The 123096-nt window shown below is 41.1% G+C and overlaps 7 protein-coding genes and 1 long non-coding RNA gene across 17 annotated transcripts; 2 read left to right on the plus strand and 6 right to left on the minus strand.

Moving 5' to 3' along the window:
* Positions 1–11802: 11802 nt before the first annotated feature.
* On the minus strand, positions 11803–33813 carry marchf9 (membrane-associated ring finger (C3HC4) 9). Its single transcript, XM_054769524.1, has 4 exons — positions 32482–33813; positions 21536–21691; positions 19200–19392; positions 11803–13063 (listed from the first exon to the last, which is right to left on the minus strand). The coding sequence occupies exons 1-4, from the start codon at positions 32806–32808 to the stop codon at positions 12732–12734; spliced, it is 1008 nt and encodes a 335-aa protein (XP_054625499.1). The 5' UTR covers positions 32809–33813; the 3' UTR covers positions 11803–12731.
* A 6614-nt stretch (positions 33814–40427) lies between these two features.
* tspan31 (tetraspanin 31) lies at positions 40428–45829 on the minus strand. The gene is made up of 6 exons (XM_054769535.1): positions 45664–45829; positions 42949–43116; positions 42787–42867; positions 42334–42474; positions 41945–42055; positions 40428–41800 (listed from the first exon to the last, which is right to left on the minus strand). Exons 1-6 carry the CDS (start codon positions 45724–45726, stop codon positions 41726–41728), a joined length of 639 nt encoding a protein of 212 aa, XP_054625510.1. The 5' UTR covers positions 45727–45829; the 3' UTR covers positions 40428–41725.
* A 1297-nt stretch (positions 45830–47126) lies between these two features.
* Positions 47127–77834, plus strand: agap2 (ArfGAP with GTPase domain, ankyrin repeat and PH domain 2). Of its 4 annotated transcripts, XM_054769336.1 has the most exons (19): positions 53122–55445; positions 63812–63870; positions 65893–65980; positions 66326–66411; positions 66512–66647; positions 67857–67991; positions 68382–68500; positions 69333–69479; positions 69599–69673; positions 70132–70236; positions 70637–70811; positions 71278–71403; positions 71493–71627; positions 72191–72250; positions 72514–72665; positions 74197–74287; positions 74404–74626; positions 74931–75198; positions 76613–77834. In XM_054769336.1, the coding sequence occupies exons 1-19, from the start codon at positions 54317–54319 to the stop codon at positions 76814–76816; spliced, it is 3513 nt and encodes a 1170-aa protein (XP_054625311.1). In that variant the 5' UTR covers positions 53122–54316; the 3' UTR covers positions 76817–77834. The 4 variants fall into 4 exon arrangements, with proteins under 4 accessions (XP_054625335.1, XP_054625311.1, XP_054625320.1 ...); XM_054769360.1 differs by lacking the exons at positions 53122–55445; positions 72191–72250 and adding an exon at positions 47127–47380; XM_054769345.1 differs by lacking the exon at positions 72191–72250.
* A 2433-nt stretch (positions 77835–80267) lies between these two features.
* LOC129177925 (uncharacterized) lies at positions 80268–84790 on the minus strand. 3 transcript variants are annotated; one of them, XR_008569701.1, is made up of 10 exons: positions 84522–84790; positions 83484–83675; positions 83255–83383; positions 82909–83001; positions 82513–82603; positions 82217–82404; positions 81870–81971; positions 80913–81007; positions 80622–80742; positions 80268–80428 (listed from the first exon to the last, which is right to left on the minus strand). It is a non-coding gene; the product is annotated as an uncharacterized LOC129177925 (long non-coding RNA). The 3 variants fall into 3 exon arrangements; XR_008569704.1 differs by having other exon boundaries at positions 82217–82352; positions 84522–84789; XR_008569703.1 differs by having other exon boundaries at positions 80913–80967; positions 84522–84789.
* A 7461-nt stretch (positions 84791–92251) lies between these two features.
* Positions 92252–98739, plus strand: LOC129177838 (zinc finger and BTB domain-containing protein 39). Of its 3 annotated transcripts, XM_054769394.1 has the most exons (6): positions 92270–92359; positions 92682–92787; positions 92906–93947; positions 94324–94424; positions 94499–94852; positions 97434–98739. In XM_054769394.1, the coding sequence occupies exons 3-6, from the start codon at positions 92927–92929 to the stop codon at positions 98373–98375; spliced, it is 2418 nt and encodes an 805-aa protein (XP_054625369.1). In that variant the 5' UTR covers positions 92270–92359; positions 92682–92787; positions 92906–92926; the 3' UTR covers positions 98376–98739. The 3 variants fall into 3 exon arrangements, with proteins under 3 accessions (XP_054625349.1, XP_054625360.1, XP_054625369.1); XM_054769374.1 differs by lacking the exon at positions 92682–92787 and having other exon boundaries at positions 92252–92359; XM_054769385.1 differs by lacking the exon at positions 92682–92787 and having other exon boundaries at positions 92258–92359; positions 92903–93947.
* A 330-nt stretch (positions 98740–99069) lies between these two features.
* gpr182 (G protein-coupled receptor 182) lies at positions 99070–103571 on the minus strand. 3 transcript variants are annotated; one of them, XR_008569698.1, is made up of 3 exons: positions 101176–101401; positions 99913–101069; positions 99070–99450 (listed from the first exon to the last, which is right to left on the minus strand). XR_008569698.1 is itself a non-coding variant. In XM_054769507.1 (3 exons), the coding sequence occupies exon 3, from the start codon at positions 101064–101066 to the stop codon at positions 99978–99980; it is 1089 nt and encodes a 362-aa protein (XP_054625482.1). In that variant the 5' UTR covers positions 101067–101069; positions 101176–101326; positions 103546–103571; the 3' UTR covers positions 99070–99977. The 3 variants fall into 3 exon arrangements, 2 of the variants coding, with proteins under 2 accessions (XP_054625482.1, XP_054625476.1); XM_054769507.1 differs by adding an exon at positions 103546–103571 and having other exon boundaries at positions 99070–101069; positions 101176–101326; XM_054769501.1 differs by having other exon boundaries at positions 99070–101069.
* A 407-nt stretch (positions 103572–103978) lies between these two features.
* Positions 103979–116345, minus strand: pip4k2ca (phosphatidylinositol-5-phosphate 4-kinase, type II, gamma a). The gene is made up of 10 exons (XM_054769464.1): positions 115910–116345; positions 115394–115491; positions 112969–113065; positions 111050–111199; positions 108089–108235; positions 107933–107971; positions 107563–107676; positions 106434–106698; positions 105955–106058; positions 103979–105876 (listed from the first exon to the last, which is right to left on the minus strand). Exons 1-10 carry the CDS (start codon positions 116066–116068, stop codon positions 105796–105798), a joined length of 1254 nt encoding a protein of 417 aa, XP_054625439.1. The 5' UTR covers positions 116069–116345; the 3' UTR covers positions 103979–105795.
* Positions 116346–117605: 1260 nt separating this feature from the next.
* igfbp6b (insulin-like growth factor binding protein 6b) lies at positions 117606–121444 on the minus strand. Its single transcript, XM_054769550.1, has 4 exons — positions 120726–121444; positions 119963–119997; positions 119270–119389; positions 117606–119020 (listed from the first exon to the last, which is right to left on the minus strand). The coding sequence occupies exons 1-4, from the start codon at positions 121060–121062 to the stop codon at positions 118907–118909; spliced, it is 606 nt and encodes a 201-aa protein (XP_054625525.1). The 5' UTR covers positions 121063–121444; the 3' UTR covers positions 117606–118906.
* Between the last annotated feature and the right edge of the window lie 1652 nt (positions 121445–123096).

Genomic DNA, 123096 nt, shown 5'->3' on the forward strand with positions numbered 1-123096 from the left:
CTTGGGTCGGTGGCGACACCCTTGTCAGAAATCACATGCCCTAGGTACCGCACGTCCTTCTGAAAGAAGGCACATTTTCAAAGCTTTAGGCTTTCAGCTTTAGGCCTTTAGACAGTCGCCCCAGAACTACCTCCATGCTGATTTAAATGCTGTTAAAGTGGAAGAAAACACCACAATATCATGAAGATATAACAGCAAAGATTGGCACTGCTGATCACCAAAAATCCGCTGCATTAACCTCTGGAAGGTGCTATGGGCGTTACAGAGGACACTCAAAGAGGTGAAAGGGGATACAATACGTTGTTTTAGGCCAGTCCTCTTCAGTGACATGAACTGGTTATACCCAGTGGCTAATTCCAAAGTGGAAAACCAGCGTGCACCTGTCAGTGCCTCAACGGATTCCTCAAAGCGAGGAAGAGGGAAGGCATCCATTCTGGTTTTACTATTGAATTGTCTGTAGTCAACGCACATGCGGAGGCTACCAACTTTCTTTTTAACAAGCACGATGGGAGAGGTATAGGAGCTGCTACTTACCTGTGCCTCAAGCAGTTGGTTAATATGTTCGTCGTCATAATCAGATGGTAGAATTCGCCTATAGCGCTGCCGGACCAGGACATCATCCAACAACGGTATGTCATGAGAAACTAAATTGGTGCAACCCAGGTCACCATCATGTGCAGAAAAGACATGGGCATATTTATTAATGAGGGCCCTTATCTTAACCCACTCTTTGGCAAGCAATGCCGGAAGACTCCTGTACAGGAGCAGAAAAAGACTGGGGTGCAATGATGACAGCACTCGACGGTACCTCCGTGACACCGGCCGGCCGACTGATCATATGAACCTCACCTAAGGTACCAACTACTGTGCGGGGACCGAGCAACACATCTGTAGATCCTGCATTCACAATTGGGATGTAGGCGGTTCTCCTTCCACCTGAACCAGAGCAGGGGAGGCCAGGAGCCCAGCAGGCACGCCAGAGGGCAAAGGCTCAAACAACACCAAGGCACACGAGTGCTGTTCTGTGACAATCTTCATCACACCACCGGAGATGAGACAAGCTCTGCTGCCACGCACGTTGACTTTTCCAAGCGCTTTTTGAGGGGCCTTCACGCTGGCTTAACGGCACATATGCAAAGCCTCAGCGACAGACTGGAGCTAAGGTAAGTCAAAAAAAGCCAAGCCATGCTGCCAAATATAACGTGCGGAGACCCTTTCAGAGAGAACTTCACAACTTAGACACAGTCCATCCCCCCATCCCCCTGATTATTGACCTGTGCGTGGGTCTGGATTTTTACATTTAAATCTGTGCAAGACTCTGGACTTTAGTGGCTTGCTGCACTACAGATAATATGAGTATGCTAGCAATGACAAAGGCTAAAAAAATACTATACATACACTCCTGATCAAAATCTTAAGACCAGTTGAAAATTTGGATCTTAATGAGGTTTTAAGTAGAGCTACAATAGGACAATAGGGGAGTGAGACAAAAAATATTTGGAACTTGTAATTTAAACCAAAAAAAAAAGCTGAAATAGGTTGTTTATCACCTGATCAAAAGTTTAAGACCACAGACTATAGAAGCCAAAATCTGCTAAAAAATTTTCATTTTCTGTCAGGCATTCACACTGTTATGCCCTCCTGACGGCTAAAGCTGAGAAGCTTTCTCTTTTTGGTCGGATTGTCGAGCTGCATAAGCAAGGCGTCTCGCAGCGTGCCATTGCTGCTGATGTTGGGTGCACTAAATCAGTCATTCTACACTACATTTTTTGAAGATCCTGAGCATTATGGAACCAAAAGTCAAGTGGTAGACCCAAAAAAATCACACCTGTGCTGAGCCGGAGGATCCGATTGGCTGTCCATCAAGACGCAGGGCGGTCTTCGACCCAAATTAAGGCCCTTACTGGTGCCGACTGCAGCGCAATAACCATCAGAGGGCATCTGCACAAAAAGGGTTTAAAAAAACAAAAAATAATTCAAAGACCTCGTCTACTTCAACGCCACAAAACTGCCCGTTTAGACTTTGCCAGGGAGCATCAAACATGGGACATTGAAAGGTGGAAAAAAGTTTTATTCTCTGATGAGAAAAAATGTAACCTGACCTTTGAGCTTCCAACGTTACTGGCATGACAAGGAGATCCCACCTGAGATGTTTTCTCCCCGACACAGTGGAGGGGGGGGGTCCATCATGATCTGGGGTGCTTTTTCATTCAGTGGAACACTGGAGCTTCAGGTGGTGCAGGGTCGTCAAACGGCGACTGCTTACGTGCAGATGTTGCAGCGGGCATCCCTCATGACTGAGGGCCCTCGTCTGTGTGGTAACAGCTGGGTTTTTCAACAGGACAACACTACAGTTCACAATGCTCGCTTGACCAAGGACTTCTTCAGGGAGAATAACATCACTCTTTTGGACCATCCTGCATGTTCCCCTCATTTAAATCCCATAGAGAACCATTGGGGATGGATGGCAAGGGAAGTTAATAAAAATGGCCATCAGTTCCAGAGAGTTGATGCCCTTGGTGAAGCCATCTTCACCACTTGGAGCAATGTTCCCACTAGCCTCCTGGAAACACTCGCATCAAGCATGCCCAAACCAATTTTTGAAGTGATGAACAAGAACGGTGGAGCTACTCATTACTGAGTCCTACTGAGAACATTTTTTTTTCTGGTTTGGAGAGTTTTTTGTTATTTTTTGAGCGATGGTCTTAAACTTTTGATCAGCTGATTAACAGCCTATTCCAGTTTTATTGTTGTTTTAAATTTTTGTCTCACTCCCCCTTTTTGCTTTTGCATATTGTAGCTCTACTTAAAACCTCATTAACATCCAAATGTGCAAAATGCAAATTCTAGCAATTTTTCAACTGGTCTTAAGATTTTGATCAGGAGTGTATATATCAGTGGTGGGCAGTGCATTTGGTAGCTGGGCCTTCAGTGGGGAGTTTACTAGCTAGAATTTTTCTTGGCAGACACTGCGAGGGCCTGTATTGTTATCTTATCTACTTGTCTTTGTCTATTTACGTCAAGGCTGCCCAGGGGAGCCCCTTGGAAATTTGTCTTTTTTTTTTTTTTTATAAAAGGCTACAAAAAAAGTAATATTTATATTTAAAGACATTTTTGGTGTTTTTATTAGTTATTAGTGTTAACATTTTATCCAATCCAATACACTTTATTTATATAGCACATTTTCAAAGTGCTGCACAGACAGTAAAAGTACAAATTAATACAGTAAAAACTAATAAATCTAATAAAAACAAAAACATTTAAAACATTAAACCATTTAAAACAGAAGGAAAACAATAAAATTAAAAAATAATAATAATATAATAATAATTCTTTCATTAACTTGTAGACCATCCGTCTTTTCCCCCCCTGCCTTTCGGCATTCACGCCGCAGTGCACGTGACATTGTTGTGCCACCACTCCTGTTTGGTTTTAGGGCGCATGGCTTTCAGAGGGGCTAAATTGTCAGGACATCAGCACAGGTAGAAGTAAAGCAGTCCATCAGCTGCTCAAAAAGTCTTTCACCATAGGCTTCAAAGGGCAGCAGACATGAACATTAAAATCACCCACAATTAAAATGTCGTCGTACTTAAAAGTTGTTTATCTTTTTCTGGTTACATTATGCCTTTTTGCTCTATATTCCACTTTTTTTCATTTCTGCAATGTGCCACAGGCCGTAGGGAGGCGAACCACAGACCACAGATGGCCCCTGAGGCTTACGTTGGACATGCCCGTTTTGCTTGCGAATAAAAAGGCAAACACCTCAAGCCAAGTAGCCAGAAAAAGCCAATGATGATGCAGATACACTCACCACCTCTATATTTCTGCAACTGCAGAAGGCCTTCGTGAAGATGGCCACCACAAACACTTTCATGAGGAAGGAAACAATCAGTGCCGTGCGGTCGTGCGGTCAGGGGAGGCCTCACAGGTCATTTGTTGGTTCAGCAATCAGTAGAAACTGAAATGTATGCTGAAATATATGAGCACGACAGCAGGGGCGGACTTACCACTCGGCAAACAAAGGCAATTGCTTGGGTAATTAGCTCTTGTGTGCTTTCTCCAGACCAAAATGCAGTAGTATCGTCTGCAAAAATATAATACTAGGTTTAGGTCTTTTGTGACTTTACAGATGTCATTAATACCTAGATTGAACAGTTTTGGTCCCAGTATATTGCCCCCGGGGTACCCTGCCCGATATACTTGAACTTGCAGATGTATATTCTCCAAGCTTCACATATGGCTTCATGTTTGCTAAGTCGCTTTTTACCTGTTTAAAACTAAGCCTCGTACCTTTCTAGTTTTTTAATTAGGATGTTGTGATTAATTGTATTGAAAACTTTAGTCAAATCCATACATACTGCCGTTGCGCACATTCTGTGGCTTATAGCGTTGGTAATTTCCTCGGTATATTACGATTAGTGCCATGGAAGTTAAAATGCTAGCTTTGGCTGTCCCTGAGCAATCCAATCTTATTTCTAAATTTGCCCAACCTGTTGTTGAATAGCTTTTCAATGATTTTCGTCCTCATTTTTGATAATTGGTACCATTTCAGCTATTTTCATTTTGTTTGGAAATATTTCAGTCTGAAATGAAAAATGAGTGATGCACATCAGCGGTTCTGGAATCTCATTGATGACCCTTTGTATCGTTTCCATTTCCAATGCATTACAATCAGTTGATGTTTTTGCTTTACATTTATTGACAATATCAATATCAATTTCCTTTTTTTGTCACATCAGTGAGGGAACATGGAGTTGGGATTCATGTGTCTAATTTCATTCCCTTCCTCAACTGACAAGAAATTTGGCATCCTTTCTTTCAGGTTTGGTCCAATATATACAAAGTAGTTATTGAACCTTTCAGCGACCTCGTTCATCATTTTACACACACACAAAATATTTGTTAACTTGTTTTTATACATCTCATACGTTTTTTCTGCTTCTTTCGTTTTTTGGGATAATAAATGTCCCATGGGCCGCACGGTGGCCTAGTGGTTAGCATGTTGGCCGACACAGTAACAGTCTGGAAATCGGGAAGATTTGGGTTTGAATTTCCCTTGGGCATTTCTCTGTGGAGTTTGCATGGTCTCCCCGTGCTTGCGTGGGTTTTCTCCTGGTACTCCGGGTACTCCGGCTTCCTCCCACATTCCAAAAACATGCATGTTAGGTTAATTGGCGACTCTAAATTGTCCATAGGTATGAATGTGAGTGTGAATGGTTGTTTGTCTATATGTGCCCTGCGATTGGCTGGCGACCAGTCCATAAATCTCCCATATCATGCGTTTTTCTTCTTACAGTTTCTTCTTACATTTTGCAGATCCTTTGTCATCCATGGCTGATTTCTCTTCTTTGGCTTATTAGACAATTCTCACAATGGCCAGTGCTTATCGTAAAACTTCATGTAAATATTTAGAAAGATTTCATAAGCTTCATCCACATCATTTTCACTGTACACACACTCCTATCTTTGTTCTCCCAGATCTTTCTTTAAAGTGTTGATGCTTTCCTCTAAGTGTAGTCTTTGTGAAGTCATTTTGTCTTCCATATTTGTCTTTTTATAGTGTTCATTGTGAATTGCAAACAGTAGTCACTGATATCATTAACTAGAAGACCACGAGTTGTGTTGTTATCAAAATCATTCGAGAATATATTATCAATTTGCGTTGCACAATTATCTGTTATTCCGCTTGGTCTGGTGATTTAGGATATCGACTCAAACTGTACATTGTGTCTATGAAGTCATCAAGCAAAGGATTTTGCTGGTTTGGATTCAGAAGATCAATATTGAAGTCTCCATATGCGAGGTTTATTTTTTGGCTGATGTCTGTGAAGGTTGCTTTGATCCAGTCCTCGAACATTTCAATGCTTGACTTATTTGCCTTAGTAATACATTTGTGCTTCTTGCTTTACAGATTTTAATCGTTATGAATTTTAAAATGTTATCAGTTGCAAATGACAGTTGCAACAGTTCTGCAGTTCAGATGTTTGTCCACGTACACAATCACGCCTCCTCCACTTTTGTTGTTCCTGTTGATGCAGTTCATTTCATAACCTTCCATCTCAAAATCTATGCCCTTGTCGGCGTCAATCCAAGTTTCTGAGATTGAAATTGCTTCCAAGGGTTCCTTGAATTGACTCAAATATTGTCTGATGTTGTTATAATTTGCGTACATCCTTCTGCTGTTTATGTGGATAATTGACAACTTGTTATGAAAGTTATTGTTGTATTGTTCCTCCGTGTAGTAACAGCAGTCATTTATGATATGAGAAAAAAAGTTTGTGTCCGGATCTATGTCTTTCTCCAATTCCAGTTGTTTGTAGTCAGGAAAGCACACAATTTCCAATTGTTGGTCTTCTTGCCATGCAATCTTTCGTGTTATATTGTGAGTGTCATTAAATGTAGATAAATGGGTTCCTAATTCCAGTGCTTCTTGTTGAGCAGTTCCTTGTCACGTGCTGATGTTGTTGTCAAATAATAATGAATGTACTCCTTCCCTCTGCATTGTTCTTTGTGACTTGTGTCCCTTTTCCATGTTTTCTCGGTGATATGATCTTTAGTATTTTTCCAGATCCTTGCTATATTTGACAGCAAGCACTCTGGCCCCGGGTCCACCATTTAGCTCGATGTAGATTTTGCAGTTGGCACTCCAAGTGCCCTGAATCTTCCCTGTTCCTCCAATCGCGTGCTTTCTTGGCAATGTCAGAGTTGCGTTTTGTCAGATGCTCATTCATGTAGATGTTTGCTCCTTTCAGCTTCTTTCCCGGTTTTGAATTTCCTGTTGGTGAACTTAACGATGATGACGGGTGTGGTGTTGTTTCTGCCATACAGTGGGATGCGAGTATTGATGGTGTGGATGTCTCGGTCTACCTCCTTTGAATGTAGAAAGTTAGCGACGTGTTGTCCCGGTGAAGTGACATCCATTTAATCTGGTTCGTCTTTGTTCCCGACTGCCCTGGCATATGACTAATTCGGAGCCCTGCCAAATCATGTCGTTCATTCGTGCATTCTGATCCATTTAATCAAATCAATTGTGTGGGCAATCACTTTTTCACACAGGGCCATGTGGGTTTGGATTTTTTTTCTCCCTTAATAATAAAAAGTTTCATTTAAAAACTGCATTTTGTGTTCAGTTGTGTTGTCATTGACTAATATATGAATTTGTTTTGATGATCTAAAAAGTCTAAGTGTGACAAACATGCAAAAGAAAACAAATCGGAAAGGGGGCAAACACTTTTTCACACCACTGTGTTTCATCGTTGTGGACTAGTTGCATTTGAAGTAGCATAAACAGGAGTCCAGGAAAAACCGGAAAAAATATTGAGAAAAACCACAGAACAGATATACTTTTGGAACCTTAAAATAAACCACAAGTGAAAATCTCCAGTTGTAGAGTTACTTGACATCTTTAAAATGTGACTTTACTGCTTTCAGAAAGCGTGCTTAGGCTGTGAAATGATGATTTTTGTTGCTCTTTGACCTCAAACCCCCTCTTGTTAGTGATACATCAACTGCCTTTTGTTTAATGCATCCCAGCCACTAGGAGGTGCCATTTTAATGAGATAACTCAACATTAATTCCATCTCACAGTGCATATGACTGTTCTGTATTGAACATGTAAGAGAGCAGTGGCATAGAAACAGTACTTGTCAGTGTTCACTTTCGGAGGCTACGTTCACACTGCAGGTCAATTACGATTTTTTTTGCTCATGTGACCTGTATCTCATTTTTTCATGTCAGTGTGAACAGTACAATTCAGAGTTTTCCAAATGCGACTAAGGCTTTGTTTGTCTGTAGATATAAATCCGATATATACCGATATGTATAAAGGTACTCACCAATGTAGACAAAAGTTCTTCTTGTCAACTGCAGTAGCCAAAATTCTTCCGCTCTTTCTTTCTAATCTCCTACGTGGAATCATTTGGCTAAGAAAATCCTCAAAATTGCCACAAACACGTTAAGGAGAGCACACACTGCAGCAATCTTTACCCCCGTAAACACATACAGTAAATGCTTTCGCGCATGCACGTCACTTCAAGTGGCATTTTTTTGGTAATGTGAGTGACCACATAAAAAAATTGGATTTGAACAAAAAATCCAAATTGGGGATCATATACAGTATCATGAACCTAATATCCCTACCTTAAAACCAGTTTTAGCCCCTCTTTGCAGGTGCGACTCTGTTACCTGGGTCCAGGTCGGCGATGACAGGAAGTCTGACTCAGTGAAATCCCACAGCTTTCGGATATTACACCTCTGCAGTGTATCATATAATTTTATATAACATGAGGAAGGGCTACACAGAAAGTGAACCAGCAACCTCTAGGAACCAAGCACTCTACCACCTGAGCTGTGTCAAAGCTGTAAAATCCATACAATGATTCAGTAATGGAAAATGTAAGATGATTTTTCACCAGTGGGGGGTGAGAGGGATGTGCCACAGCTGATGACCATCTGTATGTCTGAGTCAATGCTCCACCACCAGCCCATTCATTTTCAATGGGAGATTTTTCACAGAAAATATGAAATTACACTAAATGTGAGAGTATTTGGAAAAGTCAGAATTTGAAAGTGATCTACTAACCTTTTCACTTTTCAGTCATAGAGGGCAGCTGGGGTCCTGATACGACGTTCTGTTTATTGCTATCATTCACATCTCAGAATAAAAGTCCCGTGTTTGCGGTTGTGCCACCCTGACATTTGACAACATACAAATTGGCAGAAAAAAGTTATTTTAACAGCTGGAAGATTATTAGTATTTGTCAAATTTGGTTTGTCTGAAAGCATAAAGCATAAAATTATGCCATAGTACTGTATTTGTATTACTACTGAAATAGCATTTTGAATAGTCATCCTAGTTTATTCATTTGTGTACCACCTGACATTTTGGGAGTGGGGCCTGCCAAAACAATACAAATGTTGTATCATTTGAATACAGCAATCCCTCGTTTATCACGGTTAATTGGACCCGGCTGCGATGAGTGAATTTCTGTAAAGTAGGAGTACTCCTTTATAAATCAAATATTTTTGTAGTTAGAGCATAGACAACCTATTTACGATCTTCTAAATACGTTTTTTTTACACATTATATATATAATAAATGATGTATCTAAACATAAAATAACACCCCTATAGTCACCTTTACAATCATATTACCCAATATAGTAGACATAATAAGAGAAAATAAGCCATTTAAGACATAAATAAAAATGTGTGATAGTGTGTGTTGAAATAAATGTTTTCCGGATGTATGGAAGACAGGAAGTGACGTCGGGGCTTCAGAGTTGAGAGCTTCAGTGTTATTGTTATGATTATTATTGATATTATTACTGTACCTGTTGTGAGATATTCCAAGCCTGCCATAAAAGCCTGTTTGTCTTGTGTATCTCACCGAATATTATATTAACATTACTGACGCCTAGTGATCAGTGTAGAATGCTACATATCATCAGAATTTCAGTGCGTCTTATTGCTGCCTTATAGTGTATGTGAGTCAAGGCAGGTGAACAAATACTTTTGGTAATATAGTGTATTTGTCAACCATTTATTTCTATGCTTGAAAATGCTTGATTTAGGAAAAAATATGTACAATTTGCTTAAATATACATTTTAGGCCGTATTCAACCATGGAACAGTAGGATTTATTAATTCATTTATTTTTGAAAAAACGTGATAGATTTGAACTGTGATGTGGAGAGTGAAACCATATTTAAACTAAACTGATTTTAAAGAGTAAAGTTACACACGGCAATCATTGATTACATTATTTAAAAAGGACATAATGCACTGTAATAATGTACAAAAATATGTAATATCGTTGACCCAGATATACTGTATGCCCTTCTGTGAAAGTATTAATTATATCATATATAATATTGTCGATTTATGGATCACACACCTGTTGGGAATTTTGCCTTTCATCTTGTTAGAGATGAGCAAATTGTGCAAAAAGTACTGAATCAATGAAGCAAAATTTAGGTCAAATTAAGTTCACTTGAAGGTTATTGTGCATGGTTAATCATGAAAATGAAGCCAAATATCCCTAGCTTTGTGAGTACTGCAGTGTATTTCTCTTTGACACTGAAAACATGAAATAGGTTCCCTTAGTTCAAGGTAAACAAGACTATCAGATGATATCTCCTCAATGGTACAAGCGCTCGCTTGGAAGGTCTTCACACACATTTAACAAGAATAAAAGAGACAATGTTTACACAATAAACACCTTGTCCTCCAGTGTGTTCTGGCTTCCGATCTGTGGGACTGCTGAGAGGCAGAGAAGAAATGTGCACATTCTCGGGTGTGCGATCCCTGGCTAGAAGTGAACAGGTAATAACTGGGATTAATTACACAGAAAATACACAAAAGCAGGGGAGAAGGTACACTGCTATGCATCAGGTAATAATAAACCTCATTCTATAAAAGCAGCTTTTAGCAAATAAACGCCTTAAAATACTATCATCCTTTGTGTTTACAGGTAATTCTTTTTAAATCACATAAAATTGTGTTTTTGTTTTTGTTTCTTGGAGACTTTTGCAGAGTCTGACGCACGTATTGCTCTTCTCAACGAGCACCGGGTGCTGCTGTGGACTCGCGCAGGCACATAAGTCCCTCCCACAGACAGTCAGAGAAGGACATGTTCACCCTTCCGCGCCCATGAAGCCAGTGTCCTGGTTTAGACCTTTACATAATTACACAAAGTGTAGTTTTCTAGTTTCCCTTTCAAAGTAAAAACAAAAGTCTTCCAAAGGTTCTATCAAATATGTCATTAAATGATTATTTTTGATGAAGTAGTGACTACTAGACTTACAGCAACAGTTTGCTAGCGCTACAATGGCGACTTAAAGGGCTCTTGACGCCAAAACACATTAAAGGGATATTTCAGATTTTTTTTACCTGAAGTTGTATGACATCCCCATCAGCATTGTAGTGCATCAACAATGACGTTTCCCCCACTTTGTCACGTGAGCAGAGTTCTGGTCGGTTTTCATTGTGGAGCAAAGTAGTTCCGGCTAGTTGCTGGGGTCTCTTAAGTTAAGCGTTTTGCTTCTCAAAACAATATGCGTTCAAAAGAGTAATACATTTGCATCACAAAGCTAGCTAGTATTTTTTCTTTTACTGACAAGGTGAGGTCCCACTTGCTTCCTGGTCTTAACCAGTCATTCTAACTTAACTTTTAGCTCTTCTGTTTTTGGCCTAGTGGTTGGAAATCTCCATTGGAACATCTCTGCAGCTTCTTGGTTTGTTTGTCTATGCATTCTGTGATTGACTGAGGAGTAGGAAGGCTGCACCCCGCCTATCGCCCATAGTCAGCTGGTAGAAAATGGATGGATGTTTCATTAAGTAATGCTAATGAATACAGTCATGGAAAAATTTACTAGACTACCCTTGTTTCTTCAGTTTATTGATCCATGTTAATGCCTGGTACAACTAAAGGGACATTTGTTTGGACAAATATAATGATGATATCAAATATAGCTCAGAAGAGTTTCATTTAAGAGCTGATATTTAGCCACTTCCATGGTTTTCTTGATAATAACCAAAATCACTTAAGTTCTTACATGAATAGCTATAGCATTGTACTGCCAAAAAATGTAGCTCTTATGAGCTATTTTTGTTGTCATTGTTATATTTGTCCAAACAAAGGTACCTTTTAGTTGTATCAGGCATTAAAATGAACAAGAAACTGAAGGTCTAATAAATGTTTCCATGACTGTATACTGTCAGGACCTTTCCACACATTCATCCAAAAAAAGAAATGCATGCTGTAAGCACCAGGTGGACTTAAAGGAGAGACAGACAGAGAAGTAAGAGATCTTTGATTCCCACTTTTAATCCAATAGTTTACTTATCAAATCTGACTCACAGCAGCAGCAGCAGTAGCAACAATCTGTACTTTAGCTGAAATAGCTGTAAAACACTGCCATTTGTCACGTTGACTAAAAGTTGGTGCTATGGAATCCAATGTTTTCAAAGTGTTTATTTTGGCAAGCACCATTCGAAACAGCAAATGTGTCATGTGCTAATGGTATGTGATAAATAAAATGGTATACCCATGCAAAATTCCCTGTGAAATGTACATATAATGTATTTATTGCAGAGAAAGTATGTGTTATTTAAATCTCATTGATGTATATATTAATTTTTTTTAATTTTTCTTTTTACTAGACTTATTCGTTTTCTTTCAGTTTTCGGTCTATTGCCCAGCGTCGGTAGGTTTGTTAAAATCAATAATTATACACAGGTGTCTGGAGATGCTTGGCATGTAAGGAGTTACATGATTTCTTGTAAAATCATACATCCGTACAAAATCAAAGTTTGAGTAAAAAACAAAACTAGTAGAGATGCAAATCAAATGAGAGGATCAACGAAAAGAAACGTCTCTGTGCATCCTGATGTTGAACTGGAAAAAAACATCTCATCATCCTGGATTAGGTTATAAAGCCTGTTTACGCCACCTCCCTCCTTTCCTTCCTTCCTTGATGTCTTTTAAATGTGTTTTGTCCTTTTTTTCATCATTTCCTTCATTATTGAAAAGGAGCATCTGGCTTCCCTTAGTTGTAAGAAACAACAGGAGAACTCCTGGCGAGTGTCTTGGTGTGTTGTTGATGCTCCGGGCATCAATTTGCTTCCTCTGCGAGTCTTTTTACTATTTCATTTTTCATATCAGGTCCCTCCGCTCATTTACATCCGGACTTAAAGGCGAGGTTCCTCCCACTGCACACCCAGACTGTGCCTCATACGGTGGTGACCCTCATCACCACCTCCCGGTTGGCTGCGGCACTGATTCGCGGGTCATTGGGCCGCAGTTGACTCAGGATGTGCAAGATGGTATATCCACAGTGGTGGTTCAGAATAGTTCTCAGCCTCCTACCCTGGCGGCCTGCGCTGCCGCCGGCCAGCCCATGGGGAGTACCACGAGAGACACGAGAACCCGCCTTGCCGCCTGAACTCACCGGATCACCCAGGTCTTTAGATTTCTCATAGTTCAGAACTTTCCACTGCTGGTTGACAGCCTGCCATCTTTTAAAAATCCGATACACTGACGATCCCTCGTGAATGATGAGGCCTGTTGGAAGAAAACAACAGGAAGACTGAAGAATCTTGTGTGTTAACAAACCAGTATTAACATCGGAATCATCACAGATTAGTGATTTTGCATTATGGAAAAGTGGTGCAGTGCCCTACAAGATCCAGTAGATGACACTGTGGTGCAGAAAATCTTTTTACATCTGGTATCTATACCATATTGACCAGAATATAAGACATCCCATAATATTTTCGAGAAAATATTGAAAAAATATTTGTAAAGACAAAATCAGAAACAATGACTATGACCATTATCTTAAGATTGGCATATTACCTTCTCCTGTGGTGTTTGGAAACTTGCCTGACCTGTGAGACACTTTTTTTGCTGCCGAAGCAGGCTCTTCAGCTCACTGGAGTGTGAGTGACAGGAAGAAAAGCTCTGACTTGTTTGAGGAAAAGTTGTATGTACAGTTGAAGTTCGGTTTTAGTTAATTAATCCATTGAAAATGGTCTGAGAAAAACAGAAACATACGAGAACCAAATCATTTTTTTCCATAACAAATAATGTAAAACAAATTACAGTACTCCCTCATTTACCACAGTTAAGTGTTTCCAGACCAGACTGTGATAAGTGAATTTAAAGTAGTATTCCTTATTTTTAAATGAAATATTTTCGTAGTTTCATAGTTTGGAATCTTTGTAGTACTTTTTGTACAGTACTTCCTGCTGTAGCTATTGTATCATCAATGTCACATTGCTGACAGCTAGTGACCATTGTGGAATACTACATAGCACAGAGTCTTTGAATGCATCTACTGAATGCTTTATGTTTGTATTTTAGTTCATTAAGCAAATGCTTAATTTAGGCAAACAATTAGTAAAATCTGCTTAAATATGCATATTTTTTTTACTCATAATAGGCTATATTCAACCAAGAAAGAGCAATGATTTGTTAATTTAAATATTTCGGAAAACCAGCGATAAGAGTGAAACTGCAAAATTCGAAGCACAAAGAGGCGAGGGATTACTGGGATTACTGTTCCAGACACTCAATAATATTAACACAAAATACATTTAATAAGTAATAGTTATAGTTTTACATGAAGATAAAGTGAAATGCATATAAATAACAAATTTAATGGATAAATGAACATTTAACATGACTCCTACTGTAACAGACGCTAACTTCGTACTTTGCGACGAGTTATGTCTTGAATTCAGTAGCTTTTCTCACCTTCCTGAACAAAGTTCGGCACTTGCAACTTTATTTTGCAGCTGTCTGAAATTGAAAAAAAGCACAGATTTCTCTAACACTCAGAAATACGCAGTGCGCTTGAACCCCTCATCAGCACACGGCACAATGCTTAAAAGGAGGAAGGAAGGAGACAGACAGAAGTTGTTAATCGTTGTGTGTGTTTTATGAACAGATAAACGACACACACACACACACACACATAATAAAGATGATTAAAGTCTATAGTCTATAGAGTCCCAACTGTAAAAGAATCACTACACATTCTTCAAAGAGACTGAGTCACTAATGCGTGGACGATTTGCTCGGACACTCAACTCGTTTATTAGGTGTTTGATTGTACGATAACCGAGACGGTGTCAAAAACAGAGACATATTTGTCGCAGTAATTTTCGTTGAAAACCCAAAACCGGGGCGCATGACAACCAAGGTTCCACTGTACAATATAAATCTCTACACCTTGGGAAAAAGTCTTATATTCAGGTCAATATGGTATTTAAAACAGAGTAATGTTGTGAAATTGTATAAATCTGATTGGGTTTCAACTGAAGTGCATGGTGAGAGAGACTTATTGCTGCACAGCAAGAGGGTTCATGGTTCATGTAGTCTCAGGTTTTCCTGTGTGAACTGTGCGTCTCCTCCCTGTGCTGTTGTAGTTTTCACGGGTACTCCAGCGTCCAACCACAGTCCAGAAACGTGTGTTAGCATTATTGAAGTCTAAATGGTCCATAATTGCAAGTGTGAATGGTTGGTTTTCTCTTTGTGTCCGTCCTGTGATTGACAGATAATCAGTCCAGGTTGTACCCCGTTTCTCACCCAAAATCAGCTGGGATAGACTGGATGGATGATTAGCTGTTTTGGTATAATTACCCTGAGTGTGTCTGTCTGATTGGGTTCCTGCCAGGTCTCCCTGTCCTTTCTCTGTGGTGTAGTGCAGCTGCCTAGGAAACCACAGCCTACTGAGTGCGACTGGCCTCTGATACATTGTTATTGGGTTTCAGTGCCAGGTATGATTTCTCTCTGATTCATGAGAAAGTGGTGTTAGTCAACTCAAATATGTTTCCAGCAATTGCATAGAGTAAATGTGTTTTGCACTGACCCCATGTGGTGCTGTTGACTTCAGTTTAGTTTTCTGACAGCGATAATGTAATGTGTCTCATTGTGGTACTCTCTGTGCCTTCTCAACATGTGACAATTGCATAGCTGTCTAAGAACATGGCATGCTGACGAGTAATGTGGTTTTCCCAGTATTTAGCAACTTCTCTGATGACGGGGGGGGGGGCAATTAAATTTCCCTGACCAAGGGCGGCTATCTGTCTCGACCAGTTGGGTTACGATAGAAAAAACTGAGTAGAGGGATAGATGGTAGATCAAGTGAGAAAACGGGAGAGTCTTTATCTTAGTCCAAGGAACAGGGAGGCGTATCCTTGTGCAGTATCAGCGTACTAGGAGAAAGGAGTCAGTTCTAACTATATGCTTGAGCAAAAAGGTGAGTTTACTTTTAAAGAGAGAGCGTTTCTGCCCCCCCCGAGATTGAGTCAGGGAGATGGTTCCACAACCGAGGAGCCGGATAACTAAAGGCTCTAACTGCCATTCTACTTCTAAAAATTCTAGGAGACGCGAGTAAGTGTAAATTCTGGGAGCACAGTGCTCTAGTGGGTTGAGAGGGCACTATAAACTCTCTAAAATAAACTGGTGCCTGACCGTGTTGTGTTTTATATGTAAGAAGGAGCATTTTGAACTCAATTCTAAATTTTACAGGTAACCAGTGCAGTGAGGCTAGTATGGGTGATATATGATCTCTTCTTCTGGTTCTGGTTAAGACTTGTGCGGCAGTGTTTTGGACCAACTGAAGGGTCCTTAAAGATTGCTTTGGGCAACCTATTAACAGGGAGTTGTAATAATCCAGCCTGGAAGTCAAAAAATATGAACAAGTTTTTTGGCATCTGGTAGTGGCAGGACATTTCTGATTTTTTTATGTTCCATGGGTAGAAAAATGCTGATCTTGTTACTTGTCGCATTTGGGAACTAAAAGAAAGATCCTGATCAAGGATGATGCCAACGTTTCTGATTATCTTGTTGGGGGTGAGTACAAGACCATCTAGGGTGGTTATATCATTTGCAACCTTGTCTCTGAGGTGCTGAGAACTATGGACTATGATAGAGTTTATCTGAATTTAATAGTAAAAAATTTGAGCTCATCCAGCTCTTGACGTCGTTGACACGCCTGGAGTTTGGACAGCTGACTAGTTTCATTAGGTTTCACTGATAAATAGAGTTGTGTGTCATCTGCATAACAGTGGAAGTTAATGGAGTGTTTTCTAATGATACAGCCTAAAGGGGACATATAAAGGCTGAACAGTACAGGTCTGAGCACGGAACCCTGTGGGATGCCACGACTGGTCCTTCATGTGTATAGATTCTTTATTACCAATGGGTCCAAACTGCAGGCAATCTGACAAATTGGACTGAAACAATTTTAATGCAGTTCCTTTAATGCTGAGGGCAAGGTCTAATCTCTGTATTAGCTGTTGGTGGTCAACTGTGTCAAATGCCGCTGTAAGAGCTAATAAAAATAGTACTGAAACAAGTCCTTTGTCTGAGGCAGTGAGAAGGTTGTAACTTTTACAAATGCTGTTTCTGTGCTGTGGTGCATCCTAAATCCTGATTGAAAGTCCTCAAATGGATGATTTCAGAGTGCATTAAAGGCACGTCGGTGCTTTTACATGGACTAAAACAGTCAGATTCCAGAAATTGTTTGGTTTCTCCATTTTCACACTACTATGCGAAGTGACGTCACAGTTTACATGCACTCTAATTTGATTGTGGGCTAAATGCTGTGTGCCCCTGATACGATTGTGATCATTTAATTTAGTTTTGTGGGCTATCTGGGTAAAGGAAGAAAGAGGATGCTATATGCCGATAGTCAGAGGTGTGGACTCAAGTCACATGATTTGGATTCGAGTCACAGACTTGATTCACAATTTTGATGACTTTGTACTTGACTTGACAATATCATCAAAGACTTGCAACTCGACGCGACTCGACGGCATGGCTCAGGTGGTAGCGCGGTCGTCTCCCAACCGGAAGGTTGCGGGTTCGATCCTCCATCCTCCTAGTGATTCATGTCAAAGTATCCTTGGGGAAGATACTGAACCCCCAGTTGCTCCTGCGTCATCAGTAGGTAAATGTGCTATCAGTGTCAAAACTCTTAGAGGTGGAAATGCGCTATACAAGTGAAAGACCATTTATCATGGTGTCATATGCGTCAGAGGAAGCTTAGTCCAATCCTGCGCCTTGCAGTCAAGAGCAATTCGTACCGCACAGTTTGGGCCTCTGCCTTGCTGTAGCAAGCTGCACCACACAGTTTGGGCTTAGGCAAAAAAATACATACAATTTCCTTAAATAATGCATATATTATATTTCTGACTAATAATAGGTCGTATTGAACCACAAAACAGCATGATGTATTAATGTATTTTTTAAAAATTGTGATAGACTGAAGCCATGAAATTCGAACCGCAATGTGGCGAGGGACGACTGTATATGTATATGTATATGTGTATATATATGTGTATATATATATATATATATATATATATATATATATATATATATATATATATATATATATATATATATAGTATAGGTGTGTGTTTGTGTGTGTGTATATATATATATATATATATGTATATATGTATAGGTGTGTGTTTGTGTGTGTGTATATATATATATATATATATGTATATATGTATGTATATATGTATATATATGTATATATATATATATGTACAGTATGTGTAAATATACATATGTTTATGTATATATGTGTATCTATATGTATATATGTATGTATGCATACATATGTATATGTATATTTGTATATATACAGTATATGTACTGTATGTATATGTATATATGTATATATGTACAGTATATGTGTGTGTGTGTGTGTGTGTGTGTGTGTGTGTGTGTGTGTGTGTGTATATATATATATATACACTGTATATGTGCGTGTGTGTATATTTTTAATTTAGAAATTAATCCGAGGACTAAATTACATAGATAGATAGATAGATAGATAGATAGATACTTAATTGATCTCCAAGAGAAATTGACAAATTAATCAAAGGCAAGGGCCGCATCCGGCCTGCGGGCCGCCAGTTGCCCATGTCTGATGTAGCCTATCTAAGTGGTTGATGCCCCACCAGTTTTTGTCATATAAAAACGGCATTGATCACAGTCGGGGTCTTTCATATGAATATGACAGTCATGGCGCACATATCTGACGCCATCTGTTCTCAGTGCTTCCAACTCACACAAGAACCAGATTGCTCGGAGGTATGAGTGCTCTGTGACGTCATCAGCTTTTGTTGCCTTTTAGTTTTCGTTGTTATCTCCTACCTGTGCGCCATCTGCTTCTCCGGTTTGGCTTCCGTGTAATGTTGTGTGACCTCAGCAACCACCAGAATGTGAACTGAATACATGTAAGCTTGCTACATGTATTGTTAATATATCTGCTAGTGTTAAGTGAATTCTGTGTTTTTGTTACCCTTGGTGTTGCATTATACAGTACATCAACTTGTGTCACTTGAACATTGTAGCTAGAAGAACCTGCCACTTCATTAGGTCAGGACAATAGGGGGTCTGTTTGTAGCGCTACATCAAAATTCTGTCTGAAAAAGCATCGTACTGTTTCTATTATTTTACTTTTACTTACCTCAGCTACATGAGAGTCAAATTATTATGCCGTACAGCTGTACACTACTTCGAACTACCACAATAATACACATATCACGACCTCTCTGCTTGTTATTATCTATGTACAGGCAGTTTTTTTTATATAGCTCCTGTATTAGATCTTATTAGATTGTGCACTACATTCTCAATGCAAATAGTATAGTCGTGTAATAGTGTCCTTTACCAATGCAGACGATGTCCATGAAGCCGTACATGCCATAGCAGATTTGGAAGAGCAGGTCCTGACGTTGCCACTTGGCCGAGGGGCTGAGGGAGGACCAGATGAGCCAGGAGATGCTGGCAATGAGGAACAGAGAGCCCAGGATAATGGCCGCTATCTGCACCTTCTCTATCACTGTCAGAGAGATGGCCTGCCACTGGATGGGAGGAGGAAAGGGACAGGAGTGGAATGACTTTTCAGTTCCAGTAAGTGTAAGTACAGCCAAAGTGTCTTCAACATTTCTTCAAATTAACATCACAGTACATCAGCACAGCGGCACATAGATTAGACTAATAGTAGACTAATACGGTATCCACTTTCAGTCCTTGTGATCTGATGAATAATTCCACATTTGTTGATGAAGCTATACCTCCATGTGTTGTATTAATGTAAGCCAGTTACATTTATAAAAACGTAAATTGTCATTTGAAAAATAATGTTTTAAGTGCTAAAAGAACCACTCTTCCCACACTTTTTTATTGATGAGCCCATTTTTTCCACATCTACCTACCAAAAAACAGTTTTATTACACTATATGTTAGGTTTCATTGACATGGTCAGTGCTTTGTTCCTGGTTTCTTACGAGCACACATTTCCATGGCAACAGTGAGCTCCACCAATCAGAAACGCTGCTGTGACACACATGCACTTGATAGTGGGTAGCGTTGTCCTTAATAACAAGCATGTTTTTTTCCACTGAAGGTTGCACTAAAGGTTAATATAAAGCAGACGTGTGGATTCTTCTTAGCCCCCCTTGGAATAGATACCGGTAGATAGATAGATATATAGATAGATGGACAGATAAATGGATGGACAGATAGATGGATGGACAGATTGACAGACAGGTAACTAGATAGAATTATAGATGGATAGATAGATCCTCTTCATGTTTTTAGTCATAGTTTTTACATAAGTAGGTAGAATATTTCATTAGCCTATGGGGCACAAATGACTGTGCTTCACAATTTCTGCCTGGCAACAAGCAGCCGTGCAAACGTGTGACATAAACCAGAAAAAACAATCTGAGGAAATCTATTGATCTACACCGCTGCCTACTTGGGAAGTGGAGTCAAATCAATGCACCCCAACTTCACGAAGATGCAGCAAGCTGAAGTCACACAACAATGGCTCATTATATCAACAATTTCTACCTGTACCTTGGTTATACTAGTTATTGCCTTTATTACAACCAGTTTTGCATGGTAAAATGGTGTAGACACATAAGCGTGCTCCGTGAAAAAAACAACAAAAAAAAGAGCAACGGAGCCAAAAAAGATTAGGTTTGCTGTCAGCATACCTGCTAGCTTTCCACATGTAGACCACAAAGGAATTGTAATGCTAGATGACGTATTGAGGGCTACTGCCATGTTTCTTGTTTACTTTCAGCTAGCACGTTGTGAGCTTGGCCTGCGATACGGTTAGGTCCAGAACTATTGCGACGGTCATAGAGTCTGGAGCACATGGATACCACCAAATTCTAAGTTTCCTCCCTGGAGATGCTTTGCCAGACCTCCACCCGCTGCTTGTTTGTGGGTCATGCAACGTTTGTCTTCAGTAAGTGAAAAGCATGCCATTGAAAGATATTCCATTTGTTTGTCTTAGAAAAGTCCATGTTTAAGTCCATTATGCATCTGCACTGTGAGGCGCCATCTGTTTTTGATCATTTATGTGAATGTGAGTAGAGAGTTTAGAGCCCTATACGCTTCACATTGTATCTTGTTACTTCTGCCAGCAGTCATCCGTAAATACCAGTGAGAACGTTCTATTAGTATAAATACATCTGTCTGAAGAATCTTATTTCGGAATATTGGACGCTGTTTTAGATGTGTTATTGGCAAATGGCGGTTTGCACCATGTTCTACTCTGTATTTGTGTGTTTATGCTGTACACACCTTCTGTTTTTACACTCATGAAAGCATTTCTTGATTGTGGATTGAAACAATGATACGCTTAGCTTTATTCTTGACGTCTCTTCATGTTGCGGATTATCTGATCATCCACTTTAGTTGTCTTACTGTGAGTTACTGTGACAATCACCATTTTTTGAAGGCAAAGAAATTTAATATTATTCAATGGCCAAGTCAGGAATCTGATTTCAAGCCAATCGAGGATGTTGTTTATTTACTGAAGACTGAAGTGAAGGCGTGAGAGCCACAAACAAGCAGCAGTGTAATTTCGAAATGATTTGCCAGCGCTTTTAAATGAAAGCTGAGAGCTTCCATTCATTGTGGTAGTGTATAACAGTACAATCATAACATCTCACTTGTTTATTTCAAACCAGGAGGGCGGGGGAGACTTACCTGCAGTGGGTTTTTAGTGCTGATGGCCAAAACCTGGTACTTGAAGTAGCAGAGCTCACAGCTCCAGGAGCCCCTCTCGCTGATCCAACGGATGAGGCAGGGCTGATGGGTGCAGCGCACAGACCCATCACACCGGCAAGGGCTCAGCAGTTCGCCCTGCAGAATAAGACCGCAAATACAAGAAGTCAGGAAAAACAATACTGTATTATGATTGAATTCACATGTTTTGAGTGTGCATGTATTTTCTGTGATTTTCGAGCCTACTTAAATGCAGCAAGTTGTACTTCCGCAGTTGGACTTATGTTTTATGAGTGATAAGAATATCCACTTATTGTTTTTCTTTGTCTTTCTGTTTAGACCACATATACACGCATATTAAAGATGTTGTGATGTTTGGAGTATCCTTGAATGCAACTTGCTGTTGTCTAGTGACAAGGAGGAAGCGTCGTTCAGAGGCTCAACGGACTATAGAGACATATTTGTGAGTTGGAATAGCACTGCTGTTGATGTGTTCAGGTCAGAATAAAGTTATAAAAGTGTATCAGACTCTGTGACTGTGGGGACGTTACATTGTGCCTCTGTATGCCGTCATAACAGAGAGGTGTGGCTTGCCATGTGATTAATGAAATACATTTTCATTAATTAAATGAAAATACAACGTAATTCATGAAATCAATTTGTTATCGCCCTTAATGCGCTATTTTTGACAGCACTAATCATGATCAATCATTTCAGAGAGCAATCAGCGGAACATCAACTCGTGGCTTAGTTTGACCTAAAAAGAAGTTTGCGTGTGATATGTTTTAACATTTTACACGAAATTTGTGATTGATTTCATTTTTAGAACATTAATTATATTACCTGTTCAGTTAAATGTTTGACGTCTGTGTTAAAAGTCAGTGTGCTAGCATGAATTAACTTAACTAAATTAACTAAAAATATGCACATTTGCACCCAGTAAGGTCATCAAAACTTACCTTTATGCATTCCCACACAGTATCAGCATTTGAGACCGTATATGAGATGAAAGAAAAACGGTAAAAATACAGTAGTAGTATATCTGTGCAGCATGAGAGAAAGTTAGCACACGCACGATGGTGCGTTCAGGGGCCGTCGAACAAAGTGGTACGGTTCGCCGCACATAAATGGCAAAGCTATGGGATTTGTAACTCTATATTATTTTTAAAATAAAATAATGGCCCTTATTTCCGAAATTGATATGCATTTACATAAAATTTGATGAAGTTATTTACAAGTGTATTCTTTTTATTTATCATTCCACTTGAAAGCTTCCAGCGGTCTGGTTCGGCCCCATCCACGGACCGGTACTGGGCCGTGGCCCAGTGGTTGGGGACCCCTGGTGTACAACACTCAGGAATCAACAGCAGTTCAGCTCCTTGTTATGAGTCATAAATATATAATTTAAAAATAGCATAAAATAATATGACATGTTTGCCTCGGGGGGAACACATGGAAGCCACATTTTTCTTGCTCTGTCACTATTTGGATTTATTTTATATGTGACAAAACTTACGAGGTAAAAATAGGCCCCCCGCTCTCTGAAAGAAATGATAAGTTGTTCTAAAAATAAAAGAGTCCTCCCTCACTCCCTAATTTCATGGAGTCTCTGAGAATCAAACTAGTGTGGCACTGGGAGCAAATCTATAGATCCACAACAGAATCTGAAGCCTGGTGGCCTTCTGTCAGGCCTTTTCAACATCACATATCCCTTTTGTCAGCTTTTCTGGCTTACATTCTGACCAGAAGTCTTGCATCACATTTCCGCACTTTCCCCAAAAATGCGCATAAAAACTACTGTGTCAGGGCGTTATCTGCGTATGAATCATGAGAGGATCAATGAGTGCATGTATCTTGATGCAATCGCCGCGTTAGCACAATGAAACCACAACAGCAGGGCAGGAGGCGGCCTCAGTGGTGGGGAGGCGAAGGGCTGCCGAAGCCTGATGACAAAACTTTGGTGAGATCAGTCAACAAACAAACCAGGGAGATGTCGAGCATTCACACCGACTATCACGAGAGCAGTGTGAAGAAAGAAACGCTGAGCGGGAATATTCTGACATAGTATGCATGCTCACACACGATCGCCGAACAACCTGCTTGTTTGCAGCGCCACAGCAGTGAACCACTCTGCTGTAGGTTAATAAGTTTGGCTCTCTCGTTGGTTGAGTGTCACATTTCTCCTAAGATGGAATCTTTCCTTTGACTGCCCACTCCACTCACTGCCTCTTACATGTCAGGAGCTCTGGCACTTCACACAAAACACATCAGCCACCAATTTTCATCTTTTTACCTGGCCCGTGCACAAAAGCCCAAAGAAAATAGGTATAGTTTTGATCATTATTGTTAGTTATAGTGTCATGGAGTAGTGTGTTTCGAACATGCATAACAAGGTTACATTAAAAAACATTACATGTTTACCGTTACACAACCCACCACGTCCGACAGGAGTAGGAAGAAGCAGAGCTGATTTAATCCTGCCCCTTCTTGGTGTCACAGCAATTACTAATAATTTGTTCACTTCCTGTGTTTAATACAGAGGAATTACTTTACTCATGTCTTCATTTAAGCCAAGATGGATCCGTTCCCCTCTCCCCACAAGAAAAATGGTAGAGTCCCGTTAATCTAATCCTTCACGTCAGCACAGACAAACGCAAATACTGCACAACACATTTTTTTAACATTTGTTTGAGAAGTATTTTCTCTTTTTGCTGTTTGAGTCATGTTGGAATGTTCTTGTGCATTTAATCCGAACGTCCTACCTCATTCCCTATGAACCAGAAAGTAGCCACCTAATTAAAAAAAAAAAAAAAGTGCTCCATCATTTTTAATCATTCAATTTTTGTTTGAGGAATTGTTTTCTCTTTTTGGCCAAAGTGGTACAGTATTGTCTTATTGCCTTATGTTACATGTTGCATTCCATAAGACTAAATCATTTCTGACCCCTGACAGGAAACATCACATAGGAACGTAAATCACACCCATACACACAATGAGGGCCGACGACATCACTATTTCTTAGTTATACTAGTTATTACCTTTAACACAACTAGTTCTAATGGAAAATTGAGTGTATTGCAGTCTATTACTCACAAATAAAACAAATGCTGGTTTATAGTGGTTGTCAGCCATGTTTTTTGTTTCCGTTTGACTTTGAGGTTGGATCTCATAAGCTCCAATTAGGATATTTCTGACTATCCAGCAGTTTCAAACACAGGAATACCATTTCAACCAGGAAGCGGCCTACTAACATACATATAAACAGATAAACAAATACCTCACAGAGATTCTAATACACAAGAATCGATAGTTTTTGTGTCATCTTAGGAAGTGACTGAAAACATGGAATTCACCTGCCTAATAGGACATTATAACCTATTTAGAGAGTTCATGTTATCTTACAATAACAACTCAACAAGTTCCTCAACATATTGGAAACAGCAGAAAGTTTGTCGTTTTCATACCGCTTAAAACCCGGGTCATGTTTATTTTTCTCAATTGTAAGTTGAATCTATAATGTGTTGATTCACCAAAAAATACGCTGCACTGACACAAGCATTTCTTCATAATTGTCACCCCCATCTGGCTCGTTTGACCTTCCCACTTATAATGGAAGCCCTCAAGCGTCCCAGTGTATAAAAGAGCTAGCAGACGAGCCACATGGCACAAATAAACTTAAAAATAACTCGCCTGCTGACATTATTAAGAGAAAACAAGAAGGTCAAAGAAACATGAGGATTAAATAAATAAAAACAAAATGAAAGTAAACATTTCCAAAATGTCAGCCTGTTGTTCAGGCTCGTGTGTATTTATAAAAGTGGCAACCTATTTTCAGGCTGAGATGTGAATGTTGATCAATTAGAACACGTTAAGGAGATAGACCTTTAAATACGGCAATTATGCTGTTCAACCATGGTGTTTAACGAGAATAAATGTATGCAACATACGAATGATTACCAGTGGTGATACTTCTAAAACCTGCAGCTTGTAGATCAAGTTGCTTGCAAACAAAATACAGCAAAACTAGTAAAGTAAATAGCAATTACGTTAAGAAATGTACTGTAAAGTCAAACCTCGGTTTTCATACTCCCCAGTTTTTGTCAACATTTTTTTTCAAAAATTTTGCATTTCGTTTTCGGACAATATTGCAAGTCATAACTAGCGAAATCAAGTGCCCAAGCAAAGCACCCTACACATTGTTGACTTACTGTCCTTGCATTTTTTTTTTATATTGTGACTGCAAAATAACCCACCATGGGGCCAACGAAAGATGCGAGTGCCAGCACTTTGATAAAGAAGGTGAGAATTCAATCTCGACAGGACTACAGGGTAATATGCATCAACAATAAATTCCATTCATTGGTCATTTATAATTATTTGACATTATTTATGCATGTAAAACTAGGGGTGTCCCCATCCTAATATTTGTATCTGATATCGGGTGCGATATCAGCAAAAATATGAGTATCGGATTATATTGGCCTGTAGCTAAAATTTCCGATATTGGCACTCCGATACAAGCAGTCCATTGCAGACGCTGCTCCAGCATTTTGACGCAGCAGAGTCGGCGGATTCAGCATGCAGAGCCCACATGATCACAACAACATGGCGTGGCAGCGTGTTTAGCAAGAAGTAGGAATAATGCCAACTGTGTGGCAGTATTTTTCATTAAAGTCCGGAAAAGACAGTGCAGCTGAGTGCAAAACTTGTCATGCTCAAAGTCACGGGGCACCCGGAAAATTGAATATGACCGATATCATCACGCATTTGAAGCAGCATCACAAAAAAAGGTCTTTAAGTTTTCCTCTCCCCTTTTGGAAACCGAGGTTCCGCTGTATATTGATAAATGCAAATAGCAAACAGTTTCGTCAGCGAGGATTAGGGTCTTCTGAATCGGATTTTTCGAATGTTAGGGAAGCAAGTGTGTTGCTTTGTGGAGCACACGCTGGACCATGTTTTTTCATGTCAACGTGAGTCATCTTTTCAGATAGTTCGAACATTTTCGAACCCACACACTGATTTTGTATACAAAATAAAAATAAATGAGGTTTAAAAATGAATGCGAATAGAGTAATTGGTGCCTGCTGAGTTCACCCCCAAATGAGATTTAAACACTTTGTATGTTGCGCAGAAATATTGACGGTTACAAATATTGATCACTACTTACTGTGACTGTGGATTTAGTTTAAAGAGAACCAAACCAAAGCGTTTGTGAAAGGTGCTTAAGGTTAATCTTTTAAAGTTGAATATACTTATTTATATTTCTATAAATATGTGTAGGTACTGTATATAAGCAGTATCTCACAAAAGTGAGTACCCTCCTCATATTTCAGCAACAATGTTGTTATATCTTCTCAAGGGACGATACTATTACAATTAAACTTGGATATAACTTAGAGTCGTCAGTGTACAGTTTATGCAGAAGAAGTATAAATGTACTGTCCACTGAAACGCAGCCATTATTGTCTAAATAGCTGGCAACACAAGTGAGTACACCTCATAGTAAACATGCTCAAATTGTGTCCAAAGTGTCCATATTTAGTGCGACCAACATTCTTATCCAGCACTGCCTTAATCCTCTTGGAATGCAATTCACCAGCGCTGCACAGGTTGTTGTCGAAATCTGCTTCCACTCCTCCATGATGACATCACTGGTGGAGATGATGGATGTTAGAGACCTTGTGCTCCACCACCTTCCGTTTGAGGATGTCCCACAGGTGCTCAATTGGGGTTAGGTCTGGAGAAGACATACTTGGCCACTCAGTTGGAAAACTGCCATGTGGCCCAGTTTCCCAAGGGAGGGGATGATGCTCTGCTTAAACATGTCACAGTACATGTTGGAATTCATGTTTTCCTCAATGAACCGCAGCTCCCCAGCACCAGCAGCACTCATGAAATCCCAGGTGCTACCACCACCATACTTGACTGTAGGGAAGACACAATTATCTTACAACTCCCTTGTGTTGTGAGATGACTGTGTTCAGTCATTTTCAGTGGATAATAAATCTGTACTGCTATACAAACTGTACACTGACTACTCTAAAGTATATCCAAGTTTCATTTCTGTAGTATTGTCCCTTGAGAAGATATACAGGGAATTGTGAGGAGTGTAATCACTTATGTGAGCTGCTGTATACTGTATATACTGTTTATATGATTTCCTTGATCTTAAGGTTAGATGTAAGAAAAAAAAGTGTATTTCTGTGAAAGTCTTCCTTCTGCATGTTTGCTCATTTGAGAGTCAATATGCAGAGGAAAGGTTGCGATATAAAGGTCAAATCTGTCCTCACGCTCAGATAAAAATAAGCCTTCTTTTTAATGCGGAATAATTTCCTGAAACAGATGGGCATGTAGCAAACACAACTCAAAAACACGTAAAAAGCTGTGAATTAACATTAGCGCAGGTGCAGCGTGGACTGATAGGCAACAAACATCCAAACAACGCAGCATGTCCCCCAACATGGCTCCAAATTTTCCACATTTTTATAGAAAGTGGAGCTCTGCGCCTGCACATTTTGGTGACAGAGATAATAACTATCACCACGTTCTGTCAGTCTGATTGCCGCCTCGGCTGGCTACGCCTCCAGGGCGTTATTTTAGGTTAACAAGACCTTTCTGAATGTATCAAGAGTGAGTCATAACTTTCATTGGTCTCTGGGAAATAAGGAAGGGAGTTGACTGATGCGATTGTTAACCCTCCCACCCACCTTCAGCCTTAGCTCAGCCCAAACAAATAGCCTGAAAACAACAGAAGGGAAAAAAAATCCTGTGTTGCGACAAAAATCTGTATGTGATTTCAGCCATCTGCTACCTAGTATATTACATTTTTTGAATTTTTAAAGAGAAAAACAGAGTTGAAAGCATTCCTGATCAAATGTAAGGTTTCCTCGGTTTCCTTTTTATGGCCCGCTTTTCCTAGGATGCAGTTCTTGCTGAACATCATTGCTAAAAATATGACTCGCTTTTCCTACACTGTCTCGGCTATTGTACGACGAAAAAGTGCACCGAACAAACTCGAATTGAGTGCCCAAACAGAGCATCCACACATTGGTGACTCAGTCTCTGTGAAGAATGGATAGTACTTATTTTAGAGTTGGGACATTATAGACAGATTCCGGCCAGGGAATCCTTTAAAGTGCTCATGACACCAAAACACATAGTCTTGTTATTTCTGCTGTGAAAAATAACATTGAAAGTCATATTTCTTGTGTTTGACGTGTGCTCGAATGTTTAAATATTTATTATTTTTTATCATTTTCGTCACTTCTTCCGTGTCACGTCAGATTCGGACAGTCCCACCGGGAACTTTTGCTCCACTACAACGCATTATGCGCCACTTATCGGTGAATTTCTGTTGTTTCTTATATACACTAAGTCTCCAACCAACAAACACAATTGGTTCCAGACGACCGTTCTTAAGTCGATTTGTTCTTAAGTCGAAAAAAATTTAATATTACCAATTATATAAGTACTACATGTACGTGTGTACATATATACATGTATGCGTATGTATGTAAATATTAGTTTGGATGTAGTAGTAATATTAAACGAGGATAATTAATGAAAAAAACAATAATAAAAATGATATAATAATACGTAATGATAAATGTTATTTACCTTGGAAGAGGAGTGGTCGAGCATACGTCGTTGTGGAGGAGTTGGAGGAGTAGATATTGAAAAAAAGGACAAATCATCGTCGTTAGACTCTTCTAAAAGAGGTAATGTTCTGTGGGTGGTGTAGAATTAAGCAGGCCTATTAAGTCTTCATAAACTTTAATCACACGCTCTGTCCGGGTTGTATCATACAGCTACAATTTAGCTTTCCATTTAGCTTTCTCTCCCCAGAGTCTGTTGGTCCCATTAGCAGTGTCACAGTGCCCTCTACTGATCAAGCATGTAGCAGTATAAATATGGAGTTACAGTACTAAAAGGCAAAATACATTTATATTCTCATTGTGTTGAAGGCTTTTGCCGGAACACTCGAGGAGATGGAGTAAGCTTATTCACATTTCTAAAAGACACCGTTCACCTCGTCAGATGTGTCGGCAAACTTCGTGGGGCAAATGTTACTGCCCCGCAGATGGAAATAAAAGTCAAAAACCAACAAAGCATTCAGCAGTGGAAAAGCATGCCAAAGCGGCAGCAAGTCGATCTACATTTCTCCTGCTGATATGCTACATAGTAACCAGCCTGGTGCTGGCTAATGCAGTGCTAATTCCTATCTGGCTGGTTCTGACACACTGGCCAGGAGGCTAATGTGCTATCTGTTGTAGTGTGCAACAATAAATCCAAATGGCTGTCTTTGATTGCAGCACCACTACGAATCTTAGAATAATAATATGGGTTTTCATGCCAAATTCATGCTTGCTAAACAACATTGTTTATCGTCTTCAGCTTTGTGCAGTGTGCAGAGAGCAAGCTGATCGCTGTCAGTGGCTATCACTGCCAGTAAAACATATCGTACTCCTCACAACACAATATTTTGCTGTGTTGTGAGTTCATGGCTGCATGTGTTTGAATCTGGTTCCTCGAACATGTTTTGGTTGTGACGTCACAGCCAAAATGGCGTCGGTTCAGAAAACTCGCTGGGGGGCCCGTGTCATTATTGTGTCAAAATCACCACTTCATTTGAATCCTATATCATAGTGGTTTATTTATCTATGACAGCAGTATGACAAAAATGTTAGGAGCACTTTCATTTTGTTATTGCTTTTTTTTGGTGTCATGAGCACTTTAATCATCTTTATTACGCGTGTTTTGGGGGTTTATTTGTTCATATCAATGCACACAGAACGATGAGCAACTCGTATCTGTCTCCTTTCTTCCTATTAATAAGCAGTAGTGTGCGCGTGCACTGATGAGACATTCAAGAAAAACGCGTATTTCTGAGTGTTTGATGAATCTGTGCTTTTTAAACAAATTAAATACGCTGAAGAAAAAGTTGCAAGTGCGAGAAGTTTTATTTAAAAAAAGGCGAGAAACACTATTGAATTCAAATAAAGTCATAGCATAGTAGAAAGTTAACGTCTGTTACATTACTGCGGTAATGCAAAGGTTCCGCAGCTAACACAGGTTGCAGAGGGAACGGTTTAAGGGAGACACATTATGGAAACTGAGCCGGGTCGGTGTGTGTAATAACGATTGTACCCGCTGCTAAAGTGAACAAATATACAAATATACAGCTGCAACCAGCCACTCTTTCAACTTACGTTTGTAAGCCCCTCCCCTCATCACCGTATTCACCAACACGTCTTCAATGAAGGTAGAAGTGATGTTAAATGTTCATTCATCCATGTCATTTGTCATTTATATGTATTTTGCTTTGTTATCTGCATGTAAAACTAATTACTCTCTGCAAAATGTGTTTTGTGTTAATATTTCTGGGTGCCTGGAACGGATTCATCGGAGTTCTTGTGGGAAAAATGCATTCAGTTATCGTACGTTTCGTTTGTTGTCGGACCTTTGCAAGGGATTCTTGAAGAAAACCGAGGTTCTACTGTACAATTTTTGCTATTACATGCCATTTTGTCAATGCAAAAATGTTACTTAAAACAAAATATGTGTCGTATTTAAATCTATCATAAGGAAAAGTAACTATCTTCGGGAATGGATGTTTGACTTAGAAGGATCCAATGTAATTCCAGTACCTAAGTGGACAGGTTGTTAGCAACTGACATCTTTTCCTTGGTGCTATGCTCAAGTGCTATTATGCAAAATGAGAAGAAATAAAACGGACCTGTGCTGTGACAACTTGACTATAAATCCATCGCAGCTCAGTAGGATACAGTCAAAGCACTGGGTTACACCATTATTGTAACCTTCTATTACACATCTGAAGATTCCTCATGACCATCTTGTGGGAGGTGGTACTATAGGCCAAAAGGGCAGGCGGGTGCCTCACCCCCATCTCTCTTCCGTGAGTATGTGTCCCAACGTAAGACGCTGGCACACTTTGACAGACAGCTAACACACTGACATGGCCCACAGAGTGAAGGGATTACACCTGCAGGTAACTGACACTGGGGCCCCTGGTGTGACCTCTTAAATTATGAAATGGCAATAAAATGGCAAACATGTGCTCCCCGGCTGCACGTTGCACAAGAGAATAAGCTAATATCCACGTAAGACCTATACTAGCAGCACGGTCTTTGTCTGTAACTAAAAAGCAGGCCGCCCAGGGCCACGTTACACGATGAGTCACCTTGGCCAAAAATACCCCCCACCTTCGTTTTTAAAGAAAGACAATTGAGAGGGCAGGAGGGTGACATCAAGCGAGCGCCTCACATCCAAACGTGTCGCCCGCTTTACTACGTCTCACAATAGAAACTCTGAGGCAGATGTCATAAATTAGCACATGGGCTGCAATAACACGTATCTTGGAGAAGTGACTCAATGGTAATGTCCATCTGTGCTCCTACAGAATGTACAGCCTTTCTAATGATGGAGGCTTCAGCCTGATCTGCTGAGCATGAGGCAGCACAGGTTTTAGCACATCTGGTTGGACACAGGCCAAACATGTGCACTTCTTACACTTCTGTTTTGGCTCTGGAGTTTAAAAAAAAAAAAAAAAAAAAAAAGAGCAAAGCGGATGAGCACAATTATGGTGAGACAAGTGATGACAGTCAATGGCTGTGGCATGTGGACCTGGGTCCAATTGTTCAATGATTGTGACTCATGCATATTCAGTCCCTCTCACTCTATTTGTCATCCTGCAGACCTTATTGGCTAACTTTCTTTGTTGCTATGCTGGCGGGATTTCAGATGTGTGGGAACTGCTGAAAACAACAATGATGTGTTCGCACAAAAGACCGCTGAATGTAGATGCCTGTAGTAACTCATGTGATCGCTTTAACAATAAAACAAATAAAACAACCCCCTCCTTTTGCATAAACCATGTGGCTCAATGTGTTGAAATGCTTTCACTGCACCTGCTCAGGGCCTTGGAAGCAGATCCGGCACTGTGGGGTTCGCAGGCTGCTGGCGGTGCTGGCCAGGGACACGGCGTCCAGGCCCACTTGCAGCTTGGGCTCCTTGTCCTCAAAGGCCAGGCTCCGGGGCCGCGGGTCGCTGCCGTAGTACTCCTCGTCGTCGTCCCGGGAATGGCAGTCGACGAAAGGCGGCCAGCCGCAGCCGCCCATCCCCAAACCTCGCATGGCGGTGGAACGTCTCTCTGGGTCGGACTGTCTCGATTCGGATCGCATAAACACCAGCACTTTCAGTTCGTTGAAAAACATGCGGATCCGATACTTGAACATGTTTGGTTGGCTACATAAAGACGGAAACTAACTAATTATTTGTGTTCCTTCTTATATTGAGACGCCCAATTATTAATTATAGAGGACCTAATGATCCACTGATGTATGTCAAAAGCGATACGGATGAAAGATTTCCCCCCCCCAATATTCATTCCTAAAGCCAGCGAGTAGTCAATACCTTCCAGCCGAGCCAGACAATATTATTCGTGTTCGGCTCGGTCCATTCTGCCGTGCTGCTGCTAAAAAAGACAGCTTTTCTTCATGTGCATTGAGTGGCTGGCAGCATGAAGGAGAGAAGAACCTACATGTTTTGCTACCCATAGCAGAAGACTGCGAGGGGAAGAGAGAGCAAAGCCGAGGCGGAGGACTCAAGACGGGCTGTGCAGGAACACAACGACATGCCATCCACACACTCACATCTGGGACTCTTGGCAACAATCATAATCCAAAAAAATGAAATGGCAGATTGCTTTAGGTGTGTTTAGAATGCCTCTGTCCCATGCAGCATTCTAAGCGTCAGACCATGTCGTCCAAAGAATCCAGTGCCGTTGGCCAAAAACAATCATTTGCATTTTTCAGCAGCCAAGCGGGACACAAAAACAGCCGAGTGCTCCGCGTCTGCCATCCTCGCCATCAAAAGGTGGAGGAAGGCGGAAGAATAAAAAAAAGGCACGCTGCGATTTGGTTTTGTTCAAGTCAGAGTCCAGATAAGAGGGAAAGACGCCTCTGCATCCGACAGCAATGAAACACCAACGATGGCATCGATTATTGGAGCACATAGATTCTCATCATCAGGATGCTGCTGCTGCTGCTGCTGCTGCTCGGTTCCCCCTCCTCGAAATGGTCGGCTTGTGCAGCTACTTCCGGAACAACAGAGCTGGCATCCTGTAAGAATGAGCCTTATTTTTCTGTGGAGTGCGGAGTTGAAGAGCCTCGCCGAGTGCTCTGGGACGAAGCGGGGGTCCGTTGGCTTGTTGACCATGCGCTGTCCTCGGTGCTGATCGCCCTCTGCTGACGTGGCTGGCGTGCAAGAGGGAACCGGATGCCCGCCAATTACAAACAGGGCCTGCCGTCCTTCTACCGTCCACTGATGTGGGTCACAGCTCTTAGGGTCTTTCAAACTGTGCAATACACAAGTGCATCTCAATAAATTCGAAAATTTTGCAAAGTTTATTTCAGTAGTTCAGTTAAAAAAATGAAACTATTATATTCGATAGATTCACTACACTGCTTATAAATGTTTCAAGAATGTATTTCTTCATTTCTTAGCATTTCTGATGGTTATAGCTTCCAGAAGCCAAAGTCAGTATCTTGTAAAATGTTTTGCTCGAAGAAGCAAATGAACAACAAACACTTCCTTAGCCTTTAATTGGTCTCTTAGTCTGACGTGAACTCCTGAAATCCAATCATTTTTGCATGCTATTCTAATTTATTGAGATGCACCTGTATGTCCTAAAAATAGCGAGGTCTCCTGTCAAAGTCAACCCTTAAATATGCCAACCCCATGCATTGTTGTGTGTGTATGCAGGATTAATGCTACAGAGTGAGATTGGTGACACATTCAAACAATAAATATCGGAAGCCAGATCTCAAGATGACTGGTCCAGGAGGCTTGAAGCCATGTGCCACATCTGTATCCTCACAGGGCGAGACCCATTTCTGTCGATTCTTTTTGTCTTTGAGTGTTGTAATGTTTGCAGTTAGTGCACCTAACAGCCAGGCACCTGGCCTTCCTTTGCTTTTGCAGACTGCAGTATTTGATCTATTTCCCCCAATATTTGGCTGATTACTGACTGAATATGGCCAAACTTTTGAGCATTGTCATTAGTACATGCTACTTACTTTTCTCCATCCAGTGAAATGTTGATGACTTTTCATGCAAAGCGATCAAAAGTGAGAGATCATTTGAGAGAATCTGGCAAAGATGTTATGGTATTGCATGTGTTGCATTTACAAATTTACCTATTCCACTTCAGCGTTCTGCACAGCTCCACTTACCTCAGTTTGGAGTGGTTGGCTATACACTAAAACAGCTCCAAAACTGAAAAACAAAACAAAACACAACACAGCTCATTGAATTCGCCACTTGTAAATAGACACCAACAACGACAATGAAGGAGAATGAGGGTTTTCCGTATTTAATTATTCGTTATATTTAGTATGTAGTAATATTTTTAGTAATATTTTATTAGACTATGGAGTGTAATGCTGCATCATCAGTCGCTAAGGTACAGAAACAGAGTAAGCAAACATTGGCTTGTGTGTTTATTGTTGTCATTTGTAGTTTTGCACCTTCCAAAGTTACGGTGACGTCACGTTTACAAAGCTGCTATATAATGTATGTCCAAATGCTCCTGTATATACATGTACCTATTCTCTTTATACAGTACTGGAATTTGCCCATTTGCACCGATTATGCTCGTCCCCAGTACTGGAATTTTTAGTACAAGCAGTACAAGTATTAGTACAAGTATTGTACAAGTATATATTTCTTTACTTTGATTTTAAATTCTTTATTTCTTCTTTGTTTGCTGCTCTATGTGCCTTTGCCCCCTGGGGACAAATAAGGTTTTTTGAATTGAATTGAGTTCCAAGTAAAGAGACAACCTAAGACAACCTAACCTAAGACAACCATTGGTTGTTGTGGTGTAGTTGATGCTTTGTGGTTTTGTACACAAGTGAGTACCAAGGTTGTGTCTTATCAACAGTATAGCGGTGGCAGTATTATTGTTTGTGGCTACATGAGTGCTGCCAACACTGCGGAGCTGCGGTTCATAGGGGGACCGTTAAAAAAAACTATGATAATAAAAATAATAATAACAATAGCGATAACATGATAACGTGTCAAAACACACTTCCAAGATGACGAGTGCCTTGCTGAGGAAGGTGAAGGTGATGAGCACCTATGGGGCATCCTCAAGCGAAAGGTGGAGGTGTCTAACTTCCACTACCACCACCAGGAGTGGAAGAGGATTTCAATAACAACCTGTGCAGCTCCGGTGAATTCCATACTCAAGAGGATTAAGGCAGTGCTAGATAACAATTGTGCTCACACTAAATATTGACACTTTGGACACAGCTTGGACATGTTTATTGTGAGGGGTTTTTGTGTTTTTTGAGAGTTATTTCCTTAGGACAGTAAATCCATACTGCGATACAAGCTGTACATTGACTCTACTCTAAGTTGTACCCAAGTTTTATTTCTATAGTATTTTCCCTTGAGAAATGAGGGCTTTTGTGACATACGGTATCAGAGCTGTTTTTTTTAATGAGATCTCTAATTGGAAGTTAAGACCCTTCGAGGGTAAAAGCTGGATGTGCGATCTTCATCTATTCAGATGGCAGCACAACAGAAATGTGTCACAAAGCTGTCGGCAAACTTCACTGCATCAGGTTTGAAGCCGAGAGCAGCAATAGGGGAGAAAGTGCCGGTGTGTCATTTATCAGGCTGGCGAGACAAGTTAATTAGGAAAACATCAGCGGCACGAGCACAGAGGTCACTTTAATCTGCAGTTTACAAAGAAGAGGCTGTCACACCGCCTCTTGAACACTCTGCTCCATAGAAACGTGTTGCACAAAATGCCCTGACACATTGATCGTGATGGATTTTTCACACACAGCTTGTTGCAAATATGGACAAAACCTTTCAATGCCACATGCATTTTTTTCATGAAGGCTGTTAAAACTCTAGCGTAGAGACAGATGACCGGCATGGGTGTAGCTTCAGTAAGGACAGAAAGATAAACGTTGGTTAAAATAGCACAGGAAGTCAGACTAGACAAACTAGCATTGATAGATATCGTATGGTTTATTTGTCTTAGACACGTTTAACAACTTACATTGAAGAAGGTGATTCTAATTTCTTATTTTTTTGCATGTTTGTCACACTTAAATGTTTCAGATCCTCAAACAAATTTAAATATTAGTCAATGACAACACAACTGAACACAAAATGCAGTTTTTAAGTGAAAGGTTTTATTATTAAGTGAGAAAAAAGAACGACATGGCCCTTTGTGAAAAAGTGATTGCCCCCAAACCCAATAACTGGCTGGGCCACCCTTAATAGCAACAACTAAAATCAAGTGTTTGCAATAACTTGCAATGAGTCTCTTACAGCGCTGTGGAGGAATGTTGGCCCACTCATCTTTGTTGTCATTCAGCCACATTGGGGGGTTTCCCAGCATGAACCGCCTTTTTAAGGTCATGCCACAGCATCTCAATAGGATTCACGTCAGGACTTTGACTAGGACACTCCCAAGTCTTCATTGTTTTTCTTCAGCCATTCAGACGTGGACTTGCTGGTGTGTTTTGGATCATTGTCCTGCTACAGAACCCAAGTTGGTTTCAGCTTGAGGTCACAAACAGATGGCTGGGGATTCTCTTTCAGGAAGGAGCAAAACAGCCCCAGACCATCACACTACCACCACCATATTTTACTATTTTTATAATGATCTGTTTCTGAAATGTGGTATTACATTTATGCCAGATGTAATGGGACACACAACCTTCCAAAAAGTTCAACTTTTGTCTCGTCAGACCACAGAGTATTTTCCCAAAGGCCTTGGGAATCATCAAGATGTTTTCTGGCATAATTGAGACGAGCCTTAATGTTCTTTTTGTTCAGCAGTGGTTTTCGTCTTGGAACTTTGCCTTGCATGCATTTTGCCCAGTGTCTTTCTTATGGTTGAGTCATAAACATTGACCTTAACTGAGGCAAGTGAGGCCTGCAGTTCTTTGGATGTTGTTGTGGGGTCTTTTGTGACCCCTTGTATGAGTCGTCGCTGCATTTGGGTTGGTCGGCCACTCCTGGGAAGGTTCGCTACTGTTCCATTTTTTTGTGGAGAATGGCTCTCACTGTGGTTCGCTGGCGTCCCAAAGCTTTAGAAATGGCGTTATAATCTTTTCCAGATTGATAGATCTCAACTAATCTCAGTTATGTTTTAACGGGGGGACAGTCACTTTCACACAGGGCCATGAAGGTTTAGATTTTTTGTCATTGTTGTGTTGTCATTGACTAATATTTAAATATTTTACATATTTAACAAAATAAGAAATCAGGAAGGGGACAAACATACACACACACACACGCACACACACACACACACACACACACACATATATATATATATATATATATATAATTAGTTTCTACATTCTCTCTGCTCTGCAAGCAGCATTCCTGCTCTGTTTCATTATTGATGGGCCGTATTGACCTGTTTGTCTCCTCTCACTGAAGAGAATGATTTGCCTTCCTGTTTGTCCTCGCTGAGCTGTGAGAAGAATCTGGCTCCACAACCAATAAACGCGTACTGGGTTGATCCTTCGTGATGCAAACACCCATGCTCGGGCACACTGCAACATGATTGCATCACTTGTCTTGTGTCATTTGCACATATGACATTAATACGTAGCCCCTGGTTTCACGGTAATAGAAGGCAGATAAAAGTAGTGTATACCGCACACATTTAATGGAATGGTTGTAATAATCATCCTAAATGAAAATGATATAACCTTTAACACACTTTTCCCATTATGTCATATTATTATACTTTTCATATGCAAACAAACATACAAATTGTTCCATTCGGAATGTGTTAATACCTGAATGCAGCTAATAAATGCTAGACCAGGCTACATTGAACTTGTGATGAGATTCAGCTGTTTCCTTTGCAATCTTTCATTTTAAACATCGTTAGGTCCACCCGCATTCACGATTTTCAAAAAAACATTAGTAGCTAAACATTGCCAAATCGCTATCATTAGCTGACAACAAACATGGCTAGTGTACGTATGTGTGCGTTGCATGGGTCCACCTGCATTCACGATTTCCAAAAAAACGGAAGTTTATCAACAATTAGAAACCCCTCGAACAATACAGAGCAGTTCTATAGCAAAGCTAAACTAGCATGATAAACATATTGCTAAATTAACACCTCTCAGCTCAACTTTTCATACCGTTCTTGTGTTATGTGCAGGTGTACCTAATGAAGTGTCTGGTGCAGGTCTCTTCAGGGACTGATTTTATGTCTACCCAAAGCCACATTGTAGAAAATGATTCCATGAATCAGCAGCATTTGACCTGCTTGACTACGACCATTAACATGTCTGAGGCCCCACTGATGTGAATGTGACCTCGCCACGCCTCTCTCATGCTTAGTTGTTTAGAGTCCTCCACTGCAGTGCTATGATAGACCAAATGTTTTAAAATCCTTCCTCCGCGTGCTTGCAGAGCAAGTTCTATATCTGTGAGAGGACAGATGGCAGTCTCTGCTGGTGCAATTCTCCACAGCTTCTCCGAACTAATACACCCGGCATATGGGCCTGCATCACAAGGTGGGCACTGGCATCGGGCCCTCAAAGAGCACGCTGACAGGATAGGGGCTTCGATGTGTGGTACACTTCCCAAAGGGCTGCTACCGGATACTTTCAGGACCCAAAAACCTTAGCAGGCACATAGCACTTACATAAATGTTCTTACGTCTCAGGAAAGTGACCCTGCAGGTGGTCACTGCCTTGGTGTGTTCAAGGCAGTGATTAGGTCACAACTTCCACAATGAGGGGGCCGTGGCGCACGTCAGCTAAGTAACCTCACTGACAGCAACACTGATGGAGGTATGAAGAAGACCTTTTTTCATCTCTGCTTTCCTATCAGATTGTGTAAGATCTCCTTCTGCTACCCCCACATGGCTGGAGCTCATCCAGGTGAGAGGATTAACAGCCATCTGAAGGAACATCACAGGGAATCAAAAAAGAATCCAAAGTGGTCTTTTTTTTTTTAAACAAACTCCATCCTTATTATTTCCCCACTTCCATCATGTGTCCTAAATATGTTGCTTGTTTTTGTCTGTCTTCTTATCAGCGGGTATAAATATCAGTGCTGGTGTCCAGCAGCGTTCGCTTTACTGCCCCCATGTGGTAGAAGGTAGTAGTAATTCACAGAACAATGGAAAACGTTCCGTTTCATCTTTCAAGAAAGCCTTTCTCTTATAGGGACTGTTTGCAACTGGCTTAAGATTGCATTTCTTCAACCAAAAAAATATAAAAACTCCACCAGCTGACATATGTTGCCAATAGTGGTTTGAAATGACAGATGAAAAGAAAACATGTCCATACTTTTAACAATTGTAAATTAAATTGCGTGGAAATTGTAAGACTGGCATTCATGGCTGCCAGTCACAACTGTCTCTTACACGTGCACAAACGTGGCGGCCAACGGTTTGCAGACATGCTGTTGTCGTGATAGCCTATCATCCTATTGCTATCATCCTATAGCTACAATATATCAGCCTCTATACATTCAATGATGTCTAACATTAGTAGCTAAACATTGCCAAATTGCTATCATTAGCTGACAACAAACATGGCTAGTGCACGTATGTGTGCATTGCATGGGGAATGGCTTGCATACTTGGAGCAGGAAGAGGGAAAGGTATAATGCTTGCAGCACGTTCGAAGGTCAGTGCCCTTTGGGCAGCTGCGTAACTGTTGCTGTCAATTTAATGTCGATTCAATAAAATTTGCCCTTCTCATAAATTAAGCAAGCAAATTAAACACCTTGATAATTAAGACTCAAAAGACTTTCCCGTTTGAGATTTTAATATTTGTAAAATTAAATCCCCAAATTAAAAGGGAAAAACACATTTCAACCGCAAGTGCACACAAATTAAAAGGTGTGGTGTAAATACTGCGCAGTACAATAAATGTAAGCTGTAGCAACAAATCTATACATGCCAGGGAAACATCTCACCACTAGCAGGAAATCTGCACTTGCATGTAAATTGACAAGTTCAAGTAGGGCAGAAATAAATGGTATGCTGGTCTTTAAGTTAAAAGCTATTCTAATGAGAAGCAACTTAAAATAACATAATTCATGAGCAGGGAATATCAAACACCAAAATCTATAACACAACTTGTGCATCAATGGTAACTTAAAATAGATCTCAAACATATTTAACACATTTTTACAAAGCATTTAACACTGATGAATGTAATGGCAATTATTAACAATTGAGCCAACAAAATATCAAGATTAAAAAGGTTTACAACTAAGACTGATCCACAATGAACATTTTACAACACTTAAAATGCTTTAAAATTGATTACGTGATGCACAGTTTGCCAGATTTACCCAAACATGTATTTTCTTTCTTTTTTTTTAATATTTATGTATTCTCATGATCTCTTCCAGATAAACAGGAGGCAGGGATACGTAGCTGACATGATATTCTAATCAACATCACTGTGCAACACAAAGGAAGAAAGGTGAAATGTGCAGACAAACCAAGCAGCTAGAGTGGACACTACATGGAAGATCTACGTGAACGACAGTATTGACACATACAGTATGTACAACATCAGGTGCGCAGTCCGTTGGCAGTCCAACATTTGTGACAGCTGGCTCAGTACAGTTCATAAATATTTCAACCTGATTGACTAGGAACTAATCGTCTAAAATCTATTCCAAGCTGTGTGTGACATTTAGCTACGCAAGCTACACTACTGCGCATGTCCAGTCTGCATCATCTTCTCCCCTCATCATGCAGGTTGAATCTACACACATCACAGAGGAACGGGTTTCTTGTACACAACATTTGAAGGTGCACATGGGCTAAGTTGTGAGATGCCTCTCAGCTGCTGGGTCGGGCGCAGCTTGACTGTGCAGGGTGCTCGGTGTGTTTGGGCACTCAAATCAAGGCTGGGTCACAATACTAGCGAGTCAGCCTCACTGGTATTACAAGTCATCCTGTCATGCATGAGTATCCAGTAGTGTGAGCTCTATAACTGCTCAGTCGCGAGTGAAGGCGTATAGTGTGTTTTCGGTGTTGGTCAGGTGCTGCGTGTGCTCGTCCATTCCGTGTTGTGTACCAGTGTCAGTAACGGCATGGGCTGCGCTGGGACACCTACGTGCAGGGACAGTCTATAGGAACGCACTTGGGTTTGCTCGTGGATCCTTCTGGTTCCTGTACCGAACTGCGAGCCAAACACCCAAAATCTGAAGGAGGATTAAGAGTCGGGAGAAGGTATGAGTGTGCAGCCAAATACGAACTCTCAGGAGTGCTCCAGGGACAAATATTGAACACAGACAGGGACACAGACTTGATTGTGATGACAAAACATACTACCATTAGCAGTATACCTCTGTGAAGCTGAAGAAGAGTCCAACACCTCCGAGGATCTTGAGAGCTTCACTGGCATGATTCAGCATCATATCCCCGCAGGTGAAACAGGAACTAGTCTTCTTGCATAACTGTAGTCAAAGACGCAAAAATAGCAATTCAGACCTTTGGTCTTCTGCAGTGCGAATCCACGACTGTCAGCTGAGGTAGAACGTGGCCTACTTACTCTGCAACAGCCTTTGGGACAAACTGTGTAACTAAAACTTGAATATATTGTCTTTATGCAACTGCTTGTTTAATACTGCGCTCAAGAATCATTATCAGATGAAGTCATTCACAAATTCATGCAGCAGTGCTGAGGGAGAATTGTGTTTTTCACTCGATGAAAAGTAAGACATCTGACACTTACAGCGGGACAGCTTTGTAGATCCTGCTCAAACTGCACTCGACTGCTGGTGATGTTGAGCAACCCGCAGCAGTTCAGTTGACTCTCCAAGTCGGTCTTGGTTTTATTATCCAACATTCCCCACGTAGAGTTCAGAAATACCTCCTGTAAAAGCAAATAAGCACAAAATGGAATTTCTGCCTCATGCTTGCATGTCTCTCCTAAGCAGTCGAATTGCACTTCACATCTGGGCTGTGTCAATCATACGTATATTTAGTCAGCAAGAAATTCAGTTTTTAAGAATGCAGCTATCGCTCAGCATTCCCAAATACAGATAGAAGTCCTAAACCACTCCACTTGAAGACATCTGACAAGACCACAGTTACCTGGTATATGTAATCTCATTAAACAAAGTTTCATAATAATAAATTGGTGGTGACGTCAAGGCGGGTGGAATTAAAACATTTCTTTACCCACCTGCTGACCGCGGTTCATTGCGAGACAGGAACAGGAGACTCCAAATTGAAAGAGGAAGACAATGAAAAGAATGACCATGTACTGCGAAGCAAGAAGTTAAAGAAAGCAGCCAGCAATATTTCTTAACGTCATTTGTATTTGATCAACATGGGTAAAGGATACAAAGAAAAGCATGACTTGGTGGTGGTGTATCGCTCCGATGAGCCCCACGATGGCAATGAGCAGAAGAAAGACGCCCACTGCGATCACGCCACCGATGATGTGAATGCTCGACACGAGGCCAAAGCCTTTCCCCCATGCTGCCACGCCAATCAGCAGCAGGCCGACCAGCTGAGCATCAGGAGGGCGGGAAGTTACCAACAGCTTCTAACCGTTAACTCGCTTTCTAAACATTATTTAGGTCTTTAAGGGTCACAGTGATTAGGTGTTTACCTAAACTGTGTAGCAAGGGGTATAGAGGAGCTATATGGGGTGAAAGGTCAATACACTGCTGGATGAGTTCAAACATTCAAATGATTTTCTTGTGCTTTGTAGTTTGAATAATGTTAAGTCACACGTACCATTGTTTGAATTATGTAAAGTCACATGTACTATCAACAATATAAGCATTCCTAACATTTCTATATCAACAATATAAGCATTCATAAGATTTCTATCTCCCAGGAACAAAAGGTAAAGAAACTGCAAATTATGGGATTTTTTGTAATTCAATCACGTTTGAGCAGAAAAATGTAATTATATGTGTAAAAAGTACAGCATTTAAAGTAAACCTTAATGAGATATGAGAACACCAGTAAAAAGATCAACAGGGTATCTGCACATTTTCAAGACATCTAAAAAAACAATAACTACCGTCTTTAACGCGGCTGTATTTGAGAAACTACTGAAGGCAGAGGTAGACACAATAGGCCTACTAGTAGCAGGTTGAGCACTGGGTGATCGTATTGTAAAAATTTAAATAGGTAAACTACCCGGCTGATCCATAATGCAGCGCTTGTGTTTCTCGCTTTTTGCATGGGAATCTAGGGCTGTTTGGCTCATTGTCCCCAAATGTATTTTAATAGAGATCACATCGGGCTGCCTTAACGTTGCCAGTCTTATATAACTAGGGAATCTCAGGGTACCTAACAATACAATTCGTGCATTGAAAATACTGTAAACATAAAAGAGGAACTTGCCAACCGTCCACCTCTGCGCCAGAGCAGAGCTGTTTAACCTTTCACTATAAGGCATAGGCTACATCACACAGTCTTCAGCAATGTTCCACTTCAAGTGTCTGACCATACACACAAATGACCAAGGTCCTTACTTCTAAAGCTTGCGTACACAAAATGGGGCCGAAAAGTTGCGTGTGCAGTTTTGTTTTCCACGCAAAGCATGGTACCTATGAAAACGCAACTTGAACTGAGAATGTGCGCACCGCTACACCACCTTTGTAGCTGGCGTACACACTTTTTGGGGACACGGCAAAAAGGTGACGCACATTTTAAGTGGTGGGGTGAAATCGTATGTTAGATATAAACGTGCAATGGAAGCCAGTAATCCATCATTGCATGAACACAACACTCCATTACGACTTAAAACGTTTGTGGGAAGCGTTATTTGACATGACATCACTTACTGTATCATAAACACCATCATGCATGAGTGTATTGTATCCCGACTAAAACATAAAAAACACAATGCAGCGCTTCAACACTTAATCATTTTATTTTGTAATCATGATAATATATGATTAATATATATATTAATATTATTATTATGTGTTCAATTAATATTAATTATAACAAATATCAGCTTGTCAATTAAATAATTCTAGGGTAAGTTTACAAGACACAGAGATAATATGTCCTCAGTGCTCCGTTTCTCGTAAGCTGAAGACGACAGACTTATGTGCCTCTTATGGTTTGGAGCATCACATGGTTCCGTTTGCGTGCCTGTTCACAGCGCCACATGTAGGTGTGCCTTATGTGTTACATCATTTTCACTCAGTGATGCGTTCCCGTCTGGATGCAACTATATACTAATCCGGCACAGCGTGGAAGCGACTTTTTTTTTTTTTCAACCTCCCAAAAAAAAGTAAAAAAATCCCAAGAACGATCCCAATAGGGACAGGGCCTTAGTGTTTTCAATGTTATTCTTTGCCTGGGGAGCAAAAGTAAAAAGTAGTCAGTAAATATTCTACGTTGTCATGAATATGCCTGTTACTACATGGTCACAGGATGTCCATAAAAGGATAAAACATTTTAAAGAGGGCTTTATAGTTGAAATGGGTGAATTCCCCGTGCTAGCTGTTTTTCTCTCTTTAGAAGGCACAGAAAAGGGAAAGACGTGTGTTCATGTCTTGTTATCAGCATTGTGGATGACGGGCAAAATTCCACTAAAGTGTAGTTTTTCTTTAAATTAAAAGATATATTTTTAAAAATATATAGACATCAACCTGGACAGAGCTGCTTAAATGATGCTAAAATTACCTACCAGAGTGACAATAGAAAAAAACGGAACTATCACTCGGTCTGTGAGTGTGTTTATTTTAAATGAGCTCATGTGGCCTCCATAGCTAGGGTAGTGTCCACACATCACAGTATAATGGCGATAGCTAGAAGCTAATGGCTCAAGGGCTAAGAGGAACTACTATCTATATTTCAAAGAAGATAAAAATTTCTACTTTGAGAGTGTCATTATCGGAATCGCGCACATACCCGTGTTGACCTGAAAAATGGAGTCATGGAAAAACAAAGAGCACAGTCATCAGTAATTGTTCTGCGTTGTGCCTAAACTGGTAGCCGAGGCTAGGCTACTTCATTCAGAAGCTAAAGCTAAATGCTAATGCTAGCTAGCTAAAATTACACCGTGATTCATTGAAAAAAAACTCACCATGTATACCACGTTCAAGGAACACAGAGCATTTTTGGAACAAGTGAACCCCCCACAGACCATATTCGGTGACGGATTTCTTAGCTGGTCCAGACTACGAATGAATGCTGTTAGCTTGAACACTGGCGTCTAGGTGACAAATGTTTTTGGTCCCGCAGAGGGCGTATCTGATGACGTAGGCACCACGCGTGACGTTACCGTGTGGCCAGATGCAGCTTCCTTTTTTAATTCCTTTTTGAATTTTGAATTCAACTAAAATCTACCACTAATATTTATGTTACCAGGCAGGTTTGTTAACTAGTCTTTCGATGACAGATACTTAAATAATAAATACTGTACAGAAGAATGTTCCATGAGGGCCCATTTTGACCTCGCTTCCCTTCGCTGCTTGTTTGTTTGATCAAAGGGAGAAAAAACTGGTCAGACACTCTTATAACATCTTGTAACAATCAGTTACATTTATTTGTTACAAGCAATATGATATACTTACAGAGGTTTATTTGCATGATCCCTCTAGCATTCATTAGCATTCAATAATCCAAAGCCTTAATGATGGTTTCAACGGTCAAGCGGTTGACTGGACCAAAAGAGCGGCCAATATTGGTGGGTGTGTCACCTCTCGCTGAGCCTTTTATGGGGTTCATTTTCACTTTCCTTTTCTCTGGTGCACTGCTGCTTGGGAGATATAACAAAGTCTTAAAAGTTAACTAATAAGCAATGTTATTCTTCCTCCGTGTGGCTGCACAGGCACACACTGTACCCATCTGCCCAGCACGAGGCACACACTGTATTCTTGTTCTGGTTCTGCTCTGGTGCGTATTCGTCCGCCAGCGCATGCTGTCACTGGTTGTTGAGCGAGTTTTGTTTGTACAGACCAAAATCACATTTTTAATTAATTTATGGGCACGTGTTTGTAACCATAAAATGTAGTAACACAGAATGTCGTAAACTGAGGATCACCTGTAGATGCTTTATTAATTCATCCGTCCATTTTCTATTTTGCTTGTCTTCATTCGGGCCACGGGTGAGCTGACTTTAAGCTGACTTTGAGCGAGAGGCGGGGTACAACCTGGAATGGTCGTCAGTCAATCACAGGACATACAGACAAACGACTATGACACATTATGACACATTGAATTACCTGTCTGGCATGTGAATTATTAGTTGTATGGACCAGACACTGCTGAATACAGGTACCGTATATAAATGTACTAAGCAGTAAAAAGTAGGCTTGCAGTAAAAAAATCCTGTAGCTACTAAGTTTATACTTGAACACAAAGTCATGTTAAGCAAGTCAAGATTGTGTCCTCTGAGAGTCAACCACAACTACCGCAGGTTTGAGAAAAGGAAGTGAGTTCACTTCAGCCCAAATGTGCAGGAACGTTCGACAAGCTGACTGACTGAGCTGACTTTTGCGGTCTGGACAGAGAACTAGACTCTGTGATCTGCCGCGTCTTTTTCTGCTGCCTCTGTCACTTGTGCTCATGTGGAGGAAGGTGCTCAGATGGGCTGAAGCCAGTGTGTACGTTGCTTCCATTTGCACCACGTGTCACCATGAGCAGCAAGAGCAAATCGCAAAACTCAGTGGCGATAAAAGCAGAGATCAAGAGATTTGAATCGCTCTACAGCGGCATCAACAGACTTTCCAAGCAGTTGGAAAGGGTTACAGATCCACAGCTACGCTCGGGCCTTAAAGTTTATGTCCGCAATATAGAAGGTAAGAACTCTTTTTGCACTTTGGAGGTAACATGCATGTCTGTCTGGAGGCTCATTTCAATGTTGAATTGTGTCCAGATAGGATGATGAGTACTATTTGTCTGCAGCAGGCTTGAGGGTGTTTCATCAACATGCATGAGGTGTGTGAACATGACAGCAGATATGATGGATATCTCATGCATTTCTTGGATGGAACTCCGTATCTTCTCAGGGAGTTTCCACACTGATGTTAATTTGTTATTTCCTCAATCTACTAAATGGTAGGACTATCTAGTGGCATGTACGTATGTACTGTATAATGGCATGGCAACTTAAACATCCCACAGCAGCCATCGCCATGGCAGCAGGAAGAAAAGCTGCTGTGCGGCCTACTTCCTGTCTGCCAATTTGCAACTGCTCTCAAAGCCACTTCCTTTCACACAAACAGGGCCTTTTCATTTGAATGTGATTAGCTGTGCCTTATTTCCTCACTTCCTTCACTTGTCATCACTTCTGCTAACGATGTTTATGGCCCTTCTTGCATTTTTTTGGTGAGGTTCAGTGGAAAAAGTACATTTGAAAATGTCAACAAAACAATAATAGAGGTACTAAAACCCAAATTACTAGAAGAGCAAAATATATTAGCACCATGTGCGTTGCCTACTTACCGTAAACCCTTTATGGGGCTGCACACCTTCAGCACCCTAAATTTAATCTTAGCATCCCTAATAAAATAGGATCATTATAGGTAATTATAGGTGTATATACATGTATTATAATTTTCCAACATTGTCTTCTAACCATGGACATGGTCATGGTCATCAAGGACTCTAGAGTTAAAACAGGAGTGCCGACTCGGAGTCCATTTCTGTATTATTCCCTGCACGGGTTTGGTCGCCATTATGGTGAGCAGAATCCAGAAACATTGCATTGTAAACATGTCCTCAGCACATCGCTCAGCCATTTATTGCTCTCATAGACGGTCCAAAAGACCAGTTTTGTCATTTTTCAAGTTCCCCAAAAACAAAGACATATATGTGTCACAAAAATGTTGTAGATTTATAACAATGGTTGTTGTAAATAAACAGGACAGTGGATAGTGTATATTGTGGGAGACCCACACAATACAAAAGACCCTCCAAAAACCTTTAAGCTAATTTGTTTCTCTGGGTGATTAGTTGAATTAATGACAAGTCAGTGATGATGATGATTTGGATTATAGTCTATCAAATGTATTAGCAATGCCATTACTGAAATAAATGTTGCATTGTGTAAATACTTCCAGTTAAATATCCATATAATATAAGTACTTTTCAATCAAATTTCTGTTGTTCCTTATGGACTTATGAAAAAATAACAATTAAAAAAAATCTACTTACTGGAATGGTAATTAATGGATTAGTGGAATGGTAATGAATGATGTCAGGCGTCGTCCTACCCACACTTGCAGGTTATTTTGTTATATTGTTATTGTTTAATTATATACATACTGGATAATATATAATAATAATAATAATAATAATAATAATAATAATAATAATAATAATAATAATAATAATAATAATGTTGCTTGTTAAGCCTTAGTAACACTGTAAGGATGGAAAATCATATTTTTTAAAATTTATTATTATTTATTTAAATTATTTAATTATGTTATTAATTACTGTTATTATGATTTCTTGTTATTTTGTATGTAGATTGTTAAACGTCGGCACTGGTAACACTGTAAGGTAGCAAAAAGTTTCTTTCATACTGCTGCTCAGGTTTTTATTGACATATAGGTCATATTTCTGCAGTATAGTGGATTTTTACACATTTATATATATCCATCCATCCATTTTTGATGCCATTTATCCTCACTAGGGTCATAGGTATGCTGGAGCCTATCCCAGCGGACTACACCCTGGACTGGTTGCCAGCCAATCGCAAATACCTATGGACAATTTAGAGTCGCCAATTAACCTAACCTGCATGTTTTTGCAATGTGGGAGGAAACCGGATTACCTGGAGGAAACTCATGCGCACACACAGAGATGCCCAACGGAGATTCGATCTTCCAGATCTCCTGACTGTGTGGCCAACATGCTAACCACTCGGCGACCGTGCGGCCCACATTTATGTATGTACAGTACATATAAATTCATTGTGTTCAGTAAATAACATTCATCCATTTTATCATAGTGTACACACGTTGTATAACTTTATTTTATACTCAGCTCATAGCCAGTGACTACATTGTATATGCCTAGCCCCGCCCATCTCTCTTGCTCACCATCATGGCAGACTTTCTCCCCCATAGCGTACTACACTCGGCAGGCCTGTTTTAACCCTAGAATCCTTGACGATCATCAAGATTTATTTGTTTTGGAGTTTTGAGGCACATTACATGTTTACACTTGCAAAATTCAACATATCCGAAAAGGGTTAGGAAGAAGCAGAGTTTATTTAATCCCACCCCTTCTCCATATCTACTGTATTATTGATCATTCATTCACACCGTGTGTTTAAAATATTTAAACTTACAATGTTTATTTGGACTGTAATTGCTGTTTTAGTCCTGTGTTGGCAGTACAGTCACTCATGCACTCACACACACTCATGTATCTACCTGTAGCTGGAATCAAGTTTAAGTGGTAGTTTTATGACACATATCACTGGTGATTGGAAAACACATGACCATGTTTATTTGTTTATTATTTAGATTATTTAGATTACATGGCCAGTCCCTGAGGGTCAAAAAGCATTTGGAGAATCAAGCCATTGTAAAATGTGAACTTGTCAAATAGTAAGTGAATGATCAGAAATAAGAGTCAGCATTTCAAATGTTACACTAACGTGACTAGCAATGTCAGTGGTGAATAACAAATTTGCTGACTTGCTTATCAGGGTTGGCCTCATGGTCCATCTTAAAACAAGTCTATCATATCATATCATCATCATGTATTATGTATTATGTAATGAAGTCTGTGATTATTCATTGTTGGATCATTCTTAAACACTACAAAAGGTCAATCACTATAATGTTTATCTAATTGAAGCAGAGTTTGGTTGAATGCATTTGCTTGCTGCAAATTCCACCGTTCATTTTCTTAAAAAAAACATTTGTGGTTTCAAGTTGTTGCAATATTAAGCTGTTTTTTTATTTATGTACAAATTGAATGGTGATGTACGAATAATATAACGAGGGGATGCTGAGCACCCAAAACATTTGTGCCAGGGATGGGCATAATAATCAGTTAACTCATTCAGAATTCTGTAGATTGAGTGTGTGCACTTCCTGGCCACAACCAGCAAAACAATTATTTTGTTGGCACATATATGTATCCCTATAAATATACAGTATGCATCTTTTTATTATTTGTTATTTTTTTTTTGGTTCATTAATTAATTGTTTGGAAATTGTTGAATGACAAAAGTGGTCTGATGAGAAGAAATCCGCAACATCTTGTCACATTGTAAGTGACAAAAACAGTGTGGTGTAAATGCGTAGGTTGTCACATGTGAGCTTATGCTTTAAAATGCACCTGCTTTTTTATCATTTTTGAGGGCAACTCCAGAAATTAGTCCCTTTTTTTAATTCATCATAGAACATTTCTGTATTTGTTCGAAGGCCAATTAGCCCCCTCGTTGGTTTTACTGCGCTTTGAGGTCTTTTAGGGTTTGGCACATCTTGAAACAATTTCCCCCAGCAAATAACAACATCCAAGCTAATATTTGTATAATTAGGCTGTAGTGTTGACTCTGGGGGGAGGATCAAAGCTTGTGTATCCTCAGCGGTGCTTGGATGTGTGAGTTTAGAGTTCACTAGTGCTAAAAAGACAGTCACCTCTTCTTCTAGCTGAAGAACATGGAGAGGAAGATGAGTTTTCTCCAGGGAGTGAAATGAAGACATTTAAATGAAAATGTGACTGGTGGTAGATTGAGGGGTTAGGGAGGAAAAATAGATGCGAGAAATGACAGCAAGGAGAAATGACAGTTCACTCAGCATGACCACTGCCTTTGGTCACTGTTCATTTGATAGTACCTACACATGACTGTCAGTGTTCTCTGGATATGTGACAGAGTAGGTTTCTACAAACTGATGACAACCTTATATTGCGCCTGATAGGTTTGTACCTCTGAACTTAATATTGCACTGACATGGCATGATGGCTCATGATCAAATATTTGGAAATTCTTCTTCTGTCAGAGCTGCCATTCCTTTAAATGTCGCGTCTCTCGCCTTGAGCCAAAGGCATTTGTCAGGTCTTTTGTATTCAGTGTGAGTCGTTACCGGTCAGACTGCAGGAAGGAGGGGCACGTAGGCATAGCAGGTGGACGATCTGATTGTGTATTATGGGATGTTGGTGGGAGGATGCACTATGGGGAGACATCTCCTCTGATTTTATTCCACGAGACAATCATTTTTCAGAGAGTATTTTTTTTTTTGCCAGAGAGTAATTAACATGAAATTATGTTCAGCAATAATCCGAGAGGTGGATGTCTAATCATGTCCCTTGCTGCTGTGTTTTTGTTTTTGTACACAACATAATTGCAGCAAATGCTTTTCCTCATTATCAACATTTTTGTTCCTCATTAATTTTCAAATTCTAGAAGAAAAAATGTGTTTCACTGTAGTTCTGGGTTAACCACATTTGTAAGTTGTGATAGGTATTGGCTTACACATACAGCCAGACCTCATCACATTATTGTATTGATTTGCTGCAGAGGCGACAATTCGACATCTCACAGTCACAAAATCTGTGTTGTTTTATTCAGAGGCCTGTGATTGATAAAGATACACTAGTATTATAATAAACCATAAATAATAGATTCAGTGTTTTATATGATTTGGAATATTTCACAACATAAATGATAATGAGAAAGGGTAAATGCTCATATTTTTGCTCATATTTTAGACTGCTCTGCTCCACAATGTAATGAATTCTTCTTTAGCGCATTCCACACCCTTCCACCGGTTCCAGAAAAAAAAGTTTCTATTTTTGGCATAATCCTGTTAAAAGACTCTTTTTCTTCTTCTTCTATTATGCTGTAAAATATGACAACAGTGTATAGTGTTGTATTTGATCAATTAAGGATCCTGGAAAGGAAGTGCAATATCAATCCAGGCTCATTACTCATTATTCCACAATCTGTTTATAAGTAACTCCAAAATGAATGGAAACACCCCTCTTCTGTTTTTCAATGACTTACACACAAAAACTATCTAAGTAAGTGTTTGGTGATACAGTATTCTGTGACCTAGCTATTGATGTCCAATATGTTCCCATCCTCCTGCTGAGACCAGAGCTTTCCCACTTCTGCTAATGAACACGTACCATAGCAGGCAATAGGTTGCAGATCAATACACTTAGAGGAAAAACACATACACACACAAGCATTCAGAGACCCAGGCACCGATACAGAATGTACTGATGTTTTGGAAGAGAAGATTGTGCCACCAGCGCCAGGAAGATTGTAACACCTTAGCAACAAACAAGCCAACCTCCCATTGAGGAGGAGCTACGTGGAGCCACACAGACAGACACAAACACGCACGCACGCACGCACACACACACACACACACACACACACACACCTACACACACACACACACACACACATTTGTGCACACAACCACAAAACAATGATCCTGATAAAATGATTTCGTGGAAAAAAACACCCAGTACGAGTGCCCTTTCCCCCTTCCCTTTTATTCGTATTGCTGGTTAGCACCCCCTCCTCCTCCTCTTTCACCCTTTCACCACACCGACACTGATATTTTCCGCTGCTCCACCCATTTAGATAGTCCAGCACTGCCGCTTTACCGCCAGTCGTTATGCACCCCCACCCTCAACCACCCCACAGACACCCCACCCCCGCCTGGGTAGCACGCTGGGAGAAAGATGCAGGGGAGGAGGGAACGGGAGTGATGAGCAATAAAGAGCAGAGAGCATGCTCGGCGTGAGAGATGAAGCAGAGAGGAGCAGGATTGTGTGGACTGCTGATTGCAACAAGGAGGGGCATGCAGAGGGAGGGACATGGGAGATTCCTAGCAGTGTGCTTGAGAGACAAGCTCTGAACGTGTGACGTGCCGTGGACTCGTTGAACCTGTGTGACGCCTTCTACATGTTGTCATGCTCAACGCCTCATGTGCGCTGAAGACTTGGGCGACCTGGAAGACGGCGAGAGGGGCGTGATGGCTCGACGAGCCCTGGCTCCATCGCACACCCCCAGATATCCACCAGCAATTCTGTTGGCTTCTCCTGCTGATCCACCTCAGCCCTCGTCAATGTCCTTCCTGTGCGCCTTCCTGCCACTGCACTCTCTGAATAGACGCTGCTGTCAACACACATGTGAGTCTTAAGGAATGCCAATGAGAGCTCATGATCCGAATCCCTGGCTGCACCATGCTGCGTTAAGGTGACTCTTCTATTTGAAGACTTTACATTTTCATTTTATAGCTGCCACAATCCCATGTTTGGTGACGTATATGATGCGGGGCAGTTTTTATAAACCAAATCTTTTTTCTTTAACAAGAAGAGCCAACAGGATGAGCAACATATATGGAGGGAACTACAAATAAGGTCAATCGGGGTCCAACAGGAATGAGGCATTGCACACATTAATGGAGATTTATTAACCCCAGTAGCTGCATACGCATGCAGCGGATAGGTTTTAATTGCGGATTTTCCAGGAACAAAAGAGCCGCTTGGGCTGCAGTGACGGCGTGCTAAAGCAATGTCACTTGCAGAACAACAATCATAAAAAAGGGATATTTGGGGGATGGATGAAGCCAACAGTCCCTCTGCTGACATACCTTCCAAGGAGAAACCTGATCTCCCTCCATGTGAGTTTTTTGTCTCAGTTTCACTGACGGATTCTTCCACATCCCGACACGCTGGCAAACTGTCAGTAGTTTTCGTCACTGTGTCTGCTTTCATTCATCTACTGTGTGTGTCGACTGACGTCTGACCCCATGAGTGGAGGCGGCTCCCTGCAGCAACGCACCACCTACCTCATCTCCCTAACCTTGGTCAAGGTAGAGGCAGTGGAGGAGAATGGAGGGGAGACGGAGAGCAGCATCCCGAGGAGGGAGACCCCAGTGGGACTGGGGAACCAGTCAGGGGAGAGTGCGGGAGAAGAAGCCGGAGTGAAGGTGGAAACTGAAGCGGAGAGCGAAGCTGGAGCATTTGGGGCCCAACTACTGGGGGCTGGGGCTGAGAGCCCGGTTTTTGTGAAAGGGGGGAAACCAAGTGAACTCAAAGATGAAAGGAGAAAAACCCCTAGCCCCTTGAAAGATAAACCCTCCTGCACTGTTGATGGCCCGAGAGCAAGTGGTGGAAAACCACAGTGCAAACTTTCTATCCCCTTCTCGTCAGAGAGAGCCAAGTCCCCGGAGACAGACTTAACTCAGGCAGAGAAAACACTTTGTGCCCTTGAGGCGAAACAAACCAAGTCTCCATTGCTGACCACTATACCCCTAACAGAGGTGGTTGAACCTGTTCGTACTCCGACCAGAACTAGTCTCCCTATTCGTCCTGTCGGACAGCGGCCTGTGAGTCTGCTCAAGTCTCACAGCAGCGTGGCCACCCGCGGTCGGGACTCTAGGGAGGGTAGAGAGCGCAGTCCGACTTCAGCCCAGAGTCTTGACCGTAAGGACTGCCGAATGCCCACACGCTCCCCAGGGCCCTGCAGGGCCTCCTGGGCCGAGACGAGCAGGACAGAAGTATGGCGGGACGTTCGAGATGATGTCCAAGCTGGAATACAGCTGGAAATTGGAGGTGGGTCGGCTGCAATGCTGAGAGACATGCCTCGGAAGGACAGGTTTAAATCAGGTTCAACCTCCCTACCTGCACCAGCAACCCAGGCAACCAAACCACCACGCAAGGGGAAAAGCCGTACACTGGATAATAGTGACCTGAACAGCCTCTCTGAAGACCTAGCGCTGACCAGGGAGGCCCAGCAGGGCCAACGAGGTGCCTCTAAAGACAGGAAGATGCTGAAATTCATCAGTGGCATTTTCACAAAGAGCAGTTCAGGGGTTGCTGGGTCATCGTCGTCAGCTGCTCCTATCTTTATACAGAGAGACTCCAGTGAGGAGGAAGGTAGGAGGTCACACACAAACACACTCACACATCACGCAAAATCTACCTTTCATGTTGAGGGGCACTCTTGTCTAAATATCAAAGACCCTCCTTCTGTGCAGAGGCAACCCTTTATCAGGGTGGGGTTGATATGTGCAGAAGAACCCCACACTGAATCCGTTTATCACCCATAATGGTGTCGCAAAACATGCTCTTGTAGACATGTTAAAATTCAAACTGATGACAGATGAACTTCTTTCATCTGAGAGCGCACAATACAAAGGTCTTGGACAGTCTTAATCTAATTCCTTTCAGCGCGCGGTCTGATTTCACGCCGCTGGAGGGATAATCTGCACACACATCACCATCGTTCCCAGCATGGCTTTAAATCGTATAATGAATCTGTGGGGGGAGTCGCTGGTGGGACAGATGGGTTGTGCTGCTCGGGGTGATTTTTAGCGTGTAAAGCTGAAATGGTTGGAGGGGCAGGAGCTAATATGCTCTCCCACGTCAAAAAGGGGAATCCACCACCAAAGAACATTTCTAATTCCGCCTTTGACAGTCCACCCACTTCATGTGCCATAAATATATTCCACTTCCTCTGCCACACGCACAATAATTAAATCATGTTCATTATTGCAGTGGCATTTGAAAATTGTTGAGTGTCGACCGCAATAGAACATCTCAACAATTGTGTCTGTGTGTGTTTTATCTATTCATTCACTCATTGTGCATTCACACTGTTACTCAAGCACATAGTGGATTCACTCAGACTGGCGCCGCCGACTACACACACTAGCGCACGCACACACATGCACCCATGGCAGGAGGAAGTGTTGCCATGGCAACCGGCAGGACTACTGCTGCTGCTACAGAGGCACAGCCCGATGAAACAGAAGGGTGGAGGAGGAGAATGTGTTGGTCTGTGTGACAGGTTTGACACAAAATTCCCCACCAAAAATAATGAAATGGTAAGATTGGTAGTTTTTAAACTCTACTGGCGGCTATGTGTGGGTGTTAAGTGGATCCCACGTGACTGGTTTGGAGTACAGAGCGTGGATAATTGGCTTTCTGTGGATATCTGGGTGGTGGAGCAGCTGAAGGTTCACAATGTCTGATCAGTTTTGGTTCTGAAAGACACACAAAGCAAGTCCATGAATGTGTTTACTGTCATCTGAAGCACATTATCGCGAGGACTGTGTCTACTGTGGCCACTGATGCTCGGGTTTATTAACACAACAGGGTTCTTGCTATTTTGACTGAGCTGAGAGAAGGACAGACCGTGCAGTGAACAAAAATCAAATTTGCATTTTTATGTGAACACTTGGGGCAGCACAGTGCTTGAGTGGCTAATTAGCACGCCTTCATAATAGCATCAAGGTTCTACGGTTGGCTCTGGTGTTTTGGAATGGTTGTTCTTTTCATGTACTCAAGCGTTCTCACCAGTCCAAAACCATGTATATTAATAGCTTTATCGAATACTGTCTTGTAGGTGTGAACGTGAGTGTGAACGGTTGTTTGTCTCAGCCCTGTGATGGACAGGTGATCAGTCCAGATTATACCCCATCTCTCACCTACATCAGCTATAAACAGTCTTAATCAACAGGATGAGCGGTATGGCAAGCAGTACAGCAAATTAAGGAGTGTCAACACATAAAATGTCATTCACCTGTCTCATTCCTTTGTTTATTAAATGGATTGGTCAAGGATGCACCCATCCATTTTTTTAGAGTAGTTATCCTTGAATATTTCTAAAGATCACGCTACCCTTTGCAACATTCTCTTGGTCTTTGTTGGATACATTCTCTTTGATGCATGTAGAAAATATGCAGCGCTCTGGTAGCATGTGCTATGTGAAACCGGTTCCATACCAGACAACAGGGTTTGTTCCAAGCTCAACTGAAAACATTCCTTTTTCCGCTCTATGATGTGTTTTTATAGCTCGCATTTATCAAAGTATCTGGTTGTTCACCCCTGAGGATGCCACAACATATTCTCAAATTAGCATGTAGCGCAAAGCACTCTCTGCATGTTATTAGCGTGGCGACCGGCTGTGTTCGTGCCATGAGGGCCAACTTATCCATGCGAACATGTTTCATAATCACTTCTGTACACAAAAGTGTTTTTAAATAATAGAACAGCCAAATAATTGGACTGGTGTGTGATCCCAAAGAATTGGCCTCCTGACCAAACTTGTAGGTTGAGGTTCCCATCCACAATCTGTGTACTGTATTTGCGACACACAAGTGATAAGTGCCTTATCAATAACCTGATACCAATACAGCAAAACACAAAACGCATTCTTATAATTATACGGCAATGTGGCCGTAAGATCCACACGGACACCACCTTCGTGTTTTGCTGTGAATTAATTTTGAATTCTACAGTTATATTTTCCTAGTTGTGAAGCCTTAGCTTGACGCTCCTATTCTTCCCTCGTCCTCTTCTGCTTGCAGCAGCAAGAACAACAGACCAGAAAACTCTTCCTCATTTTGTTCACTTTACTTTCAAAACTCAAACAATATTCTAACATGACAAAAATACAAAACGAAAGTATGTAAAGACAAAAAAATAAAGATATACAGCCTGAGGGATGGCGAGAGTAAGTTAGAGTTAAGCGGCCCAAAAACTATACCTGACGATACTACTTCCGGGTTACCTTACCACACAGCTCCTTCTGGGTCAAAGCAATTCAAGATGTACATATATTACATAGGAAAGCCACAACATTTCTTCAGTATTCTAACGCTATATGAAATAGTACACCTTAAATTATCCCCACACACACAAACACAGTGCAATGAATTAACTGTTAACTTACTGTAAACATGAACTATCAACATTTCACTTGTAAATAACGTAAATAGCCCCTTTTTAACCGAATAAACCTAAGTCACTTTTTATCCAGCTATCAATTAACTTAAAGAGTATTTAGGCTCCTACAGTAGTGTTTCTCAACTTCTTTATCAAATTGATGGCATCTGCAAATTTCTTTGGATCCATTATTTTCCAGCCGTCATCAAAAGTAAAGCAGAAACTTAACTGTGTTAGTTAGCAGAGAACTACAGTCAACCACTGATGACATCATAGACTTTACTTTCTTGTCCAGACTGGCCCACTCCAAAACGCCCATGCATACTGTGCGAAATAGTTTCATTGATGTATACACAAACACGCAAGCCCTTAATAACACCATTGTACTGAACATTCATTCATTCATTTTCTTGTCCTCACTAGCGTCGCGAGAGTATGCTGGAGCCTATCCCAGCTGACTTTGGGCGAGAGGCAGGTTACACCCTGGAGTGGTCGCCAGCCAATCACAGGGCACATATAGACAAACAACCATTCACACTCACATTCATATCTATGGACGATATAGAGTCGCCACTTAACCTAACCTCCTCGGTGAATCACCACCTTATTGTGGTGGAGGGGTCTGAGTGCCTGAGTGATTCTAGGAGCTATGTTGTCCAGGGCTATATGCCCCTGGTAGGGTCTCCAAAGGCAAACAGGTCCTAGGTGATGGGCCAGACAAAGAGTGATTCAGATTGTCCTATGAATAAAACCAAGAGGCTGGACCGCACCTCGCCTGGATGTGGGACACCGGGGCCTCACCCTAGAGCCAGGCCTTCACCAATGGGGCACGTCTGGGCCCAGCCTGAAGAAGACACATGGGATCCCCCCCCGTAGACCCACCACCTGTAGGGGCAAGCACAAGGGTCTGGTGCAATGTGCTTTGGTTGACGGTCGAGGGTGGGCGCCTTGGCGAAGTGGTCTCCGGCGGCCAAATCTGGTTCTTGGGACAGGGAATGTCACTTCTCTGGTGGGGAAGAAACCCAAGCTTGTGCAAGAGGTTGAGACATTACGACTAGAGATAGTACGATTCACCTCTTTCACAGTTTGGGTTCTGGAACCAAACTCCTCCAGAGGGGCTGTACTTTGGTCCACTCTGCAGTTGCTGCAGAGGAGAGGTGTGGTGTGGGCTTATTAATATGCCTCCATGCTTGGTGAACAAGAGGCTCACTTCCCTACGCTTTCAGATTGGGGAAAGGGTCCTGACTGTCGTTTGTGCGTAGAGCCAAATGGCAGTTCAGAGTACCCAACCTTTTTGGGGTCTATCAGAGGAGTGCTGGAGAGTACCCCAGCTGGTCACTCTGTAGTTCTACTGGGAGACTTCAACACACATGTGGGCAATGACAGTGTGACTTGGAGGGGCGTAATTGGGAGGAACGGCCTCCCCAATCTGAACCCGCGCAGTGTGATGTTATTGGATGTACACTGGAACAAACCACTGCGAACCACAGTTTGTCCATAACAAACACCATGTACGAACATGGATGTCCACAAGTGCACTTGGCGCCAGTACACCCTAGTCCGCAGGTTTATGATCGACTTTGTGGTCGTACCATCAGAACTGCGTCTGCATGTTCTGGACATGTGGGTGAAAAGAGTGGCTGAGCTGTCAACTGATCACCATCTGGTGATGAGTTGCAGTAATGGAGTCGCTGTACCGGACTGTTGTGGTGAAGAGAGAGCTGTGTCAGAAGGCAAAGCTCTCTATTTACCGGTCGATTTATGTTCCTACCCTCACCTATGGTCATGAGCTTTGGGTCGTGAATGAAAGAACAAGACAGCGGATAAAAGAGACTGAAATGAGTTTCCTCCGTAGGGTGGTTGGACTCACCCTAAGAAAGAGTGGGGAGCTTGGTCATCCCGCAGGGGCTCAGAGAAGAGCCGCTGCTCCTTCACATCGAGATGAGCCAGTTGAAGTGGCTTTGGCATGGAGTCTATGCCTCTCGGACGCCTCCCTGGTGAGGTGTTCCGGGCATGCCCAGTCGGGAGAAGGCCCCGGGGCAGATCTAGGACACGCTGGAGGGATTATGTCTCACAGCTGGCCTGGGAACACTTAGGTGTCCTCCTGGTGGAACTGCAAGAATTGGCCGGGGACCAGGAAGTACTGCCCTAACCGCTGGTTGTTTATACTAGGGACCGCACAAACACTACTAAACAAGTCAAAATGGCAGCGAAAAACCTTGGAAGCTCCTTTGTTACGGAGCGTGAATGGAAGCTAGCGGGGTTCGCTTAGTTTAGCCGGTGCAGTAGTGTGTGTGTGTGCGCGACTCAGGCAGGATGAGTATATTTTCACCATGTTGTGTTTTACCGCCATTACCGCCAGGACCATTTTATAATGTAAGGACCATTTTACAATGGCCACTGATGACGTGCAGGTTCTGAGTGAAAAAAGACAAGAGCATGTTTATTTTTACACCCAGCGCGTATAAACCGTCAATTGCCAATCTCAACACACACACAACACATTCCGGCCTTCAAAATAAGAGCGCTCTTTGTCACATTTGTCTAACTGTGTAAACAAAATAAGAGTGGCAAAATATCTTGCATTAATAACGCAAATTACATTTGACTCCATCTTCCTGAATCACAAGCACGGGCATTACAGTTTGTTGAAGATTTTGTAGCAATATGTTCTGAGGCTGACATCCCATTGGAAAAGTTAGCTAAGCTACATCCATTTCTCAATTACTGGACAAAATGAGCCAATGATGTATTGTAATCAATAAATGTAAGGATTTTTGCATTTAATTAATAAACATTTTATTCACTAAGCCAAATAGCACACACTCTATGCTGGTAAATCTAGTGGAAAAGGTAAAAAACTGAATTCTAAAAAATGTAAACTTAAAAAATGGAATTTGGGAAAAAATAAAATGGATTTATAGGGCCCTAAGAGAGTTTGTTAAAAAAAAAAAGTCATATATTGTAAATCACACCACAAATTGATCTATAACCATGTCAAATGTCCCACCCTGAAAGTATTTTGCACGACCATTTTTTCCAATTTGATCTTTTAATGGATTAGGGACCTGACTCACAGAGGTTTGTTACAAAAGCCAAACTATATTGTTGGCCATGCTGTGTCATAAAAAAGTAAATTCAGCAATACTTAGGTTGTGTTATTTTTAATGCTTTGAAGCTATTTTGAATTCCATATTCCATATTAAATTCCACAAATTCATGTTTATTGTTACAAAAAAAACCCAGATCGGATCGGCTATAGACTATAAAAAAAGACTAAAAAAAATTGGATCGGATCGGAAGCCAATAAAATGTGGATTGGGACATCCCTAGTTTGTACTTTTGGGAACAGTTCACCCTTGGTTGACTGGGTCTACTGAGTGCAATCCAAGTTCATTTTCGGGTTTCAGTTGCAGAGTGCAGCATACGCTAGCATTGATGCTTTCACAAAACACCATTCCTGCCCAGGTTTAGTCTGTCAACTCTTGCTGAAAGGCCACACAGTCATTCACAGTATGAGGGATGCAAAGTGGATTACAAATAGTGTGGCTGCAGTGTGGTGGATCCCCTGTCGTGACACAAAGGTTATATTCATTAATGTAATAGGCCAGGCCACACGTGCTTATGGCGACCAGTCAGGCAATTGCTCTCTACAGGCCGTCATGACTGCCTTTCGTATTACTAGTGTTGGGCAAACTACTTAAAAAAATATTGACCTAAAATCGTCAAAAGACGTCAAAAGACGTCAAAGGACGAATATGAGACCCGAGAGCAACAGCTCTCTCCGAGAGCTTTTAGATCCAGGTATTTACATCTGTATCGGATGCACATGCGAGCAAAGGTAATTGGAACATGTGACTGACAGTTGTGTGTTTTTGCCCATGCGTGTCCGATTCCGTTGCTTATTCAATCAATAAATAGCACTGAATGTCTATTCAAATTGGGTAAGATAGCTTTTGCCTGTGTAGACTGCATTTAGAGGTAACCAGAGAGCTGTCTATGGGTGAAAAACAAGCAATTGTGAACCTCAGATAAGATGGAAAATGAATCAAAACCATTGCACAAACGTTGATCGTATCCAATACAACCATTTGGAATGTCCTGAAGAAGAAAGAAACCACTGGTGTGCTAAGTAACAAGCATAAAACAGGGAGACCAAGGAAAACATCAGCCGTTGATGACAGAAACATTGTGAGAGCTGTAAAGAAAGACCCTAAAACAACTGTTAGTGACATCAGGAACAACATGCAGAGGGCAGGAATGAAGGTATCACTATCTATTGTTCATAGAAGACTTCATGACCAAACGTACAATGGTTTACAGAAGATGTTAACCCTTCATAAGTAAGAATAATAGGAAAGCCAGACTGTAATATACCAAGTACAGAGATGAGCCTCAAATATGAATCAGTCCATACAACATTTGTCTCACAATAGTTTAGGCTGATTGCTGTACAAAGTCCAGCCAGGCCTTTCTTCCTACTCTTCTCCTTCACTCCCTTTCTGCAGGTTGTTGCTGATGTCACCAACAGTTGTTTTATGGTCTTTCTTTACAGCTGTCACAGTGTTTCTGTCACCAACTTCTGATGTTTTCCTTGTTCTACCTGTTTGTAGAGTGGAAACCACTCTACAAACTAGTCTTCGGGACATTCCAAATGGTGATACTGGCTATGACTAATGTTTGTGCAATGGCTCTTATTGATTTTCCATATTCTTTCAGATTCACAATGGCTTGTTTTTCACCTATAGACAGCTCTCTGGGTTTCATGTTGTTTTCACCTCTAAATGCAGTCTACACAAGCAAAATGTGTCCTACCCAGTCTGAAACTGAGTGTAGTCGTTCAGTGCTATTTATTGATTGTATAAGCAATGCAATCGAACACACCGGGGCAACAAAACACACCTGTCATTCCCATGTACCAATACTTTTGCTCACATGAAAAATGGGTGGGTTCAAACAAAAGGTGCTGTCTTCTAAGTTGTGCCTCTGATGCAGATGTAAATACTGGAAATACTAAAAAACTTAAATGTTGCTCTCGGGTCTCGTATTTGTTTTTTAATGTCAAACCCAAATGTTTTCAGTCTACAGCAAAAATAAAGGGATTGAACTCACTGTTCCAATACTTCTAGAGGACACTCTATGGATAATAGTTACTTTCCAAAACAAATAACAACAACCTACTTGTGTTTTGCGTTGATGTTCGGAATTGTGATGTCCCTGAATATACCTCGCGTGAGATTGGTGGAGGCTGTGTGGGTGTAGCGAGGACGCAGAGATAGTGTGCAAGTTGGAGATGTTGGAAGTGTGTACTGCTGTTGATGTGTTAAGGTCAGAATAAAGTTAAAAAACAGCGCAAGACTCTGTATGACTGTCGGGACGTTCCAATAACGTGCCACATTTCCCTGTCGGTAAAGGTAACGGCCTTGTAACATTTGAAATAGTAATGAATTAGATTACCCATTAATGGCAAACAACAACACCGTTACACCCAACAATGCTTTTAACACATTTTAAAAACTAACGAAGCACTCGTGTCGCTGCTTCACTGACTGTCTCTGTCTTTCTCTCCGCAGTAAACATTGCCAACAGTCAGGAGTGGAGCCTGAGCAGATCTATCCCTGAGCTGAGACTAGTGAGACTTCCGCCCACCTGAAACACGCCTGCACGCATTCATTATACAGGGTGTATCATAAAAAGTAGACTCTCAAAAAAGTAGCAACTAAAGTTACAATTGAGTATTTTCATTTCTTTATTTGCATATGTTGGTATGGACATCATCCTTCGGTCCACACTAAAATTTATTGCATAATTGCATGCATGACTGAACACAGGCCCGACTGAAACAGAAACACAGAAATATTTTCGTCCCAAAAAATTAAAGGGTTAAAATTTAAGGAAAAGTCATAAACTGTGATGCAAAATGAGATTTTTTTTGTTCTTCTACGCTGCGATACCCAGATTATTCCGACAAGAATGGAAATGGTTGTCGGAAATGGTTTAATTATTGGGAACGAACCTATTCCGCAACAACATCAACGGTGACGATTATCTCCGAATGTTGGATGAGTATATTGTTGGCACTCTCAGAGGAATGCCGGGTTTTCGTCTTCAAGGAAAGGGTCGGTTGGCACGTGCTTGGTGGGCCCAAGATGGTGTTCCACCACACCGGAGACCTGTAACTGATCGGCTGACAAAGCTTTTCGGTGACCATGTTATTGCTTTGAACCACACGAATGGCCCTCGAGGTCACCTGATTTGACACAGCTGGACTCTTTTCTTTGCGGCCATCTCAAATCAAAAGACTATGTGACACCACCACATGACTTCGACGGCATTGAACAGCGAATCAGAGCTGATGTTGACATGCTCCTGAGGGACAGGGGAATCATCAGGCGAGCAGTGCAGGACATGCGGAGGAGAGCGCAACTGTGCATCCAAAGAAATGGAGGTCATGTTGAGGACTAAGTTGACAAAAACTTCCATCCATTACCCAAGTGCAAATAGTGTGAAAGAAAGGGGTAACCTGGGAATCACAGCGTAGTACAGCGTAGAACAAAAACTCTCATTTTGCGTCACAGTTTAAGACTTTTCCTTAAATTTGAACCCTTTAATTTTTGGAGGATTTGGAGGAAAACAGGCCTGTGTTCAGTCATGCATGCAATAAATGTTGGTATGGATCGAAGGATAATGTCCATACCAACATATGCAAATAAAGAAATTTCATGAAAATGTTCAATTGTAACTTTAGTGGCTACTTTTTGGAGAGTCTACTTTTTTTTTACACTCTTTTAGAATTTTTAATTTAGAAATACTACATTTAGAATGATTACATTTGGCATTAGCTTCACACAAATGTTTCTCTGCAGCTCCTGTACTGCCGTTAGTAGAAAGATCCTGCATTGTAATTTAATTGATGAACCTTGTGAAAATGTTAAACAGTACACAAACCACTCTTTTTCTCACAATCATGGCAGTAAATAGTCATGTTACGTATTTTAAGCATTTCACATCCAACACAGTTTGTCTTGTCTGTCCACTATGTTTGTGGCAGCTCATTAACATTACTTGCGTGTTGACTTGTCTTGTAAACATTTTTTCTAAAGTATAACAAGGACCAACTCAAGAAAGAGTGGTGTCGATTCTAGAAAATACAGCAAGCAAAGCAACCCCACTCAGTGTTTCTTGCAGTTAAGTTAGATTTCTTGGTTTAAATTTAGGGAAGACATAGAACAAATGCTTTGAAACTAACAAGATGATAAATTACACTCAAGACAAATGACTCATAGTAGGGGTGCAAGCAAGCAGCTGATTTGACCAAGTTAAACCAATGACAGAAATGATGAAATCTGCACACTCAAAAAAACCCAAATGAGACAAAAATAGAGCACTAACAGGCTCTGCGGCAATTTCCTGTATGGATAGAAACACTATTAAAATGCTGTTTTTAAGTCAGTGGATTTGAATACTACTTGATCTGGAATGATTTGAATACTACTTCAACCAAATGCACATTGTATGCGTGGTATGTATGTTACAGTGTACAGTATTTACATGTTGAATGCAAAAAAAAAAAAAAAAAAAACAATTGCCGTACTTTCCGGTAAGTGATTGCACACCCAGTGGCACATGTTGAATTTCCTCATTCTTTCTTCAGGGCATTCTGGGAAGCCTTAAAAGCGGCAAGTCAGCCCTGGTGACCAAATACATCACAGGCAGTTATGTTGCGCTTGAGAAGCCTGACGGTAAGAGAAAGTGCATCTTCATTGCAGTGTGCAGAAACAGCTGAAAACAATGATTTGAAGTGGGTATGCTTCAGAAAGGCATTGCAACAACTAGACATTACAAAATACACAGTTATGAAGCATTATGTTGGCAACATTACCCTTCCATGAGTTCACTCCTCCCATAAACGAGCATTCAGTGACCACAGTTGTGATTTTTGTCTTCAGTTCATGAGCACACATTAAGATGTGTTCACAAGAAGAACACATTTGTCTTTCGTGTAGTGTAAAGCTAATGAGCCATTGCAGTGTGAAATGAGTTTACCGCGTGCTGATTAATAACATGTCTGTCATTGTTCTCGTCAGGTGGCAGGTATAAAAAGGAAGTGCTGGTGGATGGACAGAGTTATTTATTACTGATCCGAGAGGAAGCTGGGCCACCTGATGCACAGGTATGTGCTTGTGTGTGGAAAAAGACGGACACTGGTATGCATGGCTTGTGATAGCTGCAGTCTTGATAATCTGCCTCTTCCTTGTTCTTCCTCCTTTTAGTTCAGCAGCTGGGTGGATGCAGTGATTCTGGTGTTTAGTTTGGAAAATGAAGGCAGCTTCCAGGAGCTCTACCAGCTGTACAGCCAGCTCGACTCGCACCGCACAGATGTTCCCGTCATCGTTGTTGGCACTCAAGGTCAGAGCAGCAGTCACATGAGTTACAGCTGTGTAGATTTAAACATACCAGCATAACATGGTTATCATGTTCGTGCTAGAAGGGTATTTTTATTCATGAAGTGAGTTTTCCTTATTGACCGGTGAATGCTTGAACTGTCACGCAAGCCCTCTGCTGATCCAGTGATTTATTGTCCCATATGGAGGTTTTCATTGCTATTACCTCTGAAGCAGGTTCTCTGTAAGCATGATCACTCAAAGGCTCATTTTTGAAACAGTGATGACTTTCCTATATGTACCAGTCAGGGGAGGCGGGTGAGGCAGAGCCTCATAATGATAACATAAATATTTAAATATGAATATTTGTTAATTGATCTGTGGTATAAATTTATTTTCTTTAGGATTTCTTTAGGATTTCTGTATGCCAATACTAATATATATATGTGTGTGTACGCACACATTGCATTTTTTTAGTTTTTGTCAGCGTTAACAGACTTATTTTACCTGCACTGAAGCAAGCCACTTAAGTCCAGAGTCTTTCACAGCTCAAATTTACAAATCCAGAACTGACGTGAAAGATAAGTGTTTAATGCTGTTTGATTGCCTTGTTTTCAACAATTTCATGTCTTTATTCAACACACCATGCACACTCCATGTTTAGAGCTAATCATTTCAATGACATTCACTGCTATTGGCCTCCATTCCTGTCAATCTGGGCGTCTTTCATTAATGTGCTTCCTGAAATGCTCATTTGTTCCGCCTTTGCTTAATTTGTTTTCTGACATTCAAATTTGTTTTGCCTTTGGTTAATCTGTTTGCTGAAATGTTAAACAGTTTCACAGTTGAAGATTTTTTGTGCTTTGCACAGCAGGGGTTCAAGTCTATCCCAACTAACTAAAAAAGCAGTGAAAGATAAACTACACGCTGCACTGATCAGTCACCAGTTTTGATAGGGAACTGATCCCATGCCCGCTGTACAAAAGTCAGCCATGTGAACCACTACACTACCAGTGACTCTGGAGTAGGACATGGCAAATGCTTTAAGTAACATTTTTCTCACATTTATGAATTAAGTATTCCTAAATGTAAGAAGCATCATGTTATTATTGACTGCATGCCTACTTGTATGAAAAAATAAAATATTGCATCATCATGCTATGAAAAAAATGACAGTATAAGCCTGGTTCTTTGAAGAAATCATCGTTCCCTCTGTCAACGTCTCCTTATTCAGATAAAATCAGCAGCACAAACCCACGTGTGATTGAGGATCAAAGGGCCCGACAGTTGTGTATTGATGTGCGTCACTCGCTCTTCTATGAGACCTGCGCCACCTACGGCTTCAACGTTGATCGAGTGTTTGCAGAGGGTGAGAAGAATGCTGCTGGTACACAGTCTGACAAAATACCCTGATTTGGTTTGGTTATTTGTAGGGATGCAACTTCATAAAACACATGACTTTAAAAAAAAGCCAGAATTAGCCAAGAGGCTATTTTTCATCTGTAGTCCCCTGGCCATGTTATTAAAAAGGCAGCAAAATTCAGTAAAATAACACAAAACATTTAAACAAACACAAAATACATGCAGATTAGAACAGCAAGGACATCTGAGAAATGTTAATAAATGTTCAGAAAGCTCACATAGAAAAATAAAAGTACAGCAGTAAAACAAATGATAACGCAAATACTGTGTAACTGTATATATACAAAAATAAAATGAGGTATACAATGAGGTTTAGTTACACAGTGCTGTTTTCCAGCTGCCCAGAAGATTGTCGCCCAAAAGAAACAAGCGGCGCTGCAAGCCTGCAAGTCCCTTCCGAACTCGCCAAGTCACTCTGGAGGTTCCACACCTGGATCAGCCTCGTTCCCTGGCCAGGTAGGACCTCTCACAGCAGTTTGCTCTGCACACTCGTTTTGCAGATCATGGTACACAACAGCCAGTCACCATGACTCTTTTTTAAGGCATTAAATGCTGCACTGCACAAACTGAAAGCTAAGGATGATTGAAACATGAAATTAAGTTAAAAATAGTTATTTACTATGATAAATTACTATTTTGATCTTAATTTCAGAGAAATCTTTAAATCTTTCATACATGTCAATTTTCATAGTATATAGCAACAACGGGTGATGAATGTAACATTTTGCTTCACGATAAAGTTGTAATTCTATGTAGCTGTCCATTGTAAAATATCAGCGCATTACAGATTTTTGTAGTCTTTCGCAGCAGATGGAGAATTCAAGGTAGACACGGAATATATTTTTGCTTTAGAAAACGTTTAAAATGATTGGAATCATACAGAAAATGTATTTATGATACAGTTCAATGGACAAATATTAAGATTTATTTCATGTTATTATTCATTTTTGTATTTTTCATCATGACAGGGGCCTCCCCTGCCTCCCCTGATCGCCTGTCACTCACTCTAAGTGATGTCATCAAATCAGTTCTGGTTGTGTAGTATTAGTATGAGCATTTTGAGCTGGGGGTCCCAAACTGAAAGTGAAGTTAAAACAATGTAAAAACAGCCATATATTGCCACCACATTCATCCATCAGCAACACATTCTCCTTCTTCATGATTGACAGCCACTGTGTGAAAACTTGTTTCAGTTGTCATATCATTTTACAACCCATTCTCACTGCCTCCACCCTTTCCCTTCATTCTCATCTCCCGCTGTATCCTGACCTCCTGACCCTCCTCTCAGGTCAGTAATGGTCTGAGTGGTGGCTATGCCTGCTCCCTCCCCTCTACCCCCGTGGTCAGTCACAGAGAGCTGAGGGTGGCTCACGGGGAAGGGGGAGGCAGCTCACGTTCCCTGAAGAGCATCCCCCGACGACCCTCCCTCTTCAAGGTCAGTCATTAGCACCTGCTGCCATCTCACCTGTCATCTCTCAACATCATCGCTCAACTTGGACTCCACCAGTCTTTCTCCTCTTCTTATGCTTACTTCAGCTGTTGGGTTTCTTTCAGAACCGAGACTTAGATAAAAGAGGCAGTGATCCCAAAGGAGACTCAAGCAACACTCGTGGTATTCCAATCAAACAGGTTGGTGCCAAGTTCAACCTTGTTGCCTACATTCAATAAGATGAAAAATAGTGTACGTGCTGCTTCCTTTCTGGTCCCTTGATATGTATGTGGAAGTTCCAGCAACCACTCATGTGAATTAGTGTATCTGCATACCTGCAGTTGTGTATTATTTTCTGACGATTACTGTACAAAACTGCTTACAACCCTGAATAGAAAAAGAAGTGGCTCTCTACATGCTTTAGCATCATTTATTCCCTCTTCAGTGACAACTCGCAAACAAATTCAATAGAAGCGCTGTCGTCGACGGATCTCATCATACAGAGACAGCAGAAAATATCTGCTGTTTGATCCTCATCAAGTATTCAACTTCATTTTCTATTAATAGTGTGCTTTGTGCTGTTGCTGTGGGACGACGCTGTCAGGGAAGACGTTGCCAGGTTTAGTGTGTGTGGTAACGATGGTTGTTGTTTCCATAGAGCATCCTTTGGAAGAGAAGTGGAAGCTCTCTGAACAAAGAGTGGAAGAAGAAATATGTCACCCTTTCCAAAAATGGCACACTGTCCTACCACTCCAGCTCAAGTGTAAGAAGACACCGCAGCACTGATCAATACATGCTGTACATACAACACAATGTTGCATCCACACACACTTCAATAGTTTTGTACACAATTATATGCAGCTCAAGGAAAATAAAAATGGTTAATAAAAAAAACAACTCTTCATAAGCAAGGATGCACAAGCCAGTCCCTAATTGTGTCCCTAATTTTAATCATTTTTCCGGTGGATAAAAAAAAAAAATCAAACAATACATCTGAATCTGCAAAATATGTAAAATAGTAGCAGTGAATTGACAGCTCAATGTGAAAAATTAAACAAATATAATGCTGTTGTTATGCAGATTGCTAAAATGTGGTCTCATTTTGTTGAAGCCCTTGAAAAGTGCCTTGCTGGATGAGTAATACACTATTTTGTGTCTTTCAGGACTATATGCAGAACATCCATGGGAAGGAAATCGACCTGCTGCGTGTGACAGTGAAGGTTCCTGGCAAACGCCCTCCAAGAGCAGTCGCACCAGCGGGCCCCTCACCTGTCCCCCCTGGCTCTGGAGTCAATGGGCTCAGTAAGGAGCTTGCAGCTGCTGAGAGCTCCAGTACAGGTACTTATTACATGCCCTGGGTCCAATTACAGCTGTGATATTTTTATAAGCTCAATACTCCACTGCCAAATGTCAATATTAGGTTAGACTTGCTGGTGGTAAACCTTATTCCTGGAGATTTTGACCTAACTTTCTCTAAAACCTGTCACATAATTTCATCCTTTGACCTATTTGGATTACAGTCATGTTTCTATATCAGTAGGCCTATTGTATTGTATTGTACAGCAGATGTAAATGTTCTGTTGCTTGCACGGCAATATACAGTAAGTACTTCATAGTGGTCGAAAATTGTGAGCAAAGTTACTTTCGGGGCATCCCTCATGACTGAGGGCCCTCGTCTGTGTGGTAACAGCTGGGTTTTTCAACAGAACAATGCTGCAATTTTTCAACTGGTCTTAAGATTTTGATCAGTTCTGTATAATGATGTATAGTATAAATTGTAAGACACTTCCTGTCTCTCCGGCAGTCCCTCAGCTGTGTCCATCCACCCTCTCTGTGGTTGATGACCGCTCTGGTGGTTTGTCGCCACAAGGAGGAGACCGAAGCCTTCAGCGTTGCTCCTCGTCTTTGTCCGCAAAAGCACAAAGCGTCGGTATGAACTGATCCTAGAGCCGCTCAAAGATTGCAAAACAAAGTCTATGATAGTGATTAAAGATTATGTATCTTTGCCCAAAATGTCAGATGCCCTCGAGGGGACGTCCAGTCCATTTTCTGGAAAAGACGCTGGCCAGTCCTCTCCCATGGCGGACCGCAAAAAGAACAGGAGGAAGAAGAGCATGAATCAAAAAGGAGATGCAGCAGTCGGGCAGGCTGAAGGTAACTTGTAGCTCTGTAGACATTCATTGATAGATGTAAATCATAAAAAATGCACATACGTTCAACAAAATGTTTATTTCAATACATTTAATTCATTTTTTTAGTGTTGAAAAGCTTCACTGTTAACACTCCTTAATATATACAGTACTGTATTTTAGAGATCCAATAGATCCCCACATGGGCAAGCACTTAAAACAAACATTAACGATGGAAAAACTCTCTAACACGAAGAAACCTTGAACAGAACTTGTATAATAATGATAAATATGATCTATACAGTCAAAAAATAGATATACTGTAAAGCTGCTATTCAGGATGCAAAAGCCTGGTCTGAAATCTTGAATTTTTAAATGTAAAAACTTGAAGGATCCTGAGCTAATTTTCCACGTACTAAAAATATCCTTGCAGAATAGTCTTTTTTCAACTCTTCTGTGACTCTGTAAAGATGGTATGGCAAAGACCTTTCTTTGATTGTGTTTTCTCCGGTGTCTATTTTTAACAACTCCTCTTGTCTTTCTTTCTTTGGCTCTCTTTTTCCTCTGTGCTCATCTCTCGCTCTGCAGCCAAACGCAAAATGTGGAAGTTAAAAAGCTTTGGTAGCTTGAGAAACATTAATAAGACAGGTAACATCTGTTGGGTGATGGAGTGTCTCAAATTTGCATTCAGTACCGCCATTATCTCATTCCTGACTGACATCTTGCTTCATGTCTGAGCCTGATTTCTTTGTTTGTCTTGTTTGTGTTGCAATGATTTTGGGTACTTGTCTTCATTTGTATAGATGTGTGTGTTATAGTGCATGAGTATGCAGTGTAATGGCCATGGTGTTAACCAACAGTTGTTCATGTGCACGGCTGAGATTCGTTGTCCATGTTTTTTTTTCTTTCAGATGAAGAAAATGCAGACTTTATCATTGTGTCGTTTACCGGGCAGACATGGCATTTTGAGGCTCAGAGTCTGGAGGAGAGGGACTCTTGGGTGTTGGCTATTGAGAGTCAAATTTTGGCAAGCCTGCAGTCCTGTGAGAGTGGCAGAAACAAGGTACACAACCCTAAACCTTAACTTAAACGACTAACAGTGTCTTAAAGTGACGCTCGATTTGATCTCGTCAATATTATTCAAAACAATGTCAGCTGTCATCACAAAACACTCTAACGTTTACCTGCGCTGATGTAACGTCTGTTGCCATAACTTCTCTTCAAGGAGTCACTTGTCCCTCGCCACTTCGCGCTTCGGATTTCGTGACTTCACTGTATCTCGTTTTTTGAAAAGTATATTAATAAATCATTCTGTTTCGTGGTTGAATACAGACTCTAATTAGTCAGAACATATGCATATTTAAGCAAATGTTACATATTTTTTGCCTTGATTAAGCATTTTCAAGCATAAAAATAGCAAATTGAACTAAAATACAAATACAAGGCATTCAAAAGGCGCATTGAAAGATGTCGATATGTAGTATTCTACACTGGTCACAAGGTGTAAGTAATGTTACTGTAATGTTTGGTGAGACACACAAGCACCAGACTCGATCGCCGTAAAAACAGGCTTTTATTGCAGGTTTGAATGATCTCAACAGGCACAATAATCCCTAATAAAAATCCTTAATAAAAACATAGACTACTGCTGCGGCCGTAACTCACGGCAAGCTAAAACTCAACTCTGAACCCTCGACGGGCTGTACAGTGGCCTCGTGGTAGTGGTAAGCTTGTTGGCCACACAGTCGGGAGATCTGGGAGATGTGGGTTTGAATGTCCGATGGAAATGTCTGCTCTGTGTGGCGTTTGCATGTTCTCATGGTGCATGCGTGGGTTTTCTCCGAGTACTACGGTTCCTTACCACATTCCAAAAATATGCATGTTAGGTTAATTGTTGACTCTAAATTGTCCATAGGTATGAATGTGAGTGTGAATGGTTGTTTGTCTATTTGTGCCCTGCCATTGGCTGGCGACCAGTCCAAGGTGTACCCCGCCTCTCGCCCAAAGTCAGCTGGGATAGGCTCCAGCATACACCCGCGACCCTAGTGAGGATTAAGCGGCACAGAAAATGAATGAATGAACCCCAGACACTTTGCTCCCCTCACATTTATAGCCACACACATTAGCACAAGTCTTATTTACTGTCATTATGTCTACTAGATTGGGTAATATGAGTGTAAAGGTGACTATAGGGGTGTTAAAATGTTAAAAGGGCTCCAATAATGTTAAATTGTATTTAGAAGGTGGTAAACATGTTTTATATGTGCTATGAACTATGAAAATATCCATCCATTTTCTATATGATAAACCAAGCCGTGATAAACCAAGGATTTAAACCATAAACCAAGGACACTTATAAATAGGTAAAGATACATAGTTGAATGAGATCAAATACAAGAGCTACAACAAAGAGCATTCCTACATGATGTTTAGTTTTGATTGACACTGTCAGCGAGGTATAACGATATGTTTATTATTGTGCTTGCAGTGGTTATCCAAATTAGAAACAGCTCTCTAGAATGATCAATCAATCAACTTGGGATAATGTGAAATGAGGGAGTGTTTTTTAAACCTGAAATATGTACTCTATGTAGGCCCGGCGGAGCAGTCAGAGTGAGGCTGTGGCACTGCAGGCCATCCGTAACACCAAAGGCAACAATCTGTGCGTGGACTGTGACGCACCAAGTGAGTTCTTCCCCTCCAGCTTTATTGTGAAGGATGAATCCAGTCTCACTCTATTTGACTTTTATTTCTATCAAGCAAGTCCATTTGTCCTCTAATATGCCTTTATCTTCCGCAAGACCCCACCTGGGCCAGCCTGAACCTGGGCGCACTGATCTGTATCGAATGCTCGGGAATCCACAGAAACCTGGGCACACACCTGTCTCGAGTACGCTCCCTGGACCTGGACGACTGGTCCGGAGAGCTCACACAAGTCCTGTCCGCCATTGGAAACCACATGGCTAACAGCATCTGGGAGGGCCGCACTCAGGGGCGAGCCAAGCCCACACCCAACGCTTCACGGTGGGTGCAATCTTGTCACCTGACATTTAGGATGTAAAGTCAAAGGGAAGAGTAATTTTACTACAGTGTGCCCTTTGAAGATACCTGGCCTATGTTGCTGAAGTGTATTCCTATAATGTCATAAATGCAACAACACTAATATAAAAATAACAGTAGTCCACAGAAGCCTATAACAAAATGTGCTGGGACATACAGTAGTTCATTTTAGTCATTTTGACAGCTCACAAATGACCTCCATCCTTCTTAAAGAGGCTTTTATATTCTTAGTGTGTGCATGACAATCTTTCTGCCTGTTTCAACAAAGTGAGGAAAGAGAGTCCTGGATTCGTGCCAAGTATGAACAACGGGCGTTTGTGCCAGCCCTGCAGCCGGTGCCTGGGATGCCGCTAACAGACGACAGCATGCCTGCATGGTTGCTGTCTGCTGTGACCGAGAGAGACCTGCCCAGGCTCCTGCTCCTGCTCGCCCACAGCACCAAGGAGCTAATCAACGCTCAGCCAGCCACATCTGCCACAGCCCTGCACTCAGCCTGTCAGCTGGGTGACGTAGTCATGACCCAACTGCTCATCTGGGTGGGTTTCCTCGTTTCACTGCTCCTTTCTCAACTGTCTTTCGATGGAAAACTATAGAAATGAAAATGGGATATAACAGAGTGGTCAGTCTATAGCTTGTCTAACAATATAGATTGTTATCTAGCACTGCCTTAATTCTCTTGGGCATGGAATTCACCAGAGTTGCACAGGTTGTTTCTGGAATCTTCTTCCACTCCTCCATGATAACATCACAGAGTTGGTGGATGTTACACACCTTGAGCTCTTCCACCTTCCTTCCGCTTGAGGATGCCCCACAGGTGCTGGATTGGTTCAGGTGTGGAGATACACTTGGCCATTCCATCACCTCCATCTTCCTCAGCAAGGCACTTGTCATCTACTGTAGGAATTCTGTTTGGGCTCCTAACCATGTGAAGCATGCTTTGCTTCACAACGTAACAGCACATGTTGGAATTCATGTTTCTCTCTATGAATAGCAGTTCCCATGTGCCAGCAGCACTTGTTTAGTCCCTGGCCATGGCCCTACCACGACCATGCTTAGGCAAGACACGGTTAACTTGTGTCATCAGCTATTTAGACAATAATGACTGTGCTCTGACTGATTTTTAGTGGATAGCAAAGCTATACTGCTACATACGTTGTACACAGACTTCTCTAAAGTATATCCCAGTATGACATTTCATTTCTATAGTATTGTACCTTGAGAAAATAAAGGTTGCAATAAAAATAGTTGCTGAAATGTGAGATATAGTAGATAGATTGATACATTATTGATCCTGAAGGAACTTATCGAAAAAGGGGGCCACCCAGATTTGAACTGGAGACCACTGACTTTACAAAATGACATTGCCAACTACTGGCCTGAAATAGATATTATTATCATTTTCATTAGCTATTGGAGGTATGTGTAAATAGGGATCTTTTTTTTAACTGTTCTTTGTACAAAATGTCAAAGCCAAAAGAACAGGTGGCAGTGGTTCAGGAGGTAGAGCTGGTAATCCAGAAACCAGAAGGGTCGATCCTCGCTCCCTCCACCCAGTCACTGTCGTCGTGTCGCTGGACAAGACACTTCACCATCTTGCCTCCAGTGCTGCCCAAACTGGTGTATGAATGTTTGGTGGTGGTCGGAGAGGCCGTAGGCATGAATTGGCAGCCACGTTTGCATGAGACAGGGCAGCTTTGGCTCCAGTTGTAGATTACCACCACCAGTGTGTGACTGAGGAGTGGATGAATTATGGGTTCACTTCATTATGAGGCGCTTTGTGTGCCTTGAAAAGTGCTATACAAAATCCAATCCATTATTATGAACTGTTTTGACACAAGCTGGCTGAGGTAGTTAAGGTTAAGGGTGAGCTCAGTTTGGGTTGATTTTGTATAACCTGCAACTTTGAAGGTGTCCTCCTTATTAATCAGCGCTCACTTTGTCCCCCTGCAGTACGGAATTGACGTAAAAGCGAGGGATAACCAGGGCCAGACGGCCATGATGATGGCGAGAAAAACTGGCAGCAAAGGCTGCATTAATATTTTGCTCCAACACGGCTGCTCTGAAACCTCTCCTGCCACGGCCACACCGGTGCTCTCCCGCCGCTCCAGCACCGCCAGCTTGGGCCGGACCAGCTCCAGGAAGCACGTGTCGTAACCTGGGACAAGGACACTTATTTATGTCCTGGTGATGATGACCAGGGGAAGTAGTTCTGAAACCTTCCAACAAGGCACCTTTGGAGTGGGCTGGAGGAGAAAATGATTATATAGCATACAGTTAATGGAATATAAAATGCGTCTCAGAAGACTGAGCAACATATCAAACCACTTGAAGCAATATTCATTCCATTTGTTGATGACAGATATATTGCTGAAATATTGTGTTGTTCTTGACCTCATTCCCAAACAACGTAAGTAGAATCTTTGTAGCCGTTGATCTACTTGTGTTTGGCTTCCTCCAGAACAAGTGCAATAAAACGACGGGCTGTGTTGTGGGCGTGCTTACGAGAGCGAATCGATGAAATGAGAAGGTGACACCTCTGTTCGCATTGGTTGAAATTGGACCAAAACAGTTTTTTTTGTCTTAACAAATAAGACATAAAGCTACAATATGTCGTCTTGTGTGTGCCTGTTGCCTCACTTTAAAGGTCTGTTTGACCTTTAGAAGCTGTTTTTGATCAAAGGATTCAGCTGGGAATGTTCTTTCTCATTCTCATAAGATGGCGTAGTTTGGAACATGAAATGTTACGTCAATGTTTGTTTCATTTTCTGGTCAAAGATATGGCGCTTTAATAAACTGTAAATGAACCGATAAAACATTCACAATGATCAACTCTGTAACAAAGACACCGTGAAAACCAATCCGTTTTGTAAATGACTTCTTAAAAGGCAGTTTTTAAAAGTTTGTTTTGTCATTGTCTTTTCAAAGTTTTCTTATTCTCCTACATGTCATGTCAACATACACCAATGAGCAGACGCTGTTATGTCATAACATGAGGCAGTATGTCATTTGGGATAAACAAAAATGACTGAAGATAAGGAGAAGCTATTCCATGATTGATATCCTATTACTGTTGTGTATAGGTCTGTTACATGAGTCTACTGTGATGAATGAAGCATTGTTATTTTGCGCACTTTGTGGGTTGTGCGTATCCCTCGTGAGCTTCAACAAATGGTTAACAGTATTAAATAAACTTTTTTTAAATTAGTACTGTTTTGATGACTTTTTCAATTTTGTCTTTGTTCCTCTGCGGCAATTAATATATTATTATATATATTATTTAGGGCTGTCAAAGTTAGCGCGTTAACGTAAGTTTCCTTTAACGGCACTATTTTTTTCTTACACGCGCCCACGTCCTGTTTGACCCTGGGACCACATCGTAGTTTAAGGAAGTAGCGGTGACTGTGGAGCCACAAGCGGGAACAAATACTGAGCAGAAATGGGCAAAGAAAAGGGTATTTTGATTGGTAAATTTAGCTTCAAAGCTCTGGCAGACGGCTCTCACAACAAGACCAAATTTATTTGTATCTGCTGTAGCTGTGATTGGAATTGTCACGGAGTACGTCGACTTGCCAGAGAGAAGCGAGAAGGTACTGAAGCATTGCCGGTATTTTTTAAATTGTCATTTATACAGAGATAGCTTGGCATATGAGTGTCCCAACTAACGAGTGTCTCTCGGCTGATTTTTTGCTTTGAATTGCGAGCTAAAATTTGGGTCTGAACTGCTAATTAACGATAGGCATGTCAATGTGACCATGGCTGAGGAGCTAGCTGAGGAGCTAGCAGTGCTAGCTTTAGCGCACTATCTAGTCAACAACACATCAGTAAAACATATGTACATGATAGCGACCTAATTTATTTTATTTATTATGTATTGTGTAAAATTATGCCACAAATTTAAAGCACAAAATGATTAAGACCCACCAGCCACCAGTACGAGCCTGGACTTGTTTTTCAGAGGGATTGTGTACCGAACAAATATGCACATTAGCTTAATAAGGTAATCAAATCTTACCTTTATGCATTCCCACATAGTATCAGCATTTGGGACCAAATATGAAGTGAATGAAAAAGGGGACAAAACAGTATAGTATTATCTGGGACAAAGTTAGAAGGTGCGTTCAAGGACCGTCAAACAAAGTGTGACAAAACGCTGCTCGCATAAAAAAGGCAAAACTGGGGCATTTCTAAATGCATATTATTTTTTAAATACAAAATGGTCCATATTTCCAAAATTGATGCCCCTTTACATAAAATTTGATGTAGTTGTCGTAGTTGCGTATCAGATCGTTTACAACAGAGAGATCCCTACTTATTAAAGATAACAACTTATCCCACCCAGCAAAAATTGGTTGAAAAGACGTTGAAAAGACATCATGACCATGCGTTGAAACAACGTTTAGATTTGGTTGAAAAGTGAAAGGTGAAAAGCCGTCTTTTTCAGGACGTTGAAAAGACGGCACCATGAAGACGTCTCTTTGCGGTCCAAATTTGGTTGAAAAGTGAAAGGTGAAAAGCCGTCTTTTTCAGGACGTTGAAAAGACATCACCATGAAGACGTCTCTTTGCGGTCCAAATTTGGTTGAAAAGTGAAAGGTGAAAAGCCGTCTTTTTCAGGACGTTGAAAAGACGGCACCATGAAGACGTCTCTTTGCGGTCCAAATTTGGTTGAAAAGTGAAAGGTGAAAAGCCGTCTTTTTCAGGACGTTGAAAAGACATCACCATGAAGACGTCTCTTTGCGGTCCAAATTTGGTTGAAAAGTGAAAGGTGAAAAGCCGTCTTTTTCAGGACGTTGAAAAGACGGCACCATGAAGACGTCTCTTTGCGGTCCAAATTTGGTTGAAAAGTGAAAGGTGAAAAGCCGTCTTTTTCAGGACGTTGAAAAGACGGCACCATGAAGACGTCTCTTTGCGGTCCAAATTTGGTTGAAAAGTGAAAGGTGAAAAGCCGTCTTTTTCAGGACGTTGAAAAGACGGCACCATGAAGACGTCTCTTTGCGGTCCAAATTTGGTTGAAAAGTGAAAGGTGAAAAGCCGTCTTTTTCAGGACGTTGAAAAGACGTCACCATGAAGACGTCCCTTTGATGTCCAAATTTGGTTGAAAAGTGAAAGGTGAAAAGCCGTCTTTTTCAGGACGTTGAAAAGACGTCTCCATGAAGACGTCCCTTTGATGTCCAAATTTGGTTGAAAAGTGAAAGGTGAAAAGCAGTCTTTTTCAGGACGTTGAAAAGACAGCTCCATGAAGACGTCCCTTTGCGGTCCAAATTTGGTTGAAAAGTGAACGGTGAAAAGCCGTCTTTTTCAGGTCGTTGAAAAGACGTCTCTCCACGAAGACGTCCCTTTGCCGTTCAAATTTGGTTGAAAAGCGAATGGTGAAAAGTCGTCTTTTTCAGGTTTTTGGAAAAGACGTCTCCATGAAGACATTGCTTTGGTGTCTAAATTAAACGTGAATTAATTACAAATAATCACAAATTTAGGACAGAATTTTAACCCTTTAAAAAAAACAAGACAATTTAACAAAAAATGTATTAATAAAACATTTACTGTTCTCACATGGACAACAACAAAATAATCTTATATCCAGAAGAGCATGATATAAAGGATGTAAAACAAAAAAATAGACTTCAATACAGTCATGACTGTAGATAATACTGTACATGAAGTGAAATCTTTCCATCTCATATCACAACTGATCAGGGCCAAAACTAGTGTGGACCGATGAACTCAAACAACCGAAGTTCCTCCCTGATGTTTCCTCGTCAATGCTGCTCTGTGAACATGAGGAAGGTGATAGTTAATAAATACAATTTTGACATGAACTGCACGTATTGTGTATATAAAATCATATTTTTTTTCTAAAATAGCATTTGCAAGCAGTAATTTACACATCCAGTGCAACGTTATCATTCATTTGGAGTTGTGTTTGTCACCCAACAAATGTCGAATACAAGTTGTGGACACACCTGTTTTATTTTTTAAGATAGCCTCCACCACCAGACCGCCCAGGACCATGTTTGAAATGGTCTGCCATAGTACGTGAAATTTCATGGTCTGTGGCTTTGCTGTCCCACCTTTTGACAGCAGCTGTAATAAAGAAAATCATAACATTTCTTTATTCCTAATTACACAAAACAATCAAATGAACAACAAAAAAAATGTGTACGTTGTCGCATTTCAAATTTCTAGACAGAAAAATCCATTAAAACCCCCCGCCCCCCCAAAAAACAACCAAAGTTGTGAAACTCCATATGTACCTGTCACAATGGCGTAAAGTTCTGTCGGTTGGAATGCCCTTTTGGAACCGTGGCCCTACATATTGAATAAAGACATCAGGGAGTTTGTCATCAGCCTGAAAAAGTAGCACAGGAGGTGTCTACACTTACCGGTAATCAGTTAACTTCTTGTGCTATTTAAGAGCTGGGGAGGGACGATGACAGGTGAGGTTTGGAGGAATATTATGTTTGATGTTCATAAAAAGTGTTTACATCAAGTTGTCATGTCCATATTCATGTTCTCTCTCTCTCTCTCCCCATCCCTCTCAGCTACCGAATGTTGTTTTTTTTTTTTAAACCTGTTTTCAGGTGGTGCTAAAACTTAATCAGCACTCCCTCAAGTCCATGCCCTTTTTAAAATTGCAGTTAACTCTCTCCAAACAACTGCAGCTACAGAAACACTTGTGCCCTCTGGTCAGGCTACCTGACGCTAACGGCGAAAAGGAATGGTGGGCATTTATGAAGGTGTGGTTGTCAAGCGCAGAGGTGGAGATATTTGAATTAGGAGCATTGTGAGCTGGCAAATTACATAGCAAGCCAATCAAATCCTTAACAGCATGTTGACTCTCATGGAGTCTGATCTGGGCAGACCACAAAAAAATGACTGGGTTGTTTGAGTTCACATTTTGTGGATTGGTAGACACACCAGATATCCAAATATGGGTGCTACAGCAATGGAAACGTGAGCTTAGCATAATATGTCCCCTCTAAAATGAGATGTGGTTATTGATGATGTGATCAAAACCTTCAAAATACATACTATTTTTTGGATATTGTTTTAAATACTGACCAATAAATTGTGCTCATATTTTTATTCTGGATGTTATTCTACTTTACACTAGTCAACTACTCTTAATTAAAATGTTCATTTAGTTGACAGGGAAATTAGCCACCAGGAACATCCCTCGTTGTGATGAGATTAGAACTGTTCAATCTTACCATGTCTGGATGTTGAGTGTCCTAGAGTGGAAGGTGTAGGACTTTGATGGCTTGATCGGTGACTGGAAGAGTTGGGACGCTCCCTTCTAGAGCAGGACTGCCCTGGAACACCAACATGGCACACGTGGGACAGGAAGATAGGAAATTGCTTTGAATGATTACGTGAACTGAGGAAAAGCTATGTAAAATCAATTTCCCTCACTTTTCCAAGGCCTGGAAATGACAATTTTCTAATTCTATGACTGTTCCAAGGTTTTCGTATGTGTAGGATTTCTGTATTAGTGCACTTTGTTTCTACACCCTTCCCCAAAAATAGGTTGCCAACAATGTCTAAGTTGATATCTTACCATATCTGGAAGAAGAGCGTCTGGGAGTTGAGCCCACTGATGACTGAGAACTAGAAGTGGAATATCCTCCATCACTTCCATGACTTGATTGGTGATCGGGGGGATCAGTTGGAACGCTCCCTTGACCTTGACAACCCTGTAACACCAAGATGGCATGTGTGGAACAGGAAGACAGGAAAATGCTGTAACTGAGAAAAAGACATGTTTTAAATACATTTCCAGAACTTTCCAGGCACTGATACTGTATATTTGTATGTGTGACACAAGCCTGATGATTACTACATACCACATCTTACCATGTCTGCTGTCATGTTCACTTTCAGCATCCTCTGGATGAATTTGGCAGCCGTCTAGTCCAAGTACACACGTCATTATCCATGGTGGATTCTGTAATCAAATATCAAATGCAGCTTATGAAGCTTATTTCACACCAATACAGATGGCCTGACTTTTATTCAAGCTTTGAATTCAAGTCATATATAACTTTACTGTATATTATGCAGTGTGATTATGTGCACAGGGCCTCTTCAAATGGCGGCCCGCCATCTTTTAATATATTTATTGTGTGTTTTGACTCATTTTAGCAAATACACTGGATTATTCCCCTAATATATCTTTGTGCTCCAGCAGATTTATTTACACTTTAAATTAATCTGTAAAATCTGTCTATTGTGGTAGCCCACTGGACTTACCCTTAGGAGTGGTTTGATCGATGGTAGCAGAAGCAAATTCGTTCTTCTGGATTTCAGGAGGCTTTGGATATGCATGCAAACCTGTATCCTTATCTAGATATAAAATAGTCAAAACAGAATTCATATATCACTGTTTGCAAAACTTTCTAATAAAATAATTACTTGAAAAAAAAACATAAAAATCTGATTTGACCTAGATTCAAGCAATTTATATCTAATCAATTGTTTTTTTTCTTCGCCGCTGAGATATCTTCTGACAGAATTTGTCCTAAAATTGCTACATAAATTAGCCTACTTTTTGCAAATTAAACAATATACAGTACAGTTTTAAGTTGAGAACATTTACCATCAACAAAATCATATGTCCTCTTCTTTACATGTCTCTTCCTGATTTCTTCTGGCACGATGGTGGAACCCTCATGGTCAGTTTGGGCTGATGAAGTGTAGTTATAGTCTTCACAATCTTTCTCATTGTCTAGAAAAGTCATGCCCAAAGTTAGGATGCACCAAATGTCAAAACAACCTTTTCCAGCAGTAGTTTATTTATGCATCATAAAAAAAGTTAAATGACATACCTGATATTGTCTTTATTTTCACAAGTGGGAACGTGTTCCAGTCATCGTCTGGGTCCTTTTTTTATGGGCTGAATGCACACTTTTCTTTGGCCATCGCACAACATTTCCTTCCTCCTATATCCAGTTTTTTGGGGTGACACCCTCAAACTGTTTGTGACCCTCAAGCCAAACAGCCTTTGCATAAACCATTGTCTGTAACACAGGCAAGGAGAACAGCAAGAGTAGAAACTCGACATTCATCTTATAAAATCTAACACTGTTTTAGTACAAAGTGCATAAGTGTAAAAATGATTTTAGTTTAGTCTCAAAAACAAAGCTTTTTAAAACTCATTCAGAAAACACGTCTCTCAAGTAGGTCAACTTTATAAAGTAGAAGTAAATTAAAAAGAAATATGTTCATAGCATTTATACACTGCTCTTCCATGTCTACTCGCGGGCTGCAAAATATGACCGGGCAGGACACAAATGGCCCGCAAGTTTGACACCATTGATCTAACTGCACCCAAGCCTTTTTTCATAGATTCTGCAGAAAATGGTCCCTAGCTGCATCTAGGAAACTTTACAAGTGGAAATTCAGCATCTGTGTGGTCAGAAACATTTAATTTGACACCAACATTATTGAAATCCGACAATTCTATCAAATTTGATGTCGAAAATTTGTATGTTGGAAAGTGGCGGGCACCTGGGAAAATGGCGGCCATCTTAAAATGTTCCGTGGCTAACCGGCTTTTTTCGAAAAATGGTCCAGTATTCATGTCAATTTCGGTGCTTGCATCACTATTTGAAAAATTATCTCACTTATCTACTACACTATGGGTCGCATGTAGGCAGAAATATGGATACTGGTCGCATTTCGCTGCCGTGTGAACTACTGCGTTAAAATATTGTGCTTGCAGCTAACCTGTAGATAGACAGTTTGCAAAGATAACTTCAACCAGTCATTCTCGATTAGCATCCATTAGCGCACTAATGTTAGCAAGACCAAAATTCAGTCAAGCACACGTTTTATACTACAAACTATAAGAACGTGATACTTACAATGTGCCTGTATCCGTCGCTCTCGTTCTTCAATTAAGTCCAATATGTCTCCCACTTCTTTTGCCGCTTCTTCAGACTCCAAGTTGGATTTGAGTGACGCATGCGCAGCCGAGTACGTAAGACGCTGTCGATCGTCATCACGTGGGTGGTACATCCTTTGATTCGCTGATGGCTTCTCTGACCGCAAAATGATAACCTAGGTTTGATTCTATTGGTCCTGACGGTTCCAGGTGTCAATCACCGGAATCCGCCATTCTGAGCCGGAGTGAGCAACTGTTGAACAGCTGGCTGTAATAACGCAGCAGGGCGCAATGCGCACAGGCAGTTCGTCACTATTTTTAAAATCACAAGCGGTTTTTAGAGCCCCAGTGAAGTTTAATTTAAATGATTTTTTTTAATAAATTGGAACCGAAAAAAAATCTCAATTGACGCTCCAGTTAAATGTGCCATGGAACGCCTTTACGCTGTAGTTTTGCTCTGCTTTATTTTAGCAGCATAAAACTTTGCACATGTATTGTTAGAAGGTTATTACACGACTTCTTCAGTGTTTAGGCTTGATCAGCCTATTTTCCAGGAGAATAGATAAAAGGGATTTTTTTCAAATATTTTCCTGTGCTGCTCTGCATTTACTCTGACACATTAACAGTGATGATTACAGATTAAAGTGTTAGCTTTCTTTTGATATCAAGATTGATCACATGAGTTTATATTTACAAAGTTAACTGTTTAGTTTGGGCATGTCATTTTTGGGCAGAAGCGTAAAAAAAATAGGCCTCTGAATATTCTCATTCATCCAGGTCATTGTATTCTCAGTGCATTCAATCGATCATAACTGATGTGTCCCACCTAGTCTTTGAGCATGAACTGGACTAGAGCTGTCCTATCTAGTCTGACTGGTGTGTGTCCCAACTAGTCTTTGAGCATGAACCCATAAAGCCTGCTCGGATGAAAGGCAAAACGTCCTCTAAGACAACCCGAACAGTCCACCTGCCTCAAAAAATAGAGTTTCAATAAGTAAATATATAAATCGTTTGCATGTGAGAGTGAATGGTTGTTTGTCTATATGTGCCCTGCGATTGGCTGGCGACCAGTCCGGGGTGTACCCTGCCTCTCGCCCGAAGTCAGCTGGGATAGGCTCCAGCATGCCCCCGCGACCCTAATGAGGAGAAGCGGTATAGAAGATGGATGGATGGGTAGATCATTTGTAGATATTAAGCAAAAGTGTATCATTAATTCATCCATTATCTGGTCCACTGTGGATTGGGGGCAGTGGGAGAATGGTACTAATCTGATGTCATTACCTGCCGCATTCCGAAGTTTTCCAACCTCAGACATTTTGACCTTGGCTCATTCATTTTATTTAAGAACCACAAAAGTGCAACATCCCCCATTATATACATTGCTAAATTGGTAGAGGAAGTGTTCATGATGGAGGAAGGTAGGTCAAAGTTAAGCAGGAAGAAGTATTGTGGTGCACAAAACCAAAATGGGTTATATGCGGTCCGAAAAATATTAGTTTGGTCCAGATCAGATGTACGGACTCAACACAGCCCAAATTCCAATTTCTATTTTTGGGCTAAATTTGGACCAACTCAGACGGGCTAAACTCAACCCAATTTTCAACATCTATTTTTGGGTTAAATTTGGACCAAATCAGACGGACTAAAGGCAGCCCAGTTTTCAACGTCTATTTTTGGGCTAAATTTTGACCAACTCAGACGGGCTAAACTCAACCCAATTTTCAACGTCTATTTTTGGGCTAAATTTGGACCAACTCAGACGGGGTAAACTCAACCCAATTTTCAACGTCTATGTTTGGGCAAAATTTGGACCAAATCAGACGGACTAAACGCAGACCAATTTTCAACGTCTATTTTTGGGCGAAATTTGGACCAACTCAGACAGACTAAACTCAACCCAATTTTCAACGTCTATGTTTGGGCGAAATTTGGACCAAATCAGACGGACTAAACGCAGACCAATTTTCAACGTCTATTTTTGGGCTAAATTTTGACCAACTCAGACGGGCTAAACTCAACCCAATTTTCAACGTCTATTTTTGGGCTAAATTTGGACTAACTCAGACGGGCTAAACTCAACCCAATTTTCAACGTCTATGTTTGGGCTAAATTTGGACCAAATCAGACGGACTAAAGGCAGCCCAGTTTTCAACGTCTATTTTTGGGCTAAATTTTGACCAACTCAGACGGGCTAAACTCAACCCAATTTTCAACGTCTATTTTTGGGCTAAATTTGGACTAACTCAGACGGGCTAAACTCAACCCAATTTTCAACGTCTATGTTTGGGCTAAATTTGGACCAAATCAGACGGACTAAACGCAGACCAATTTTCAACGTCTATTTTTGGGCTAAATTTTGACCAACTCAGACGGGCTAAACTCAACCCAATTTTCAACGTCTATTTTTGGGCTAAATTTGAACCAAATCGGACGGACTAAACTCAACCCATTTTTCAACATCTATTTTTGGGCTAAATTTGGACCAAATCAGACGGACTAAACGCAGACCAATTTTCAACGTCTATTTTTGGGCTAAATTTTGACCAACTCAGACGGGCTAAACTCAACCCAATTTTCAACGTCTATTTTTGGGCTAAATTTGCACCAAATCGGACGGACTAAACTCAACCCAATTTTCGACGTCTATTTTTGGGCTAAATTTGGACCAACTCAGACGGACTAAACGCAGGCCATTTTTCAACATCTATTTTTGGGCTAAATTTGGACCAAATCAGACGGACTAAACACAGGCCATTTTTCAACGTCTATTTTTGGGCTAAATTTGGACCAAATCAGACGGACTAAACACAGGCCATTTTTCAACGTCTATTTTTGGGCTAAATTTGCACCAAATCGGACGGACTAAACTCAACCCAATTTTCGACGTCTATTTTTGGGCTAAATTTTGACCAACTCAGACGGGCTAAACTCAACCCAATTTTCAACGTCTATTTTTGGGCTAAATTTGAACCAAATCGGACGGACTAAACTCAACCCATTTTTCAACATCTATTTTTGGGCTAAATTTGGACCAAATCAGACGGACTAAACGCAGACCAATTTTCAACGTCTATTTTTGGGCTAAATTTTGACCAACTCAGACGGGCTAAACTCAACCCAATTTTCAACGTCTATTTTTGGACTAAATTTGCACCAAATCGGACGGACTAAACTCAACCCAATTTTCGACGTCTATTTTTGGGCTAAATTTGCACCAAATCGGACGGACTAAACTCAACCCATTTTTCAACATCTATTTTTGGGCTAAATTTGGACCAAATCAGACGGACTAAACACAGGCCATTTTTCAACGTCTATTTTTGGGCTAAATTTGGACCAACTCAGACGGGCTAAACTCAACTCAATTTTCAACGTCTATTTTTGGGCTAAATTTGCACCAAATCGGACGGACTAAACTCAACCCATTTTTCAACATCTATTTTTGGGCTAAATTTGGACCAAATCAGACGGACTAAACGCAGACCAATTTTCAACGTCTATTTTTGGGCTAAATTTTGACCAACTCAGACGGGCTAAACTCAACCCAATTTTCAACGTCTATTTTGGGGCTAAATTTGCACCAAATCGGACGGACTAAAGTCAACCCAATTTTCGACGTCTATTTTTGGGCTAAATTTGGACCAACTCAGACGGACTAAACGCAGGCCATTTTTCAACATCTATTTTTGGGCTAAATTTGGACCAAATCAGACGGACTAAACACAGGCCATTTTTCAACGTCTATTTTTGGGCTAAATTTGGACCAAATCAGACGGACTAAACACAGGCCATTTTTCAACGTCTATTTTTGGGCTAAATTTGCACCAAATCGGACGGACTAAACTCAACCCAATTTTCGACGTCTATTTTTGGGCTAAATTTTGACCAACTCAGACGGGCTAAACTCAACCCAATTTTCAACGTCTATTTTTGGGCTAAATTTGAACCAAATCGGACGGACTAAACTCAACCCATTTTTCAACATCTATTTTTGGGCTAAATTTGGACCAAATCAGACGGACTAAACGCAGACCAATTTTCAACGTCTATTTTTGGGCTAAATTTTGACCAACTCAGACGGGCTAAACTCAACCCAATTTTCAACGTCTATTTTTGGGCTAAATTTGCACCAAATCGGACGGACTAAACTCAACCCAATTTTCGACGTCTATTTTTGGGCTAAATTTGGACCAACTCAGACGGACTAAACGCAGGCCATTTTTCAACATCTATTTTTGGGCTAAATTTGGACCAAATCAGACGGACTAAACACAGGCCATTTTTCAACGTCTATTTTTGGGCTAAATTTGGACCAACTCAGACGGGCTAAACTCAACCCAATTTTCAACGTCTATTTTTGGGCTATATTAAGGCAATGACTGACCGACCAGATTTAGTCCAAAAAAGAACGTCCAAATGACGTCTGGTGTTTGGTGGGATATCTATTTGTTATTAAGTGTGAATAATTATGAGTTAACTATGGACGAAAATGCGATTAATCACGATTAAATATTTTAACATGGAAAACAAAGAGGCAACACACAAACAAAGACAGATGTAGTCATCAACATTCAACAACAGTACTGCAACTCAAAGAATTGCTGAAAAGGACGATCTGGAAATTGAAACTTTTGACCACACTAAGTGCCTAAGTGCCTGACCACACAGGCACTTAGGCAAACAGCAGCAATATTAAATGATATACAGTATTTGTCAATAATTGACTGGTGTCCAGGATGAACCCCCACCCCCACCCAAAGTCAGCTGGTATAGGCTCCAGCTCCCCTGCGATCCTAATGAGGACGAACGGTATGGAGAATGGATGGACCAAAGGAAGGATGGATAAATAAATAGAAATGATATATATATGTATAATTATTAGGAGTCCACATTTTAATGCCGCATACTGAATTTCTAATCAGCGTTTATTAAATCTTACACTTAGTATTTTTCATGGCATTCTAAGTTCTGCCCACTGATCTGTATTATATATCTGGATAGCTCATTGGCGATGACTTGTGAAGCCACATGGCCGCCATATTGCCACTCGCAAGAAACACTTCTCGGACAAGCTTTTGCATTCGTGGTGAACTTCTTTTATTAATTCGGATTGGACACAAATTTTGCCTTAAGATGCCTGCATGTGCAGCTATTAACTGCACAAATCGCCAGTTCAAAGGATGTGGACGAACATTTGACCTCTAAGTATGATTGAATTGTAGATTTATGATTGATAATTTAAGGGTTTTGCACTGTCGATCTCTCAGATATTTTTGATCGTGTAAAATTCCTCTGATTAAATGTATGTCCAGAATTGATACGTTTTTACAGCTCTATAACAGCTAAGAAATTCACGTACTTTTTTGTTATATCACGATATATGTATTTCTTTAAGGGACGAAGGTTACGACTTGAAGGAATGGGGGAATCTCAGTGTTTCCATTATGCTTAACAGGCATTGTATACAGCCGTGTTTTTCAACCACTGTGCCGTGGCACACTAGTGTGCCGTGAAGGATTGTCTGGTGTGCCGTGGGAAAGTATCCAATTTCACCTAATTAACATCCGCAAATAATGTGCCGTTGCCGAGTGTCTGTGCTGCCTGGTAGTGATCGGCATGTAAGAGAAACCATGTAATACACTTCCATATCAGTGGGTGGCAGCAGGTAGCTAATTGCTTTAGAGTCCCTTGATAGAGAGAGTTACGACAACTGAGATTACGCCGCCATGTTGGGGCCAATTCAAGCGTGCGCAGTACGACAATGCATGTAAAAAGTGGTATAAAGAATATTAAGGTATTCAATGTAATATCCATAAAATAACTGCATAAGTGCACGAAATGAGGTTCCCCGACCATACAGATAAAAATAAATCTAAAATTAGGCCAGATTATAAAAAGCATAATACGATTTATATATAAAAAATCATTATTGCACTTTACATCTAACATTGCGAATTCCTTCTACAGTTTTGAAGCATTTCAAATGAAACTTAGGGAAAATGAGGACATTGACATGAAGATGTGCAAGACATGTTTTTTTCTGTGTTTGTTTGTCGGACAAAGCGTCGCCATGGTAAATTTGCTCGAGATCATGGATTACTTTATTTGCAACCAGAGGTGATTTACACAAGGATCATTCACATTAAACAGAAATTCACAACACCAAATACAACACATGGGACCGAACACTCTCAATTGACCTACCTCACACAGCTCCGAAGACGAGTTCGGCTTCCAGCCTAAATGGTTGATTTTATTCTCCCAAATTGTCCGTCTGTTGATATCTGAAGGGAATCTGTCTTTCATTTGGATTTACTTTCACTGGGGATGCAAGGAAACGACTACGTTGTGCTTGGTGTGTGGTGAAAAGATATCCAACAACGCTCTGGTCCCAAGTAAGCTTAAACACCATCTCCAAAAAAGACTGAGAGTTGTTGAGGAAGAGCGTTGTGTGTTGTTGTTGTGTCTTGTTTTGATTCCTGCCAGGATATTAGCTCTGTGTTCATCCAAACAGGCCCAGGTTTCACACTGAGTGAGTAGAAATGTGAATGACTCTAAAATACTTTTTATTTTTGTTTATTTGATTCCTACACTGACACTGTGATGATAACAACTTTATATTGTCTATGTAGGCTACAGAGTTCATTTGTTAGCATTTTCGGCCGGTGGTGTGCCTCTGGGTTTTTTCAATTAAAAAAATGTGCCTTGGCGCAAAAAAGGTTTAAAAACACTGGTATACAGTGCAGTTAGCAAGCCAGTTTGCATACAATTGACCCGGCATGACCCTTCATTTGGATAAACAACAATTTTTTTTTTTTTGCTGCTGAATGACTGACGTAAAAGGATTCATTCATATGATATGTTGTGGAAAATAATATTACTGAACATGCATACCGGTATGTTTGAGATTGCAAACAACGTATTGTCTTACCAAAGCATATGGTTTTGTTTCAGTGTTGTTGTTTTTTTTTTTGTGTGGGTGTATGTGTTTATGGTTATTACACATTATGGTTATCACATATTATTGCTGTGTTTTTTGTTAAAATATACTTCTATATCAGAAAAGAGGTCATTTCTATTTTATAACACCAACAAAAAAAATCAGAAAAAAAAATCAGCAAAATGTTAAATGATTTTAAAACTTGTCCAAGGTCACTCTCTTTTATGATTCATATTTTGTACAGACGAGAGCATAGTGAATTGTATGAAAGTAAGAAAAAAAAAGTAAAGCATCATGACCATGGATTTTAGTGGAAAAAAGGGATGGGATATGCAGTTAAAATTAAAATCTCTTTCTAGAGTAAAACTATGCATTGCTATAGGAGAGTGCTGAGCCAGGGTGCAGAGTAGAATTTTGTCCCAAAGGCAATGAGAATTGGAAGGGGAAAAAGTACATTTAATATAGCCAAAAGATAGAGAATAACGTATCAAATCGTTTTTAAGGGACGAAGGTTGCGTTACTTGACGGAATGGGAGAGTCTCCCCGCTTTTTAATTTAAAATATAGATGTTCTGCGAGCCTCTTCATCTGCTTTGTACACTATGTACGCTCTGCCAATGTAGTCGAGATGTGAGTGGTAAGATGGCGTCTCTGTGGTTTCAGCGGCTTGCACGGCGGCGTGCGACGGATGAGCTGTCCAGATATATTATACAGATCAGTGGTTCTGCCTCAGGAGGGCGCTAAACCGACGTCGGATTTAGTTGTTTACATCATCAACACGCGACACATATTGCGATGATTGTTTTTTCTACGTAACGGCCACTTAACTCCCCTGTAAACATCACTAAGGAACGCTCTAAATCACCACCAACTTAATGGGTAAGCTTAAATAATAACACAAACTCGACTTACTAACGACGAACTGGATTTTGTTCATGATTTGTTGTATTAACGATGTCGTCCTTATTTAACTTAACGGAATTATATATAACTAGACAAACGTACCATAGCTGTAGCATAGCTGTGTTAGACACACGTTGAAAGTGAAACATTGGTCGTCAAAACACCGATGTAATTTTACCGTAATCATTTTCCTGGAAAGAATACTGTCGTTGTCTTTTTATTGTTAGTGGAGTTAGGATGACATCACTCAAAGGCTTCATACTGTTACTTGATATTTAATGCAAATTTTGTACTACAGCACAACACTGTAGTGGTCTGTGGGATCTGCATGCAGTGTGGGCGACGTGTAGCTCGGAATAGTCATCATACTATACAAGAATTCCAGATGGATTGGTGGCCTAAAAGCAAGTGCCATAATTGGAGTACTTTTTTTTTCCTAGTGATAGGAAGTGAATATACAATAATCAGCAAATATCACAACTATATATTTCTGCTTTACTGATGCATAACCTCCTTCAGTAGGGCTGTAGCAAAGCGGCAGGGATGAGGATCCGGCTTGAGAGCCCGGGCCATGCTGCCGGCCTCCTCGCTGAGCTGAACCGTTGCCGCCAATCACGCCGCTATTGTGATGTGTTCCTACAAGTTGGCAACCGCACTTTTGCGGCACACCGTGCTGTGCTGGCGTGTGCTGGGACCTACTTCAACAACCTGTTCTCCCGCTCTCCATCCCCGTCCACCACTGCCATCTCTTTGGAGTTCATATCCCCCGCCAACTTTGATAAACTGCTGACTTTTGTGTACACTGGGGAGATTTTGACGGATCTAATATCTGTTGGGGTTATTTATGAGATGGCCGAAAGGTTGGGTGTTACTGAGCTTGTGAGGGCTTGTCATGCTACCTTCCCAGACCTGAGGGGCACTGTGTCTTCAAACACCAAAGCAAATAGTCCTGGAGATCTTCCAGATGCCCCTGTGGTTGTGACTGGCTCCTCAGGGGTCACCGTCAGTACAGCCTCGGTTTCTGCTTCCCCTGTGTGTTCCTCTGTTGCCTCCTGCTCGTCTTTGTCATCGCCTTCTGTCCAAACTCCTGCCACTGCCTCCTCACCTCCCAATCAAGCTAAGGTAGCAAGGGTGGGACATGAATCCACTGCTGGGACTCTGTCTTTGGAGTTGAAAGTAGAAGACATCCAGTCTCATATAGGCTACGGGCAGATGTCTGCAGAGGTACCAGGACAATGCCCTTTAGCCAGCGCGGACAGTGACGTGCTACCTCTGGGGTCTGTGCTGAAGAGGGAGCAGAGACTGGAGGACATGGAGAAAGGTGAAGGCGACAAGGTGACAAGTGATATGGCACCGTCCGCTTCATGCTCTTTCCCAGACTCTTTGGTGCAGCCATCCTCCTCAGGAGTGCCCATTGGCAGCCTGCAGGTGGGGGTGGTGGAGAGCAATGTGGCTGATGCTCAGGGGGACAGCGAGTTGTATGAACAAGGAAACGAGGAGGAGACACAGACCGGTCAATGCAATGGCACAGCTGAGGATGTGGAACAGTGGAGGCAACTGGCAGGTAATGGTAATGTTTTAGTAGTACTACCAACATGTGTAACAGTTACAATAAGGAACATAATATACTTACACAATACTGCATGCTTAGAAATGAGTAGGAAGAAGCAGATCTCATTTAAACCTACCCGTTCTCCATGCTTTAACAATTACTGATTTGTATTGTCACTTCCTGTGTTTATTGTGTTCACACTTAACAATAATGTGTTTCACATTTTCTAAAAAGGAAAAGAATCAAGAATGATTGATACATAATGATAGATATTTGTGCATGATTTTAGCTGAAACTGTACCAGATTGATGATTTTCAGTGTTTTCAATTTTAGGAATCGAGGGTTAATGTGTATTATATATTATATTGACTACTGCTCTTTTCGCAGGAGATATCATTGAACTGAGTGATGATGAGAACTTTATAGAGGATGATGACGATGACCTTGTGTGTTTGGAAAATGGCGAGACAAACAAGTCAAGCCACCAGGTATTCTTTGTACTGTTCAAGAGTGTTTCATATAAACATAAAAGCTCTAAACATGACATGTTTGGCCATTGCAGGGCCCAGGAGACACGCTGTCTTGTAAAGCCTGTGCAGCTCCCCTACCAGCAGTGCCGGCTGCCATCAGACAACATGCTGAGACCCATGTGACCGAGCTGGGCCTGTGCAGGCTGTGTGGCGTCTCATTTGCCGACCATGCAGCCGGGGTGTCCCACTCCCTCACCCATGTTGGCGTGCAGCTTTTTCCCTGCGACTTGTGTCACCTAGAATTTTGCAGCCAAAACAAACTGCTGCGGCACCAGCGCCAGAGTGGATCCAGTTACACCTTACCACAACAGGCCCTGACCGGCGGCAGCCAAGGCTCAGAGTTGCAGTGTGGCGTGTGCACAAAAAACCTCAGCAAGGACTTCCAGGTTGGTGAACAAAAAAAAATGACACCCCATGGTGTAACTATTTTATTTCTGAACCGCTGCACACAAAAAGAGTGAAGATTTGTTAAAACGCGCACCCCCACTCTGTTACCTGTACTGTTATTTTTTATGACAAATACACCACTTGGTGGCGCTGGTATTAAATCTTAAAGTTTTTAGGCTTTGTGACATGCTGGCCTCACAACTCGCAGCGAGTTGAACACAAGTTAATATTTGGTCATAAGTTCTTATGAAATGAAACAGGCAAGAAGTGTGGATTGTTTAAGGGCTCTCCAAAAGTTAACTGGGACAACCCAGCGGCCTGCGTAGCAGCAGAGCCATGTGCTACCGCTGGCTGCTTTAGAAGGAGGTGGGTGCGACACCGCAGCAGACGGTGTGCGTCCTTAGTGCTAGCCTGATGACCAGGCTAAAACAGTGAATTTTCATTCCATCTCATCAATGATCTTTCATTATCATTCATTCGTGGTACAGTATGCACCTATACCTTAAACAAAATGCGTTTAATAAGTGTGTGTGGCATATTTACGACTTAAACCTGGGTTGTGCTTCTGTGCATTCTGTGCTTCCTTCGTCACAAGTGAACAGTGGCAATTGAAGAGAGACAGGGAGCGTTCAGGGAGCTGAATCTGATCTAATAATTATACCTGTCACTGAAATTGCGAATGTTGACTCAAAAAGTGGTGCCTCAATGCAGCATCATAGTCTGGATTTTATTAGTGTCAAAGATAGACAATTTTATGGGCGTCTCAATTAGTTGCGTTAATTTGCTGTTTGCGAATAGTCTCGAAAACGTAGCCCTTGCAAATAGTGGGGCTCTACTTGTATCTGTATTGCATGAATGCTAGCATGTCTTCCAAATGTCACTTAGAGTTAAAACTTAGGCCCTGTCCACACTAAGAACGTTCCTGGAATTTTTTGGGGGCGGTTTGAAAAAACTGCGCGTCCGCACTGGACTGCGCTGGATTAGTAAATAGTTGCATCCAAACAGGAACGGATCCCTGGGTGAAAACAATGCATTACGCACCTACGCCTGGCGTTGTAAACAGAAACGCAGACAGACCCACATGACACACCAAACTACAGAAGAAGAAAGAACATGCGTATAAGTCCACCTTCGACTTGTTTAGAGTAATTTTGGAGTATAACGCAACAAAATGTCAGAAGAAGGTCGCCTGGGGTGAGTCATACTAGTTGAAATATTCAGATATTATATTCGCGTGTCATCTTGTCACTTCTGTTCACATGACTGCGACAGGGCGGTGATGTCATTGTTTTCAGAACGTAACGGCTTGGTTGTCTAGACGGGAACGACAAGCCGACGTTTTCAGATTTTTCCTATCTAGAAGCTGTTTGGGGAAAAATACCGTTTCAGCGGACTCAGAACGCAGTTGCTGTGTGGATGAAAGGTTGAAACGATAAAATACTTTGCCGTTTTGACCTGAAAACATTCCCGTGTGGACAGCCCCTTGGAACACTATGGGAGGTCCTATTTTTTGGACGTGCCTGTGGGTCGTTGGAGTGTATACTTGAAAACTCAGAACTTTGGCGTACTGTGACTATTTTTAACTGTAGTACCACTTAGTTCCACTCTTAGTGGTGTTCTTTCACGAGCATTAGCACATTACGTATTTTTAGATCTTGACTTCCCATTTCATTGACTTGAGCAACATTTTTATCTGTTTTTGATAGTTGGCTAAGTGTTATTAGTAGGTATGTCACAAAACGACAATACACGAGATTGGACCTACGGGACGAGACGAGATTTTAACATTACTTTAAGTAGAATGAAAATATAGAAAAAATATATGACAATGTATTGCAATGTACTAATTTAATTTCTACTACGTTACCTTGAATTGCTCTTCATGAGGCTACTCTCCTGTGCACTCTGTGTGTATGCTAGCGGCCCCCCCTCCACCTACCGAGACAAAGAGACTGCATGACTGAGAAGAGGGCTCACTCTGTTCATGCCATATTTCTATGGAACAAACACGTCAAGGTGCTGAAACCAATGCACAGAGTGAACTCTCTTCCTGCCTGTTTGGAGGCGGGAGACAAGAAAAAAAGACATGCATGCACATGGCAATACACTGAGGCAGGCAAAATAATCAAGTTGATTTTGGTTTATTGTGCAATTAATGTATTATTGTCTCGGGCCTAGTGCCCACAAGACCTTTTTTTTCTGAACAAGAAATGTCACGTTTGAACCTTACGAGATCTTGTGACACCCCTAGTTATTAGTTTGGACTTCTTACATTAGCGTGAACTTAAAATGTGAATTCTGATCATGATATCACAATGGTATCATCCCAGGACGTATGACTTTTTACTTCTCAAATGTAATCTGAAATAATAACATCACCTCAAATTGGCAGTGTTGCATCGAAACCTCTGGAAATGAACTAATTCGGATGTTGTCCAATATGGAAATTCTACTGGTGTTTGCATACCCGAGTGCGAGCAAATGCCTCATGTATTGGTGACAAATTATTGCTAGAATTAGGAATAAATGCACTACATTTCCTGACTTGTACACTTGTTTGTTACATGTATCTCCTGTCAGATGGTGAGAGACCACATCCTGAGCCACGTGTGCCCCCAAAGCTTGAGCTGTGGCGTTTGCCACCTCCCCCAGCTCTCCCTGTGCTCGCTGCTGTGGCACGCCCTCACCCACCTGTCGGTGCCCGTCTTCACCTGCCCACACTGTGCCCGCTGCTTTGTAGAGCGCCCCCTTCTGGAAGCACATATGACCGCGCATGCTGAAGAGGCAGCTGCCCTGGAGCAAGAGGGCTACAGAGTCGTAACAGTTGGCGGAGGGGGAGAAAGTGTTTCAGGAGTGGAGGAGCTGAATTGCTTCCTGTGCCCTCAGACATTCCCTACCTCATCTGCCTTTCTGTGCCACCTCAGCCAGCACACCTCTGAGATCCCAGGGAACAGTGGAGGAGGCGGCTGGTTTGGCAAACGTAAAGCTGACCAGCCTCTGGAGTGTCCGCAATCGTCTTGCTCCTCCTCCTCTCCACGGGAGAGTGGAGGTCTTGTAAAGATGAGCAACCGGAGCCTCGGTGTACCAGAAAAGTATTTTCAAGGGCCAATACACAGTTTGACCTCTGCTTCCCTGTCCAATGGGAGCCCTGCACAGGATGGGGCCACTGGTGCTGTCGGCGTCCGTGGCAAGTGGTACCGGTGTCGCTACTGCGGGAAACGTTTTGCACACTCTGGTGAGTTCACGTATCACCTGCGTATCCACACGGGGGAGAAGCCCTACCAGTGCAAGGTGTGTCTGCGCTTCTTCAGAGGGCGCTCCACCATGATCTGCCACCTCAAGACCCATGCGGGCGCACTCATGTACCGCTGCACTGTGTGTGGCCTCTACTTCTCGACACTGAAGATGATGTCGTCTCACTTGGAGCTCCACAAGGACCAACTGCCGGCCCACTTTAACATCGAGCAGACTTTCATGTACAATGACCACTCTAAAGAACCGCTGTCCTCCATGGACACCTGATTCAGACATCCACTCTTTGTGGGGACATGAGGATAGAGTAGCATTTAGTATCAAATCAGGATTGATTTGAATGTCAGTGATTAAAAATGTCTTCATTGTAGCATATAAATTATTTTCCTACAGTCCCTATTTTCACACATGAAGCAATCAAAAGGGAAATTTGTGTCTAAACCTTAAAGCATGCTTTTTGAAGAATGTAACATGACTTCATACGCCCAGATTGAGTTTGTATAATAGTCTGACCTCTTATTTATGGTACTGTGACAGTTATTTATGAGTTTTTTAAATGCCTTTATACATTTCACTCTCATTTTGTAACGCTGTCCCCGAATGCCTTTTATTAAAAAGTCATGAAGGAACCAGATGCACCAAGGATATCTGTCATTGTGAGATCCTGTTTAATGCTGCACAATAAAAGGCATCCATCACCAGAAGGCCAGTGATGCCACTGGTGGAGCATCTGCTTCCAGTGGGCTAGGGACCTCTGCCCTCTTTTATAGCCCTGCGGTCTCTTCCTGCTATTGTATCTGGGGGACTACCACCACCGCTTCCTGAAAACTGTTGAGTGGCACATTCCACTTTTGGATGTAAACAAATAACACAAGCATTAGTCAAATAAATACTGTACGTTTCCCCCCTCACTGGAAAAGAAAGCAAAATCCAACTCGAGAGTTTTCCAACATCAGGTGTTTTATTTCATATTTTACAAAGTATGTGCACAGCAGACTACATAAGCATCATCAGTAACTGAGAGTCACTCGACTATGGAATGTTTAAACTGGTTAGATATAAGATGCACTATTTAGTCATTTAGAGCAGTGGACAGAGGCTTGTTTACAATAATGGTAAGGTTTTGGTAATGGACTTAATTCATACGAGTTGAGTAACTTTATAGCATTACACATAGACTTTCAACATGGGCATTCCTCTATTTAAAAAAGATCAGATACTCCCACAGAAAAAAATATATTTACTGGGGGTGGTTTTATACCTGTGGGGTCCTTTCTGGTGCGTCACTGGATTACCATATTTGGAAGAGAGGGCGGGGCTATAGCCGGAGCCAGGGTTGACTTAACTGAAAACAGACAGGTTAGCATTATGATTAGCATGGCAGAAGATAAACGTAAAAGTAATGGTAATACCGTTTTATATCGTAATTATTGTGACCAAAATTACCACGCCTGTCAGTGTTATGTGTTGTTCAATTTTTCTGAAAATATGCCCACATTTCAATTCTGAGTTTTTAATCACGATTTAACTTTAAAACCGGAAGTGCATTCTTTACGTTGACCACCAGGGTGCGACTCCATTAGACTTACAAAGAACAGATTGTGAGTGCAATCGTTTGTTTGTAAAGCAGGAGTTGGAACGTTGTTAGCCGTTGTGATTGATCACCACAGTCGTATCAGCAAGTCACCTCTTATTCCAAGTATGTATTAACAAAATTGATTGACAAAATGAACCTTGAGCAAAAGAAAATGAGAAAATAAATCAATATAGCAGTATACTTTCGTCAGTCAGTAAAGGTTTCAGTCACCTTTGAACCCTGCAGTCGCCACCTTTGATGCAGTTTCCTCTTGAAGCGCTCTCGTGTTTTTTTGATCATGATCCAACATCAGACTGGCTGGTGCTGGCATTACTTAACTTGCGCTGCTTCCCCTTATCACCCCTTTCTCCGTTGGCTGCGTTGGGCTGTGTCTCCGCCCCCGCCTTGTCTGTAGGGGTCTCTCTGGGTATGTGGCTGACCACGGTGTTGATGAGGTTGTCACGAAAACTCTTGCTAAGGAAGTTGTAGAGGATAGGATTGGCCACGCAGTGAAAGAGCGAGAGGGTTTGCACCACGCTGAAGGAAAAATAAATGACCTCCACCATGTTGCAACTGAAGAGGATGGGGTGGAGGTCATCAATGATCATGAGCGACATGACCAGGTGGTAGGGCAGCCAGCACACAACAAACACCAGAGAGTAGACGTGCACCAGCCACACGTCCCGCCGTCCCTGCACGTCTGGTGCCGTTCGAATGGCCCGAGCGATCAGCACGTTACAGGTGATGATAACAGAGGCAGGGCAGAGGAACTGGAAGATCAGGCACAGGAATGCCACCGAGACAAACCACTGGGTGTAACTGTTCTCGGGCAGCATGTAGCAACCTGGCTCGTCCCACTCCAGGAGATCCACATGGATGTTTTCCAGCAGTGCCAGGAACAAAGAGAGCAGCCACACGCTTCCGCAGACAGCCCAGCGGCGCCGGCCCACCACCGGGAACAAGGCTGGAAACGAAGGCCTGGTTAGAGACAGGTAGCGCTCCAAAGTCATGAGGGCCAGAAAGAAGGAGCTGCTGTAGAAATTGATCCCGTAGATAAGGTTGGTGAGCTTGCAGAGCAAGCGTCCCCACAGCCAAACCCTGTTGACAGTCACCTCCATCATAAAGAAGGGCAGGACCACGATCACCATCAGGTCCGACAGGCTCACATTGAGGACGCAAAAGAGGACCCCGTTGGCGGAGTGGCGCCGTCGCCAGTTGACCCAGACCACCAGCGTGTTCTCCAGCAGGCCCACTACAAAGATGAAGAGGTAGAGCAGGAAGAGGCAGATGCGGCGGTACTCAGCATCCAGCTCCAGGGTGCACTCGTAGACAAACCACGGCGTGCCGTTCAAAAACAGTGAGTGGTTGAGGTCGTCGGTGCCCATTATCTACAGTTAGAAGCAGAGGAAAATATGGCTTCGCACTACACACTAAACACACAGTTACATTCTTTACTGACTTTACAAGTGGACAACATTAAACACATAACGGTACCTCGTTGGAATGATGACTGAGGGAGGACAAATCCCTCCTGATGCCTCCGTGCCTTGAAACCAAGAGTCTTGTGTTCAGCTTGCAGACACTAGGTGATACCTCTCTGCCTCGATGTTGCCGTATAACTGAGCTATCAAGCTGTCAGGAGCGTCTACCCTCCCATTACACACACACACACAACCACGCACACACATGTATTTAACAGGACATCCTCTGTTGGTGTGGCAGCATAGGACAGAAACCTTGACACAGTGGGACACTAAGAGTGTTCACAACTCTCAATGCTGTTATCAATAACAACTTGCATGTGTTTCGCAATGCTTGTATTTTTTTTTTTTTTAGGTGTTAATTCCACCGCAGTAGGAATTGTGCACAGATACGTACAAACAGTATGTCTTGTAATGGAACAATACCAGGAAATGGAAGATAGGAAGAGGATCTTTAACATCAGTGGTCGCAAACACTTCACGAGGATCACATCACGTGTTGAAACACTGAGCTGGCTGGTATAAAATAAAAAATGTTCAATGTTTTGTGCACATACTGTACAGTATATGGAAAGCCGGTCATCTGCATGAAGCAGGTTGCTGTGCAAAGCTTCGCAACAGTGTCACAAAGAATTGCATGATTATTTTTGTAAGACCACAGAGGCGAAAAAAGAAACCCTCAAACCACCAACGCAAACAATCAATGCCGGCTGAAACATTTGCAAAGTCATTAGCTGTAACCATGCGTGTGGTGAGGTTCATGGCTTTTTTTATGTTGATACAGGTTGCTGATTAAGTGGATAACAAGAAAAAGAAGAGAATAATTCACATTGGTTAAGAAAAGTCTTCAAATTGTTTTCAAATACTTCTTTGTCCCATTTATTTAATTGAGTTATTAACTGAAAATATTCATTCTTACCTTTGATCTGTATATGAAGTACATGCACCCTATCCTTCTACAGGAAAAGCTCTAATACTTTGTTGTAAAAGTCTGATCACCTCCTGGTGAGCCTGGGTACACCTGTATATTCCATCTTGGCAGTCAAATTCATTCATTCATTCAGCAAAGCATAAAAATATCTTGTATTTGACTTGCTGCTCTGCAGCTGTCGAAAATAATAAAACGCCGTCTTTTCCTTTCTAAGACAGCAGTGTACAAAATAAGTCATAAAGGTATGTCTGATTTTCTGCCGATATTGGTTCAATATTGGCCGATACTCAAGGCTGCAATATCGGTATCATATCGGAAGGGAGCTGTATCGGGACACCTCTACTTTTAACTGATCCAGTGTTGTCCTGCACTTTATCATCAATACCAATATCCAGTTGCCAGCAGCTGTTCCCTCAAACTAATGTCTGGTCACATGTCACATTGTAGTGTGATGAAGGAACAAATCATGCTTAAAAAAATACAGCAATACGGTTTGTGCAATAGACAAACACAGACCAATATGCAATGTAAATTATAGAAACGGATTTTAAACGTCTCAACAAAAGTCATTAAAATCCAATCGCCAACTAAAATGACATGTTCTCCTATCACCAAGTACAACAGTTCAGTCTAATAAATTCGCAACAGCTGCACATTTCTATGTGGCACAAACATCCATGTAAGAGCAAAGTGAAAGGATGAAACTCAGAACTGTTGAAATTATAATCTGGCCTCATTCAGCACTGCTTGGTCGCTTCCTATGCTGCAGGTATGCTGTGTGACTCGGGAGTGATTCTTCCTGATGTGTGATATTAGAAGTAAATTGAGATTAGAAGTATTAAAAGGAAGACACCTTACTCCTCCAGTCAACTGCATATTTACAACCCAAAGGCGAAATTTAGAAATAATTCCCGACTGTACACAGACTAAACTTGCACACACAAAACTGGCTTACCAATATCATTTTTATGCCAATATCAGATATTATTGGCCACCCCGAGATAGAAATAAATTGTGCTGAAATGTGCGCAATTATTGAAAATGTATTATACCATGGACATGTGTATCCCTGATGGGGAAGGTCAGTAAATCAGCTAAAACTGGTGTAATATGATATTGTAGCAGGCTCCAACAGGGGAAAAAAAGAGGAAGTTGGCCCAGCTGGAGGCCAAACCTGAACCCAGTTTAAAATCTGTCGTTACCTGAAGGGGCCTGTGCACATGAAATGCACTCAACTTGACAGGTTTGGAGCGCTCTTGCAAGAGTAACCATGTCAACATGTGCTATGCAGACACACTCCTACCCAAAGAGACTAAATGCTGTTATTAAATGGTACTTGAATTATTCTAATGGTGTGCAGACCAACATTTTCCCCAGCTGAATTGTGCATCATTTCAGGAGAAAATTTTCCATTGTAAACAGGAGGGCGAGTGTTGACTTTCTGTAACTCACTGTAGTCCTACCAGCTTGGTGAACAGTAAGGGTCAGGGGGTCCTAAAGCAAAAACACAGGGACATTTATGTTGGCCAGAACCCACTGATTAATGGACACAGTGTTGCTATTGCTTCTTCAAAATTGTCAGCATTTTGTGACCTACTGACCCTTCAACCAGCCCACTCATCCTGTCTCCAACCTATTGTGTAGGCCGGTGATGAGAGAGTTCTACCAGTCAGCATGTTCTGTCTTCTCTCCTTTGACAGGAAGGAACCAGTCAGCACAATTCTATCTTCTGACACAAGTGAGACAAATAACAGTTCGTGACCTCCACAGCATGATCTCAAACTTCACACAACACCTACAGCACACCTATCCTGGTTACCTTTTTACTGCTTTTAAAGGGATTCAATACATACATTGTCAAATCAAAACTAGAGTAAAATAAAGACTTTCCAGGCATTTTTTTGTAAAATATATTTTGGTCATAAAGCTGATTTGCAAAAATACATGTGCAATGAATCATTGACAATGAGGCCTCATACAGCGTGTATAATGTACACTGCCATGCCACTTTTTGGAATGCTGCATTGTGTTAAGGCTCACTGCACCATAGAATGAAACATCAATCACCAAATCTGAAAAAGTTACAATACACAGACAACAGTTCTATTGCTAGATATTTTTATACCATCTTCAATGAGTCCAAGTTAGCAGGTTGGCTCATATCAAGGCTGTCTTCTCATATGGAATTCTGCATCACTGAGGCGAAATGAATTGTGAAGGCAGGATGAGACTTAAAGGTTTGCTTGCTCCACTTTACAGGCTTATGGCAGCAAAGACATGCAGGCTGGCAACTGTGTTAACAGACCTACTGATATGATTTGAATTCCGTCAGTAAATTCAATCATCCTCCTCTATGCCCTTAAATAAACTGTAGTGTGGTCCTTTAAAAAGGATAGGTTCCTTTAGCACTGCGCTCACATTAATTGCACACCAAGTGTAAATTCTGCTTGGATTAATGCTTCATTTGCACTTATTTGGCACTCACTGGTAGTTGGTCCAAACTGTATTTACCTATCTCCTTTAAGGTTATAAATTAACTTTTGTGATATTAACTTTCTTGCTGAAATGAATGGCTTCATGTCTGCTCTGTGTCAACTCATTGGCTATGGCTTCCTGGAATGGGTTGGTTTGTAAATTGTTAATTTTTTTGTTCAAGCTAGGATGTGTCTTCATCACTGAGGTGTAAGACTTGTGAACATGTATGTTTGAATGGGGAATATTGTACCGTTTGTGTGTTAAAAGGTGCTGTCTGCCTTGGTTAGGTACTGCAGGGGGGGGGGGGGGGGGGGGGGAAGAAATGCATTATAAACCCCCCCCCTTTTCCTGCTCCGACATTGCAAGCCACGCCCCACGTAAAACACACTCATGCGCATTAGTTATGTTTGCTGTCAGCTTGCTTATTATAGCGATATGGCAAAATTTGGCTACTAATGTTAGCGGAAGTATTGCTTATAACAACACCGAGTCCAAATTGTCAGTCGCTTCTTTGAGAATGCTGTTGTGTATGTGCACGCACTACGGACATGTACGTGTATACAAGACAGTGGTGAGTGAAAGCCATAAACGCCAATCATTTTATTCTGGGCGAACAAAAATGTTTACAAAGTTAAACTTCAAATTGTAATCAATTAAGACACATTTGTTAAATCTGTTCTTTTAAACCACTATTGGTAACATATGCTAGCCGGTGGTGTTCATATTTTTTGGTTTAAAAAAAGTATAATTTAGAGGCAAAGAGGGACAGCACCTGGTAATGCCAATTTGAATTAAATTCAACGAAGCAACAGCGGCCTCTAGTGTTAGAAATGGAAACGTGAGGAAGGACAGCCTTTTGAGCATGCTTAGCACAGACGTCATTCTTGCTTTGCCAAATAGCTACAAAGGGTCGTTTTAACTGGAAAAATGCTATCATTTTCTTCTTACTTTCACTGGTTCCAAAAAGTAACACAGCAGCAAAAGGGTAAAATCTGTTCTGATCTGTTCTAATACACTGAACACTGATCAACGTCACCGATAGCTGAATATTTAACTTTTCAAGAGTGCTTAATATCGAAATCTTAAAAATAAATATATGCAGTTCACTATCTATCTACACATTGGAAGTAGTGTTTCCTCATATCAACACTTTAAAAATATTTCCTGTGCACACATTATTTTTGGTCAATGGTAAGAGGCTTTGAGTGTTGTGTTTGCAGCTGAATTTTATGCAAAAATGTTAGAGATGAAGTCACGGAATCGTTTGGCATATTGCTCTGGGTGTACGGTGGAGATTTCAGCGCCCGCCTGTGACACAGAAACAGACAACGTCAGCATCAAGCAATAGGTGCAAATAAGCCATCCAACACTTGTCTCCTTACTCACCCCATGTTTTACAGTTTTGGCTGCATGAGCTGCTTTCTTCTTGGCATCGTACTGAGTTAATACATCAATCAGGCCCATGAAGTAGATCTCCCTCTGAGGGGCTCCTGGAACAGAAAGGCGGACAATCAGGACATAATTTTCATGTTGTTTTTTATCGTAATAGACACTACCACTGCCCCTAAGCTTCTTGTCATTTGCAGTTCAGCTTTTCAATCCTCCTCTAATTGTAACAGCTTGATACTCCCTTGAAAGGCAGAAGATGTAGCCCTTACAGCCTCACATCTTTCGGTTTATACAAACTACTACAGTATGTCAGCCTTTCCATTGCTCAAGCAGATCTAGCAAAGTGAGTGGCAGCAGCACATACATGTGGGAGGAGTCGTTAAATCCAAGCAAAGATCCCCAACTTCACCTGCAGTCAATACGCGTGTGTGCTGGCGATCCCTTACTATTTTACTAGTTTATCCAAACATGATCACCTGGGCAGCTGCTGAGAGCGTACACGTCCACATAAGGGTCAAACTCCCCAGGTCCAAGAGGTTTGCAGGAGGACATGTAACCAGCTATTCCCTCCGGAGAGGTGCCATAAGATCCCACAGTAGGTCCTGGCACCAGGCCGTTCTCTGCCTCCTGGTCTTCCTCGTTGGAAACCTCCTCACCTTCCTCCTCCTCCCTCTCAGCTCGGCCTATATCATGGATACCGAGCAGCAAGCTGTAGTCCATGATCTTCAGCTTCACCAGGAACTGCAGAGAGACAAGAGAAACTTTTGAAAAATTGACTTGACTCAAAAGAACACTCGTTAATTACCATAATTTCTGGTGTATAAGCTGCTACTTTTTTCTTAAACTTTGAACCACACCACTTATACAGCGCTGCGGCTGATTTATGGCCATATTCATGTTCTAATCTTTTGACATATCATTTACTTCACAACCACTACTCATCATTTAAATGAATATTCACAAGTAGGAAACAGTAGCTCTTTCGTTGGCAGGAGTCAATCACAAGCTATAAGGAAACTCAAAACGAGCTTGTCAACCCATCGGATATTGCAGTAGGTCATTATTCAATATAAGTCTGACTCATGGTGTCATCTTAGAAATAACGCAAAAAAATCATCACACAGCAACTTACCACTCAAAAGATAGCTAAGAAATATAGACGTACCAATACGAGTTTAGAATAAAAACTATTTTAACGGTTTCCCATCATGCATTTCTTCCCAGGAAAGCTGATGTGCTGATGAGCCAGAGGGAGCCTCCCTTTAGTGGACAGAGGCAGCTGAATGAATCATTGCAGCGCCCTGGCAGCCATGGCCAATCAATTGGCCAATTTTTCTCTCTAAATTTAGTGGGTGCGGCTTAAACACCGGTTTGTCTATACACCGGAAATTTCTGTAAAATTTGATCAATTTCCTATGAAATACTAGTGTGTTTTCTGCATCACAACAGCACTAATTCTGAATGTTGTCCTCTTTAATAGGACATTTCATTTAGATATTTGATAAGCTTAAACAAATCTTCCTCTCGTAGTCTCACAAGATGCCAAATGTGCGAGCTGCCACTGTGTGGTGGAGGTGAAAAACAGCAAGGCAAGTCACGACCCACCTCCACATCCCGGTTTAGTTTCTCCATTAACTTTTCTTTCTGCTCCTCTGTGACATACACCTTCTGCATGTTGTTCCTGAAGTCCATGTCCTTGAAGGTGGGAAGTTCTTTACCCTGTATGGTACAAATCCCAATTGAAGCAGTCAAAATACAGTATTCAGTGGTAAAAAGGTCAGTGATGATCTGCCAAAGCTCAAGGCCATTATTTAACAGTAGGCTGTTCCCCACTGCTTTAGTTTAAACAGGTTTGAAATTTACAGAGATTCAGGAAGTGGCGTTACAAAGTAATGAAATAAACTGCCACACAGTGGGGAGAGGTAATGTATAGCAACATGTGTAACACAGTGACAATATGAGTAGTGTCTTTTACGCGTTCTTTGTCGCTTGCTTCACGATCCACCAGAGAACCCTGCAGAAAACGGCAAACAAAAAATAAATAACCACCACCAGACAAAAAAAGATCAATTAATATCAACATTGTTTAGAGTAGAGAAGTGATAGCAAGCGAGGAGCATAGTTCCCTCACCTTCAGGTCATACTTCCTGTGTACAACCAGTCTGTGGCTGAACATGTTCCTCATGACGATCAGGTAGGTCTCTTCACTCTCCACGCTGACCCGGTACATTCCCAGAAACTGAGGCAGCAGGGTGCTACCGTGACACTTGACTATGTGCTATGAGAGATGGAAACAAAAATATACAACTTTAGTTGTCCATTTTGGTGCAGTTTACATCCTAAACATATGGTTGACCTCTTTACCCTTGTTGGAAACATCCTCACAATTAAATGCAAGAAATTATTTTGGCATTGGCCTTTGACATTTTCCATCCTTTCCATTCCATCCTTTATTGAAATCATACACACTAGACTAGAAGCCGACTAGAAGCTTTGTGACATCCCCCCTAAAACAACTAAACTTAAATGTTACAACAATCTCCTGGGAAATCTGTGTAGTTCTTAAAAAGGCTGCAGAGAAAAATCTGAAGTATAATTTTATACAGCTCAATGTACTGCAGCTTCTCCAACTACAGTGGTACCTCAGTTTTTCATAAGCGCTGGTTTTCGGTTTTCAAAATAGTGCGCCTAACAAACTAGTTCGCGGAACTGAGTGCCCAAACAAAGCATCCACACATTGGTGACTCAGTCTCTGTGAAGAATATGAAAATGCTTCTTTTAAAGTGGGACACTACAGACAATTTTGGCAAGGGGATCCTTTAATCATCTTTATAATGTGTGTGGGTGGTTTATTTGTTCACAAAACATATATTTCTTTTTCTTAATATGCACGATGCACCCTGTACTGATGAGGCGTTCAAGCACAATATGTGTACAGTCTGCGCTTTTTAATTGAGTACGACTGCAAAATAACCAACTATTGGGCCATAGAAAGTTCCAAGTGGCAGAAACACAATTGAATTCAAGAAAAAACTCAAAGCAAAGTACGATTGCAGCATCTGTTACAATGTAAAGGTTTCTAGTTAACAGAGGTTGCAGGGGAAATAGTTTAATGGAGACACATTACAGAAAGTGAGCCGGATGTGTAATGATTCCACCTGCTGCTGAAGTTTGCAATCAAGTTCAAGTGTGGCAGTATACAGCTCTAACTGTCCACCCTAAAAATGTAAGTATGTAAATGGGAGAGAGTGAAACAACGTCCACGTGGCTCTTCTGTCCTCTTCCAAGCTCCTTCAAACCCATCACCTTGTGCATCAACAAGAGTGTTCAATAAGCATAAAAGTGATGTTAGATGTTCATTTATTCATTTCACTAGTCAGTTATATGTATTCCACATACAGTATATGTTTTTGTTACATATTTTCTGCATGTAAAAATATAATTATTTAGTGTTAGTGCTCAAATTTATGGGTGTCTGGAACAGATGAATTGGATTTACATTATTTCTTTTGAGAAAAATGTATTCAGTTTCCGTATGTTTTGGTTTTTATCTGACCTTGTTGAACTGATTATTGCCAAAAACCAGGGTTCCACTGGTTCCATTGTGTAGAAATATCATAAAGTGCGGTTAAAAAAAAAAGAAAGAAAAAAGGAAAACAACACAAATTTATACAACACATACTTCATGCCTAATTGATTTAAACAACCCCAAAATATTTCAGTCCATTGTTAAAACTGTAAATATTTAAATATCACTTGGTTGATGTGAAACCATTGCTTGAACGCCAGACATCTGCCCCTGAAGTGTTGACAACTAATACAAAGAATCTATAAGCTACACAAAGACTATAATGCCTTCATTCACAGCTGGGGGAAAAGAAAAGAAAAAAAAAAGAGAAAAAGCTGCCATTTTCCATCTTCAGCCCTGTTTTATGTGGGCTGTGTAACCGCTGGCAACACATTCCAACAAGTCAGGTCTATTTCTTCCTATTAAGCATGCAAAAATGGGTTCATATTCCAAAGGAAACAAATGCCGATGGTAAACAAGACATTTTTTTTTTCTCTTCAGTACACAAATGCATATTTACTTGACTATTATTTTTTTGTTTCTGCATGGTAACATTTAGTATTTCTTGCAGCCAGAAACAAGATCAGTCATCTCAAACAACAACAAAGATACATTTGCATAGAAATGACTTAAATGATACTTTGAGGCATGTTAAAAGACAAACCAGCTTGGATAGGCTCGACAACATAAGCATCAAGAAAAAATACAATGCACTTAAATGTTCCCAACAACAAATCACATGCGGATACATGTGGCTTTTTATTATAGAAGACTCAGTCACAGTCAGTGCAATGGATAGCTACAAGTAGAAACATAATAAACACAAACAATGAATTGCTTAACTAGTAGTTAAACACGCAATAATTAGTTCCATCATGAACCTTCATTTTTGGGACTAAATGTTATATGTTAGATAAAATATTAAATATACAATATATTTGATTTAACTCATTTTTCAGTAAATGCTCCTGCTGACTGTGGCATTATCATATTTGGGTCAACTTCACACAATTATGGTTGAGAAGTACAAACGTCCATTAGCATGTGCTCATTTGGGAACTTCTTTGACAAAAGCTGTTTTTAGCTGCTGAAAAGTGGAAGGTTACAGATGGAAAAAAAGTAGAACATGCTGAAGGCAGGAGATGAGTAGCAATGGGTTCTACTATACCATGGCTGCAGAGCCCCCAAACAAATAAGATGACTTACGTGAAAATTTTGAATACAGTCACACATTTTGCTGCATTATGCAACATAGCCAAGACCTACTTCAAATTTCATGTTACTTTTTACTAAAACTGATCCTCTATCGCGTTAAATTCCCCTCAGAAAAAGGCATCAGTGAATAAGAAGGCGATCCCTTTAATTCCTTTTCGTATTAAAGTTGGGAATTGTCTGCTTTTAAAGCATATTACACAAGAAGCCTGGACATGAACAGAATTATATACATTTACATAACTGCACTGATTTGTTTTCTATTTGTTTGATGAATGGACCTTCGGACAGAAAGGAGAAGCCAAAGCTCACCTGGTGATACTCTGACAGGATGCTGTGCATATCTGCTACATCCTCACTGGAGATTTGCTTGATGATCAACGTACGGTCATAGGAGTTAAGGAGCAGACCTTCTCCTCGGTCATCAACGGTCCTTGTCGGAGGGCTGCGAGTCAATGACACCTGAGGGGTTTGGAATAAAGAACTACTCTGTCCTTTACGTTCAAACATAACACTGCTTTAACAAACAATTCTCTTTGTGCTGGTCTGCATTTGAACAGTTAATCTAAGGCTGAGTCACCAAACAATGCCGATTTTTTACTTACAAAACACCCTGTGGACATTTTCACAGCTAAATAATTACATCCTGAAATTGAAATTCAAACTGTCCAACTGAATCCATCTACTCCTCCAACTTGAGCAAAAAACCATTATGGAACAAATAACTGAATATTAGTGGTGTCATGAGATCTCGTAAGATTAAAACATGACGAGATTTGTCGTTTAGAGAAAAGATGTCTCATGAGAACAGGGCAACCAGAAGCCAGTCAGATTGTGAACTATGGCATCGCGAACTATAAATGATAAGAACGGGAGTAGAGCTCCACGTCCGATTGCACATAAACATTGCTGTGCAATGCAGATCTGAAGCTGCATAAACCCCTCAACAATGCAACCCAACCCCTGGCAAGCGACAGAGTCAAGAAGGCAGAGCTTGGACATGCTCCTACATTGCTTGGTAACACCTCGCCTTTCTGGCAAAACGTGCATGGGTGTCAAAAGTGTGGCCCAGTGGCCATCTTCGTAACACGGCTCATTGCAGAAATTTTAAAAACCCAGCAAGAGTGGAAAAATACAACAAAAATGCATAATGTAACTAAAATAAGCTACAATGTTGATACTAATAAATAATACAAACGCAAACATTTGTCTTCAAATATGCACAATCTTTTTTTTTTTTTTAATTATTAATATAAAGGAGAGCTGGACAGCCATGACGTAAATAGTCAAAGACAAATAGATAAGACTAAAACAATAAGCTGGAACGATTAATGCCAACACCCTATTGAAAACCCAGCATTTCAAAAAATGCTGCAAACATTTGATAGACAGTACGAATTGTCTGTGAGAAAATACATGTCACAAACGCCAATTCTGCAATTTTACAGAGTAAAAGATGACACTAAAAGAATATATGGCATTATTATTTATTATTATATACATCCATACATACACATAAAACATAAAAATGGTGGCAATAATATAATTTTGCATCAATTTGTGGGGCAATAAACATTTCAAAACACACCTGTATCGTTTTGTGACTCCTTAGATAAAAATAAAAAAGTTTGTTTGTCCAGTCATATTTTTCCATTGTACTTCTCTTAAAATTTCTGTGAAAATCTCATCTTGTGGACGCAATCTCGTGCATTATCTCATCTCGTGAGTTGTGTGTCTCATGACACCCCTACTGAATACCCATCTCTCTCCCAGTATTAGCAATTAGGTTTGACATTTTCTACAACTAAGGAATGAAGTAAACAAATTTTACATATCAGAACTTCCATAAAATGCTATCATCTGCCAACAATTACAAAGATTCTTTCTCAACCCATTAGATGATCAAACAATGTTAGGGATAATATAATCTACTATAATATATCTAATGGACTATGTGATGTTTTCCAATGTAACTTGTATGCATGCATCTACTTTCTATGTCACTTATCCTCACTAGGGTCACCGGGGTATGCTGGAGCCTATCCCAGAGGCAGGGTACACCCTGGATTGGTCACTAGTCAACTTGTATGCATGTTCAAAATAAATTAAACCATTACCATATAATCGGCAGAGTTGTGACTTTTTAAAAGACACTGTAATAAATAACTTTCACTGGACTTGTGAAATTGTACTTTACATCAGACAATGGTGTGATCATGTACATCACCTACCTGATAGTCCAGATCTTCAATACCAAATCGCTCCCTTAGATTTCTGAAGACTTGAGGACAGTATTCCTTGAACTTAAAATGCCCAGGAAGATTTTCTCTGCACCAAGGGAGAAAAAAAGTAAACAATTGTGCAACCTTCCTTCCATTTTCTATTGCTTATCCTGTTCTATTGCTTATATATATATATATATTTTTTTTTTTTTTTTTGGCATGTTTGTCATGCTTAAATGTTTCAGACCAAACAAATTAAAATATTACCCAGAGACACCACAACTGCACACAAAATACAGTTTTTAAATAAAACTTTTTATTATTAAGGGAGGAAAAAAATCCAAACCTATATGGCCCTGTGTGAAAAAGTGATTCCCCCCTAAACCTAATAACTGATTGGGCCACACTTAGCAGAAACAACTGCAATAAAGCATTTGCGATAACTTGAGTCTCTTACAGCGCTGTGGAAGAATTTTGGCCGACTCATCTTTGGAGAATTGCTGTAATTCAGGGTTTCGAGCATGAACCGCCTTTTTAAGGTCATGCCACAGCATCTAAATAGGATTCAGGTCAGGACTTAGACTAGGGCACTCCAAAGTCTTCATTTTGTTTTTCTTCAGCCATTCAGAGGTGGACTTGCTGGTGTATTTTAGATCATTGTCCTGCTGCAGAACCCAAGTTGGTTTCGGCTTGAGGTCATGAACAGATGGCCAGACATTCTCCTTCAGGATTTTTTGGTAGACAGCAGAATTCATGGCTTCACTTATCACAGCATATCTTTCAGGCTCTGAAGCAGCAAACCAGCCCCACGCCATCACACTACCACCACCATATTTTACTGGAGGTATGATGTTCTTTTTCTGAAATGTGGTGTTACTTTTACACTAGATGTAATGGGACACACACCTTCCAAAAAGTTCAACACTATTTTCCCAAAGGTCTTGGGGATCATCAAGTTGTTTTCTGGCAAAATTGAGATAAGCCTTAATGTTCTTTTTGGTCAGCAGTGGTTATGGTGGAGTCATGAACACTGACCTTAACTGAAGCATGTGAGGTCTGCAGTTCTTTGAACGTTGTTGTGGGGTCTTTTGTGACCTTTGGATCAGTCGTTGCTGGGCTCCTGGGGTAATTTCGGTTGGTGGGCTAATCCTGGGAAGGTTCACCACTGTTCCATGTTTTTGCCATTTGTGAATAATGGCTCTCACTGTGGTTTGCCGGAGTCCGAAAGCTTTAAAAAAAGCTTTATAACCTTTTCCAGACTGACAGATCTCAATTACTTTATTTCTGGGGAGGGCAATCACTTTTTCACACAGGGCCATGTAGGGTTGGATTTTTTTTCCTCCCTTAATAATAAAAGGTTTCATTTAAAAAACGCACTTTGTGTTCAGTTGTGTTGTCATTGACTAATATTTAAATGATCTGAAATGTGCGAGTCTGACAAACATGCAAAAAACAAGAAAAGGAAGGGGCAAACATTTTCACACCACTGTATAAACCCCTTTTCCACTGTGACTGGTTCAAAGCTGGTTGAGAGTAGGTTTTCAGAGCTGTGGTTTTCCATTGTCATGGTTCCACAGAGCTGCTGGACTGGTGGTGTATTTTTTTTGGTTCAACTGTGGCTCCAAAAGCTTGCTGGGCTGAGTGCTGAACCCTTTGAATGACGTGGGGGTGGTATTACCTCAAGTAAATACCAGACTGTTACCTCCATTTCAACTTCATTAACTCATTTTTTGTAAATATGAGAGCCTGAGCAGACTTTAATCTAGTCAGCAAATGCCAGAATGCCAAAACCGTCCTATTATGCAAATTTCTGAAAATATTTTGTACCGTCGACAACAACCTCCGTCAAACAATGCTGTTATTTGATATGGAGGAATATTAAAATTTAAAATTTTTGGCACTTTTCTTAATATTAAATTACTGCCACATTTTGTAATATTAAAATACTATTTGTTATGAAGGAATGTTTCCACCGTACCACATTCATTCATATAAACATATAGTCACCATCTGAGGTTATTCCTCCTTTCCTCCTTCAAGATAAAATCTCCGAGAAACTCCTTGCTTTTCATCCAGACGTTTGATAAAATAAACATTATTTAAATTGCGTGACTCACATTGATCGCCCTTTTATTTCCTGATTGGAGGCGTGACCCTTGTGATGTAATGACATGGCTGCCCAGGACAAAAATGAATATGGTGTTGAGCCTGTTTACGGCCAACACTGGTTAAAATCCTGCTCTGAAATAAGTCTGACCAGCACCAACGTTCGCTGCAGTGGAAAAGTGGTCCGCCATTCGCACATCACTGAATGTGGACTGTCACTGAATCCCGCTTTCTGCACGGATGTCAGTCAAGTCAACCACTGCACCATCAGTAAATCTTAAACAATTGAACTTAATTCACTTTAAACTGTAGACAACCCAACACTTACTTGTTAAAGAGGTGGTTATTAACTTTGATCTTAGTGTTGGCCTTAAAGTCATCAGGGAGCAACATGACAGGAACTGGCACCTGGTTGAGGTCGTTAATCTGTAGAAGATTTTTTTAAAAAAGAAACTGTTATTAGACAAACCTGTCAGTTACGCTTCAATGAACTGGAGCAGGTTTGGTGTTTTTGCTAACACTAACCATTAACTTATTTTAAGAGCATTTTTGTGAGATATAAGTCGCGTGTACTAATAATATATGTAATTCCAACGACTAAGTGTCGCCAACAGCCTTCAAAAAGAACGTCATCACACTTATTTACAGTGGTCTTTTGAAAAAACATGTAGCACATATATTTAAGATAAACAATCTGATAAATGGCATCTTAGACTTTGTGGCGACACCCTGACCTACCTAAGTGTGGATATCTTGCTAACGGTGCAGCTAATCATGCTAACTGATGTGGCATGGCAGAAGACACTGGTACACAACATTAGCACGTTAGCTTCCGCCGACTCACCGAGTGATTAACGCCCCACATAAAGACGCTCGGTACAGGGTCGCTGGCTCGAAGCACTTTCAACTTCTGCTGAACGAAGTGTTTCTTTTTCGTCTTAGTCTTGGGCGCCAGGACTACCATAGGACTGGAGGTGGCCGCCGAGTTACCGAGCGAAGCCATGACCACCACAGTTGGGGTGTCTGCGTCAGCGTCGCGAGAGCTGCTGCTAACAACGTCTTCCTGAATGAAGGCTAACTGTTGCTCAGCTAACGGAGGCACCTTTTCCCGATATCACTCAATGTCACACTTTTAACTCCGAATGTGTTTCAATGACACAATATTTTTCACAATTTAAACTACATGGATAGATCATTCTTCAACTTCAACCGCGCCTCATAAGACCGTCGAAATAATAATGGTTGACAGCCCATCACCGCCCCCTCCAGCCCAGCGATGTTATTATCAACCACGTGGTGACTTTTTGATTGACAAGAGCAGCGACCAAAGAAAAACATCCAAGTAAGTCAATGAAACAAACGGGGGCAGGTACTATGGAGCCCTCGAGGGGACACGGAGAAAACATTTTGATGGGTAAATGTTTATGTGAGCTCTCGAAAAACTTATCTCGTTATCTCGTAGAAACTTTTTTCTGTACCCATCATTTCGTTCCCTATGTCCCCTCGGGGGCTGCGTAGGTTTTACAGTGCCAGTAGTCACACTTTATTTCCATCGCAGAATGACTAAATATGTACATCAAATTAATTGTATAACATTTATAATGTATAAAAGCCATGTTTAAAATAATAGAAGAGCGCTTTTTTGCTTTCTTTTGGTGCACCCATACGGCACCCCGTTCCCAAATGTCTTCTGGCGCCTCCCAGTGGAGACCTGCCTCACTTTTTGAAAATCCCTGCTCTAGTTTAACCATTAGGTCTAAATAGGGCACTTGGTTCTATGAAGCTTATAATCATTATTTTTTTCAATACCACTTGTCCTCATTAGGGTGGTGCGTCACCTGGGGCCTATTCAAGCTGACATTGGGCAAGAAGTGGTCGCTAGTTAATCACAGGGCACATAAACACAAGCATTCTCTCGAACATCAATAAAGTATCCATCTATCTACCATTCACGCTAACATTCACTCCTACTCAACATCTTTGAAAACCCCTGGCTTAAATAGGGCACTTGATTCTATTATGCTTAGATTTTGAAATGATATCAATTTGTTCATCAGGCATATGACCAAGAATGTTTTCATTTCAACGACACAGGTGTTGGAAAAAATTGTGATCTGTGTAAGTTTGTAAGTAGAAATTAAAATTGAATCATGACACAAAAATAGCAGGTGCATAATTCATGCTTGGCAGATATGATGCTGTTAAATCTTATGCTCCGTGTGAGGAGAGGAATCGCCAAGAACGGCACAGTCAAGCAGCCGAGAAAGAGATTCAGTGGTGGAGTAATTCTGATCATGCTTCCTCCTTTATTATCTGCAGGGCCTTCATTCCATTATCCTTGGACAAATGGGATATTCCCTGCTGTTACCTTGGAAACAGGCATGTTTCAAGGCCCTGTGGAGAAGAAGGAGCAAATGATTCTTCGTGTTCTGAGTATTAGCTCAAAAGCACCATGAGGCTAATGTACTGATGTGTAATTTGTGTCTCACTGCTGCATAGTGAGGCTATGAAATGAATCAAGAACTCGCTCAGTGCTTGTACTTGTATTAATATATGCTTTATTTATTTGTGTCCATATTTATCATCAGTATGTTTAATGTCCTTTTTGCGCAGACAGTCCATCACGGTTAACACATTGGCACAACAAGATTGGTCAGAAATGGATAAATTCTAATCACACTTAGCACACAATTTCATGACTTTGGCAAGACTTGGGAAAGACTAACATTTTTCTTACATATTGAAATCAGAAGTATTATGAGAAAACACAATAGTATAATAGACATTCTCAGTTCTAAAATGAAAAAAGCATAAATAAGAAGGAAATAAAACCATGAGATACAACCAAAAGTTGTACAGTAGTAGTTGAATTGAGCTTTGATGAGTTTTGCCATAAAGGTGCCCTGAAAGCACTGCACTTCCCCTACATGAAACAAAATAATCTCTGTCTTTAAATAAGAAATAGCTGGCAATATAAAAATACATGGCATTATACTGTAGTTCATTAAATAAACCAATAATTCATATATAAAATATATTGACGTGTATAAAAATATGCCTTACTAATTTTTTTTTTAAAAGGATAACAGCCGTACGCTTTTTGTTTGCCACTTCAGAACACACAGTCAACCACAAACGTCCAACATATGTACAAACAATCAACTGATAAGCAGTCACCACACCAATTTGACAAATAAAACGAACAGAAGCATCCTGTATAATTTTCATTTGACTATTTTTTTTCAGACATGACACACACAAATATATAAGATATTGTAAGATTAAAGCAGTAATTAATGGAAAACAGACCCCCAAATAAATTATTCTAAGAGACATTGATATCAGTGTATCTTTGGAGAGAGGGAGAGAGGATGGTGAGGCTGACACACATTTGTGTCACATCACCTGCGTAACAGTATTTCAGCCCACTGAGATCAGAACAAACACAGGCAGTGTCAGCTATCCTAAATTCAAAAGGAAAATAGAAATCTAACTAGAAAGCCAGAACAAGAGGCAGGGAATAGGGAGATCTTTTGCAGTAATACGGCTTGGATCACTGAGGAAGTTCATGGACCATTAACATGCAGTGTATCTAGAGGACTACGCAGAGAACATTGCTGTAACAGTTGGACATTCAGGTGGCTGTTTTGATTCCTGGACTGTGAGTGTATATCTGTCTTCAAAAGAGGACATGAACAGATGTGTGTTTTCCATTGGAAGTGGTTTCCCCTGCTACCTCCTGTCCAGGCAGTGGTTAGCCCATGATAAAGCTCCTCTCTCCCTGTGCTCCTTCTCCACCTACTCTTCCTCCAGGCGTTTGACAATAGCACAGGCTCATCTCTCACTCCCCATCGCATGGTAAAACACCGTCTTCTCTGGCACGTGAGGGCACTGGAGTGCCAAGCTCATCCACACACCAGCAGTGGCCACGCTGCATGCCTTTGGAAGAGCGGCACTGTGCAAAAGATAAGAGAACAGAGAATGTGTAAAGGAGGGCGGAGATTGAGTGGAAGAGAGAGAGAGAGACAGAAAATGGTATGTCATCGTAGTGCAGTAGTGGTTGTCTTAGCCCACAGAAGCTCAGAGGGAAAAGTGTCAGTTAATTCACAGCTGACAAATCCCTGGATGCACAGAAGGCTGCAGCCCTCACAGACTGTGACACAAAGATGCTGCAGCAAATGCACAACAAAGTTACAACGTTTACCTGCTTTTTTCTGTAGAACCCACGGGTGTCACAGTTGGGTATATAGATGTCACGGTCAGACTGGATGATTGTCAGCTCCAAACCTCTCAGGACACTGTTGAGCATTTTGCGGCACGGTGCCTGAGAACAGCAAGGCAGACTCCAAACATCATTTGAGGCAAAGCTAGAGAGAGCTGCTTCATTCCCTCAGGTGATGGTGCTGGCATCACTTTAGTCACATGTTAACGTAAATCACACGAGAGCAGCCATGTATGTTTAGATGTCACATATTGTGTAACATTATATAACCACTTTATTATACAATGCTTTCGTTTTTCAGGTCACTGAAGGGTTTAAAGGGTTCTTTTAACACTTAGTCACATCACACTAAGTAATCAATAACCTATAATCGTACAAAAACGGCACACTCAACACACTACGCACTAAAACTCTACATATGTTGCGTCGGCTTGAAAGTTTCCTGATTCCCATCATGCTTAATTACTTCTGCCGCATAGCAGCACACACATCATGCACCATATTGCCGTGTGTGTACATGCCACTGCAACACCCAAAATAGAAAAGGAGGGTAATAATCCCTTATAAAACAACTCATCCATCACCCATTTATCAATGCAGCCTTGTCAGGCATCATTCAGGTGATGATTAGTCACCTTCACTTATCACAGATTACAATACAATGATAGAACTTACTTTTTCAATGTCACCGCTGTGTGAAGGATGAGGACCTGCAGAGGAAATGACACACCAACATATCAGATGGTGATGGAAGGATCTGATTCATTAACATCAAACAGTAGGATGCCTGTGTTCCACATATGCACCATCCAGCCTTCTTGGTGTAATTTTTGCATCTGTCTGCATAAAAGAATTCATAGTCTCCCAAATAATATCAGTTAATAAATTGGTGCTCAGTGGTGGTGAGAAAAATAATTTCCATCAATGCATTTTTTTCAGATGGCAGTGTCAATGTTTAAACAGTAGATGGAGACCACTGCAATAAAAAGCACTTTGATAAGGACGTAAGTGACAGTTTTACATTCATGCTGAACATAGTGCAAGTCATGTAAATGCAGGTCAATTCATTATTCCTACATTATTGCAAACTCCTCATTGAAACCTCAAGTGACTGACTGTATGTTTCAGCAATTAACTAACATTTCTCCTAAATTAGAGTTAGAAATGACAAATTACATTGTTATCCTACAATGAGGCACTGCAGAGCAGCACCGGAGATTAACAGATGTGCAAATTTTTCTGTGCTGCAAGAAATGCATGCAGGTTTGCCATGCACTAATTGGCTTTTCCTTTTGTCACTAAGTGCCACAGCATCACATGCAATTAAAAGCAATGTACAAGCCTTCCTGTAGAGTCTATTTGCATGTGTGGATGTATGCGCATGTGATTCCATGCACGGGTGTGGATAAATAATGAAATCAATCTATATTTATCTTACCTGTGGGGTGGGGCCTCTCAGTGGGACTTGTCTTGCTGTGCTTGGCACAAATGCCCCTGCCCTGCAACAGAGCCTGAAGGGGGCTGTGCTCCCTTGGCGGGGGAACACAGCGGAGCCCCTTGGCACAGCTCAGGGTGTACACGCCACAGGGCTCTCCCTGGGCCAACACCGTCGTACTGCCTGCTACATTGTGCTCCCTGGGGGGCCTCCCAGCACCAAGTGGATCCCTGCAGCTGGGACAAACCTTGAAGGGGCCCAAACGACTGGCCCCTGTCCATGATCCACAGTGAACAATCAGCAATAAAACAACGCTAGTTAAGTTACAAAGAAAAGGCATTTCTCCAAATTTTCCACACTCACACACTGACAGGTAAATGTGGTTGATGCTATTTCTGTTATTTCTCTCCCTCTCTCTCTCCCACCCGCTTCTATACAGTAGCCCTCCTTGGTGCTTTGCCAGTTGAGTCCCCTGCAGTGCCAGAGGAGACAAACGGAGATCGAGAAAGCCACAGCAGAAGCAGCAGCTTTTAAAGATGTGAAAGGCGGTGATAGAGAGTGAGTGAGAGAGGGAGAGCAAGCAGTTATGACACCTTCAGGGGCTGGGACTCAGAGAGAGAGAGAGAGAGAGAGAGAGAGCGAGAGAGAGAGCGAGAGAGAGAGAGAGAGAGAGAGAGAAGGAGGGAGGAAGGAGGTGGCAGGGAGGGACAGAGGAAGTGGGGGATGGATTTTGTCCCTTTCACAAATGATCAAAATACCGGCACATACACCATTCATCTCATTCTGCTTGCCTGTTAAGTAGAAGTCCTATTTCACTATTAACAACATAAGGCACCTTTCTAGAAGAATATTTGTCATAGCAACAAATACAAACACACCTCCATCCCCATTGCCACTGCAATGCCTTTTGTGATCAAACCACAGCTGTCTGTGGGAGACATTTCCTGTGTAAACATGTAATCCACCAGCTGAGCTCCACACTTCCCTCTTTGGTAAATTACTGAAGTCAAATGAGGTAAAGGCTCTCACAAAAGACAATCTGACATACAAAAGTGACTGCTGATACTTCCATTTTAAATGCACTTGCAAGCACAATACCATTTGAACCTGAAGAGTAATCATCTGAATTCTTGGGGGCAGTTCCCACTTCTAGAGGAAAGCTCCGTGGCCATCTTGAGCCTAAACATAACAGAAGCCACTGCGCTGCTTTTGTCATAAGTGGATAACAACTGACATCTTCACCTTTCTCCTCGATGCACCACAAATGCCGCTCGTGACATTGTAATGTTCACGTCATTTCGCTTTGGGATAATGCCACAATGTGATATTTATGGTCACACAGGTTACTGGGTGTATAAAAATAACACAAGTAAATGTATCCATAGTATCAGAAAAAGTATATGCTCAGGATATAGCCTAAAGCAGGGTGTCCAGGTTTTTGCCACTGAGGGCCGCATACTGAAAACACTGGTCTACAAATTTTCAAAAAAATTCCGCTACTGAGATAAAACATATCACTCTTGGTCAATTCTGGGCTGCTGAACAAGAATATGACCATCAAAAAAACTGATACACGAGGGAATATAGGTTCCCAAAATAGCCCACAATAAGTGAAATCCGCAAAGTAGTCAACTTCATTTTTTCATTTACGATTATTATATATGTTTTAAGGCTGTAAAACCCCTTAGCATACACTTTATACACTTTTCTCAGACAGCCAATAACATTTTCTCACATTTCTCTCTTGTTTAAACACTCTCAAAAATGTTCAAACCTTGGTTTGAATTTTAATGATCAACCTACAGGTTGGACACAAGAAATTATTAAGTCACTCACGCGTATTTCACTCCTGCGACCGTGCCCTTTCGTCCTGGCGCCGTTCCGCTGTACTGTAGCATTTTTGTATCCTTTTTAAAACATATTGCTGCAGCACTCCTCCTGTCGTAGTCCTTGTCCTTCGAACCAAAGATTCATTCACAAGCTAGTAAGCAAGCAAGCTAGCGATGGCACAGGAGACACAGCAGGGCGGCACGAAGGAGATTGATTGACAATAGTGTACAGCCAATCAGGACGCAGAAAACAATGGGCGGTGCAGACAGACGAGATAGGGAAGAGAGAGACACTCAACTTCCCACAATGCAAATCTTCTTAAAGGGCCAGGCTTGGCCTGTAACAGCGTTCATACACTGTAATAAATAAACAGGAAGCACAAAAAAAAATCTATGAAACAGCGAATCCACGAAAGATGAACCGCGATAGAGCGAGGGAAAACTGTAATACACAACGTGATATGTCTCCATACACTTTATGTGCACTTCTTGTGAAGTGAATATTGGTTACAAGAGCTAATGGGCATTTTCAAACATTATTTTCG

The sequence above is a fragment of the Dunckerocampus dactyliophorus genome, chromosome 1 (assembly GCF_027744805.1).
Source record: "Dunckerocampus dactyliophorus isolate RoL2022-P2 chromosome 1, RoL_Ddac_1.1, whole genome shotgun sequence".
NCBI lineage: Eukaryota > Metazoa > Chordata > Actinopteri > Syngnathiformes > Syngnathidae > Dunckerocampus > Dunckerocampus dactyliophorus.

Coding starts and splice junctions, on each gene's coding strand:
- LOC129177838 (XM_054769374.1), top strand. CDS start 92,927: ATGAGGATCCGGCTTGAGAGCCCGGGCCATGCTGCCGGCCTCCTCGCT. Junction 93,948..94,323: donor ACAGTGGAGGCAACTGGCAG/GTAATGGTAATG, acceptor CTCTTTTCGCAG/GAGATATCATTGAACTGAGT. Junction 94,853..97,433: donor ACCTCAGCAAGGACTTCCAG/GTTGGTGAACAA, acceptor ATCTCCTGTCAG/ATGGTGAGAGACCACATCCT.
- agap2 (XM_054769336.1), top strand. CDS start 54,317: ATGAGTGGAGGCGGCTCCCTGCAGCAACGCACCACCTACCTCATCTCC. Junction 70,812..71,277: donor TGCTGAGAGCTCCAGTACAG/GTACTTATTACA, acceptor TCTCTCCGGCAG/TCCCTCAGCTGTGTCCATCC. Junction 75,199..76,612: donor TGACCCAACTGCTCATCTGG/GTGGGTTTCCTC, acceptor GTCCCCCTGCAG/TACGGAATTGACGTAAAAGC.
- gpr182 (XM_054769507.1), bottom strand. CDS start 101,066: ATGGGCACCGACGACCTCAACCACTCACTGTTTTTGAACGGCACGCCG.
- pip4k2ca (XM_054769464.1), bottom strand. CDS start 116,068: ATGGCTTCGCTCGGTAACTCGGCGGCCACCTCCAGTCCTATGGTAGTC. Junction 115,492..115,909: donor TGTGGGGCGTTAATCACTCG/GTGAGTCGGCGG, acceptor AATCTTCTACAG/ATTAACGACCTCAACCAGGT. Junction 106,059..106,433: donor CGCTCTCAGCAGCTGCCCAG/GTGATCATGTTT, acceptor TTTCTGTTCCAG/GAGCCCCTCAGAGGGAGATC.
- marchf9 (XM_054769524.1), bottom strand. CDS start 32,808: ATGTTCAAGTATCGGATCCGCATGTTTTTCAACGAACTGAAAGTGCTG. Junction 21,692..32,481: donor GCTTCCAAGGCCCTGAGCAG/GTGCAGTGAAAG, acceptor CTTATTCTGCAG/GGCGAACTGCTGAGCCCTTG. Junction 13,064..19,199: donor CATGGACATCGTCTGCATTG/GTAAAGGACACT, acceptor TTCTTCCAACAG/GCCTCATCATTCACGAGGGA.
- tspan31 (XM_054769535.1), bottom strand. CDS start 45,726: ATGGTCTGTGGGGGGTTCACTTGTTCCAAAAATGCTCTGTGTTCCTTG. Junction 43,117..45,663: donor CCTTGAACGTGGTATACATG/GTGAGTTTTTTT, acceptor CCTGATGCTCAG/CTGGTCGGCCTGCTGCTGAT. Junction 42,056..42,333: donor ATCTACAAAGCTGTCCCGCT/GTAAGTGTCAGA, acceptor CTTTGACTACAG/TTATGCAAGAAGACTAGTTC.
- igfbp6b (XM_054769550.1), bottom strand. CDS start 121,062: ATGCCTTTTCTTTGTAACTTAACTAGCGTTGTTTTATTGCTGATTGTT. Junction 119,998..120,725: donor TGAGAGGCCCCACCCCACAG/GTAAGATAAATA, acceptor TTTCCTCTGCAG/GTCCTCATCCTTCACACAGC. Junction 119,021..119,269: donor GGTTCTACAGAAAAAAGCAG/GTAAACGTTGTA, acceptor TCTTTTGCACAG/TGCCGCTCTTCCAAAGGCAT.